The 136,045-nt window shown below is 52.3% G+C and overlaps 11 protein-coding genes across 28 annotated transcripts in view; 4 read left to right on the top strand and 7 right to left on the bottom strand.

The window, feature by feature from the left end:
* Nucleotides 1-12,829, bottom strand: part of CDC42 (cell division cycle 42) — a 27,793-nt gene extending 14,964 nt beyond the window's left edge. Inside the window, exon 1 of one of the 5 annotated variants that reach the window (XM_030508126.1) lies at nt 12,711-12,829. The gene's annotated coding sequence lies outside the window, so the exon portion shown is untranslated. Of the gene's footprint in view, nt 1-4,955; nt 4,994-12,486 lie in introns of those variants that run through there. The other 4 variants (XM_030508127.2, XM_030508129.1, XM_030508130.1 and 1 more) reach the window with 4 other exon arrangements.
* A 1,959-nt stretch (nt 12,830-14,788) lies between these two features.
* Nucleotides 14,789-20,285, bottom strand: C16H1orf50 (chromosome 16 C1orf50 homolog). The gene is made up of 4 exons (XM_030508131.1): nt 20,109-20,285; nt 19,152-19,238; nt 17,941-18,072; nt 14,789-17,242 (listed from the first exon to the last, which is right to left on the bottom strand). The coding sequence occupies exons 1-4, from the start codon at nt 20,253-20,255 to the stop codon at nt 17,060-17,062; spliced, it is 549 nt and encodes a 182-aa protein (XP_030363991.1). The 5' UTR covers nt 20,256-20,285; the 3' UTR covers nt 14,789-17,059.
* A 94-nt stretch (nt 20,286-20,379) lies between these two features.
* P3H1 (prolyl 3-hydroxylase 1) lies at nt 20,380-28,038 on the top strand. Of its 2 annotated transcripts, XM_030508093.1 has the most exons (15): nt 20,380-20,865; nt 21,314-21,466; nt 21,651-21,840; nt 22,263-22,394; nt 24,066-24,205; nt 24,872-24,961; nt 25,075-25,127; nt 25,470-25,591; nt 25,728-25,855; nt 25,949-26,044; nt 26,164-26,314; nt 26,791-26,908; nt 27,089-27,164; nt 27,344-27,484; nt 27,574-28,038. In XM_030508093.1, the coding sequence occupies exons 1-15, from the start codon at nt 20,395-20,397 to the stop codon at nt 27,694-27,696; spliced, it is 2,184 nt and encodes a 727-aa protein (XP_030363953.1). In that variant the 5' UTR covers nt 20,380-20,394; the 3' UTR covers nt 27,697-28,038. The 2 variants fall into 2 exon arrangements, with proteins under 2 accessions (XP_030363953.1, XP_030363952.1); XM_030508092.1 differs by lacking the exon at nt 21,314-21,466 and having other exon boundaries at nt 20,387-20,865.
* A 1,639-nt stretch (nt 28,039-29,677) lies between these two features.
* Nucleotides 29,678-34,003, top strand: CLDN19 (claudin 19). Of its 8 annotated transcripts, none has more exons than XR_003994617.1 (6): nt 29,678-30,002; nt 31,049-31,213; nt 31,427-31,514; nt 31,933-32,115; nt 33,036-33,148; nt 33,619-34,003. XR_003994617.1 is itself a non-coding variant. In XM_030508124.1 (5 exons), the coding sequence occupies exons 1-5, from the start codon at nt 29,780-29,782 to the stop codon at nt 33,055-33,057; spliced, it is 645 nt and encodes a 214-aa protein (XP_030363984.1). In that variant the 3' UTR covers nt 33,058-34,003. The 8 variants fall into 8 exon arrangements, 3 of the variants coding, with proteins under 3 accessions (XP_030363984.1, XP_030363983.1, XP_030363985.1); XR_004390001.1 differs by having other exon boundaries at nt 29,780-30,002; nt 31,933-32,079; XR_003994616.1 differs by having other exon boundaries at nt 29,780-30,002; nt 31,933-32,079; nt 32,955-33,148.
* A 2,801-nt stretch (nt 34,004-36,804) lies between these two features.
* On the top strand, nt 36,805-40,603 carry LOC115617521 (claudin-16-like). Its single transcript, XM_030508136.1, has 6 exons — nt 36,805-36,851; nt 38,189-38,310; nt 38,675-38,777; nt 39,399-39,563; nt 39,685-39,876; nt 40,409-40,603. The coding sequence occupies exons 2-6, from the start codon at nt 38,197-38,199 to the stop codon at nt 40,498-40,500; spliced, it is 666 nt and encodes a 221-aa protein (XP_030363996.1). The 5' UTR covers nt 36,805-36,851; nt 38,189-38,196; the 3' UTR covers nt 40,501-40,603.
* A 2,438-nt stretch (nt 40,604-43,041) lies between these two features.
* Nucleotides 43,042-53,239, bottom strand: YBX1 (Y-box binding protein 1). Of its 4 annotated transcripts, none has more exons than XM_030508120.1 (8): nt 52,852-53,239; nt 52,412-52,475; nt 48,687-48,720; nt 46,444-46,533; nt 45,939-46,241; nt 45,299-45,381; nt 44,926-45,191; nt 43,042-43,421 (listed from the first exon to the last, which is right to left on the bottom strand). In XM_030508120.1, the coding sequence occupies exons 1-7, from the start codon at nt 53,012-53,014 to the stop codon at nt 44,957-44,959; spliced, it is 972 nt and encodes a 323-aa protein (XP_030363980.1). In that variant the 5' UTR covers nt 53,015-53,239; the 3' UTR covers nt 43,042-43,421; nt 44,926-44,956. The 4 variants fall into 4 exon arrangements, with proteins under 4 accessions (XP_030363980.1, XP_030363981.1, XP_030363978.1 ...); XM_030508121.1 differs by having other exon boundaries at nt 43,042-43,416; XM_030508118.1 differs by having other exon boundaries at nt 44,926-45,203; nt 52,852-53,219.
* Nucleotides 53,240-57,179: 3,940 nt separating this feature from the next.
* On the bottom strand, nt 57,180-66,884 carry PPIH (peptidylprolyl isomerase H). 3 transcript variants are annotated; one of them, XM_030508133.1, is made up of 10 exons: nt 66,767-66,884; nt 66,274-66,338; nt 65,327-65,350; nt 64,804-64,848; nt 64,294-64,336; nt 62,218-62,310; nt 60,855-60,942; nt 60,241-60,281; nt 58,924-59,013; nt 57,180-58,055 (listed from the first exon to the last, which is right to left on the bottom strand). In XM_030508133.1, exons 1-9 carry the CDS (start codon nt 66,830-66,832, stop codon nt 58,945-58,947), a joined length of 534 nt encoding a protein of 177 aa, XP_030363993.1. In that variant the 5' UTR covers nt 66,833-66,884; the 3' UTR covers nt 57,180-58,055; nt 58,924-58,944. The 3 variants fall into 3 exon arrangements, with proteins under 3 accessions (XP_030363993.1, XP_030363992.1, XP_030363994.1); XM_030508132.1 differs by having other exon boundaries at nt 57,180-57,374; XM_030508134.1 differs by lacking the exon at nt 66,274-66,338 and having other exon boundaries at nt 57,180-57,374; nt 66,767-66,851.
* An 854-nt stretch (nt 66,885-67,738) lies between these two features.
* On the bottom strand, nt 67,739-99,746 carry CCDC30 (coiled-coil domain containing 30). Its single transcript, XM_030507982.1, has 21 exons — nt 99,658-99,746; nt 93,660-93,754; nt 90,496-90,555; nt 89,366-89,481; nt 87,117-87,218; nt 85,830-85,930; nt 84,794-84,986; nt 80,390-80,488; nt 79,633-79,773; nt 77,202-77,329; nt 75,842-76,085; nt 74,899-75,072; nt 74,381-74,590; nt 73,472-73,629; nt 72,776-72,923; nt 72,085-72,206; nt 70,880-71,021; nt 69,767-69,903; nt 69,350-69,464; nt 68,885-68,952; nt 67,739-68,170 (listed from the first exon to the last, which is right to left on the bottom strand). The coding sequence occupies exons 1-21, from the start codon at nt 99,744-99,746 to the stop codon at nt 67,957-67,959; spliced, it is 2,856 nt and encodes a 951-aa protein (XP_030363842.1). The 3' UTR covers nt 67,739-67,956.
* A 4,596-nt stretch (nt 99,747-104,342) lies between these two features.
* PPCS (phosphopantothenoylcysteine synthetase) lies at nt 104,343-107,387 on the bottom strand. The gene is made up of 3 exons (XM_030508122.1): nt 106,696-107,387; nt 106,100-106,203; nt 104,343-104,964 (listed from the first exon to the last, which is right to left on the bottom strand). The coding sequence occupies exons 1-3, from the start codon at nt 107,174-107,176 to the stop codon at nt 104,641-104,643; spliced, it is 909 nt and encodes a 302-aa protein (XP_030363982.1). The 5' UTR covers nt 107,177-107,387; the 3' UTR covers nt 104,343-104,640.
* Nucleotides 107,162-120,249, top strand: ZMYND12 (zinc finger MYND-type containing 12). The gene is made up of 8 exons (XM_030508116.1): nt 107,162-107,397; nt 108,490-108,631; nt 112,847-113,018; nt 113,996-114,165; nt 115,882-116,004; nt 116,842-116,962; nt 118,056-118,201; nt 119,871-120,249. The coding sequence occupies exons 1-8, from the start codon at nt 107,258-107,260 to the stop codon at nt 119,988-119,990; spliced, it is 1,134 nt and encodes a 377-aa protein (XP_030363976.1). The 5' UTR covers nt 107,162-107,257; the 3' UTR covers nt 119,991-120,249.
* A 1,815-nt stretch (nt 120,250-122,064) lies between these two features.
* Nucleotides 122,065-134,801, bottom strand: SLC2A1 (solute carrier family 2 member 1). The gene is made up of 10 exons (XM_030508099.1): nt 134,642-134,801; nt 129,767-129,859; nt 125,845-126,005; nt 125,440-125,680; nt 124,949-125,111; nt 124,688-124,875; nt 124,476-124,580; nt 124,284-124,385; nt 123,785-123,988; nt 122,065-123,494 (listed from the first exon to the last, which is right to left on the bottom strand). The coding sequence occupies exons 1-10, from the start codon at nt 134,657-134,659 to the stop codon at nt 123,297-123,299; spliced, it is 1,473 nt and encodes a 490-aa protein (XP_030363959.1). The 5' UTR covers nt 134,660-134,801; the 3' UTR covers nt 122,065-123,296.
* Between the last annotated feature and the right edge of the window lie 1,244 nt (nt 134,802-136,045).

Genomic DNA, 136,045 nt, shown 5'->3' with positions numbered 1-136,045 from the left:
GCTCGTTTTCATACATGCAAATACCTCCTCCCAACACCAGACCCCTCCCACAGCATACGTTGCACCACCTCAAACTATGTTTGGTGCAGTCACTTCTCTGCACCAGGAAGGAGCACTGGGTGAATTCAGTCACTGTTTTTACCTAGTTACCCAGAGATGGGCAAAAAGGTCTTGAGGCTTTTCCAACTCTGCTTTTAAGGCAGGGAAGCATCCAGCCTTAGAGGCACTGAAAGTCTGAGCTAGGGTCTCAAGAGCTGCCCAGTAACACACGTGCCTCCTAGGAGATGTGCCCTCTGGAGAGCACGTGCGTAAAGCAAGCTCAGCAGGAAACACAGCAGCAGCAGCTTTCAAACTAGGTTATGGGATAAAAATAAGCAGGTACAGACAGAAGTAAACATGACTAATTCCTCCTCCCCTCACCTTTTTTAAGGCCTAAGTACAGTTCTACAACCTTTTGGTTCAAGTTGCTACTTAACACATACCTTTATCCCCACTTTGAAGTGGCCAACAGCCCTGAGCAGCTCAGCGGGGTGCCGGTTCCCAGGGAATCCGGTTACTCCCATGACATTACAAAACCATCATGCACCCAGTTACCTTCACACTGTCCCAGCACAGACTTCAGCACAAGAACTAAATTAGTATTTGCCATCAATACCTCCTCCAGACATCAGCTACAGTGCCAGACACCACTGCCCTTCATCAGTATATGACTTCAATGCGAGAAGTGCCAGGCCTCTGGCCATTCACCCACATAGAGGTGTGAAATCCTGACCCCACAAGCCTCAGGCAAAGCCCCTACTGACTTTCAACGTCTCCATATCTGAGTTACAGCAACAGAGACTGGCAAACTGAGCTACCCCCTGCCAGGGTGTGGGGGAGAGGACAGGAAGAGACACCCACTGTAGCAAATTCACCCTCAGGATGGTGACACTGCTTTACCCTGCCAAGAATGGTGCCACAGCTCTCAGGTGGGGGTAACTGCATTAAGACTGAATCGAGCCCTATTGAACTCTGCAAGGGGCACTTCCTGGGGATTGCATGTCTCAGTGGGATCTGGAAGCAAAACACAGTTCCAGGTTTTTGAGTGCTCTGGTCCCAGCTGCAGCATGATCTGATACTGCACATCACGGCATCACGCTTGCAGGGAAAGGTAACTGGCAACAACTCTAACCTTATAGCACTAGTTTTGATTCAGATGCTGTAGGGATGCTCAGAGATTTACATAAAGCCAGTTCAATTCATAATAAACATCCTCAGGAGATCCTACAAATAGTACTTATAGGGGAATGCTAATCACCACCATCCCCACCAACCACAGGGAGATCCACAAGCAGGCAAGTATAGGAAGTAGTAGCAAAGGCTCTCTCGGAGCAGCACATCAGGCAACATCTGGAACGTCACACACTCACAACGCTACTGCCAATGTCTATACATTTCCATCTATACATATCCTTTCATATAATGATGATGAAGGATTTGCACAGGCACCTGGTGTCCTCTTGGACTGGCTCCCCTATAAGTATTTCAGTATCAGAATAACAGAATCTATTGATTTATGCAGTAGACCTCAGTTTCACCCAGTGCCTGCACAGCGAAGCGTATCAACAGGCCCTCCATTAATGCTACAAAAAGCTCTGAACACAGAGAGCTCAGAAGGACACAGCAATTGCTTCCATTTCAAAAGACGTTTTCTGTGTTCAAGTCAGCTCAACTGTTTGTATCTAAGTAGTATTAGTCAATATTGTCCCAGCTGTGAAGGTGCTCCATAGTTGGGCCTTGCTGTGCTGGTGGCTCCGAGCAGAGAGAACATCACATTTTAGACTAAAAAAGACACCAGAAAGCAGGCAGGCAGTGGAGCAGCTCAGCCTCACGTGGAGACAGGCTTCTGCTCACAGCAAAGGTGGAAAGGGAAGGGTCACTTGTTCAGCAGATTTTAAAAGGAAATCAAGACAGGTACCAGGCCTGGGTAACAACTCAAGCACCCACTAACACCAAGTCACCAGCCTGCCCCGCTGCCTCCCCCATGGAACAGGGCACCACCACCAGCCATTGGGCCATGCTGCTGCACAGCACAGGGAGCAGCCTCCCTGAATTCTGTTCAGAGGCAATACATGAAGTACAAAACACCTCACACTGGTGTCCCTGCCACTTCTCGGATGCCTTTTGAATTGAACTGGAATTCATCACACTGTCCCCCCAGAGCCAGAAACCCCAGCCCCAGCTGCCCTTGCTCACCCAACAGCTCCCACCAAGCCCATCCACTTCCAGGTTAAGAGCCCCTTCAGAGAAACCCAGGCTCCCTTCCCACCCCTCAGGAGACACCTCAGCCATTCCCTATCCTTCCCCTCCCTTTCTGCTCTACCTCCTTTCCTACCCTCTTGCCCCAGTTATTTCTATTTCCTTGTTTATCCATAACTCCGGTTTCAGACCTGCTTCAGCCACCCAGAACCCACGCTAGAGGAAAAGTCCAGACTCTGAAGCACTTCCTATGCTCACTGCTCCATACCAATCCGTGATTAACTATACATCTTAGCACTCTGTACTGTATAAGAAAAGCTCCCATGTGTTCACATATCATAAACGTATGGGTTTAGTGTTACTCTTTAAAACTCCTTACTCCAGAGAGCATCAAGCAAACAACAAAATGGAACCACAATATCAGAAAGCTCATCAGTTCAAACGAATATGCTGCAAAGCTCCACATCCTTCCCCACCTCAGTATAGCCCAGCGCCCACACTGGCTCTGGGGGAGAAGCTGCTGGGCTCTGGGAAGGGCTCAGGGCAAAAACAAAGCACAAGCTGCATGCACATACACTTTGCCTGTGGATCCCACTATTCCTGCAGCATCCTTTCACAGTGAACACCAACTTTATCTACACAATTACTCTCACACAGTAGAGAACACCAGCAGTGCACATTAACAGTATCTCCTATAAAAGCAGGGCTTACTCTTACTCTGCATCCCAAGTTCACTCCTGTTTGGTTGTTGGGTTTCTCCCTTTCTAAAGGAAAGTATGAACAAAATTTAGCATTAAAAGCACTGAACTGGCTCACAGAAGTTCTATATGTGCCATGCAACTACCACCCCTATCACACCACTGTTTAACCACCCCCACCCCAGGAGAAGCTACAGATCACATCTTCAAAGGACCAAACACATTTAAGCACATATCCACGTAGAGGAATCCCCTCACCTTTTTTTTCTTAATGGATATATAACTTTAAATACTGAAATAGGATGACCTAAGTTTTAAACAGATATGAGAACCTTAAGCATAGGCCTCCAGCATCTTACCAGTGGGAAATTGGAGTTGTTGAATAAGTTGTTTTCCTTGGATTAGTAGGCTTTCTAGATTAGCTGGATGAGCCACTTCATGATTTCCACTTCTAAGAAGTCCACAGCACACAGCTGAAGACATGCTCGTTTTTTGAGCTTAGATCCTGGGACCTGCTCTTCCATGGGAATAGCTTTAAAGACAGGTACATCATGGAGTTGGGGTTTAAAAGTGATTTAATTCAACATGAGATAAAACTAGAGAATAACTCATCCCCTGAGTGCAACACCAAGGGAGGCAGAAAGAAAGAAATTCCAGGGGTTTGGGCTTTGTTCCCCCTCCAAAGCAGCTAGTAGGAAGTCTACATTTACAACACCCAGCAGGACTAGAAAACACCGAGTAGTTTTAAATATCCGAGGGAATCGAAACAGACTGGAAAGCGCTGAAGTCATCCCAGTTTGAGTGCAGGGAGTGGATTTTGAGCCATGTAATCATGAGCCATCTGGCCAAGCCCAGAGAGGAGAGCTGATAAAGACTGGGAATGCAACACCAGTCAGTGTGACTTAGGGCTGCCCAACAAGTTCTAAAGACTTAAAAAACCCTCACACTGAATTGATTTCTCAAACCTCTCTGTATTGTAATCAAAAACATCAGTGCTTCACTACAGCACATGTTAACTGACCACACTTCTAACATTTGTTGGATTTTAATCTGTTCAGCACACAGTCACACAAACAGGATTTCACAGAACTCAGCAGGACCCAGGAGAATTGGGAGCCAGCATCCTGGAAACTGGACTACAAAGCCTTGTGAACTGGAGCAGATTCATCGGGTGGCCCTGCTCCAGACTGAACTGGCTCATTTTACAGCCTCACACTTTCATCAGAGAGCTGATCTGCATTTAGGGTTAATCCCAAAAAGTGCCAACAGAGATGCAAGTGTTAAACCCAAGTCCCAGTGGGATGCAGCGTAGATCTGTAATCCTTCCTAGTGCAAAGGAAAATTTGGAGTTACACACTTTCTTGCCCTGTGCACACACCAAGAGACATAGATAGATCACAGGCGGCTGAAGAGATACACAGTACCTACAGCATGTTCCCATTCAATAAGCACAGGTCGCAAGAAATCCTGTCCCACGTGCACCCCAACACCAAGGGCCACAACCCCCCTTGTGCAAGCCTCAGCTTCCCACCTCAGTGGAAGCACATGAAACATGGTGTTACTACAGGAACTCTCCAGTTCTCTAATTCAGAGCAGCTGCAACACATCCTAGTAGCTGTAGGAACTACTGACTGTAAAACAAAGTGAATTTTTGTGGCTCTTTGTACACAATCGGTGTTCCCTGCTACACCAAGTGGCAAGAATCTGCAGGATCTTGCCTTCGCTCTTGCTGTACGTGCAATCTGAAGCAGAAACCACGAGCCTTCATGCTTGTTAAGACTCCTTTTATTTTTAAGCTACCCAAAGACTGTTTTCAGGTTGAAATGTGCACATTCTCTCAGGCGAAGGAAACCCAGCTGTCAAATCTGTCTGCACATCCTGCACTAGCTTCCTGTCGAGCCTCAGCAGCACCATGACTTCCTCTTTCAGGCGGGCCTGAAACTGCTGCCATTTCATCACAGGTACCGCTGCAAGATGACCAAGAGCCATTTCACGATCCTCTTTAGTACACACCATTACCTCAGGAGGCCAAGCGGAACCAGTCCCTCACAGCTTCCAGATCCTGTTGGAAAGGATCAAACACAGCCATTTCTGAAAAGCAGGAATAAGACCTTTTTTTCCCTCCCAAATAAGGTGATTTTACACTAACAGGCCACTCAGGTAACTCCTTTGAGGTCAAAGAACTCAGGAGTCCACAATGGAAGGAACAACATTCAGAGGATTTTACTCATGACCTGTTAACCACTTTTACCCTTTCACTCTGCTTTCAGACCTTATAAACCCCCCACATTATTAAATACATATTTGTATTTGATAATTAGGATAATCACACCCATTTCAAGGCACCCTTGCCCTACCACTTCAAGGTCCTTGCCCTCTACCACCTCCTCTATCCTTACTAAAAACTAACACTTCTGCTTTCCAAACCAACAAGTCTCCCAGATCAAGGGCACAAGAGAGATAATCAGCTACTACAACCCAAGCAGTCGTGCTTTCCCCACCAGAGATACCCAGCAGCATTATGTGGAGAAGGCTCTGATTGCATATCTGCAACACAAACCTGGTACAGCAAATGCTTCGTCACAAAGATTGCTGCAGACAACGCACCAGTTCTGTCAGAAATCACAAACCTCTGATGAAAAGGCCACACTGGTGAAGTTCAGCTGTCAACCACAGAGTTAAAAGACCCCAGACTTCTCAGTGCACTGATATTGCCACAAACCTGTGATGCAAAACACCCACAGAAGCTGTTCTCTGATTAAGAGCTGAACTCCAGAAAGACAGGCACAGAAGGCAAAACTGGTTTCAAAAGCATGGCCAGTATTCTCCTTGGCCAGCACTGGCCATCTTCCCCATGGCTGATAATCTCCTCCGCAGGTGTCCTGTGGCCATTTATAGACATCACCTAAATTTTCCAGCCCAAAGCCCACCTTTCAGCCTGCTAGGAATTATCATCTTTCATGGAGCTCTCACCCTAGAACTGAACACATCTGCCGCTTCTATGTTACAAACATGGTAAATGAAATCTAAGAGAATATATTGTGCTGTGAACCACCTGGTGACCAAAGTCACCTGCCTGTTGCCCACAGCTCAGACTGCGGCAGGCACACAAGCACAATACACAAATGCATCTGCTCTCAAAGGTGAGCTTAAAACCTGGGTATTTAATTCCTTAAACAGAGCTTAAGAAGTTGTCAAACTACAAAGCAGCACCGGAGTTGCACTCCCTTAGAACAAGACAAATGGTGAAGTCCAAGGCAAAACCTGCAGAAAGCAGAAGGGGCAGACTCAAGAAACTGTCTTGTACAAACACAAGAATTGGGGTGAGGATCCGGATCCACAGTGTCCTGGTTTCAGGTCTCACAGCAGCAGAGCACACTGGTGGGCTCTGTCCCGCCTGCCCAGCACCCACAGACTCAACTTGGTGTGGATGCAAGAACAGGAAACACTTGGGCACACAAAAGCCAGTTCTGTGAAGAGACATGGAATCATCATCATTGGAACCGGATGATCTGCAAGATCCCTTCCATAGAATAGGGTTGGAAAGGACCTTAACATCATTTAGTTCCAACCCCTCTGCCATGGGCAGGGAGGTCTCACACAAGACCATGTAGCCCAAGGCTCTGTCCAACCTGGCCTTAAACGCTGCCAGGGATGGAGCATTTACCACTTCTTTGGACAACTTATTCCAGTGCCTCGCCACCCTCACAGTAAAGAACTTCTGCCTTATCTCTAACCTGAACTTCCCCTGTTTCAGCTTAAACCCATTTCCCCTTGTCCTATCGCTACAGCCTCTGATGAAGAGCCCCTCTCCAGGACCAACCCAAACCATTCTATGATCACAACTGATGTAGCCGCCTGGCACCGTGACAGCCCCGACTCAGCTCTCGGGGTGATGTTGTTCCTAAAAGCCACACTGTTTGCTGTCCACATTGTCCTAAAAGCCACAATTATGGGAATCCCCATTTGAGATAAAAGTATGTGTCTGGGATCTTGGAGCATCCCCAAGTCTGCCACTTAATGGTGCTTGTATATCCCAACAATTCTGTGGTTCTGAGGCACTCGTTTCTGGACAAGTTACTATGAATTACTACAAGTTACTATAAATTACCAAGGAAGCAGTAAGAGGTCTCTCAAAAACGAAACCGTCTGAGATCAACTGATGTCTCCTATGCTTAATGCAACTTTCTTTTTCTAACCATGTAAGAACTAACAGCTGCTTCGTACATCTTCTTAAAGGCTCCTCACAACCACCTGGTAAAGCAGATACACACCTTACAGATAAGTGAAGATAGCTGGGAGGGGGAATTTTAAAAGCCTGAACCTCAGCTACCAGCAGTACCGGAACATGTTTCTACAACTCCAACCGAAGGGGAAAGCCATCTCAATCCACTGTAGTCCTAAACTCAAACAAGCTGCCCATGCAGGCTGGTCGGTGCAGCCATGCCCACATCTGCCCACTGCCTCAGCACCAGCACTGCTGACCTGTCCCACTTCAGGGCTCAGAACAACAACCTCCCCTTTACCACCACCTCAACAGGAAATAACAAAAGTGTCAGCTCCTCTATTATCACTCCAGGTAAGGTTACACTGCCAAAACCAGCCACCAGCACTGGGAAAACCTGCCCCAGATTAAACCTGGGAAATATGTGGGCCTATATTAAGTCCTCTTCTCCCAAAGGCATTTTAATCTTTCATTATTACTCTTCACTTTTATACTCTACACAAGAAGCTGTTTCACTCAAACCATGTAACAAAATCCTGTTCAGTATTTTAATACCACATTAAAAAGAACTATCTTTATTAGTCCAGTTTCATATTGTTAATAGTTAAAAATACTAGCTGGACCTTTTTGCTCATACAACCAAATCATGGCACTCACCAGCCTCAATGTTTCTCTCCTCATACCCATAGCCTACCACACTTAACAGCAGTAAAACAGATATTGGCAGAAGTTCCTCTATTTTGAGGCACATTTTTGCATAACGGGAAGCACCCTGAATGCACATCAGCTGTGAGAGATCACCCCCACTCCACTGACCACCCCTCACTCCTGTCACGCTCAGGTAGTGGGACAGTTGCTGGTGCTCAATGCACAAAGCCTGCGGGTGCCTGGAGGACACGATGTGTTCAGGGATGGCTGAGGCCAAGTAGCACCACATTGTCTGAGAACTAAAGAGATAAAGCTCTGTTAAAAAACACTGCAAAAGCCGCTTTTCCCAGTGACAGCTTTAAACTGACATAGGGTAGATTTAGTTGAGACACTAGGAAGAAGTTCTTCCCTGCGAGGGTGCTGAGGTGTTGGCACAGGATGCCCAGAGAAGCTGTGGCTGCCCCATCCCTGGCAGTGTTTAAGGCCAGGTTGGACACAGGGGCTTGGAGCAACCTGCTCTAGTGAAAGGTGTCCCTGCCCGTGGCAGGGGGTTGAAACTGGATGAGCTTTAAGGTCCCTTCCAGCACAAACCAGTCTGGGATTCTATTAAAACTAACAAAGCAGCCGGAAAGCTCACCAATACCAGGACTGAAGCAGGAGAGGTTGCTCCGTGCTCACCTAACCAGAAGAAGGAACCAGAGCAGTTGGAACCACCCTCCCTTGCACAGCACAAGGCACAAGACAAGATACCCACAGCACCGTGGCCAAGGCAGCAGGACAAAGACCCTGTCAGGCAACCAGGAGTTTCTCAGCAGTAGGTAAATAGAGAAGATGCTCAAGTAACAGCCCCACTCCATGAGATAGAAGAGGATCCTTCTGAGAGGAGCTGCTTAGCTCAGCAACATTTCACAAGCACTAAAAAACCTCAGATCACTGAGCTCCAGCTCAGCCACAAGCAGAGCATGCTGCTGCCCAAGCCAAGGCCAGCACGTAGCCCTCCCACAACAAGCCCTTTTGCACTGAGCTGTTTACCAGCCCCAGCTGCCCCAACACAAACAGCTACACCACTTTATGAGGTGGCAGATGCCTTCTTTCCTTCCATCTAGAGCTGAGGAGCATTTTTGTCATTTTTCCCCCCCCAAAACAGAACACTCATCATTGGCCAAAAACACAGCACAGCATCTTTCAACTTGAGAAGAGCTGAGCAATTCAAAACAGCTCCTTCCAGACCAAGACAATTCTGGCAGCCTTTGCTATGGCTGCAGAGTGCCAGGATCCCCTCCTGCTGCAGAGCCTGCCCCTCACACTGCATGAGCCTGGTAAAACCTTCCCCTGCCATCGCTGGGTCTAGACTTAATAGAACACGCACTGAGACCAGCAACCTAACCAAAGAAGTCTTAGTAGTGATGAGCCAGTCCCTGCACACCCCCTCCATGCAAAAGGGCTCACAGGGAGCCCCCACGTTACTTTTTAAGGATGGGTTTGGTTTGGGCTTTCACAACAGGAGAACAGAGAACACAGACCAACTCTCCTGCTAGGAATTACGCTGTAACACACAAAAGTAGCAGGGTGAGTTGGCAGCACAAGAGCTTAAAACAGAACAACGGGGTTTAGAAGCTTTTGCAAAACTAACTCTTTGTTTTCTCTTTATAAAATGTCACTTGTTTAGAAGAAAGGTCCATCCAGCTCAAGAAAAGGACAGCTGAAAACAGGCCAAGCAGTATCTTGGTTTGAAACTCTTCAAAACAGACATTACTATCTGAAACTCAACGGGAAGATAACAAAGATTAATTACATGACAACAACATGGAAATTCTGCCTCTTGCAATCACTGTTTCAAGCTTACTGCACACCCAGGGCTGGGTAAACAAACCCAATTCTTCCACCTAAGAACAACCTAAAGGATCCACCACCGTAGGCTGGGAACACCCTGTCTTAACGTCACCCTGCCACCCACCTCAGACATTCACCTGCACTCATCACAAGGATGCAGCAGGGGCCGGAGGAAGCCTGATATACCCAGGGAGGGATAACTGTGCTGGGCTTTAGCCCCAGAAGCAGCTCTGGAAAGGGTTTAACCTGTCATTTCTAGGGGTAGTCCTTTTTGATGAACACCCTTAGCTATATAGTCTAAGCTTTTTAAAAAAGGCTTGAAGGAAACCACCTAATCACATAACAGGCTGTAGAAGTGTAAAGATACCTTAAATATCTTTAAAACTCAGCATAAAAGCTTATCTAGTCAAGAAGTTGGTTTATTTGTCATATAATAAAGGATAAAGAAGGGAGGGGGTTCACCTGCATTTAGCAAGTGGGGTGAGAGGAGACAAGGCAGAAGTTTACAATACACCAAGTGGTTAAAGAGAGCTTCTTGCCACCTGGAGTACCAGAAACCAATTTCACTTCCATTTAACTTGACAGCACCTTCATCTTCTACAAAAAAGGTGATGCTCTTTCCTCAGGAATGGAGCCTCAAGAGCCAGGATAACAACATCCCCCACAACTCCTCCTTGCAGGCTATTGCTCTAGAAGCTCAGACCACTGAAACTCATACGATCGAGTCTAATGACTGCGTGAAAGCTGTGGCCACAAAAGGCAGGCAGAGGAAAGAGAGGGCTAAAATACACAAGTCCAGAGATGACTTTCAGAAGCTGTGAGCACCCACATTAGCACACAGCAGGTTACACACATCTCAGCTGCACTGATGCATTTCTTGTACAAGTTCTCAGGAGCCAGAAGCAGAGCTGGAACCCAGCGACACCAACACACTCTATTAACTCTGAAGCTTGCAAGGAAATCGAGCTGTTGAGAAGGTTTTAAGAAGTCCAGCTGTCTGTGCTCACACAACTTAGAAATATGTTTTAGTACTACAGCTGTGTTTTAACCAGGAGGAACTTTCACATCAGGATTTGCAGTCAACTTCATCCTGCACTTCACATCAGCCTTTCATAGGCTTTCCTGTAAAGCCAGAGAAGCCCAGTTGCACTCTCATCAGGGAAATCCCAAGCAGTTTCAGATGGGCTCCATTTCTGTTTACTATTGTTCTTTTAGTAGCTCTGCAGTTTCCATTTTAGATACTCCAGGAATTCCAGGGCATTTCTGTTCAACAGAGAAAACACCACAAACTTCCCAGAACTGGCCACAACTTTAAGGCAAACAACCACCCCCAAAGCAGGGCCTATAATGTATTTAGAGCATCAGTGGCAGGTCATGAATAGCCAAGTTCAAAGTATGCAAATCTAATGATTAAAATTTCTGCCTACAACACGTTACCAAATGACAAACATGTTTTATCTTGCATCACAGTAGGTTTTGTTCCTTGCCAAGACTTAAAAAAACCTTTCCTCATTGTTACTGAAGCATACACATGAACAGCTTAAACACAGAACCACTTCTAGTTAGCAATACACTGATTCAGGTCTTACGTGCATCCACAAGACCTGTCTCAGGTACACATTTGCCTATTCTGCCTTCCCCATCATCCTACCCCAACCAGAAGGAACAGTTCACAAAGCAGATTTTCCACGTATAGGCAGCCGAATACAAAGGCTTTCTATCTAAAGTTGAGTTTGCATAAGATGCTGAAAGAGAGAGAAGCTTTAAGTGCTTTACTGAGTTATTCCTATTAGCAATACAAGGAGCTTGAGCCAGGTTTTAAATACCTTTCACAAAAAAAAAAAAAGGCAAGAAAAACCAAGGGCCTCTGAGGCACTGAGACTGAACACTCTGAATGAAGGCAGCGAGCACCTCCTTTCCACGGAGGAGAAGCACAGATGAACACAAGACAAAGGCAATCACAGATGGCCAGACCAAACTGCTCCTGACTACCCAGTTGTCATGTAACATGGCCTCCTGGTTAAGGTCATGTCTTTCCTGTGCTTTTTTGTCCAGGCACGGCAAAGCGGCTCTGGCTCCCCCGGCTGCGGTACCCACACAGACAGGATACCAGGAATTCTGTCCATCTTCAACTCTCCACGGAGCACGGGTTTCACAATGCCGGTGGCTGTTCACAGCTACCTGGCCAGAGAGTGTCTCCCACTGCTGCCACCAGCTGCGAGTTCTACCCGCACAGAGAAAACCAACAGCTGAAGTCCAGGTCACTAAACCAAACCTCTAAACCGCAGCTAGGTGACGTGCTGCTGCATGTACATCTCGATGGGATTTCAAAGGAGAAAGAGAAACATATGTCAACACCAACCCTCGAAGCAGCACCGGCTCCCACCCTAGCCAAAACCAGCAACATCACCGGCGCTGTGACGGTCTTTGAGCGAGCCAAAGACCTCGAACCGAGGGAAGCACAAGCCCAGAAGCGCCTCCCAGCTCCTTCTCGGGTGGGAACTGACTTTTCGCAGCGCATACAGCTTAGGCTGAGCCTTTCACAGCGCCCGCACCCCCGCTGCGGCTCAGCGCTACCACAGCGCCCGGCGCCGCTCGACGGGAAGAACCCAGCCCTACAGCTGACCCGCGGGGCTCTGCCCCACAGCCCCCGAGCAGCAGCCCGCAGCCGGGGCAGGGCCGGGCCCCGCCATGGCCGATGCACCCCGCGCAGGAGCGCTTCCTGCCGCCGCTCCCGAGCGACGAGGGTCCGGCCGCCGCCCGCCGCGCCAGGAAGCGGGGGAGGGGAGGCGCGGCCACCGCCCCCCGGCAGACCCGAGCCCCGGTACCGGCACCGAGCCGCACCCGCTCCTCCCTTCGCGGCGCTGGGAAGGGACACCCCCCCCACCAGCACCGGCGGCTGCCCGGGAGGCCCCACACACGCCGCGGAGCCCAGAGGACGGCTCCCGCGGGGCGGCCGCATCGGCCCACGGCGGCGGGGCCGGACGAGGGTGCCCAAAGGCGGGGGGCTCCGGGGAGGGGGGCGGGGGTCCCGGCGGCTCCGTGCCCGCCCCGGCGCGGCCGCTCACCTCAGAGTCTCCGCCGGGCGTTGGCAGCTCGCTGCGGGGTCTCCTCGGCTCGGGCGCAGGGGCACGCCGCCGCTGACGTCACCGCGCAGCGCACGCCGGGCGGGGCGGCGGCGCGAGAGGCGCGGCCGGAGGGGAGGGGCGTAGGCGCGGCCGGCAGGGGGCGCTGCTCGGCGGGCACGCGCCGCCACAGCGCGGGAACGCGCGCGGATGCCCGCGGAGGGGGGGAGGAGGACCCGCACCCCGGGAACCCCCATCCCGCATCCCCACACCCGTGTGTGCACCCCGGGGGCCACAGGAACCCCCACCCCACATCTGCACCCCCATGCGTGTAACCCAGGGGCCAAAGGACCCCCCCACCCCGCATCCGCACCCCCATGTGTGCAACCCAGGGGCCAAAGAATCCCCTCACCCCGCATCTGCACCCCCTCGTGTGCCCCTCGTGTGCACCCCAGGGGCCACAGGACCCCCCCACCCTGCACCCACACCACCCTGCCTGCACCCCGGGACCCGCAGGACTCCCCATCCCACACCTGCACCCCTATGCATGCACCCCAGGACCGCAGGAACCCCCACCCTGCATGCAGCCCAGGGCTGCAGGACAACACTGAGAGCACAAACTCTTCCCCACAGCAGGCAGTGCACCCCTGCATCACTGCTTCCAAATTCCACACCTTTTTTCTTCCTTTTTACTTCTCCCCAGAGCTGAAGCCGCAACGAAAAGGACCAAAGAGCCACAACTCCTCTTGCCAAGTGACTCCTCCCGGCTAGCAGATGACCCTGCAGTGCAGTGCATGCTGATGGAGGGTTATAACCAACCCCCCTAAAACCCTACAAAAATCAAAACTACCCTTCAGGAACAAGAGCACAGGGGGAAAATCTCCAAGAGCCGCCAGTTTGAGAAGCAGGAGCCAAAATCTGGCTTGAAAGAGAAAACTTGCTGGTCTCGGGGCACCCAGGGCTGGATCAGATGTTAACAGCATCCTTCTGAAGGGCCTTTATCCGTATGTGAGCAAAACCTGCTCTGCCCAACGCCAGTGGTGCCAGAAGCACATTTGTGCCCTTAGCAAATACCATCCAACCCCATGGACTTCGGAGCAAGCCACTGCCTTCAGACCACGTTCACTGCAGCCCTGAGCACTCATGGAAGAGCAAAGGGAGAGGAACACTTTCAAAATGATTCTTCAAGATGAAATCATGAGCAGAAATGAAGCCGTTCAGGAGACGGGTGATTTTTCACCTATTCATCTAGGAAACGCATTGCGTTCTGCAGCTGGAACCAGCGGCATCCTCTGTTTCTGCCATGTTCACTCCTTACTTATGTGGTGGCTCCTCTAAGCAAAGCACAGGGCACACACTCTATGAAATGAAAGGCTTGAAAACCATGTAGGAGCACGACATGGCTCAGACCTTCTCTGCAGACAACCTCTGCCCTCCGGCTCCATCCTCGCCTGCTTTCCAGAGGACGGGATGCTCAGCTCTGCAGAGGCACCTTCCAGTATTTCCAACACTGCCTCAGCTCTTTGGGTTTAATTAGATCCAAAACCAGCTGAGATGGCAACGCTGTGCGAGCTGCTTGGGGAGATGGTTCCCCCCCTCCAGCATCACCTCCCTGCACCACAGTGGGACCATTCGGCAGCCGCATCCCTGCTCCCTGCAGCACAAAGAGCACCGAACACAGGGATGAGGATGAGGCCAGCACCTCCACATCTGGCCTCTTGATACCTCCTGTGTATTCTCATACAAAGCTATGGCCACGGTGGGTTTGCTTTTCTGTGCCAAACCCAAGCAAAAGCCTTGCCAGTGCCCAGAGGAACTGCAGGACACAGGCGGGTTGTGAGGTACAGAGGGTCAGGGGGGTTTGTTTGAGATGTGAAACCCACCACAGCCCAGCACATGAAATCACAAGCTGTGGAGGTCTCTGAACATCACCCCGATCCCTTTGCACGTGGATTTTAATGATGGGAAACAGGTAAAACTGGGGCAGGGATCCCCTCTTCCCAGAGGAGCATAAATGAGCACATGTGAAGGTCTCTGATGTCGCTGTAATTAGCACCATGGCAAAGCCCATGCTGTAATTAACTTTCTCTCTTCCAAGTTCACATTTAATGACATGCAGTAAAATAAAACCTGGGGCGATGAAACAAGCAGGGAAAGAACCATCAAATTAGACACTTGTGACTCGATAAGGAATTAATTATACCCTGGCCTAATAATAATAATAATCAGACATTGCTTTCAATCTGCCCTTGTGCTCCAAATGAGGGAGGGCGCTGGGAAAAGGTGATTGAAATGTCCCTCATTGACTCAGGACCAACTTCACTGGAATGGGGCTGAGCAGAGCTGAGAGAAGAAAATCCAGGACAAAACCACTCCTGGGCTGCCGGGGAGCTGCCTCAAACTTCCCATCCCTCTGCGATCCTTGCAGGGAATGGCTCTTCCCACAGGGAATTGGTGCTTCCAGCAGCCTCCAGCATCTCTCAGGGTGTACCACAGGTGCAGAGAGGTCCTCCCTCCCCTTGGTAGTGACTGCAGCACCAAACCCAAAGCAGACATCGAAATGGAAAGGTGTGAGTTGAGGGTGATGTGAGAGAACTCTGCAGGACTCTGGTGGGACACCCGAACCCTTCCCAGCAGCAGGCAAGGACCAGGAGGAACAGGATGCTCTGGGGACCTTCCATGAGACAAACAAATCAATGCTAGAAAGGGAACAAGGACATTTAAGAGGCGTTGAAGAGATTATTTTGAGAGCAATGCCATGGGGAACAAAGGACACTGTTCTTCCACTACCACCCTGGAAGGCAGGAGAGCCCAACCACAAACGCAGGTGGAGTCGTAATTCCTTCCACAAGCAGTCCCCAACCCTCACACATCTCCAGCAGAGAAGGAGGTTAAGGCCAGTGTGCACATGCAATGCCTTGAGCAGCACATAATATCACCTTGTCATCTCGAGGAGGCAAACAAGTCATGGGAGGAACCAACCAGAACTGATGTTACATGCTGGGATCCAACCTGGACATCTCCATCAGCACATTCCCACCTTCGCTCCCTGCAGAGCAGCTCCTGGAGGAGCCCTGTGTGGCTGAGCAGAGGGAGGACACCTCCTCAGCAGCTCTGATCTCTGCCTCTACCCAGTTTTGGTGGAAAAAGAGGCTGGAGACCATAGAATCATAGAATCAACCAGATTGGAAAAGACCTTTAAGATGATCAAGTCCAACTGTTCCCCCACCACTAACCCATGGCACTGAGGGCCTCATCTACACGGGGTGTGAACACTTGCAGGGACGGTGACTCCAGCACTGCCCTGGGCAGCCTGTTCCAACGCCTGAGCACTCTTTGGGGAAGGAATTGTTCCTCATCTCCATCTAAACCTCCCCTGGTGCAGCTTGAGGCCGTTTCCTCTTGTCCCATCCCTTGTTCCTTGGGAGCAGAGACCAGCCCCCTCCCGGCTCTATCCTCCTGTCAGGCAGTTGCAGAGAGCGATAAGGTCTCCCTGAGCCTTCTCTTCTCCAGACTAAAGCCCCTCAGGTCCCTCAGCCGTTCCTCATAAGAGATGTCCTACCAGCTCCACATGCCACCAAGTCTCCCTGGTAAAGCCAAAGGGATGCTTGCCATGCAGACGGGACACATGGCCCATCTCAAGAGGTACGCTTGAGATCAAGATTTGATTTATTTGCTTCACTGCTCTGGCACCGAGGCATTGAGTGTCCCTGCACATTTCTGTCTCCCCCTGGCAGCTCCCCCACTCAAATCCAAGAGGAATGTGTGAGGTCTGCCACCTTCTGAATAGCACCTGGAGCCTTTGTGGCACTTTGGAGGACACTCTGCCCAGAGAAGAGGGCTCCAGGTCACTCCATGTTCCGGACTCAGGGGTTCGGACCAGCTGGAACAGAGACCAACAGTCACAACAGACCCTTTGTGCAAGGTTTTGATGGCTCTTCTCAGGACACAGAGCTTCCTATACACATGCATTTTAACAAGGAAGAAAATCCAGCCCTGAACTCATCCTGCTACAAGAATCAGAGCTGGACAGGCAGGACATAATTCAGAGCATTATCACATCTGCTCCAAGCACTTTTGCTTTTTGCCCCAAGCCCTCTTGGAATTCACTCCACCTGATCTTATCCACCTCTCGCTACAGCTTGGCATAATCAAAGAAATAAATTACTCAATTACTAGAAAATCCAGCAAGGCTGAATGCAGAATGAGGCTCTTTAAAGCACAGAGCAAGTACTGGCAGCATCAGCATCTTTGTTCCTTGGTCTCTTTCCTTGCCCTGCCTTTGGCAGCACACAGGCACCGTGTGTCCTCATGCAGGGACTCTGCTCCGGGGGTCCTGTGTGGCCCCTGTGTCACTTGGTCAGGCCCTGGAAGTTGGGCTCTGTGCACGGGGGCAGCGCTGCCTGACGGCTCAGCAGCTTCTCCAGGATGTTTATTTCAGCATCTCGTCTCTCCAAGTCCTCCAACGGAGTCCAGGACATATCGTGCTGGAGCTTATAGGCACCGAGAAATTCGTGGGGACTGGTCCCCCACTCCTGGAGGAGAAAGGAGAGATTCACATCACTGCTCAGCTTCCCTTGTGCTGTCCCTCTGCCCGTGCTGGATAACCCTATTACCTCTGAAGCAGTCCCAGCTACATGATCACCCCATTTTCTAACCTCATTTCTAATCTCAAAATAGGTTCAACAGACCCGAGGACTAAGACCAGGTCAAGCTACAGTGCTGCTGGCACAGGGAGGCCTGGGAATACAAGATCTCCCTGCCCTGCGCCGAGCTCCTCTACATGCTTGGTGCTTCCCTCTGAAGCCTTCGCCCTGCATGTAAGAAAATGGGTGGCCTGGAAGGAGGATACCTCCAGGGGCACTCTACCAAGCTGCAAACTCAGTCCCTGGGCTGAAGCACCTGAGGAGACCATACCAGGCAGCCACAGTGGTCAGGGAATTCCTAGGGCACGTTTGCAGTTCTTCTAAAGAAAGAACCACAGGGGCCAAAAGGCAGAACTCAGGTCCATGCACCTCAGGTCCATGCACCAAGGTTTTCTTGCCCACCATCCACCAAGAGATCTGGCTTTGAGACCAGCAGAGTAACTCAGACCAAGGACAAACACCAGCTGAGCAGGGACCAGCAAATGCCCCCATCAGGTTGGTGCTCTTGTCTGAGGTCCAGGAGTACCCAAACACCAGAAACATGGGGTTTTCCCCTCCCTGCTTCCTCTGGGGCTGTAAGCACCCACCTTAGGAGACAGGATGGAGAAGTACCGCTGGCCACTCTCCCGCCTGTACATGTAGTAAATGTTTCCTGGCTTCTTCACAAGGTTGCAGGCCACGTGGTGCAGATCAGCATCTCTGTTAGCTTCATCCAAGACCTAAAAAAACCCAAATATAACATCTCCACAACTGAAATAAAATGACAACACGCTACTGCTTCTCTGCCAGAGCCTGACACGCAGCACTTGACATGCTGCTCATGAGGCCTCACATCTGGCTTCATGCAGCAGATCTTGACTTGCCCCAGGAAGGAGATGCTTCCTAAAGAGATAAAGTTTTCTCCAAGTTTCCCCTGTCACCTGGACCCCAGAGCTCCTGCAGCCCTCCACAAAGGTGGACGCACCTTCACGCATCACAGACCTCTTCACCACAGCCCCAGGTTCACCTCTGTGCCTGACCCCATCACATGCTGGACTCATTCCTTGTCTCCATACACAGCTGCCGTACCCTGGGAGCTTCCCTGCTATGGTCCCCAAGGGAAGGGACAGCAAACAAAGAGGGATTCATCACCCCAGCTCCACCAGCTGACTGCTCCACAGCTCTGGCCCCACCAGTTAACGATTGTGTGACACAGTGGCCTTGATGGCAGAGGGCCAGTCGCAGTGACTGGCAGATCCCTTCCCACTCAGGTTCCGAGATTTCACCCCTGAGGGGGAAGCGTGAATTGAAGAGCACAGCTGAGCCCTGCTGGCCTTGCTGCTGAGGCCAGCTGCTCCAGTAAATGAGATGGGATGAACTGGAAAGCCAAACCCATCATCAGGTAACAGCTCATCCATCCCAGGGGCTCAGAACCAGCCAGAGCCCCATTGTCACCCCACTGCACCGAGCCCTCCCAGGAGCACACACTATGGGGACAGGAGTCACCTGTCCCCAAACTGAGTCATCTCTGTCCTCCCTGACACCTCAGCTGCTTTTGACTAGTGAGGAGCCATCACTCTTCCACCTTACACACAGGATATGCACAGGACTTGGGGAAAACACCAGAAACAACCCTCCCCATCCCCAGCTGATACCACACAATAAACCCTCCTTATTTTCCCACTGAATCTGCTCTACTTGGCTCCTGGCCACGATTCACATCCAGGCCAGAGCTCTTCTCAATGTCTGGCAGTTCAGACACTCATCTCCCTCCCCTCGCAAGCAGGAGACACAAGCCTGCTGGCAGCTGCCTCCTCACCTTCCGAGCCTGCTCCTGCAAGTGCCGGATCTGCTCGGCGATGACGGTCAGTTTATTGCAGGCATTAGCACGGATGAAGTCGTCTGCCTGGGAAGAAGAACGAGGATCAGTCAGGACAGGGAAGAACTGCCCCAGCCAGGGCCTCACTTGAGGCTTTATCGGGGCTGTGGGTGGTATAGGAGCTGCCCCATGTGCAGCTGTGGGGCAGTCGAGACACCCCCAGGCAGTGGGGTGACAACCGGGGAGCAAGGACCAGGCACTGGGAATGCCTGGACATGCTGGGAAGCAGCGGAAGGAAGCACTAGGACATTATTTGGAGTCAATGGGATGGAGCAAGAGGTAATGGGATGCACTGGGAGGAGACAGTAGGGCTTGCAGGGAAGCGTTTAGGTGGACTGACAAGCGCTGGGGGACATAATGGGCTGGGAGGTGTTACTGGAAGGCAATAGGATGTACTAGGAGGCACTGAGGGGGTAGCAGAACATACTGGGAGGCACTGGGATGGACTGGGAAGGGCAGCAGGATGTATTAGGAAGAACTTGGGTGGCCTGACAGGCACTGGGACCGACTGGGAGTCCCTGAAGGGAGAACAGGGAGGTGCTGGGATGGACTGGGAAAGACACAAGACCCACCTGGACACACTGGGGTGCGCTCAAGGCAGTGGGACACACTAGGAGGCAGTTGGGCATACTGGGATGGACGGGGAGCTCAGGGGGGTGCCCCGGGAGTCACCGGGGGGACAGCGAGACACAGCGGGAAGCACTGAGGTGCGGGGGACAGACGGAAAGGCACCGGGAGGGCACAGGGGGTACGGTGGGAGGCCGCGGGCGACACCGGGAGCAGCGGGACGCGCTGGGAGGCACCGGGGCACCCGCCAGCTACGGTAGGTGGCAGGAGGGCAGCGGGACACCGCGTACCCGCGCGGCTCCGGTTCTGCCGCCGAGGCCCGGCCCTCACCTGCTGCACCTGCCGGGCCAGGGCCACCAGGTCCCCGGGGTCCCCGACGCGGGCGGCGCGGCCGGTGCTGCCCTCCACGAGGGAAAGGGACGGGACCGGGGCCAGCCCCGCGCCACCGCTGGGCTCCGCGCCGCCCTCCGCCGCCATCACCGGCCCGCCGAGCCCCGCCGCTTCCGCATAGAGGGGCGGAGCTTCCGCCGAGGGGCGGTGCTGATTGCTGGGCGGGCGGGGGGCCGGTGCCCGGTTCGGGGTGGGGCGTCCGCGGGCGCGGCCCTGGGGCTCGGCCATGGCGCTGCCGGTGGTGCTGTTGCTGGTGCTGCCGCTGGTGCTGGCGGCCACGCCGTCGGGGCCGGCACCGGGGCTGGCACCGGGGCTGGGGCCGGCCGAGGTCCCGTTGCCGGCCCAGCCCCCGGACGCTCTCTTCGCCGCCGGTGCTGAGGCGTACTCCCGCGGGGACTGGCCCGCCGTGGTGCTGCAGATGGAGCGGGCGCTGCGGGCCCGGGCTGCCGTGCGCGCCCGGTTGGTGCGGTGCCGCCTGCTCTGCGCCAACGCCACGGCCGGTGTGGCGGAGGGGGCCGACCCGCAGCCCGAACCGGTGCTCCGCGACTTGCTCTTCTTCCGGGGGCTGCTGCGCCGTGCCGCCTGCCTGCGGGGCTGCGGGCCCGCCGAGCCCTCCCGCTACCGGCTGGGCGACGAGCTGGACCGCGAGTTCAGCAAGCGCAGCCCCTACAACTATCTCCAGGTCGCCTATTTCAAGGTACGGGACCGGCGGTGTTGGGCAGGGGGGTCCTCCGGGGGCAGCGGGACCGACCGGGAAAGGAGAGGGGTGTCCCGGTGCGGGGGTATCTATTACGCCTACTACGGGATGGGCGGGATGCCCGGAGGGATCACGGAGCCGGGGCGAGAGGCTGGGATGGGATGGACGGAACCGGGCTGGGGCGATCACCCGGGGGATGTCCCGGGAGCCGGCAGGGGTCCCGCTGTCCGCCCCGCCGGGGCGGGGGGTGTCAGACGGCGGCCCCGGGCCCTGCCCGCCCCTGTCCCGCCCCCCCCATAGTGCCACGTCGGAGCTCGCCGGGGCCGCCCCCCCCGCCCCCGTCACTGCCCTCGTCCCGCTGCGGGACCCCCGCGCCGCCCCATGCCCCGGCACCGGGGTCCCCTCCGCACTCCGCGGGGTGTCTCAACCCCGGCCCCATCCCGCGCAGATGAACCGGCCGGCGCAGGCGGCAGCAGCGGCTCACACCTTCTTCATGGCCAACCCCGGGCACCAGGAGATGAGGCAGAACCTGGAGTACTACCAGGCCATGGCGGGTGTCCAAGAGGATGACTTCACCGACCTGGAGGCTAAACCCCACTTGGTGAGACCCCCCCTCAAAACACCCATCCACTGCTGGGCTTGGGCAGGTCACACCATGCCCATCGGCTTGTCAAGCTCATGGTGCTGTGAGGTCTGTGCCATGGGGACGAGGCACTCCAGGAGCTCTGTCACAGTGACAGAGGGGGGTGTTGAGCCTCCCCTCATCCTTTCTTATCCCTCTTCAGAGCGAGTTTCGTCTCGGTGTCCGGTTTTACACAGAGGAGCAACCGGCCGCTGCCATCCTGCACCTGGAGAAGGCACTGGAGGAGTATTTTGTGGCAGACACCGAGTGCCGCGCACTCTGTGAAGGACCGTACGACTACGAGGGCTACAACTACCTGGAGTACAACGCGGACCTTTTCCAGGCCATCACAGGTAGGAGCTGAATGGGCTGTGTCCCATTCCGAGAGCTGGGGACAATCCTGGGGGCTGGTAGTCCCCAAAGAGGTCCCCAAGGACCTGGGGGGTGGTGGGTTCCCAGAGAGGGCAAACCCCATCCTAGGTTTCACTAGGAGGAGTGTGGCCAGTAAGTGGTAGGAGGTGTTTGCCCACACTCAGCACTGGGAGTGATGCCCAGGAATCCCCCAAAGTCCAGAGGGATATGGAAAAACAGAAGAAGGGCTAGCAAAGAGCCACCAGGATGCAAGGGTGGGAAGCTGAGGATGGTAAAGGTGGGCAACCACCACGCTTGAGAGTTCCCACCACTGCAAGCAGGAGGTGGGAGTGGAGACCCCTCGAGGTCCTGTCCACCAGCCCTTGGGCGACCACAAGTGGTGACACAGGGTTTTCTCCACCAGATCACTACATGCAGGTGCTGAGCTGCAAGCAGGGCTGCGTTACGGAGCTGGCCTCGCAGCCCGGCCGGGAGAAGCCTTTGGAGGATTTCCTGCCCTCACACTTCAACTACTTGCAGTTTGCCTACTACAACAGTAAGCAGCTCATTGCCCCATCCTCCCTTGGCCGTTGGTGCTGGACACTGCTTTGCTTGGGCTGTGCTTCATAGGTAGAACTCATAGATTCGTAGAATGGGTTGGGTTGGGAAGGGACCTTCAAGGATTATCTAGTCCAATCCAAGGTGCAGGGACACCTTCCACTAGAGCAGGTTGCTCCAAGCCCCTGTGTCCAACCTGGCCTTGAACACTGCCAGGGATGGGGCAGCCACAGCTTCTCTGGGCACCCTGTGCCAGCGCCTCAGCACCCTCACAGGGAAGAGTTTCTGCCTCAGAGCTCATCTCAATCTCCCCTCTGGCAGGTTCAAGCCATTCCCCTTGGCCTGTCCCTACAGGCCCTTGTCCAAAGCCCCTCTCCAGGTTTCCTGGAGCCCCTTTAGGCCCTGGAGCTGCTCTAAGGTGTCCCCTTCAGGAGCCTTCTCTTCTCCAGGCTGCCCCAGCCCAGCTCTCTCAGCCTGGCTCCAGAGCAGAGCTGCTCCAGCCCTCGCAGCAGCTCCGGGGCCTCCTCTGGCCTCGCTCCAGCAGCTCCACGTCCCTCTTGTGCTGTTGCCCCAGAGCTGGATCAGGACTGCAGGGGGGGTCTCCTCAGAGCACAGCAGAGGGGCAGGATCCCCTCCCTGAGCTGCTGCTCACTCTTCTTTTAATGCAGCCCAGAATACTCTTGGATTTCTGGACCATGAGTGCACATTGCCGGGTCAGGCCAATTTTTCGCCCCTCAGTATCTCCAAGCCGTTCTCCTCAGGGCTGCTCTAAACCCCTTCATTCCCCAGTCTTTACTGATACTGGTGGAGGACTTTCCGCTTGACCTGTTGAACTTCATGAGGTTCTCACAGGCACGCTCCTGCAGCCTGCAGTGTTCTGCAGGAGGTCTGGATCTGGCTGTGCCTGGCTGCAGTAACCCTCCACGTTGCTTTAGATGCTCAATTCCCTGGCAGCTTCACTTTCCAAGTGAAATAACAGCCTGGAGAAGCATGTTTTTTTCCTCCTGCCATCTATCCACCTCTTGCTCCAAACCACAGAGGCACCTCCCCTTCCAGAACAGTTACTTATAACCCAAATACACCCAATTTGATTTTTCTTTTCTATTACCTCCTTAGAAAAATCTAAACTGTTTCTGTGCAAATTTCTCCAAAAAGAGTGGAAAACCCACATGAAATCCAAGAAGATTGACAGGCTGGAATCCTGTTCATCAGAGTGGGTTGGGGTGCTTAAGTGGTTGAAAATTGCAGGTTAGCCTGGGAATGGTGCAGTTTTGCTGCCTGGAAATAGGCTTTGAGATGTTTTCCAAGTAAGAAACTTAGCCAAGCTGTGACCCTGGTTTCTGTTGAGGTGATTTTGGAGGCAGGAGAGCTCCTTGGAGTTGTAATGTTGCCTCTGTGGCAGCAGCTGTCTTTGCTATGGGGTACCCGTCCTACTTGGGAGACCCTTTGGACAACAAAAAGGACTTTATTGTTTCTTCTTAATATCCTTGTTTGCTCTGTCTCCCATGCTCTTGATGTGCCAGGTTGGACACAGGGGCTTGGAGCAACTTGGGCTAGTGGAAGGTGTCCCTGCCTGTGGCAGGGGGTTGGAACTATATGAGCTTTAAGGTCCCTTCCAATCCAAACCAGGCTGGGATTCTATGATTGACATCCCTGTTTCTCTTTGCAGATGGGAATTATGAAAAAGCCATTGAATGTGCCAAAACCTATTTGCTCTTCTTCCCAAACGATGAGGTGATGAACCAGAATTTGGCCTATTACACTGCGGTCCTGGGGGAGAACCTGGCAGGACCCATCCAACCCCGAGAGGTGAGCAAGCAGCTGTGATGAGCCATCGCAGGGATGTCTTCTCCCCTTCTTGGGGACCTTTGCAGTGGTTTTGGTGTCTGCTCTGGTCCACCTGGCAAGGTGGAGAGGGACAGAGGGACTCAAGACCCAACAAGCTGGAAAATAGCTGAGATACGAAGAACATCACTGCTGAAATATATTTGGCCAAGTGAAGACTTGGTGGCTTGCACAGTGGACCAGCTCTTGTGGGAGAGACCTTTCAGAAGATCAGAGCCCACCACTTCTACAACTCAAGTGAAATTGCTTAAAGAGGAGAGGATTTGGCTTCAAAATAGCTGGATCTGGATGCTCAGGTGCTGCCTGGAAGGTGGTAGGCAGGGATGGAGGTCTCTGCCCCACATCAACTGGAGCAGGAGAGGAAACTGCTTCTAAAGAGCTTCTTGCAAGAAGGACACGCATGTGCCTCTGTCTCCCCCATCCTCTCCCAGGGCTCATCCACATGGGACAGGGAAGCTCATGCAGGATGGGGAAGGCCACTTGCTTCCCATCTGCCAGAGGGACCGGGAAGCCAGGGTCTGGAGCAAGGACTGCAGGAATGATGTAAACCCTGCACCATCCTGCCCTTGCTCGGGGTCTTTCCGGAGCCCCCGTGCTGTGCCCTCACCCGTGCCTCTGCCCCTCCCACAGGAGATCCAGGCATACCGCCAGCGGAGCCTCATGGAGAAGGAGCTGCTCTTCTTCAGTTACGACGTCTTCGGCATCCCCTTCGTGGACCCGGTGAGTGGTGCTGGACCAAGCAGGATACAGTGGCAGATGGAAAGGGGATAAAGGCTCTGCATCCCAGCCAGATCCTCACCCAGCTCCTGATGGTGATGTTGTTCTGGCTGTAGGACACATGGACACCAGAAGACGTGATACCAAAAAGGCTGCGAGAGAAGCAAAAGTGAGTGCTCTCCCAAGCTGATGGCCAAGCCTACCCAAGGCAGGGACCAATGGGACATTCCCCTCTTCCCACATGGGGTTTGAGCCAAAGCCCATGGAGCTGCTGCTGGGGAGGGTTTTGGTGTTGGGCTGGAACAGGCTGCTGGAGGACAGAACTTTGCTACCCATCAGCCCTTGGGTTGATGGGCATGGATGGGTCATCCCAAGAAGCTTGGGGTGAGGGATGCCCTGAGACTTGGGCTTTGTCACCTGGAGACAACTTGTCCTGGTGCCCCCCCTTGTCCTGGTGCCCCCCAATGCGGGGACAGTGGGACGGGGGAGCTGATTGTTGCTGTGTGCGCAGGGTGGAACGGGAGACAGCAGCGCGCATCTCGGAGGAGATTGGCAACCTCATGAAGGAGATTGAGACACTGGTGGAGGAGAAGGCCAAGGAGTCTGCTGACATGAGCAAATTCATCCGGGAAGGTGCAGAGGGCGGGGAGGGGAGGTGGGATGGGGACCTCCATGTCAGCTCCCATCCCTCCACATGGGTGGTAGCAGGACCCAGCGCTGTACCCCAGGGTTGGTGGCACCCATCCCTGTGTCTGTTCCTGTTCCACAGGTGGCCCCTTGGTGTACGAAGGAGCCAGTGTCACCATGAACTCCAAGGCCCTGAACGGTTCCCAGCGTGTGGTGGTGGATGGAGTCCTTTCTGCTGAGGAATGCCGGGAGCTGCAGAGACTCACCAATGTGAGCATGGGGACGGGAGGAGCCGCAGGAGATGCTGCAGGTCCCATCCTGCAGCTCAAAAGCCAGACTGGTAACACCAATTGGGTTTTGCAGGCAGCAGCCTCAGCCGGGGATGGCTACCGTGGGAAGACATCTCCTCACACCCCCAGTGAGACCTTCTATGGTGTGACTGTACTCAAGGCCCTCAAGGTTCGGGTGGATGCAAGGAGGGAGGAGGAACGGGCTTTGGAGAGAAGGGAGAAGGGGTTTGGAGGGTTGTGCTTGCCCAACCCGCCTGGCCTCAGCCCATGTCCCCTCCGTCCCCACAGCTGGGCCAGGAGGGCAAAGTGCCCCTGCAGAGCGCCTACCTCTACTACAACGTGACGGAGAAGGTGCGGCACATGATGGAGTCCTACTTCCGCCTGGAGGTCCCGCTCCACTTCTCTTACTCCCACCTCGTGTGCCGCACGGCCATCGATGGTGAGCATTCCCTGAGGAGCACAACCCGAGGAGGAACAAGTCTCCTTTAGCCTCCTGTCTGGGTCCTCTCCACACCTGGGGTGGTCTGGTCTTGGACATTTCCTTGGAGACCTCCTTGCTGCTCCCTAAGCTGCTCCTTGTTCCAAAAGGAGGGTATGGGGAGCTTGTCCCTAAGCCTGGGTTGGGAAGATGAGGAGCTCTGTTGGTTGCCTCCAACAGGGCATGTGGCTTCATGCCATACAGGATTTCAGCATCTGGGATCAGGTGCTGGGAGAGGACCATGGAGATGTCACAGGACAAGTCAACAGAGGCTTGTGCCACCCAAATGGCCTCTCATGGTCCACTCTCCAGCAAATAGAAGAGCTCTGGGCTGCAGGTGACTTTCTTGTCACCTTCAAGCACGTGATGCTTGGGGACAGATCCTGGTCCTGCAGGGACAAAGGGTTCCTGATGTGCCAGGTCTTGTTCCACCCTAGAGAAGCAAGAAGGCCGGAGTGACAACAGTCATGAGGTGCACGTAGACAACTGCATCCTCAATGCAGAGGCCCTGGTGTGTGTGAAGGAACCTCCAGCCTACACCTTCCGGGATTACAGGTATTGGTGGTGTCTACCACCTGAGGGCACCATGGCTTGCTGGCACTGGGTTGGGAGGAGCAGGATGGGAGGACAACCCAACCTCTCCTGCTTCTGCCTCTTGCTGAGGTCTTGGGGGAGCTCCAGTCTCACCTGCTTGCTGGAGCTGTGGTGATGGTTGTCACCTCCTGCTTCCTTTAGTGCCATCCTCTACCTCAATGGGGACTTTGAAGGAGGAGCTTTCTACTTCACCGAGCTGGATGCCAAGACCGAGACCGTAAGTAGCCCAGCTCCTTGGGGATCCATGTGCAGCACCAAACCCAGCTCCTGCCTGCTGGCCCTGTCCCTTCAACCCACCATCCCCTCTGCCACCACAAGGGATGAACTTGGGTCGGGGGAACCAAATTCCCCCCTTGCCCACTGGGTGCATCCCAATGGGGTCTCCCATGGTGGCAGGCGGAGGTTCAGCCGCAGTGTGGTCGTGCCGTGGGTTTCTCCTCTGGCTCGGAGAACCCCCATGGGGTGAAAGCCGTGACCAAGGGCCAGCGCTGCGCCATCGCGCTCTGGTTTACCCTGGACCCCCGGCACAGCGAGCGGGTAAGCTCCCTCCCTCCCCGCTCCAGGTGGGTTTGGGGGGACAATGGCCATGCTTTGGCCATGCTTATCCCTGCGGGGCTGCCCCACAGGAGCGCGTGCAGGCAGATGACCTCGTGAAGATGCTTTTCAGCACAGAAGAAGAGGGGGATTTGCTGCCGGAGCCGGAGAAGGAATCACCGGCTGCTGTTGTGGTGGGGAAGGATGAGCTGTGACGTCCCACTGGGACAAAAATGTCCCATGGGGACCAGTGACACCAGCAACAGCTGCTCAGCTGTGGGGCTGCCAGACCCCAGAACCCTCTCTGCCCCCAACCCCTGTGGGATGGGGAGCTGAGGGATGCTCAACACCATCCCTGGGCATCCAGCATCCCCCTGCAGAGCTGAGCTTGGGGCAGCACGGACACTGTGGGGGTAACATGGGGATGAGGGAGGGATGCTCTTTATGGGATGGGAAGCCGGTGCTCAGTAGCAGACACGTGCCTTTCCGCTCGGCTCCGCCTGCAGCTATTTAAGTGCCTTCTACAGAAAGTGGGTGAATAAAGGTGGGTTTTCTAAGCTGGTGCTTGCTGCTGTGCTCCCACCCTGCACCCATGGCTGCTCTCTGGTATGGGGCTGCATCCATCCCTCCTTGCAAACACTTTCCTAAGGGTTTTGCAGCCCTGCAACCCTGGGAAGGTGTGTTTGGGGGGGGACAAAGGGGACGTTTTGGGGGCTGAGCATGTCCCATGGACACCAGGGAATTTTTGGCATCCCCTGGACCCTGCTCCTGCTGTGTGGGAAGGGACCCACGATTGCAGGGAGGAGGGAACCGTCCTTGAACAAGAAGGACATTGAGCACCGGGACACCCCGGAACAGGGCCTGGAATTGTTCTGCCCCAGCCATTACCATAACCATCCTGGGAATGTGAGCAAATGCATCCTGCCCCACGCCCCGCAGCCCGGCACCCCCATAATACTTGGAGAGGGTGCAGGGCAGGTCCTGGTGGGTGTCGAGGTGGGAGAGAGGGGTCTGAGGGTTTCTCTGGGATGGATGGATGGTCCCGGTGCTCATTGCCCACCATCCCGGTGCCCGACCCCAGCCAGGCGGGTGCGTGAGCTGACTGCTGATGAGGCTGCTGTGGTTAATGATTGCCAGGTCCTGGGGCTGCCACCGGCTTGGTGTCACCGGGGTGGTGACATGTGTGTGTCCCCCCACACACGCCCCATGTCCCCCTCATCAATGGCCGCTGTTGTTGGTGCCGCGGTGGCGTTCCCGGATTCCCCCTGTGGAGAGGCGAGGGTCAGGCCTGGCAATGGGGGGGACATGACCCCATTCCCTGCTCCCAAGCCAAATTCCTGGAGCCACCCACCCCCAGCGTTGGAAGGGGGGATCACGGCCCAGGGCAGGGTGCAGGGGGTCATGGGTGGGGTGGGGCCTCCCTGGGTGACCCCCATTCTCCCATCTCCGCTGCGGTTTGGGGGGTTCCCATCTCCCTCAAGACCTAAATCTCCGCCCTGAAACCCAAATACCCTCCATGCCCCAAGACTCTCCCCCAAAGACCCAATTTTTCCCCCAGGTCCCAAATCTCCATAACCTCAACCCAAATCTCCCTCTACAGTCTCACTTCTTCCCCCCAATTCTCCTCCCCAGGATCCATTTCTCTCCCAGATCTCATCTTCCTCCCCCATACCCAAATCACCTCAAGCTCCAAATCACCAACACCCTGTGTCACCAAATCTTCCCTCCCCAGGCCCTAAATCCTCCCCCCCAGGACCCCAGTCTTCCCTCCTGGTACTCAAATCCCCCCCAAGCCTCAAATATCCCCCCCTCCCATGTCCTCAAATGTCCCCCAGGACCCAAATCCCCCCTCCCAGAACTCAAATTTCCCCCCACCTGGCTCCAAATCCTCCCCCAGGACACAAATCCTATCCCTGGGACCCAAATCTCCCCCCACCAGGCCCCCGGTCTCCTCTCCTGGTACCCAAATCCTGCCCCTCCCCCCCCCAAATCCCCCTCAGGACACAAATTCCCTCCCCCCCCAGCCCCCATCACCTCCTCAAGCCCCAAATCTCCCCCCCAGGACCCAAACACCCCCCTCAAACCCCCAATCACCCCCTCCCTAAGCCCCAAATGTTCGCTTCAGGACCCAATTCCGCCCTCCAGCCCCCTCCATGTCCTCCCCCCAGCCTCCTCCTCCTCCCCTTTATCAGTCCCCCCCCGCCCGCCCCGTCCATCTCGACGGGGCGCGGCCGGTGTCCGGGGCGTGCCCGCGGCGCCGGTGCCGGAGCGCGGCGGGTCGGGCGGGACGCGGCGGCGATGGGCGGCGGGGCGCGGGAGCTGGCCGGGTACCTGCTGGCGCTGGGCGGGTGGGTGTCGGCGCTGGCGGCCGCGGTGCTGCCGCAGTGGAGGCAGAGCTCGTACGCCGGGGACGCCATCATCACGGCCGTGGGGCTACACGAGGGGCTGTGGATGAGCTGCGCCGCGCAGAGCACCGGGCAGGTCCAGTGCCGCCTGCACGACTCGCTGCTCTCCCTCGACGGTGCGTACGGGGGGTGGCCGGGGTCCCGCGGGGATGAGCTGCCCTTGAGCCCTTGCAGGGCTGAGCCCCTGTATGGGTTTGACACCCCCTCCCCATATAGGTCTGAACCCCTCTTTGGATTTGAACCCCCTGCTGTGAGTTCGACCATCCCCAATATAGTTAAACCCTATATGGGTTTAACTCCCCACCCCCAGTATGGGTTTGAGCTCCTCAATGAGTTTGACACACTCCCCCCCCATATAGGTCTAAACCCCTCTTTGGGTTTGAACACCCCCACGTGAGTTTAACTTCTCCCCCCCATGTTGGTTTGAGCCCCTGTATGGGTTTAAGTCCTCCCCCCTCAACATGGGTCTGAGCCCCTCTAGGAATGTGAACCCCTGCCCTTCCATGGGTTTGAGCCCCTCTTTGGGCTTAACACCCCTCCCCAGTTTGGGTCTGAACCGCTCTATGAGTTTGGCACACACACCCCCCCCTTATGGGCCTGAACCCCCCTTTGGGTTTGAACACACCTCTATAATGTTGACCACCCCCAGTATGGGTTTGAGCCTCTTTATGGGTTTGATCTCCCCACTAATCTGAGCCACAATGTGGGTCCAGGCTCCCCTCCACTACTCCATGGGTCTGAGCCCTCTTGTCCCCATGGGTTTGAGCCCCTTTGTGTATCTGAGATTCCCGCAGCCTCTGTGGGTTTGAGCTCCAGGGTGGGCATCACGTTTGGGGACCAACAGTGCCCCGTGGGGACACCACAACCCCCAGGGCTGTGCATCACCCCTGTGGCACTCGGGGGCTGTGGTGGTGCTGTGGGCAGGGTGGCTCTGGCGAGGATGAGTGTGGCAGGAGGAAGGTCGGGGACGGCACTGGGAGAGGTGCCCTGAGCTGAGGTGTCCCCACCAGCCCTGCGAGGAAGGGGTGACACGGGAGCCACGCAGCGAGGATGGGGTTAAGGACAGGTACATCCCCAGCGTGGGACGAGGTGACCTTGCTTTGGAGACCGGCTGTGGCCGAAAGCACACACCGGTGAGGGCTTTTCTTCCCGCCCCTTGCAGTTCACATCCAGACCTCCCGGGCTCTCATGGTGATTTCTCTCCTCTTGGGCTTCTTCGGCATCATTGTGAGCGTGGTGGGCATGAAATGCACAAAGGTTGGTGAAGAGGATCCCATAACCAAGAGCCGCATCGCTGTTGCTGGAGGTGTCCTCTTCATCCTCTCTGGTAAGGCAGCTCCAGCCTTGGCACCTCTCTGATGCAGAACACCTCAAATGCCTTTTAGAAGCTGTTTGATGAAGGAAGGGGAGAGGTTTGGTGATGGGCTGGTGTTGCTGATGTTCAGTGATGAAGTTGTCCCTGATCACTGCAGGAGGCTTGGACTAGGAGACTTTTAAAAGGTCCCTTCTGACCCAAACCATTCCATGATCCTATGTCCAGGTCTGTGCACGTTGGCTGCCGTGTCCTTGTACGCAACACGGGTGACCTATGAGTTCTTCAGAGAGAGCAGCGTCCCCATCAACGCCAGGTGAGAGCCCAGCTCAAGGATGCTCCTTATCTGAATCCCATCTTGTCCCTGCACTTCCCATGGGATTTTCCTGTGCCATCTGGTCATAGGCAGATGTGCCACATGGGGTGGGACTTATGCCACCCCACAGCTGCCGTGGTGCAGGAGATGTCCCCAGTGCTAAAGCTTTGGTTGGTACCACCACCGAGTTTGTGCTGGGACAGAGGGAGAGTACTTACATGGAGTTTCAGCCCAAGGGAAGACTAAAGCATGGGGAAACCTAGTAGCTGGATCCATCCAAGGTGAAAGGATGGGGATGGCCAGAGGGAAGATGACCCAACATCTGCCTTGACATCACCCATAGCCTCGTCAGGGCTTTGAGCATCCTTGTGCCCATCAGCTGCAGCTCTGCCACACTCTCCCCTCTCTCTCGCCGCAGGTATGAGTTCGGCTCAGCTCTGTTCATCGGCTGGGGGGCCACTGGCCTCACCATGCTGGGGGGCTCCCTCCTGTGCTGCTCCTGCCCCCCCAAGGAGCGGCGAGGACAGCACTGCTACCGGCAATCACAGCCTTCCACAGCCCGGGAGTACGTCTGACCCCTCACCCTCCCTTCCAAAGCCAAGTGAGACCCTGGTGCTCCCGCCCTGCCTGGTCCCTGGATGCTCCAGGAGACCGTTCTCCTCATCATCTTCCAGGTTTCAGCACGTTTCATAGAATCCCAGCCTGGTTTGGGTTGAAGGGACCTTAAAGCTCATATAGTTCCAACCCCCTGCCATGGGCAGGGACACCTTCCACTAGAGCAGGTTGCTCCAAGCCCCTGTGTCCAACCTGGCCTTGAACACTGCCAGGGATGGGGTGGCCATCCCTGGCAGCCACTTCTCTCCAATCATTTGCAGCACCATCCCCTAAAACAGGGCACAGGCTCCCCCCGAGGGCTGTCACCCCCAGCACCCCGGGGGGGCCGGGCTGTGAGTGACTGGACCATGTCCGTCTGTCGCATGGATGCAGCAGCGATGTGGCAATGCCAGTGCTGTGGGGGTGATGCCATGACCCCCCCATGCTTCCCCTGCATCCCATTTTTGGGAGCAAGCAGGGAGTGAAGCTGGAGCTTGGTTTTCCCAGGATGAAGCTGCTGTCCACGTCCACCAGATCAGCCCAATCTGGGGCTTGAGCATCCCATGCCCCAACAGAGGGATGCTTTTGAGGTGCAAAGGGTTGCCCTGCCTCATTGCTACCCAAAACCAGCATTTCTTGTAATTATTATTAATTCTTGACTGGAGCCCGGTTGCTGGTGCTCCAGCTGAGCTCTGCCAGCTAAAACCTGTCCTGGGCTTATTGCTCACCAGGCACAAGTATGTGGCCTTGTTAAGTAGAAGAAGAAATGGCGTTGGGCAAATTAAAGCAGGCAAAAAGGGTGCTTTGAACACAAAGCAGTGGTTTGTTTCTCGTTCCGGTGCCCAGCGCGGCTGTTTCGGGTGGCAGATGGACAGAGCCTGGATTTTGATGCCTCCCCGCTGTGTCCAAATCCCTCTTCCCCGGCAGGATCCCCTGGAGCGGGCGGTGAAGTCTCCAAATGCCGACGTGCCAATTGCCTCCTTGTACCTCGTCTGACCGCTACTAACTGCTCTGCAAGCGCCGCGGCTCCAATTCCATCCGTAAATCCCCCTACATTCCCCTGTGCCTCCATCCCTCTGTGTATTGCATGCGGTGTGCCAGCTAACCTGCAGGGAAAACAGTGGAAGGGATCCAAAGAGCCTGATTATATATTTTTTAATTATTACTTTATTTTTTAATCCCAATTAGCTGAAGTAGCTGATTTGTTGGGTTTTATTTGACTCTATTTGATTTTGGTTTGCTCTATTTTATTCCATTTTATTCTAATTTTTTGTTTGTATTGCTGTATTCTATTCTCTTTTGGGGGTGGTTTTTGTTCTATTTTATTCCATTTTACTTTATTTTATTCCATTTTACTGTGTTTTATTTTATTTCCCTCTATTTTATGCCCATGCACTTCTTGGGGTCCAGGTCCATGCTTGAGGGGAAGTGATGCTATTTTCACCCGTGGGTGGGTTGATTTCTCTCTCTCACTTGGGACTAACCACCCTCTTTCTCTTTTAAATCGCAGACCCCCTGTAAAAATGCCTTCTTCACCCATCAGGGGAGAGCAGTGCTTATAGTCTGTCTTCACCCATCAGGTGCTTGGTTGGCTGAACCCAACTTATGGGGTTCCCCTCCAAAAATACACCCCCAAAGCTACTGCAGTGAGGATTGAAAACAAAACCTCGTGCTTTGAAACCCCCAAAAATCTATCAAAAAGGCGTTTTTATATCAAGAGCACAGCGTGATTTAGAAGAATGGTTTTATTCTTTTAATCCAAAATCCCGTTAACTTTTCTATGGGATGCATGGCCGTGGGAATGGGACTGGTCGGGGTTTTTAAATGCATTTTTTTGCTGATTGTTTGTACTAAAACTGGTGACTCTGGTATTAAAATATTTCCAATCATGGGCATCGTTCTCAAACCGTCTCTTTGTTCTTTCCCTTTCCAAATCTGGGCCAGTCTCTCACAAGTGACTTCGCTGGGTGGAAGCAACTTCTGCAGCATGGACCAGGCAGGGCTGAACGTTGGTTTCCCTCCGGGCAGGTGCTGGTTAAATACTTTTGAGTCTTTTGCTCTTGAAGGAGGGGATCTGGCCTTAAAAATTGCTGAATTTAAGGCTAAGCCCATGGGAATCTCAGCACCTTGCACTTGGTCTCTCTGCGTGGCTCTTCCCAAGGCTGAAATCCACCAGCATCCTCCTCTTATAGACCCTCAGAGCTGGGTTCTCCCTTATTTTCTCCCATTTTCCATAGATTCAGAGCTGGCTTGTGCCTAATTGGGCATTTTGCTAATTTGAGCTGACTTTTTCTTTCCCGATGGAGGGGCAAGACCCTGCTACATGATGCTGTGCCTGGTTTTCATTGGGGGACAACACTTCCCAATCAGGTTTCTGCACAGCTTCTGTCTTGTCTCAGCATCCTCATCCTGCCTGCAGCACCTGGTCCACAGATACATCCCATCCCACCTCAAAAAGCAGGAATTTGGGGTGGTTGGTGCCTCCCGTGACATCCTCATGGGTCACCCAAGGGCTCGCTGGGTATGGACGCTCAGGCTGGAAGCACATAAAAGCAGGGAGGGAGGGGGAATAGCTGAGCTGTGATAATGTGTTCGGGGGTATAAAGGCCCCCACTGTCCTCGAGACAATCCCTCGTGTGTTTGCACAGGGCAAAGCGGGATAAACTATGGGAACAGGCCGCTGGGCTCGCTGCGGTACGTGGGCTCTGCCTCCCTCCGCATCGCATCAGACGACGAGAGTTTTCCACCCCCCAGTACACTTCTGTTTAACAAAACCAGTGCGATGAACAATATTTAGGTGTCTGCTCATCCCTCTTGCTTGCATCCAAACCGCTGTGAACACTCGTTCTTAAACAGGCAGAAATGAGGGAAAACACCCCCTCCCAAAGACAAAATCGTAGCAAATGTCACCACAACCACCACCACAACCACAACTGAAATTCTACGTAAATAATAGTGTAGGGAAAAAGGAAAACCACCTGTTTTCTTAACAAATAAATACATATATTAAAATCATGTATAAATCCATTTCAGTTCCTGTTGTATTGAGCATGATGATGTCTCTACGGCTGCACTGCCCTTGGTGGGCGCCCTGCATCCAGCCCACACGCAGAGGGGCCTTTCTCATGCCTTGGAGCCACAATTGGTTTAATTCGATGGTGGTTTTATTAAGTTTTATTTCTTTTTATTCATTTTTATTCCCTGACCTGCCCCAATGGCATCTGCAGAGTCCTTTCCACCTCCATGAGATGGTCCCATCAAGGAAAACATCTTTATTCCTTAATTTTTTGTGCTAAAACACACAGATTCAGGTCTTCCGTCACCACCAATATTTTAACACATGGGTTTAAAAACCTGTGGGACACAAGATCTGATTTTCACCTTCATTAACCAGGAAAATGATCTTAATTATTCAAATGCTGGTAGAGCTGCCCATCTCCCTGCATCGTTTCAACCTCCCCAAACCAAAATGTTTCAACTGAGAATGGACAGGTCAGATTAGTTTGAGATGTAATAAACTGACTGTTGAGATGAGCAGACAGTAAGAACAAACCTATTCCATAGGTGTCAATTCCATAGGGACACACAGCTGCAGTTTCCTGTTGCTCGGGGTAACGTCACGGATGTCCAAGTACGGTAAGTTCTTGAGATGTAAATGTTGGCAAATGAAGGTGCACAAACCTTCCTGGATGTTCTCAGCACTAATTCATTGCTACGTGCTGAAGTGTTGGACCTGACGTGTGCCAAAATCCCCGGAAAACAGGATAACCCAGAATCGCACACATCAAGCACTTGGGAGGCTCCACAGGGTTGGAGCTCAAGGGTTTGCCAAGACCCCAGTGCGCTGCCAAAGCCCCACAGTCCAGTGCTGCAGAGGATTAGCCAGAGGGAAAACAGCCCAAACCTGAAAACCCAAGTGCATCTTTTCAATATAACCCACGAAATGGGAACATGGGTATGTGTGTTTTCCATGGCTCCAGGAGATGAGGGTGTAGCGATGCCTGAGAGCCACAAGGCATGGCTGAGCCCAGGGATGCTCAGAGGGTGCAACAAAGTGAGAGGAAAAGAGACTTCTTTTCCACATAGTGTGGGATCAGGGAACAAAGCTGAAGCTTTTGGGGCAGCTCCAAGAGCCAGGCTGCTGGGATGCAGCTTTCCAAGGTCACAAACACCTCCTCGGGAGCTGACCAGACAGGAACCAGAACCACTGCAGTGGTTTTCCACATAACGGGGTGGGGGGAAAGGGTCTAAATTACTGTCTACTTTCCTGGTCACAGAGTTTTACTCATCCTCCTTGATTCTGGGTTCTGTCTCCAGCCACCTCTGACTCTCCTGCACAGTCCTGGGGTCCCAACACATCTTGGGCCACTCACCCCCAGGCAGTAATTAAAAGGTCTCATTAAAGAACTGGGGATATTCGCCCAGGACACAGAGTCCTCCATGCTCCCAGCAGGTTCCCACAGTTTTCCCCACGTGGTGTTTTTGGGGAGGTTCCATTTCCAACCTATCACTGTTGTATCCGCAGGGATGCCACGGAGCTCACAGCCTTGGAAACACCTTAAATAGCCCAGCGCCAGCTCAGGCAGGGGTTGCATTGCCCCGCTCCATCAGGTGGGTCAGGATCGAATCCCATCAGCACTGGAAAGCCTTCAAGACACAACCCCACATCCCCAGCCCCAGTCATCAGCAACGAGGAGCTCTTGCCATCGATCCCACCGCAGCAAGGATGAGCCTGTGGTGAAGGTAATGCTCCCCCTGAGCCCCTTTTTAGTGCGAACTCTCTTTAATGCTCTTTCTGTCTCTCCTTCCTTCTCTCTCTTTTTCTCTCTTTCCTTCTTTCCTTCCCCTTTCCTTTCCTTTCCTTTTTCCTTTTTCCTTTCCTTTTTCCTTTTTCCTTTCCTTTTTCCTTTTTCCTTTCCTTTTTCCTTTTTCCTTTCCTTTTTCCCTTCCTTTCCTTTCCTTTCCTTTCCTTTCCTTTCCTTTCCTTTCCTTTCCTTTCCTTTCCTTTCCTTTCCTTTCCTTTTCTTCCCTTCCCTTCCCTTCCCTTCTCTCCCTTTCCCTTCCCTTCTCTTTCCCTTTCCCTTTCCCTTTCTCCTTCCCTTCCCCTTTCCCTTCCCTTCCCTTTCCCCTTCCCTTCCTTTCCCTTTTTCCTCTTTCCTCACCCTATGACAATGAACCCATCACCTCAGGGACCATCCAGGCTCATTCACTAACCCACTCATGGGACCCCTCCGCCCCAAGGGTGCAACTTCAGGAGCTACAATACTTAACATCTTGGGCTGCAAAACACAGCAAAGTGGGGTTCATGTCCAGGCTTGGAGACACGATGTCCTCTGCTCCATACCTTGGGCATAGCTCCCCTCTCTGCAAAGTCCCTCCATCTCTGGCGAGGATGGAAAACAGACAGTCCCATCCCTTCTGGTCTTTGGGAAGCCTTGGCAGCATTAAAGGCATGCACATCAAGCCCAAGCAGCCCTCATCCTCCTCTGTCATGGGAGATGCTTCCTTTGGGGTTACCACTTGAGATTAGGACACCTCCATGGGGCACTTGTGCTCCGACCTGGATGTTTCAACACTTCACTGCCTTTCTTGGAGAGAAAAAAAGGCAAGAAAGAAAAGGCAGGAGATCTGCCCACCAAATGACATGGCTGCAGGGATGAAGGCATCAAGGAAACCTCAGGATATCAGGAGACACGTGCTCAGACCACAGGTTTTGACAACAGTAGTTGCTGGACAACGGCTTCCAGCAGCATTTGATTCCCAAAGGGCAAGTACTAATGGTTGGCAACTTCAGATGATCTTTTGTGAAGAGAGGATATCTAGAGAGCAACCCAGTGTGGATATGTCTCCAGTGCAAAGTTAATGTATCCGTGAAGGCCTTGTCCTCATGTAAACATGGTGGCCCAACCTCATCTAAGGGTATTAGAGCATTTTGGCAGCACTGAGGACCAGTGATGGGGCCCAGATGACTCCTAAGGATCCAGAGGACACCCTGGCCTAGGTCGCACTTTGCTCTTGCTGGACCAGGTACCTGGAAGGTGGCCAGAGCAGCAGTGGTGGATGTCCATGTGCTCTTGCAGGTAACCCCATGAGCGCAGCCCTGCAGATGATGGCATTCGGTCTTGCTCTTCTCTCAACCCTCTTCCTGCTCCTGGCCACATGCACTGACTGCTGGATGGTGAACGCTGATGACAGCTTGGAGGTGAGCACAGCAACCATGTTCAAGGTTAGCAGAGCAACCACACTAAGGGTAGCAGCTGGGAGCAAGGTGGGTGCCTTGACACCCCATGGGGTTTGCCCCATGTCTCCACAGGCTTGGAAAGCAGGCACAGGGTGGGACAAATCCACTGCTTTCGATTAGAGGGTTAGAAAGACAGAGAAGTGCTGGAGCAGGAGGAGACAGAGAGCAGGGTATGAGTAGAGAGTCACCGGGATATGTCCAGTTGTGGTGGGAGCCTGAAGATCTGCCTTGCTGGGCTGGGGTACCCCAGGGACCTGCGGTGCTTTGTGGTGCTTTGTGGTGCTTTGTGGTGCTTTCTGCTTGAGTGACTTTCTCCTGCTTCCAGGTGAGTCACAAATGCCGGGGGCTCTGGAGGGAGTGTGTCACCAACATGCAGGACGGGGTCAGGACCTGTGACCAGTATGACTCCATTCTGGCTGACCATCCAGGTAAGCGGCATGGCCTGGAGGCATTTCTTTAAGTTCACAGCTAAGAGTTTTCCCTCTTTCCTTTTCAAACGATCCTCATTGCAAAGGGCTGACCTTCACCAGTTGGTGATGCAGGACCAGGGCATCTCTGGCCCCCTGCTCCATCAGCATGGCTTTGCAGGGAGAAGTCCCATTGCACACAGCTATGGTGTGGCCCATGCCACCTCTCCTACTTTTCATTGCTGTGTTGACATTTGCTCTTTAAAACACCAACTTGGAGTTAAAACCAGACAGTCTGGACAGCAGCATCTCCTGTCCATGCCTGTGCAAGAAGGTCTCGAGTATGTGGCCATGTCCCGGGTGGGGATTAGTGCACCTTAAGTTGTTTGGAGTCTTGAGCTGGTCTAATAACGGGCTTCCTAAGTCCTGTTGCAGGGTTGCTGATGAGCCTGGTGAGCTCCTTGCCTGTGGCAATGGCAGGCATGGGGTTGGTGAGTCCCACTGTAGATATCTCGTATGGACATGGCCACTGCAGAGCCGGGTGACTCTAGCAGGGACACAGGCAGCAATCTGGAGCGGGGACACCAGCTCCTCTGACCATTCCTCAGTCTCCTTTCCGTGTTTTTTCCCTTCCTTGCCCAGTGAAGATCGTGGTGACACGGACCCTGCTGATCACAGCGGACCTCCTGGCTGGCCTGGCTTTGGCCATGCTGCTCCTTGGGCTCGACTGCATCAAGTTCCTCAAGGAAGATCCTCGTGTCAAACTGAAGATGTGCTACGGGGCCGGCGTCATCCTTGGTGTTGGGAGTGCGTGGCTGGAGTGCTCAGGGGCAGATGGACCTCGTGTCCCACAGGGGCACCCCCTCAGAGGGGTCTTGGGGAGCATGAAGGGGTTTGTGTGGTTCTTAACCAGCCCCATTCCTCCTAGGCATCCTGGGTCTCGTGGGTTCCGTGTGGTACGCGGTGGATGTCTATGTGGAGAGGGCCATGCTGGTGTCATACAACATATTCCTGGGAGTCCACTATGACTTCGGGTGGTCGTGCTGGCTGGGGATGGCCGGCTCGACCGGCTGCCTTGTGGCATCTGTGCTTCTGACCTGCTGCCTCCGCGCCTACACAGGTCAGTCTGCCCCATCCCACCTCCAGTAGCCTTCTGTCCTGCAGGGATGCACATGGGGTGAAGGACCAGCTCAAGGGGTGCAGGAACTTCTCCCAGGGTCCAGCCAAATCAAGGGGAATCCCTTTGATCCAGCTTGTGTGCCCTGGCTGGGTTATGCCAGGCAGGACTGCGCTGAGTGAGGGCCCCATGAGCCCCCTAAGGGCACAGAGGAGGTGCAGAAATGCTCCTTCCACATCTGTGGGACCTCGAGGTCCTGGTGAAGGTGTGTTGGTGTCTACCCAAAGCGGTGTCTGTGCTGGAGCTGTATCACTGTGCCCAGCCAAAACCTGCACTGGTGGCCACATGGATGTGCCAGTGGAAACCTGGCACCACCATCACGGACATGGGGCAGGCGATGCCTCACTAGATGTTATCTCCAGTCCTCACGCCTGGTCCCACTGGGTGAAGGTTCTCTTGCCATGTCCCCACACTGCAGCACACCCGGACCCCTGCTACTGCTGACCATGCCACAACCCCACCTCTCTCCCAGCAGATCCCAGCAGCCACCAGCAACCCCAGAGGCCTCCCCAGCCCCGGGTCCGAACAGCCACCAGCAAGATGTACGCCATGGACTCCCACGTGTGATGGGCAGCAGCACCTCCCGCATCCGGCCCCGCTGTGGGACACTCTCCCTCTCCAGCCTGACCACATTAAAGCATCATCTTCTATAGTGGGGCACGTCTGCAACTGGGCTAAGGCTGCGACTGCAGGATCTGTGCGAGCTGTAGCATCAGCGGCTGAAGTCACCCACAGAGGAGGTTGTTTTTCATAGAATCCCAGACTGGTTTGGGTTGAAGGGACATTAAAGTTCACCCAGTTCCAACCCCCTGCCACGGGCAGGGACACCTTCCACTAGAGCAGGTTGCTCCAAGCCCCTGTGTCCAACCTGGCCTTGAACACTGCCAGGGATGGGGCAGCCACAGCTTCTCTGGGCACCCTGTGCCAGCGCCTCAGCACCCTCACAGGGAAGAGCTTCTGCCTCAGAGCTCATCTCAATCTCCCCTCTGGCAGGTTAAAGCCATTCCCCTTGGCCTGTCCCTACAGGCCCTTGTCCAAAGCCCCTCTCCAGGTTTCCTGGAGCCCCTTTAGGCCCTGGAGCTGCTCTAAGGTGTCCCCTTCAGGAGCCTTCTCTTCTCCAGGCTGCCCCAGCCCAGCTCTCTCAGCCTGGCTCCAGAGCAGAGCTGCTCCAGCCCTCGCAGCAGCTCCAGGGCCTCCTCTGGCCTCGCTCCAGCAGCTCCACGTCCCTCTGGTGCTGTTGCCCCAGAGCTGGATCAGGACTGCAGGGGGGGTCTCCCCAGAGCGCAGCAGAGGGGCAGGATCCCCTCCCTGAGCTGCTGCTCACGCTCTGGGGGTGCAGCCCAGCACACGGGGGGGTTCTGGGCTCAAGCACACACTGAAGCCGGGTCATGGGGAGCTTCTTATTGACCAACAGCCCCAAGTCCTTCTCAGGGCTGCTGTTATTTCCCCACTTCCAGTCAAGTTTCATGAAAATAAACCCCAGGAAAGTGTTGCTTTAAGGAAAGATGCCCTCAGGTCCCCTGGGGAAGCTGTTGGGACACAGAGGGCAAAGGAGCTCCTGACGTCCCTCCAAAGCTCAGCCCATGCTTTGGAGGAATTTAATGGAAAGCCAGTTCTGCACAGAGCAACACTGACTCCACGTGGCTGGTGGCCCTGGTCACACAGGCACCAGCCCTGCTGAAAACACTCCCCTGCTCAGAGGTTTGTGCTGGAGAGCTGGGAAAGGCAAAGAGCCCGGAGCAGTTGTGGAAGGGGCAGTCACTGGAGGAACACTGCAGTGGGTCAATTTGAAGCCCACTGGAGCTGCTCTACCAGCAAAGTTCAGTTTTTATGTCCACACAGGAAGGGAATTCTGTTTTCTACATGAACTATAATCCTTCATCACTTGCAAAACAGTAAAAAACAAGCCAGAACCCCAAACCACCACCAACCACACCCCAATTGCTGGTTTTGTCCTTATTCCCCTACTTCTCACGCCGAGGTTAGCACGCAGAAGCTGTTGCAGCACAGGGAAGCGGGGCAGAAAGCTCCTCATATGGGCTTTGTGACCCCAAGAGGCAGCAGAACAAGCCCCCAGCTGGAGCAGACCTTCCTGCAGGGCTGCAGACACCCCTGCAATGGATGGGTGCGGAGGAGACCCGCAGCAGCACTGCCATGGCCTGGGGTGGCTGCACAACACCGGCACCTCCAACCCAACAGCTCATGGACCTGGAAAAAGGAATGCGATGGTGAACGCTGTGTGACAGGGATGAAGATCATGACCAACAGCTGGCTGTGAACAGCAGGGTCTGGTCCAAAGGATGGGCACAGAGCAGTTAGAAGCGGGCTAGAAGGTATTTTGAAAGTATAGATTCCTGGAATGGTTTGGGTTGAAGAGACCTTAAAGCTCCTCCAGCTCCAACCCCCTGCCACGGGCAGGGACACCTTCCACTAGAGCAGATTGCTCCAAGCCCCTGTGTCCAACCTGGCCTTGAACACTGCCAGGGATGGGGCAGCCACAGCTTCTCTGGGCACCCTGTGCCAGCGCCTCAGCACCCTCACAGGGAAGAGCTTCTGCCTCAGAGCTCATCTCAATCTCCCCTCTGGCAGGTTCAAGCCATTCCCCTTGTCCTGTCCCTACAGGCCCTTGTCCAAAGCCCCTCTCCAGGTTTCCTGGAGCCCCTTTAGGCACTGGAGCTGCTCTAAGCTCTCCTCTTTGCCAAAGCTGCCAGCACCCACCGGCTGGGAGCTCCTCCACAGCCCTCATGTTCTTACCAGCAGCTTCCAGCTGGTGTTGAGGAGCCGTGGGGCTGGGCAAGGCTGGGCCAGCAGCGACCAGAAGCAGCAGCTCTGGAGCTGGTGAGGCAGCCCCAGAGCTGTTCTGCAGTGAGGCACAGCTCTGCTTTGTGCTCCATCACCCTCAGAGTGGGCAGGCACCAGGGCTGGACACCCTGGGCTGACACCAAGCCCCTTCCCACCCAGCAGCTCAACTACTTTGTAATGATTTTTGTGTTTCACCCCACAGCCGGTGTGCTCAAGAACTAAAACAGTCATTTCTCCCCCAAACCCTTCATGAACATGCAAGCCCTGCAACAAAAGAAAGGGTTCAAAAGGACCAAGTGCACAAGGTAATTCTTTAAGACCTTTATTAACAGATGCTTGCAGTTTGACTTGAAAAAATCAGGTGTATATTTCATACAAATTAAAAATGAGGTTCTTAAAAATCTCAACTTGACCAGATATGAAACAATTTAAAAACCTTTAAAGGTATATTGAGAAAAAACAGACTTTTAAAAAACGTGTTTATCGTTTCCAAAAGGAGACTTCTTTAGGTAAAAATAATAAAAACCCCATGCTGCATAGACAATGCAGATAGTTCTAGTAATCTGGTCAACAGCAAAAAGCAAGCACTTAAGGTCTTCAGTTCCAATTCTTTTGTTCATTTCTTATTGCTGGAATTTCATTTTCTTTTCTTCTTCATTTCTTAAGTCTTTTCTTTGATGACTAAACTGAAAAAGAGGAAGAAAAGGACGATCAGACCCTTTTGTCAGGGGGTCACATGGATGCTTTGTCTACCAAGACTGACCTGGGAGCACAAATCCTCACTGAGCCAACCTCTCACACACAGGAAACCCTCCCCAGCTGCACCCACTGCCCCAGCTCACCCCAGGGACCAAACCAGGCACCTTCCACACTAAAACCAACCCAAAGGTCTCCAGAAAGGGAAGAGACATGAGTCTCAAGAGACAAGAGTTCATGGGCAGAGGACCCCCATCACGCCCATCCCTCCCAGGCAGAGCTGCTCACATCGGGCTCCGCACACACACAGCTCAGGCAGGAGGACAGGGAATATCTTGGGAAGGTGATGGAAGAGCATATCTACCCACACTTAACAGAGGCAGCTGTGGTAAGCCACTGCCCAGACCACAGGAACCACAACCCACCAACACTGTCAATAGACAGAGCAACCAAAAGGCCCCCATGGTGTTTCTCTGAAGCTTGTGATATGAAGAATCCGTTCAGCAGGTGATCACCATGAAGATGGACACCAGCATAGAACTGGGGTTCATGTCAAGCACACAGAGACCACCACAGCAAGGCTTGAACCCATCAGCATGTGAATCCAGCAGCACCCAAGCCTGTGAGGAGCAAGTCCCTCAGCCCTCACAGCCAGAAGTGTCTGTGTCTGCTGGCACCAAGCTCCATGCCCAGCTCCTGCACTCCTTGCTCATCCCACTAACAGGACCAGTCCCACCAGAACCCAAACGTGCCCTTCCGTTCGCCAGCCCTCCAGGCAACAAGTGATGAGTGAGACACAACAGAGTGGGATCTGAACACTGGTGAGAGGAAATACACAGAGAGGAAGAACAGACAAGGAAGGTGCCAGAAAAAGCACAGAACAAGTTGGAAGAGTCCAAGCAATGAAAATATTCCCAAATTAGCAGAGCTGCCCACCAGAAGACAGCTCAGACCAAGTGCCAGATTACAGCCCGTCTACCTCACAACAAAAACCACCTTTCACATTCGCACCATCCTCCCCAGTAGCAAAGCTTCAAACAGGCGCCCTGCACGCTCCACAGAAAGGACCATCTCTGCCAGGCTTCCCAGCACTTCCTTGGGAACTCCATAACCACACTGAGAGTACTTGACACTATCTGCTTCCCTTTGGGGACCAAGCGACAAGAGCTCAGACATTCACAAGGCAGAATAAACCCCTGTCCCCACCTCTCCTGGCTTTGTCACTCCACCATCACCACCCAAGTGACTATTTCTGGGTGGACAAAGGCAGCACCAAGTCTGAACTACTGAGCACAGCCAAGAGTTTAAGCGTAACTATTCCAGGCAGTGACTCCAGCAATGCAGCTTAAAGCTGGTCAGAGTCCTCCCAACTCCTGAGGATCTGCCCAGCACGGTCCCGCCGCTCAGCTCTGCGGGTGCAGAGTCACACCACACGAGTACCGACAGCGCGCACCGGGTAAGGCCGGTGGTGCTGCGGAGGCGCCGCGCACGCACCCGGATGATGGTAGAGGTGGAAAGCCGGTGTTTACTCAGCCCCGCCCTGCTCGGCCTCGGGAGCGGACGTGTTCTCAGCTGGTGGTTCGGCTGCCTTCGTCTCTTTGCCATCTTGTGGTTTAGGGTTCTCCGGGCGTCTGCGTCGGTAGTTGAAGTTACGGCGGTACCGACGTTGAGGTGGCTGCTGACTTTGGGTCTCGTCCCCTTGGTTCTCTTTATCTTCTTCGTTCCCATCCTCTCTAGGCTGTCTCTGACGAGGAGGACCCCTGAAAGTCAAGCTAGGCTTTAACAGTGCAGCATCTGACCATCGCCATGTTCTGTCTCTGTTGCTAAAAGGTAGGGTTAAAAGGAAAGAAGTTGATCTCCAGCATACCTGCGAAATCGTGGTCTATAACCTCGATACATGTTCTGCCTGACTGGTCTGCCTTGTTCTCCTGCACCCTGGTTGTCAGCACCCTGGGAAGACATTCAGCAACAAACCACCTTAGTCACCTGCTAGAAGTGTGGTTAAGGCTGCAACTAGCCAGTCTGTGAGGAAGAGGTAGATGTAGGCAGGGCCCTCAGTGCCATGGCTTAGCAGTGGCCTTGGCAGTGCTGGGGGAATGGTTGGACTTGATGATCTTAAAGGTCTTTTCCAGCTTTTTTGATTCTATGATTCTATGGCTGTGAGGGGACTGGCAAGTTAAGCCCAAGGTGCACAACAAGATGGGCAGCGGTCCCAGGGCACAGCAGCACACATAGAATGAATCACAGAATGGTTTGAGCTGGAAAGGACCTTAAGATCCTCTAGTTCCAACCCCCAATACGATGTAGAAGTTGTGTTTCCTCACGTTAATCATATAGGAAGTTAACCCAAATCCAAACAGCTTTTTAAACTATGACATTAAGACCTTCGGTTCATTGGCACCTGCTGCAACATTCTCGTCTTGCTGCCAAACCTCACCCAAACCATCCCCTGTACGACAAAAAGCGGTGTCCCACCACCCAGTGTAGCCTCCCTCTCAAGCAGTTACCTCCACTATCTCTCCCTGCACGGGAGGGTTGGAATATTGTGGTCGACGCCCGTAGGGCCTACGCATGTAGTAAGGTGGGTACCGCCGCCTGCGATAGGGACGGCGTTGCTGGGCTTGACCTTCTGGTATGTTCTCTGCTCCTTCGTTCTTTTCCCCACTCTCACTGTTCTGGTAGTTTTGCTGGTAGTTGCGTGGAGGACCCCTGCGACGTGGGTATCGTCTGTAATGGTTACGGTCTGCTGCGTATTTGCTGCCTTGCACTGGGACTCCACCAGGACCGGTAACGTTTGCTGCCTCCGCGCCCTGCAGAGCGGGGATGGCGTTAGGGGCACAGTCCCATCGGTCACAGCACTGTGCCATTTAGTACCCAGCAAGGATTTACATCCCCACTGGAAAGCAAGGAAAAACCATTCACCTCCTTGGGTGTCATCAGGCATCAGCTCAGCCCCAGTCACCTCAGACCAGGTTTTCCACACACTCCCCAACACCCAAGAGTCACATTTACCTTTTCTCCTTCAACCACATCAAACTCCACGGTCTCTCCATCTCCTACGCTGCGGAGGTACTTCCTGGGGTTATTCTTCTTTATGGCAGTCTAACAACAGAACATTGCACAATTACACTTACAACACAGCACGAGAATAGTATTCTTCCTTTTATTTTACGATTAAGGAATTTGAGTATTAGTATCTTAGGAGAAAGACCTGTACTCCTGAAAAGGCAGTTAAGCTGCTGTGAAAATCCAGCAAGCCATAAAATGTACCTGCAGTACTACAGCTCTGGCCTACCTGCAACATGCAGCAGCTTTACCATTGACTGGAAACAACTGCCAACACGCTGTCTGCTAGCTGCAAAAGCAGTCTGAAAACAAACCAACCCCCCCAATACACACTGGCCATCGTATTCCTAATGAGAGCTCAGCATTAAAAGCCCCCAGAGCAGCTACACATCCCTCCGAAGCACACACACAAACCTATCAGCCTTCCCAGCTGCACACTGATTCCCTGTCCTCACCAGTTCCCACACCACCACGCTGTGCAGCAGCCATCAATGGCCAGAACTCAAGAGATTTCCTCCAAGGCTTCCAATACCACCACTTCAGCCACAATATTTACTGATCAATCCTAAATTTACTCTTGCTGTGTATGATGCACCAAGGATTAGCCCTCCCAAGGTGTCAGCACCCGACAAGCCTTTGTGTCGGTATCTGCGTGTGAAATGACAGTAGCAGAAAACACTGAATTTTCTGTGCTGTTCAGCAGTGGATTAAGTTTTTGACAGATGAGTTAATACTCGATGTGCACAGCTCAGCCACATCCTGCTTATCAAACACTTTGAACAGTAACACGAGTGTAACAACTTTACAAAAAAATTACCAGCAACACAATTTGAGTAGGTTTTTTCCCCTCAATGGAATCAAATCCATGGAAAAACATGCCCACAGGTCTCAGCCTATAAAGCAATGATTTTAGGGAAAGCCTTATTACAACAGCAGCCAAGTCCAACAGGTCCTCATGAGACCCCGGCTCCATGATGGGGATGGGAAAAAGCACACACAGGCCAATTTCTTTCACATTAGACCCCCAAAACTGGTTTGTAATGAAAATTCTTACACTGAAACACATCACTGCCAAACCATGCTTTTACAAACACAGGCAGCAGCTACATGACAAGTCCTGAGATCTGATTTGTAAGTCAAGGTCATTTACAGGTTACTCTACTTGCAAACTGAGTAATGAGGTCTGACAGCTTTCCTTCAGGGTGTGTATTCCTGCCTCAGAACACAGAGGCACAGCACAGTCACTTGGCTCTCCTCCACTGCCCATTACAGAATAACCTTTCATAAACAAATGCCTCTACACTTTAATCACAGGTAATTTAGATGTGGCCCAAGCAAGAAGCCAAGAGCTGGCAAACCAACTCAAGTCAAACACTTTCCGGGGTTCCTTTTTCCTCCCTTTGTGTTTACAACAGGGGCAGCGTATCCCTAACTCGAAACAAAAGAACAAGCCGTGGACTCCATGGACTCCAGATGTAAACCACACTCCCCATGGCACTCCTGTGTGCTGCTTCACAACAGGAGAGCCCAAGACAGAAAGGGTAGAAAGCACAGTGCTTACACACAGCCTTACAACTCAGAGGACTAAGCTAAGGTCAACCTGCTCCATAGAATAAGCCACGGGTGTGGTGTTCACCCTGGTCTGGTTTCCACACGTTTACAAGCTTACCATAAGTTACATCTAACGGAAAAGGTAGCTATTAAAACATGTGCAGGCTTCCACTGAAAGCCTGGAGCAACAAATCCTGTACAAGTTTTGCCTAGGAAAAAAAATCAACAAACCCAAAACATCTTCACTGGCACTTCACTTCCATCACAGCACAATTGATTTCTCTCCCTGCTGCATGCTTTTCATTTTTACCTATTTCCATGTCCTTACCTACCAGCTGTGTGAATCCACAAGGCAACTTAACTGCACTTCAAGCAGTTACCCCAAGCCAACAGCTCAGACAGTGGGATTTCATGGCTGTACAGCACAGCCTGCTCAACCCACCTATCTCACCTCCCATGACAGTTGTACATGGCTTTGCACAACCCCTGGCCACAAGCAGGCTCTGCCTGTGAGCCAGTAGTGAGAAAGTTGTTTGTGTCCAAGTAACAGCTCTTGGAAAACACGAGGCTCCTTCACAGCCTCAATTCTACCTACAGAGGACACACGTAGCGAGTTTCAGAGGTAACAAGGATCTTACCTGATGGACAAACACATCTTCCTTGGTGTCATTCCTGCAAGACAACAGGAAATTGAAATTCATGTAGGAAATGCACAGTAAATTAAGAATTCACTTGTTTGGGGTGGGGACAAAACATGGATCTCTCAAGACACCTAGCTTTCAGCATCTGCCTTGCTCCTCAACCTGCTCTCAACTAGTCCCCTACCAGCTTACTGCTTGAAATAGCAATTGTCACATAGCTACACGAGGTTCAGAGCACACACAGGTCCAGTAAGTCACATGTAGAAGTCACATGTAGAAGCATTCTTCCTCCCTCCTGCACACCCCCTCTGTCCTTCACACCACGCTCATGGACATGTTTGAAGAAGAACGAACCCCTGGCAGTGAGCAGCCTTTGGAACACCAGCTACTGCAGCCTCCAGAACAGGCTGTATCACCACACAGCCTTGTGTGATCTCTCCAGAGCTCCAGCCTCTCCACCTCAACATTCCCTTCCTTCAAGGACCAACCCCCTGAAGGCTGCAGGGTGAGCCAAGCTGCACTGGTGAGCAGAGAGGGAAGAGCTTGGCTTTCCCAAGAAAACAGCACAAGTCTCTACCTACAAGGATCCAAAAGCACCCCTCAGTGTGAGCACAACAGAGCACCCACAACTTCCATGCTGAGGCTGGACAAGCACAATATGGCAGCAACTGAAGGCAGGGGAGTTTCTGTTCTGCAGTTCAATGGTACAGCAGAAAGAGCCTCCATGCTGTGAGAGCTCATAACCACTCATAACAGAGCCACAGCCCTGCACCAGGCTCACACTGTACAACAGAACCTCGCTGTGGTGTTGGTTTCAGCAGTCAGTGCAAGGGTTTGAATAACAGCAAAGCAGCTTTTATTTCCTAGAATGACTGGTTAAAGACGCTGCAAAGCAGGCTCGTGTGGAGCCGTGCTCAGAGCTGCAGAGCTTGCAGGTATGGAGAACAGAGTAAGGGATTTTGTTATATTTCCTCAAGATGAAACCAGGTGTTCCTCACCACTGGCTATAGCACAGGAAGATGATGATTAAGACTCTTCCAAACACTCAGACCAAGCTGTGGCTGTTCTGTCAGACAGCACCAGCAGAAATAAGTCACCCTGTCCCCTCATGGATGCCTACAAGCCTCAAAGGTTACTGGGAAAAGGTAGTCAAAAGGGCACAGTCTGATCATTATGAAGCAGCATCCAGAAGCTCGTGCAAAGCCTGAGCTGAAATACCTTCCCCTTCACAACACAACATCTCTTACCAGACGCCCCAAAAGCTCAACAGGTTCACAAGAGCCCAGTAACAGGTTTTCAGTAAAAGTGCTGAGCACCTTCCTTCACTTGACTAAAAAATGATGGTAGGAAGTGCTTGTGGTTGTGCTCTGCACATGTGGACACCCTACGTGCTTACCAAGGGTGATTTTGGGCAACCTTACCAGGTGCTTGTTCTCAAAATTCTTTTGAAATGCAGTTTGCATTTAAGAGGACAGTGGAGTTTTAGATCACCACATGCCTCAGTTGCACAGATAGAGCTCAAGGAGTACACACAGTTAAAACACACTGATCAGTTTTCAAGCCCAGCGCCACCCAAGATGCAGTTTTCCATCTAGACACAGCAAGCATTGGGCCACCCAGGTGGTGCAATGGCAACAATCACTTTCTCAAAGCAAATTTGAAATGGTACAAGAGAAGCCCCATTCCGAAGGTCTAACAAGCCGCTCAGCTCATCCTTGCACTAAATGACTCTCTCCACAACCTCATAGTACATAAAGACAGGAATGGGAGCAGCAGGCAGGTCAAGCGAACATCACCTTAAGTCCAGCAGAGCACTAACTAGGAAGCCAGACCCCAACATGCAGCCCCAGCCATGGCAAGAGGGCCAGGCCAGCGGCCTGCACAGGCATTTGTTACTTTGACAACTGTGAGAAACAACTGACAGACACTCAGAATCCAAACCCCTACTGCAGAACACAAACACACTTGTAACATGAAAAGAGCATGGGAAATACTTGACATTGATGTGCACCTTAATCAAAGCTAAACTTTAGTTCCAAAGCTCATTTCAGCTCCAAGGAGACCCAGCTAAAGCTCCCACAAAGTTCCCCTAACACAAGCCAGAGAGATTCCAGAGTTAAGGAAATGTCCTCCAGATCAGTTCCCAGGCTGCAGCTTTAATCTCTTGATAACACGATGGGTTTCTCATTAAAAATGGCAACCTCAGGGATTAAACAGCTGCCAAATGAATGAGTGGGGAAGCCACTCGGATGTCTTCACTCCTGCTGCTGCCTCCTCACTTGACTCACATCACTGAGCTCTGCCACTAGTGAGGGAAACAGGAAAAAAGCCTTCCCTGGAGGGAGGGTTTGCAGCCTGTGACTTTACACGCACTTACAACAGCCCAGGCAGCTTAAAGCACCGATGACTACACGACATTTAACATGGAAATGCTACATGAAGAATGCAAACTGGGCAGAGAGTGGAGTTCTGAAAGTTGCAGACACAAAACCCATTAAGGAGCTTGGCAGACACTTAAGACTGGGTCATAAGGTAACAGACAGTTACAAAAAGGCAGTATTGAAGCAAACCTAAATAAAAGGCCAAATAAAAGCACTACTATATACTCTGAGGAGACCTTAGAGCAGCTCCAGTGCCTAAGGGGGCTACAAGAAACCTGGCGAGGGGCTTTGGACAAGGGCCTGGAGGGACAGGACAAGGGGAATGGCTTTAACCTGCCAGAGGGGAGATTGAGATGAGCTCTGAGGCAGAAGCTCTTCCCTGTGAGGGTGCTGAGGCGCTGGCACAGGGTGCCCAGAGAAGCTGTGGCTGCCCCATCCCTGGCAGTGTTCAAGGCCAGGTTGGACACAGGGGCTTGGAGCAACCTGCTCTAGTGGAAGGTGTCCCTGCCTGTGGCAGGGGGTTGGAACTGGAGGAGCTTTAAGGTCCCTTCCAACACAAACCACTCTGTGATATGATTCCCCTAAAGAGGGATTCCCAAGTCCTCAGCCAAATTCTGATACTGTGGGGTTGAAGCACCACATGTTTAAGGGGAAAAGCTCTCTGGAATGTGGCCTCTGCAGAACAACCCACAGGGAGACCTCCAGAGCTGACCAGTACCAGAACTGGCTTGCAGAGCAATTCCAGGCCTCCTCTACTGCTGCACAGCTTCACCAACACACCTGTTTTAAGTACTTACACAACTCCTTAAGTGCTCACATCTTTCTTTAAAGCCAACTACTGTCACAAAAAGCCCTTCTGGGCACTTGTTTCCTGAGAGCCCTTTATACACTCCAATCCTGTGATATAAAACAATCCGGATTTTGCTCCTCTCCCCGTGCATTTCAGGTCTCCTCAGGAGAGCAGGCTTCTAACTACCAAGTGCTCAAATCCTTTTTTCTTGCATTGATGGACTGAACCTCACGCAGGACTTTCAACAACCATCTTTGCGTGTGCCAACAGCCAGACTTTTATACCCAAACCCAACCAACAACCCAACCCCCCCGTAAAAAGGCATCAGTTTAACCTAAGATACATGACCACGACAATAAACGCACTGAGCACATGAGGCTGCAGCACTCAGGAGCCCGCCTGAGGAACACCAGCGAGGGCAGAGCTCCAGGGACCGGGGAAGGCCATGTCCTGGGCTCCTTCACCCCAGTGTCACCGAGCGGGGTGACAGAGGCCCCTCCCGCAGTGCACGGATCGCGCCCCCCCCTCCCCTCCGCCCCGCGCCCCCTCACCTGTTGATGAAGCCGTAACCGTTCCTCACGTTGAACCATTTGACAGTTCCCAAAACCTTCGTTGCTGGGGAAGGAGGAGGAGAAGGAGATGGGGAAGGGGAAGGAGAAGAAGAGGCGGCAGCGTCAGGGCGGCACGTGGCGGGGCGGCGCGCACAAAGGCCCCGCGTGGCGGACATCTTGGGCCGCCCCGCCCCCACCCCCGCCGGCACGCGGGGCCCGGCGGCGCGCGCGGCGGGAGGAGGAGGAGGAGGAGGAGGAAGGCGTTGGGCGCCCCAACGGCCGCGCGCGCGCGCGCGCGCCCCCGCCGCCACCGCCTCCTCCTTCTCCTCCTCGCGCGCCGCCCCTCAGCGATGGCGGGCCCGGAGGGTGGGGGGGGTTGTGCTCGCGCCGCCGCCTCACCACCCCCCCCCACCTTCAACCGCCCCCCCCCGTCCCCTCACCGATGACCTTCTTGTCCCCGCCGGCGGGAGGAGCCGCCGAGGCCAGGCCGCTGCCCCCGTTCCCGGTGCCGGTACCGCCGTTAGGTTTGGAGTCGGCGGGGGCGGCGGGGGCCGCCGCGGGGACGGGGGCGGCGGGCGGCTGGGTCTCGGCCTCGCTGCTCATGGCGGCGGCTGTTCGGTGCGGACGGTGGTGGTGACCGGCTGTTTGCGCCGCCTCCCGCGGTGTGATGGTGACTGCGGCCGGCCGTGGGGGGGCTGCTCCCTGCTCCGGGCTCGCTGAGCTCCGCTCTCCGCTCCCGAGACCGATCGAACTGGCCACAATGGCGGCCCGCACCGGCTAGCCACCCCGCGCGCCCCGCCCGCGCGACACGCCATTCGCCGCTCGGGACGCCCGTTAAGCGCCGAGCGAACCCATTGGCTCTTCCCTTCCCGGCCACCGCCCCTCGCCGAACGCTTATTGGCGGCGGCACCTGCCCTTCCGCGGCACCGCGCGCCTATTGGCTGCTCCGGCCGCCGCTGCCAGGCTCTCTTTTCTTACCGGCCAACCCGGAGTCCCCGCCCCCAGGCTCTGATTGGCAGCCGCCACCGCTCCCGCCCCGCAACGGGCCCGAGCGGGGAAGGGCGCGCGACCATGTGGCGGCGGTTCCGGGGCCGCGCCACCCGCTCCCCGGTCGCGTTACCGGCACCGGCTCCGCACCGCGGGGCCCGGCGCGCCCGGAACCATGGGCAGGAGCCCGGGAGCGTGAACGACCGCGGGGACGTGGCGGAGGGGCGCGGGACCGCGCCGAGCCGCTCCATGTCAAGAGCGGTGCCTCCGAACTGAGCCCTGGAGAGCCGGGCTTAGCCCCGCGGCAGGGCTCTCTGAAAGGCTGAATTACCCTTTTCCTTCCCTTCCCATTCCATCCTCTTCCCATCCCTCCATTCCCATACTTCCCATTCTATCCTTTCCTTATCTTTTCCTTCCTTCCCATCCTTTCATTCCCATACTTCCCATTGCATCCTTCCCTTCCCATCTTTCCCATCCCATCCCTCCATTCCCATACTTCCCGTTCCATCCTTTCCTTCTTATCCTTCCCTTCCTTCCCATCCTTTCATTCCCATACTTCCTATTCCATCCTGTCCTTCTCATCCTTCATTTCCCTTCCAGTCCTTCCCATCTCATCCATCCCATCCTTTCCTTCCCAGTGGAGCTTCTCTGCCACAGAGCTGGGGGGCAGCTCACCTTACCCTGAGCCCTGAGTTTCTATCATGATGGAGCCCTTCTCCACTGACCTCTTATCTCCTCTTTGCTCCATCCCATGTGTCCACTTTACAGGGGCTCAGACATCCAAGATCTCTGCTGGATTCCCCAGAGGGAAGGTCCAGGGGAAACCCAGTGTTCTTGTCCACCAAGTTCTCTTCCTCGGGGAACTTGAAAACTGCAGCCATTGGCCACAGATGCACACACAGCCCTGCCCTTGGCTATGTCATTCCTCCCACTGTGGCCAGCTCTGGGGCAACAGCACAAGAGGGACGTGGAGCTGTTGGAGCAAGCCCAGAGGAGGCCCCGGAGCTGCTGCGAGGGCTGGAGCAGCTCTGCTCTGGAGCCAGGCTGAGAGAGCTGGGCTGGGGCAGCCTGGAGCAGAGAAGGCTCCTGAAGGGGACACCTTAGAGCAGCTCCAGTGCCTGAAGGGGCTCCAGGAGACCTGGAGAGGGGCTTTGGACAAGGGCCTGTAGGGACAGGCCAAGGGGAATGGCTTGAACCTGCCAGAGGGGAGATTGAGATGAGCTCTGAGGCAGAAGCTCTTCCCTGTGAGGGTGCTGAGGCGCTGGCACAGGGTGCCCAGAGAAGCTGTGGCTGCCCCATCCCTGGCAGTGTTCAAGGCCAGGTTGGACACAGGGGCTTGGAGCAACCTGCTCTAGTGGAAGGTGTCCCTGCCCGTGGCAGGGGGTTGGAACTGGATGAACTTTAAGGTCCCTTCCAACCTAAACCAGTCTGGGATTTTGTGATAAGAAGAGGGAAAGGTCACCAGCAACCACCAAGGTCTCTGAGAGCTGACCCATCACTCCACCATCTTTGCAACCAACGGGTATCCCCTTAGGATCAGTCCTTCCAGTGTCACCTCTGCATCAAATTCCCATTTTCCCATCCCACAGTGAAGAACAGATGCCAGTTCCCCACATTACACCATGACTGAGTGAGGGGCCTGGATGGGGCCAAGATCAACCCACCACAACAACCAACGTGGAGGTCCCATCAAGCTATCTTGGTAACTTTTCCAAGAGCTCTCCAACTCAGCTACTGGAGTGAAGAGCCTTAAAACAATCCCACAAGGGGTGTGCATCAGGATTATTACCTTGATAAAGAAACTAGAAAGATATCAAAAGTGGATGATGCTCAGGAAGTCAATTGAAAAATAACTCTTATAATGGTGTCTCCATCTGAGAGACCCCAGAGGAGAAAACGGGGGAGAAAACTTCAACTCTCAAATCCATCATCTGCTCTACAGCAGGAGATTCCAGGACGTGCTACATACAACGTAACCGAAAGGGGACTTCATCATGGGGGAGTTCAACCCAAAAATGTGGTCTTTGAGAAAGCTTTCCCCCAGCAGCTAAGGAACAGCAAGATCCATCAGCTGGGAAGCTGAAACTCTGCACATCAGGCGTCAAAGAGAAGCACTCACAGGATATAATTAGCTCTTGGAACAACTTTCAAAGAGGTTGTAATGGATTTGCTGCTGTTAATTACTTTGGGGAAGCCCTGTGACCCTGCTATGCTGACAAATACAGCAGGATGAGAGAGTGCTGCTGAGCCTGGGCTCAGAAACAAGCTGGTTTCCCTGGTGAAAAAGCCCAGTGAACTTGGGCACCTGCAGCCAGACCTGCAGCTGCAGCAGAGCTCCCCTGAGCTGCCTGGAGCCGAGCTCCTGCCTCAGCCCCGCAGGGAAGGGCCATCAGGACACGTTTCCTGAGCAGGACCAGCAGCTGAGTTTCTCTCTTTTTAATCACCTCTGTCTCAGAGCTGTCATCTGGCTCCAGTTTTCCCCTCCCTATTAGGAATCTTCTACCCTCACCTCACAGGAGAGAGCCCTCTGCACTCTTCTGGAGGCTGGAGAGGAAAGGGATAGTGTGCTTTGTGCTTCTTTCATCACTCGACATTCTGCAGGTACAAGAGGGTGAGATGCCTCAGGCTGGGAGAAGCGAGCACAAGTCCCCAGCAGGTAGGGGAGACTGGTTTCTGGGAGAAGAAAGTCATTTTTCCCCACCAACCTGCAGCCTCAGATGCGCTCACTGTAACCACACAGGATAAGGACCCCCAGTTTATACTCCTACAGCACAGTCATTCTCTGCTTCCCAGCCCAAAGCCCTGCTCCAACACCTTTGTAGCACCCAGGTAAATTCCTGTAACATCCATGGCACAGAACAGCCCCATGGCCCAGTGCTGCTGCGTGCTAGGGAGGTTCTACAAACACTTGTTCACAACATAACTCACCTCAGAGCCCAGAAAACTCATGACGATCATAGAATGCTTTGGGTTGGGAGGGACTTTAAAGCTCATCCAGCTTCAAACCTCTGCCACGGGCACGGACACCTTCTACTAGAGCAGGTTGCTCCAAGCCCCTGTGTCCAACCTGGCCTTGAACACTGCCAGGGATGGGGCAGCCACAGCTTCTCTGGGCACCCTGTGCCAGCGCCTCAGCACCCTCACAGGGAAGAGCTTCTGCCTCAGAGCTCATCTCAGTCTCCCCTCTGGCAGGTTAAAGCCATTCCCCTTGGCCTGTCCCTACAGGCCCTTGTCCAAAGCCCCTCTCCAGGTTTCCTGGAGCCCCTTTAGGCACTGGAGCTGCTCTAAGGTGTCCCCTTCAGGAGCCTTCTCTTCTCCAGGCTGCCCCAGCCCAGCTCTCTCAGCCTGGCTCCAGAGCAGAGCTGCTCCAGCCCTCGCAGCAGCTCCGGGGCCTCCTCTGGCCTCGCTCCAGCAGCTCCACGTCCCTCTTGTGCTGTTGCCCCAGAGCTGGACACAGGATGCAGGGAGGGTCTGTGCCACACCAATTTCTCGTGCTCCAGTAAGGCTGCATGTAAAAAGCTTCTGGTGATTCCTAAGGTGCCAAGATCCTCTGCCAGGCAGCCTTATTTACCTGCTGAGTAAAGGAGCTGGTGTAGCTCAGCACTGCTATGCTCTGCCACGCTCCTTTCATCCCTTCTTGCCCATTTGCAATGCTCCTCAACAGCACACGCAGTAAATGTTCCCTACTGAACCAGCTTTCTTATAGCATTGCTGAAGATGCTATAGCCTTCCTCTCCTCAAGAACCTGTTCCCAAGCACGTTCACTGATGTGCACTGCACACGTATTTAACAAAACTCTTTATTTACATTTCAAAACGTGAAAAACAAAATAGATGCCAATTACTAAATAATTTCAGGAGAATGTCAAGAGTCAAGAGCTTGGACCTGGCCTGCGGGGAGAACTGGGGCAGTGGGGAACTAGGTGGAGTTGGAACTGCATGGAGCCAGCACAGGCCTAACCACCAGCGATGGAACACTGAAACAAAGCAGAAAGAGATCCAAAATGCTGGACAGTCCTTCCCAACTCATCCTACAGCAGCAAGACTGGGCAGCGACACTGGGTGCCGCTACAGCAGTTTTCAAGTGAGTGCTACTTGCTAATGTCAGCCCTGAGCTAGAGAACTCAGGAGACGTCCTGTGTCTCCACGCCAGGCAGCTGCACCTACATATGAACTTAAACTCTGGCTGGTTTGAAAGGATCTTGACATTGGGCAAGACAAATGTTCTTCTTGTCTACAGGCAGATGAGAGGCAGCAGGCTGCAGAAAGGCAGTTCCTGAGACCAGGCTGGGAAGTAAGCAAAGTGGCACCAGCCTGATAACTAGAAATTAAAAGCTTCCAGTCTCAAGCTGGATGTTGGCCAGACATCACGTACTCCAAAATGAAATGATCAACAAGCCTGGGCCTGAGGACAAGCCTAAAGGGGACCCGACCCATGTGCACGGGTTTGCCCATCTGCAGAAAGCCTGTTAACAAGGTTGTCCCCATCTTCAGAAGCCTATAAATGCCACCAGAAGTACCAGGGAAATGAAGGAGTGATTACATCCCCTGTTGTCACTTCATCAAACAGGAGGAGCTCCCAAGAGCCTGAAGTGCTGCAGATCTGAAAGACTATTACGGAAGCGCGGATGCGTCTTCGTGGGCAATTCCAGATGTCTCTGGAAATCATGTAATGGAAGGTCAAAAACTGTGGGATTTGCTTTCGTCAGTGCCTGCCTGCAGGAATTGGAAAAATCAGCAACCAAAAGGCTAATCCAGCAGATTTTTCACAAGCTGCAGCCTGACACATTGAAATCTAGACAGATTTGTTCAAATGCTTGTGTTTTTTATGGTAAAGTGGGCGGACAAATGGAAACAGAACATTGTACAATAGCCTGAGCTCTGTCTGGAGCCTATTGGTTTAACCAGAATAAAGCTGTAGTAAATGCTAGAAACATCTCCCTCCAGATGAGGATGTGGCATTTTTCAAGTTAAGGTACAACTATCCAACATGGCAATTCCTTGACACTTCAGTGGTGGCAGCCCTGTGGCTATACTGATCAAGGAAGCTCAAGTCCTCTCTTTCTCCTCTTCTCTTCTTGACCCCTGCCTGCCCCACACACGGATGCTCTGTAGCAATCAGGAGTTCACCAACCTGTGGGCCAAAGCGAAGCCCCCACCCCTCAGACTCCCTGGATAACAACAGCAGATTCCTGCTGCAGTTCCCTTTCATCCATTGGTTTCTAAAGCGGAGGCTTCAAGGCAACTTAACCCCATCCCACAACCCCACCTTCCCCATGACTGCAGCTGCAAAATCTTGTCCCTCCAGCACTGCCTTTGGTGTCTGTGTAGCTCGGAGGGAAGCCAGTTCAGGGAGTTGAGCTGGCAAATAACTAAGCAGTTAGAGAAGCACTTTCTGGTGTTTCACTGAGCTGAGTCAGCTCTCTGCAGGCTCCAATGAATGTGAAAATAAGTTAAAGAGGAAAGGAAGGAGCAGGGCAGCCCAGAGTGCAACTGCACTGGGTGCCTGTGAAGACTGAGACTTACCACGTTTCTGTTTCATTGCTTTTACATTTCCCCACACTGAGAGATCACAACTGGCAGCTTGGGTTTGTTATTGGGACCCGTGGGCACATTCTGGGGACAAAGAAAGATATAACATTAAAACTTCTGAAAGCACAAATTCAGTGAGCAATAGGTACTTGAGAACTGGCTGAGAGATGTCTGTACAACATCAGGAACAGGGAAATTGGGACACAGCTCCGAATGACATGGAAGCACTGTTATGCATTTTGGCATCAGCCATAAGCTGATGAACTCTCTGTGCAGAGGTTTGGGATACAGACCAGAGCCTGTTTCTTTGAATGGGAGGGAAGGAAAAGAGCAACACCAGGGGAGCTCCTCATGAGATACAGCCAGCATCATGCCACTTGAGACTGCTCTGGCTTAAATCTTTACAGTTACTAATTACAGCTGCAACGAGCAAAGGAAAACTGTTATTGTACAGAAAGTCAACCTACACGTGAGCCAGTCACAACCCCTCATTCTGCTGGACTCACTGCTCCTTCATGAGTCTCTTCTTTCCATGAACTTGCCCCTCACTGCAGCGATGCACAAAGCAGACACACCACCAGTGCTCCTGGTGAAGAGGACTAGCAGCACGTGCATTCTATCACGCTGTACAGCTCCTTACATGTGACCTTTTCTCAGCACCTAACAGCTCTGTGTTTGCCCTGCTTTTTAGATTTAGATTACAGGCCCTTGAGCACCTTATCCCAGGCCTGTGCCATCAAGTTGGTGTCAGCTGGCTTGAAGAACTCTCTGCTATTTGTTAAATCTACTCATGCTGCCGTGACACCAGTCACAACATCGGTAGCTACCTCCACCCCCGAGCATCTTCATCTCCTGAAAGCCCATCAGAAGATGAGTTTAATTTCTCCTATTAAACATGCTGATCACAGATCAGCAGAACTGATGATTTAGCACCCACTGAATAATCCCAGGCGATGGCACAGAAGTGATCTGCTTTACACTCTTGTCTAAGTTGCTGATGGAACAGCTTTTTAATTCAGCTTCCTGAACAAATGCAAAGCATTGCAAATAAAGCCACCAGAACACAATCCCTGCTCACAGACCAACAGCAACCACGAGAGCAGAGCCTTTCTAAAGCCAATCTCTATGAGAGCCTTTGCCTCTACAGATTTCCTGCTATTCTAGAATGATGACAATAATACCAGTTATCAGCACTGGTATTCCCTGATATCCTGTAAACAGGCAGTGGGAGAGAACAGAACAACCCTTGTTAATCCTCTACATGACTCTCCAATGTGGACATTCACAGAGAAATAGGTGCATTCAACTTACTTCAATTTTCCTCATGACCAACAGCCCATCGACAATTTTACCTAGAATGAGAAAATTCATCCACTTCAATAAAGCCATTTTTCACCTTTGCTCCCCCAGACTCATCACAGGTACATGTGGTTTTGTTCCCCCAGGAAAGCCCTGTGCAGTGTATTGGGCACTTCAGGGTTTGTTACCCATCCCTAAATTGACAAAGGGAACAATCACTTTTAAAACATCTTCCACATTCAGAACAGATCAAGTGCATTTTCCCATGGCAGGGGTGGCACATGTAGATTTTGAGACCTACTGCCATCAGCTGTGCTAAAACACACCATGAACTCCCTCTATCAATACCACCTTGGTAATGATCCAAAACCATCAATGAACAATATCAGTGTTACTTAAGAACTGGAGGAAAGGTATCCCTTCACTCATCTGTCCCTCTGCACTGGCACAAGGATTTAGGTGGTAACGTGATACACCAGTCAAGGAACTGATCTGGATTAAAGCTAAACTGGGAAAAATCCCATTTCATTTCATCAGTGACCCATCTCAGCACCTGCACAGACACCTCCACCAGCACAGACGAGGGGGGAAGGACACACAGCTCCTGGCTCATGGTGGGTACTCACCAAACACAACATGTTTCCCATCCAACCAGTCACATTTGGAGCATGTAATGAAAAACTGGCAGCCGTTGGTACTGGGACCACTGTTTGCCTGGGGGTAAGAATGGCAAAACACAAAAAGGGCACAATTTAAGACTTCTCAAAACTGAAGGCAGATGCATCTCACATAGGGAAGAGTGGTTGCTCCAGACCTAGCTTATTTTTAGCTTATTGCTACACAAACCAAGGGAAGCAAGACATCTGCAGGAGGGTACCCTGTGCTGAAACGTGGCACACCACCAAGTCTGGTCATGCCAGTGACCACACCAGCTTTTTATTGTCCTTCTACAAAGGCACGTCCAACACAAGACTGTGCTGAAATCTGGGCTCTACAGCTTGCTCCTGAAAACAGGCTGAACTCTTTGGTGACCAGTAATTACTGGGTGCAGTATTGTCCTGGGGAAAACTGAAAGCCAGGAACCAGGGCAGATACTAAAGCCTGTTCCTGTGCTGACAGGTAAGCCAGGCAAGTTTTGCAGCTGCTGGACTGCACAGGATATGGTCACATTGGACTTTTCCTTATTGTTAGCCAGCTTTGGAAGGATCCAGCTGGGATGCACCATGGTTTGGCTCAGAAGAATGACTCCAGTGCCAAGGCACTTGAACACAAAGCTGGTGATACCAGTGAGGATCCCTCCTTCTACACCACAGTACACTGGTGGCTGACCTGTGTCGTGACACCTCTTTTTAGGCCATGTTTTGAACTGGATGAATAGCTAATCCAAATGGTGAGTGCCCAAAGCAAGTGATTTTAAGCAGAGGGCAGCTGGAAGAGCTGGGGAAGAAGCCACTGTGGATGGGAACACTGAAGCACTGGCTCCACTTGCTTTCTATCCCAGAAGTCAGGGTATTGTTCCTACCAGACAACATGCAATGGTTGCAGCTTTTCCTACAATGCTGAACAGGAAGCATATGTTATAAAAGATACCATGGTAACACTGCTGTGGCTTTGAACCTCCCAGATCTCTTTGTTTCATCCTTGCTGAGGTCAGTGTTCGATAACAGTACCAGGGAAGAAGAAAACACCACCACCTGCCACCGCCTGAAAACTGTAAGAATCAAGCTATGCCACAGGCTGATCAAACAAAGCCTGGCCAGGCACTCCAACAGGTAACAAAGAAAGGATGCTGCAGGATCAGAACTTTTGTGTTACTCAACACATTAACCCATCAAAGCCTTCTGATTAGTAGTTACAAAGCAGATCTTTCAGTCCTTGTATCCAATGGTGGAGATTTCTGTTGTCTGACAAATAACTTTATACACTTAGGAAAAGAGCACAAAGTACCAAAAGCTTTTTAGTCTTATAAGGTGGTTATTTCATACGCACCATAGAGAGCAGCCCAGGAGCAGAATGTTTCAGCTTGAAGTTTTCATCTGCAAAGGGACCTCTGTATATACTGGCTACTCCAGTGCCATCTCCCTGCACGAAAGAGGTGCCCAGTCAGCCACAGCATTTGTTCTGTAGCAACTGCTACAGAACAATTCAATTTAAACATTACATTTAAAATTCCCAAGCAAAAGAACAGGGTTAAACTCAGCCCAAAAAGAAGCTGTCCTGCCAGATACACACACCAGCCTGAACACATTCCATGTTTCATTTCTGAAGAGGAACAGCAACTGGTTTCTAACTGCACAGAACACCATTTGCCATCCGTATGTTGGCAGAAACCCACAGAGATGGTAAAGGATTAAGCCCAAGCCTCCCAGAGTGGGATGGAAGCTTTAGATTGCTTGGTGTGGACCCACCTGGACTTGGCATGGAAAAGGGAGGGGATGCAGAAGCATGGGCTGGTGTGATAAGGAAAGCAGAAGTGGTTGTGTGGAAGAAGTGAGCTGATGCTGTGCTTACTTATTTCACCTTCTTTTCTGTGACTGCTGTGAACAGGGAAGTGATCTCTGTGCAGCAAGGACAGTTGCTAAAATAAAGACTTGCTAATTTTTGCTGTACTTTCTACCAAGTCCAGACATCCTTTACTTAACTACAAGCCCCAGCACTCAGATCTCAAGACACAGCTAAATTAAAGCAGTAAGGCCCATACCAGCTGCAGAATGCAGGCTCTGACTGCTCAGTTTGTAACCTTGCAAAAGCCTGAGCATGGTTCACATAAGACACATAACCTGTGGGACTGCTGAAAAGACCCTGCCCTTTGGTCCAGCATTGCAGACACTCCTGTGTGATGCCTTCAATAAAATGGCCATAAAGATGCTGCAGGGAGAAACCCTTCAGGGAAGGGTGCAGAAGCAAAGCAAGCAGGTATCTCTGGCACAGTCAGTTTTAACTTACTATCCTGACAGTGATTTCCATTTCTGGGCTGATTTTCCCTTTCTTTGTCAATTCAGCACCATTTCTTCTGCTTTGCTGCAGCCTGTAATCCCTTCACTGCCTTTCTGCTTTATGTATATGTTCTTTCTTAGGCCAAACTTAACAAGAAAATAAGATGCCATAATATACCATGTGCAGCTCCACGTGTTTTGCTCTGCTTGTCTAATCCTTGCTTTTTGTCCTCCTATTCTCTGTGGAACTGTGAGCTCTGAGACAGGAACACATACCCTATCTTTACCCTATCTTAGCAGTCAATGTGACCATTCTTGCTCCCCGAGTGGCTTTGTAACAAGTGTAATTTATAAATGACAACTCCTGGTGCTATCTGTGATGCTTGCTGAGCTTCAGAGGCAGTAATAAAGCCCAGTGGGACATTTGAGCAGCATCATGGTTATCGAGTACCTGGAAGTCTGGTGCAGCTGAGCCACCCACTGCGCAGTCAGTTCTCCCAGTGACTTTCATACAACCAAGTTTTACACATTTTGCATTAAAAAAGCTTTATCACCCTCCTCCTGTTCTGAAAAACTTCCAGAAATGGAATCATTTCACGGGGTCCTAGAACACCAAAGAGACCCTGTGGTCCTCCAGCCTTCCCCATATACACTGCTAATTCCAGAGTCAGAGCATGACCACACAAAGTCTTTTCTATTCAGAGACAATTCACTAACAAAAAGACAGTTTTGACTTAATCTCCTGCACTAGATACTTGGTTCTGTACTTAGGGTCTCTCTGCAGAAGGCTAACAGACATTCACAGGGTTCCTTGCTTGGGAGGACAGGAGAAGAGGGAAGGACAACAAGGTAAGAAAAGATCTTTGCAAGTTTGAAAAGCCTCTGGCTGTATTGCTATGCTTTTTTAGACAAGGAAGTATTTTGGGAAGGAGAAGGTATGTTCACCCAAGACTCCAGATTTGTTTCCAAGTACATTACAGCCTGTTGCAGTAGATGGCAGCAATGCTATGAGGAAACCTCCAGTTACTACTGGGTATCTCAAAAGAGCCAACATAACCCATTGATCAGCACAGAACAGTTGCATGTTAGACGATGTAGGAAAAGTACAAATGTAACACAGAGTACGTACGTTTACAAAGTCCCCTCCTTGGATCATGAAATCCTTTATTACCCTATGGAAGTAAAACAATACTTAGTTCTCAGTAGACAAATGGCTCAAGAAAGCTTAATATGTGGTAAAAAGGAGTTCTGCCTGGCATTAATGTGAAAATTATCAGGGTCTGTAAATGATACAGTCTAAAATCTACAACAAATATTAACTACTGGTCACTAACAGGCAATCTGGGACGTGTTCCTGTTCAACCAACAATAGTGATTAGTTGACAGATGCCAGAAAGTTATCTCTGACCTGGGATCCCTCCCATTAATCCTAATGTACGCATGTACATTAGGACATATGTACATTGATCCTAATGTACACATATAGGTTAGGCAACCCAAGCCCCTCAAAGCTACAGAAGGACAGTATTAGCCATGACCTACAAATGCCTCCCAGACCAATAATACCTTGAGGCAGGTCTCAAAGCCACATCTAACTGAAACTGCTATTTAAGTGCCCAAACAAAAGCAGATGAATTACCTGTGGAAAGTGCTTCCTTTATAACCTATAGGGACACCATCTTTCCTGCAAGGAAATAAAAAGGAGAATCATTGCAACTTACTGGATATCCAAACACAAAACATCCCCAGGAATTCAGAGTCCCAAAGGTCACGTTAGTATGTGCCTTGATACACAAGCCAGTGCTGCAGCCTGGCTCTGAGCTGCTGCTATCAGAGGCAAAGGGAAACCTCGAGTGGGCTCTGCACATTAAATGACCTGGTTCCCTACAACTTCCACACCATCATCTTTATGGGATCCCACTGCAATCTGCAGCATAAGCAGGTGGGATTTGCAGACAGAGCTTTTTAGAGCAACCTGAGGACAAAGTCATGCCCAAAACGGGAATGCTGCCATCTCTGTGACTGACCCAGCCCACCACAGTTCCGTCAGGTTTCATTTTGTACTCGCGTAGTAAGAAAAATCCCCAAGTGAGCCTTCTTCCTATTCACCCAGCCCTCTTTCTCTACATAGGCCACTTAAAAGGACACCTTAAGTGACTTACCTGAATTCACCTGTACAAAACTGCCTGGAAAACAAAAAAGCAGAGTGTGAGACACATCTGAACTCTGAGGACAGAGGGCTGCATTCAGCAAACATGCACTGACTGTTGTACACGACATGTAGGGACAGGACAAGGGGAATGGCTTTAACCTGCCAGAGGGGAGATCGAGATGAGCTCTGAGGCAGAAGCTCTTCCCTGTGAGGGTGCTGAGGTGCTGGCACAGGGTGCCCAGAGAAGCTGTGGCTGCCCCATCCCTGGCAGTGTTCAAGGCCAGGTTGGACACAGGGGCTTGGAGCAACCTGCTCTAGTGGAAGGTGTCCCTGCCCGAGGCAGGGGTTGGAACTGGAGGAGCTTTAAGGTCCCTTCAACCCAAACCATTCCATGATTCTATGACTCCCCTTACTGCATCAGGGATACCCCCAGCTGAAACAGAAACCAGCAGTAACTTCTCCCCTCTTCCGTTTCAAAAGAGACTCTGAGCTCTCTGCAGTTGGGGAAGTCAGATATTTAACACCAGGGCTGTAAGGAATGGTGAATGTGGAGCTGGCACCAGGTTTCACAGCAAACAGGGTATATCCATCCCTCCCATGGAAGTGGGATATACGAGCAGTTCATCCTTCAGTCAGTGGCAAGAGAACCAGTGGGTGAGGAGACCTCTGTCATGACATTAAGGTACTGCCTTCTATGAATGCACTGAGTGTATCAGGAGCTCCGCAGAGGAAGCAGAGAGGGATCAGAGTCCTTCAGCTCCCAGCCAGATGGCCTCCCCTGAGGGATCTGGGTGTTGTGCAATTGCTCCTCTGTGTGTGAGGTGAGAAGAGAGAAGCAAAGCAGGCACAGCGGTTCTGGGGGGCACGTGGTCCCTCTGCCACCAGAGATATTCCTGCACCCAAGATCCTTCCCTGCCCGGGTCTGTGCCGAGCTGCAGGAACACCGCTGCTCCTCACCTGAAGTTCTCTGCAGTTTTGGGTACGACGTCAGCGAACAGCTCGATCTTCATGCGGCCAACCTCCTGTGGAGACATGGCCGGGTGAGCCTGGATGCCCTCATCGCACCGGCCTCCCCAAATCCCTGCCCTGGGAACTCCCACACTTCAACCTCCTAATGCACCGCCAGCCCTGCAAACCCCCTAGTGCAGCCCTGCTGCCCTGCACCCTCCCTGCTCCCCTGCATCCCTGTACCCCCCTGCTCCCCTGCACCCCCCTGCTCCCCTGCACCCTCCCAACACACCCCTGGGACCCCGCAGCTCCTACGCTCCCAATTAACCCCCCGCCGGCCACCATATAACACCCTCCGTAGTGCTCCCTGAGAGCCCCACCAGTGCTCCCCTCACAGCTTACCCCCGCTCCATGCACCCCTGGGTGCTGCCCCCCGCTCCACGCACCCCTGGGTGCTCCCCCCAACCCAATGCACACCTACGTGCGCCCCCCCCCGACGCACCTGCCCGCCGATGGTGACATCGAAGAACACCACCGGGTTGCCGGGGTTGGACGCCAGCACCGCCATGGCGGCCGCCCCTCCCGGAAGCAGAAGTGACGGCGGGAGCGGCGCCGGAAGCGGCGGGAGGTGCGGCGGGGGCTCGGGGCTGGCCCGGCCGGTGCCGGTGTGGGGCCTCGCACCCCGGTGAGCGCCACGGGCACGCTCTTGAGCCGGTCCCGGCCCCCCCGAGCCCAGCCCGGGCCCTTGCCGTGCCCCTCTGTGATCCCCAGGGGCGGCTCTGGGGGCACCCAAGCCCCGGCTGTGCCCCCAGTGCACTCAGCCTGTACCAGCTCCATTCCCTTCTCTGTCCCCGCTCCAGCACCTCAATGTCTCTCTTGCAGTGAGGGGCCCAGAACTGACACAGGATTCGAGGTGCAGCCTCCCCAGTGCCCAGCACAGGGGGACAGTCACTGCCCTGGCCCTGCTGCCACACTGGTGCTGAGCCAGGCCAGGATGCTGGTGGCTCCTTGGCTGCCTGGGCACAAGCTGCTCATGTTTGGCTCCATCAATCAGCGCCCCCAGGTCCTTTCCCAGGAGCAGTTTCCAGCCTCTGCCCCAAGCCTGGAGCGTTGCAGGGGGTTGTTGTGGCCCAAGTGCAGGACCCTGCACTTTGCCTTGTTGAACCTCATCCCATTGGCACAGCCCATGGATCAGCCTGTCCAGGTCCCTCTGCAGAGCTTCCCACCCTCCAGCAGATCAACACTCCCACCCAAGCTGGTGTTATCTGAGATCCAGATCATCAGTAAAGATATTAAACAACACTGGCCCTAACACTGAGCCCTGAGGGACACCACTAGTGACTGGTCGCCAACTAGGTGTGACACGATTCACCACCACCCTTTGGGCTCGGCCATCCAGCCACTTTTTCACCCAGTGAATAATCCACCTCTCCAGGCCCTGAGCAGCCAGTTTCTCCAAGAGAACGCTGTGGGGGACAGTGGCAAATGCTTTATTAAGGTCCAAAGAGACAATGTCTACAGCCTTTTCATCCGCAGATGGTGCAGACCCCCTCCCTGGAGCTGCAGCCTTTGCTCTTCAATGAGTGCCCAGGCTTCTGCCTTGAGGGTGAGGTGGGATGGGAGCCCCAAGCTGTGCAGATGGCCAGCGGAATGTCTCTCGTTTGAGGACCTGACTGGCACATCTTTCCCCATTCAGAAGTTCCCAAAGCTGGTCCCCTGGCTCTCCTCCTGCAGCTGGGAGGCTGTGGTGTCTCCAGGAGAAGCTACATTTAAGTACCCGATCTCAGAAGGTTGAGAGGGGGATAAGCAAAAGGCTGAGTCTTGGCTTTCAGCTTCTCCGTCGGGCTTCGTGTGTTGTGTGGCCTTCAGGGCGCTCAGAGAGGCCGGTGGTTCTCGTGGTGCGAAGCTGAAAACAGATTTCCTCTCTCGAAGTCATCCTGCAAACTCAGCCTGATCCTCCACGTGTGCTCAGCCCCAATGTTCCCCCCAGTATCTCTGAGGCAGTGCAGGGCCACGGGCGATGCCTTTTGCTTATCGCCCTCTTAAGAGTATTAAGGCTCCAATACTCTCCCTCAGCCAAGGAACTGGTGGTCCTCATCTACCCCAGAACCTGCTCAGACACTGTCCCCCTCAATAGCACCCACAGGCTGCAGCCAAGCCTGCTGTGCTGGGTCTCCAGCAAGCAGAGATCGGAGCTGCAGAGTCTCTCTGCCTTCCCCTTGCCCGTTTTGGCATGGGTTGTGGTGCTCCTGGCTACACCTGTGGAGAAATAGCTCAAGCTCCCTCCTGCCCCAAAGCCTAGGAATGGGTCATACAGCTCCTGGCAGCAGTGGTCCTCTAAGTCTCATAACCTCCTGTGTAAAGACACTCCTCCAAAACCAGGCACCAAAAGCTGATCTCTAAACCCCGCAGCATTCCCTGACATAGCTTGAAGATTTTACTTCTCCATCCCTTTAGTTTCAGAGTCTTTTTAAAACCATTTTCCCTATATTTTGACCAATAAAAAAGAAACCCAACCACCATTGGAGGTGAAAGCCCAGGGTGGAGCAGCCAAAACGCTCAGCTCCTCCCTCACCACATGCAGAGGCATTCCCTGCCTCCTCCTTTTACCCCACAGTACCTGGGATGGGGAGATGGCAGTACCTTCCTCTGTAGACGGCGTTCGGAGGAGTTGATGCTCTTTGAGTCCTGGAAGGAGGAACAGAGACTTTCACAGGAGGACGTGCATGTCAGACCCTGAATTCCAACACACAGTCCTGGTCTTCAACATGCCCCCAGCTCCACTGACACTTCTCCCCATGAGCTCCAGCCCCACAGAGGTACTAATCATAGATTTGTCCTTTGGGTCTGAATTTAAGCTGGTGGAGTGGTACAACAAGCGTTTTGAGCTTTCAGCTCCCCACAAAGCCCCTCCTCACCAACAAAGCCACTGCTGTCTGCTGTGTTTGGTGCCCCTTTCCATTCCAACCAACAGACTGACTCAGCCCTTCTCCAGCACCCTCAGCTGCAGCTACAAACACCACTTTGCAGGAGACATCAGCTTCCACAACCTGCCTGCTGAGTCCAAGCCCTTTTGGAGTCTCACCTCCGTGTTGGGAGCATGGATGTTCCCTGGCGTGCGCTGCGAGGTGGGCACATGGCCAGACAGTTGAAGCTTGCTCTCGTGCAGCCGCATAAGCTCCTCATCCACAATCTTCACTCTGAGTACATCACATATAAAAGGTATAAGTTATTTTCCTCCCAGCCGCACAACCTTTTCAAAGAGGCATTTTCTTTTTCAACCACAGACCCTTTGGCCTGCACAGCCTTCAGTGGCTTCAGTGTGCCACACTGGGGGCTTTGGTGGGGAGAGGAGCTAATTACATCCTGCAGCAATTAAAAGCCACAGCACTAGTGACTGGGGCACAGTTCAGGCTTTCTTCTTAAAAGAAAGAGGCATGAAACCACAGGAGAGCTGAGAAAAAGCAGGCTCCCGGAGGTGTGGACATCATTAAGCACCTACCTGCTCTGCAGGGTGGCAATCATGGACCGGTTGCTCCACAGGGTCTCCTCTTGGTCAGTTATCTTCTGGAGGAGCCGTCGTCTTTCCTGGAGTAGTTTCTCATTCTCAGCAGTGATCTGTGCAACCAGCATCTTCCCCTGAGCAGAGCGGCACAAGGAAACAACCACCAGCGGTTATACTTTGCTCTCCCCCGTCCTCTACAGAGCTTGGAGTGCTTTACTGAAGGGGTCACCATCATGTATGTTAACTCCTACAAGTTCACATCTTGAAGCCTGTGTTCAGTTCTGGGCCCCTCACTACAAGAGAGACATTGAGGTGCTGGAGCGGGGACAGAGAAGGGAACGGAGCTGGTGCAGGGCCTGGAGCACAAGTGTGATGGGGAACGGCTGAGGGACCTGGGGGGTTTAGTCTGGAGAAGAGAAGGCTCAGGGGGGACCTTATCACTCTCTGCAACTGCCTGACAGGAGGATGGAGCCAGGAGGGGGCTGGTCTCTGCTCCCAAGGAACAAGGGATGGGACAAGAGGAAACAGCCTCAAGCTGCACCAGGGCAGGTTTAGATGGAGCTGAGGAACAATTCCTTCCCCAGAGGGTGCTCAGGCATTGGAACAGGCTGCCCAGGGCAGGGCTGGAGTCACCGTCCCTGGAAGTGTTCACACACCGTGTAGCCGAGGCCTCAGTGCCATGGGTTAGTGGTGGCCTTGGCAGTGCTGGGGAATGGTTGGACTGGATGATCTTAAAGGTCTTTTCCAACCTAATTAATTCTGTGATTCTAAGTGAGACATTAGTTGATGTAATATATGCCAAAAAGAGACTTTCGGATCCTCTTCCAAAATAAGATGGAGCTTAAGCAGTTTCTGAATGGGATTTGAGGACACGTGTTCCCACGAGAGCAAACTTGGGCCAGGAATTTCCTTGGGGTTTTTTGTTCCAACCAGGACAGGCTGGTGCCTCCTGGCACTGCTGGTTGTGGCAGAGCTCCCTGTGCTCCCTGTGCACCCGCTTGGTTAACAGAGCAGCCCCATTACCGGCAAACTGGCTGCTCCTAAACCTCATTTCCTTTCTTCTTCAACTGCATTTCCTTTGGGGGAGAAGCCCTCGATGTGTTCTCTCACCTTTTCCACTTGGAGCTTTGACTCACTGAGCTCATTTTCAAGCTGCTTGATTCTGCTGTCCCTTTGTTTCACCTCGTGGATAAAGGTCTCCTTGGCCCTGCGGATCTTGGCTTTGTGGCGGAGCTGCATTTCGTTGTATTTCCTGAAGAGGCAGAGGCACAAACATCAGGCTGTGAAATGCTTTTGTGCTCTGGGCCAGGATCAAGGCAGGAGATGTCCTGCATTTATTCAGGCTTTTCCAAGCCTGCATTGGGAGTCTCAGCCATCTCCCAGCTCCTTTTGGCTGAGCAGCTAAAGGCAGAACGAGCACACTGACTGTCTGGACTGTATCTTCCACTGACCAATTTGGGGTTGGTTTTTCCTTTGTTGCACAGGTTATATTGTTAAATGTCAACCAAATGGAAACTGAGGGAAAAGGACCCAAAGCATTCCCAAACTGACTCCCTGTTATCCCACAAGAAATCCTTGTACCTGCCCTTCTCAGGTCTTTATACCAAACAGGGTTATAAAGTCACCAGAATTGGAAATAACAGGGAAAGGGCAGGTTGTTTATTCAGGTGGGGATGTGGGTGGTTCAGGGGAATTAATGGTGTATGGGGGAAAAAGGCTGAAAAGGAAGAATCCTAACCAGCAAACAGGTTGCAGAAAGAGCTGCTTCAGTGGGTGCTTCTCAAAGCCATGACACTGGGATTAAATATTTGTCTTTACTGAGATTTGTAATCACTGCTCTTTCCCTCAAACTTGTCCCATTTAGGCAGTGTTATTGTTTCATTCTGTCCACTCAGGACAGAAGACAAAATAACGTCCAAAAAAAGAGAAATCTTATACGGTGGATATAAGGGATATTTGCCCACGTTGGCTCAAAACCCATGACAAAAGTGCTGGTGTCCTTTAAGTTAGATCAGAAGTGCTCTGGGGAGAAACAAACAGCTCCAGGGAGCGTCTCTGCCAGCGCCAGCCCCTGAGCAGCAGCACCCACAGCCCTCCCGGGGCTCCACCTCGTGTTCTGCACTGCCTTCAGCTGCAGACACCACAGCAGATGTGCGACACAACACAGCTGCATGCAGGGCTGTTGAGTTTAGTGCTAAGTGCCTTGACCAAGAGAGATAAGAAAGGCTGCAGAACCCTCAAATCCAGTGCCACTGCCAGGCACACAAAGAGCAGGTCCTGGGTAGGTGTTTTGTGCCTGCTGCTGCAGTCATTACCTGACACACAGATCCTTCTGGCTCAGGATCCGGACTCCTTCCTCATAAAGGGCTTTGTTTTCCTCTTTCAGCAGAGCGAGCTGCTCCGAAAGCTTCTGATTGTCCTTCTGGCACTGGAGGTGCTGGAAAACATTGTTTGTGTGTTTGTCCTCAGCTGCAGGGGTCCCTCTGCCTCCTTTCAGCCCAGTCTCCAAAGCTTCTCTGCCATAAATCCCAGTGGCTCCCACTACAGATAATATCCATCCATTCTGCCCAACACAGCCACTGCCTCCTCCCTTAAGGAGGGGAGGTGTGGATTTCTGTGCTGCTGGGCGGGCTAAAGGCTTCAAGAGGACAGAGAGAGGTAATGCATCCCCCAAACAGCAGACCCTGCCAAGAGTTTCCTGCAAAAAGCTCCATGCTCTGCAAGAAAAGGGGAAGGGAAAGGGGAAGAAGCCATCTGGTTGTCCTTCTCTGCCCTCAGAGCTGCATCCCTAGGAAACTGAGATGGAATGGTGCTTTTCCTCCAGCTCCTCTTTACATTAATCTGCAAGGGCTCAGCACCTTATTGAATTAGACCCTATTTCATCAGTTCCCAAATACAGATTCCACACTGGGATGCTCCCGTTTCCCCCCTGGAGCTCGGTGGTCTGCTCTGGAGTCACCACAGCATCCTCTTGGGTGATGAGGACCCATCCACGCTGCAGCTCACCTCGCTCGAGTCGGTTTTCCTCTTGTTGTCCAGGACGTGCAGAGTCTTGGCCTGCAGCTCCACGTGCATCTTGGCCAGTGACGCCTCCGTCTCCTGGGAATGCCGGAGCTGCTGCCGCAGCATCTCCACCTGCTGCTCCGGGAGCTTCCTGAAAGCGTGTTGGTGTGACACTGAGACACTGATGTGAGGCCAGCCCGTGATGTGCCAGCCTTAATTCACCATCACACTGCTCTGCACCCACCTTAGGCAACACTAAGGGAAGGAAGAAATCAGCCCATCCCGGTTGTCCCCATGTCCCAGTGGCAGGTGAAAGGGTGCATGATCTGCTCTAGCGGAAGGTGTTGGGGTTGGAACTGGATGAGCTTTAAGGTCTCTTCCAACACAAACCATTCTATGATTCTATGTATCTGGGATCACCAGTCCCAGCTGCAGAAGAAAGGGGACTGCTGGCAGCCAGAGGGTAAACCAAATCCCTGGGCTGGCAGGAAGGGCCACACACCTTCCGAGGCAGCTGAAGGTTCCAAAAGTCTTTTATATCTCCCGTGGAGCTCTGCCAGAGGCACTGGCAGGTCAAAAGGAGAGATTGGAGGCAAAACAAGTGATGCAGTGACTCCTTGAACCCACTTAGGGCCAGCCATGGAGGTGGCACACACCTCTCCTCCGCACGCAGCACAAGGCTCACCCAGCTCCAGGTACCTTTTCAGCTGCTCTTCATGGAGTTCTTGCTGCACACGAGCTTCATTTTCTCGGGCCTCCTTCAATTCCTCCTCCAGGAGTTTCTTGTCTGAAACACGGGCCTCTGCCAGCAGGAGCTGGTGCTGTGAATCCTTCAGCTTTTGCTGGAGTTTTGAAACCTCGGATTAAAATTGGACATGGATTAAACTTACTGAATTTATAGGCCAGTCTCTGAATCCAAGGGATTCAGATCCCTCTGATCCCTCTGCATGTGAGTCATGGGAATGAAAGATTTGCTTGCTTCTATTCAAAAGGACTTCTGCACAGGGCTTGGAGCAACCTGCTCTAGTGGAAGGTGTCCCTGCCCATGGCAGGGGGTTGGAGCTGGATGAGCTTTAAGGTCCCTTCCAAACCACACCAGGCTGTGATTCTACGTCTTTATATCAAGGCCCATTGAAAACAAAGCCTTTTCAACAGCTACCAGATTTTGGATCAGACACTATGGCATGAATTAGCAACAACCCTTTTTGCACCTGATTTGATCCTGCACACATCAAAACCAGTATCCAGTGGTGAGTACAGGAACATGGCAGAATCAATGCCATGGAAATTACAAGCTTTGCCATTTTGAGATAGCAAACAGCAGCAAATCTCCTCACCAGGAGCATGACCTGGAATCCCTGTGCCTGCCAGCCCTAAGACCAGTATTTCCAGAGACACTGAGCTTTTGAGACAGGAACTGAGCCATCGGATTGGGATTCTATTGCCTTCAGTATGGTCCCACTAATAACAGACATTTTTCCTAATATATTTAACCAAGTGATCTCAAAATGGAGCAGCAAAACGGACTTCAGGGAACCAGTTCAGGAGCTGCTAGTGCTTCTGTGTACTGCTAACATAAACCTCCTGTTAACTCAGCTGAGGAGTTACCTTCTTTTGTGCTTCACACACTTTGGATTTCTCCTGTGCGAGCTTCTCTTGCAGACTGCTCTGCAGTTTATCAGCCTGGGAGCACTTCAAGAGCTCTTGTTCGAGTTCTTTGACCTTCTGCTGGCTTTTTTCCCACTGTGCTGTGAGAGAGGAGCATGTTTCGGTTGTGTCCAAGAGTTTTGCCCGGGCTTGCTTCAGCTCAGCTTTGACCTGAGTTTCAAAAGAAGAAACCAAGTTTGCACTTCAATATATATCATCTGAAATGTCTTGATTAGAAAAGGGGCAACAGGATTGCCAGAGAGTGAATGAGAATAAAAGAGGAACACAGGGAGCAAGTACAAGGCTTTATTTGGAGGGAATTTGGCATGGAGCTGGAGCAGAGCACGCTTGAGAACCTGGGTACTGTACAGACAGATATAAATGAGGTCCAGTCTGTTGCAATCAGCAGCTCAGCCCTCCCATAGCTTGTAGGATGACATGATGCTCCCTCCCAGCAGTTCTCCCTGCTCTCTTCCTACCTTGGTGCATTCCTGTTGGAGCAAGAGGTTTTGCTTTCGTAAGTCGACGTTCTTCTCTCTCTCGTACCTCAGCTCCCTCTCGGCTGAGCTGCACAAGTTCTGAACCCGGCGCAGGTCCTGCCGGAGCTGCTGCAGCTTCTCCTCCTGCTGCTGGAACCTCTCATGGGTCAGACCCTGCAGGAACAGCAGAATTACAGAAGTTACATAGAGATTAACCTCAAGACAAAGACAGAGACTGAATATTAAGACAGGTAGAAGTATGCCAGTAGGATTTAAGGGCATTTCATCAAGATAGGTAAAGCCAGGCAAGCATCCCTTCTGCCCCATGCTATGTCCTGCTCACTGCCCTCTCCAGCCCCTCAGAGAAGCCAATACGACTCTTGATGTCAAGGGAGAAGATGTAATAACCTGGATGAGGGAAAAAATCCGTGTTGAAACTACCCTGTCAAACAAAAGTAAGGCACCCAGGTTACTCTTAACTCTTGTGCCAGAGTCTCACTAAGCTCCGAGAGCAGCAGGATGAGTTCAAGCACTGAAGTGTAAGAGCAGAAAACCCGAAGGAGGAGCAGGGAATAGGAACAGCTTCTGCCCACAGCAAGAGCAAGACTGCAGTGAGAACAGCAAGCCAGCTGTATTTCTCACACTCCAAAAAGAGGCTGAGAAAGAGCTCCAAAAAGTTTAAAACATCGTTTAAGGATAACTTCCTTCTTTCATGTCTACTAAGGGGGACATTTGGTTTATCCAAGTTCTCACTACATCCAAAAATACAACAGAAGAAATGACAACACTCTTATTTTCCAAACATTTTCCCCAAGGAGATCAGCCAGCCTCATCTCCCCCCATGTGCTGACACCACAGGACTGGCTTCCAGTCCACTTTAATCAGGTTTTGCCACTGAATTTAGTGAAAAAAAGTACAGCGCAGATGGCAAAGCTGCTCATACCTGTTTAATACCATCTAAACTGCCTGCAGAGCTCTGCGACACGGGAAGCCTGTTCCCTCTGTGTGCCAAGCCTTGATTCATCCTCAAAGTCTCTCCAAGCGCGCTGTCGCCCTGCTCCCGGGTAGCCAGAACACCTTGGTTTAGCTGGGCAAGTTCTTCCAGTAATAACCACTTGTCTTCATTGCTCTCTTTCAGCTGCTTTTCTAGCTCTTCCCTCTTCTTGTTGCTGTCTAGTAACTCAGAACTTGAAGGAGAAATAGTAAAGGGGAGAGATAACTATACACATCCAAGGGAAACCGCCCCCCAAGGGGAATAACTTGGAATAAAAGAGTCCAGTGAAATACTCAAGGCAATGCTCAAGTGCCTCAGGAGGCTCCAAAGGGGATTTAATCCTGGGTCTAACAGCTCTGGGCAAGGGTCAGACTCCCCTGGACACTGACACACAAAAGCCTTTGTGTCCAAGGGTCAGCTCTCAGCCATGAGTAGCTTAACTGCTGGCTAAGGAACCGCTTGCATGGGCCACGTGAGCTGCTCTGTGCTCACAGGGGCAGGGAAGCACTTGCACAGCGCCATGCCGCATGGAAGCACGGGATCAAGCTGTCTGACTTATCTCAATCCAGACTACATGTCCGTGTAAGCTAACCTACCTGTCTTATCCTGGTTTTACCTTATCTCAGTACCTAGTTATCCAGGTAGTGGAGCTGACTGTAACTATGCTGGATTTGATCCAGGCTTCTACTTACTAATGAGCGCCTGAGTATGCATGTTTCAACTCCAGATCTGTATTGATCTACTGAAAAAGAAGAGTCAGGGGACCTGTAAGAGCTTTATTTACAGCACTAATGCCTGCTGACACCCATCCTCCAAGGACAACAGCAGGATGTGTACGGTCAGCTGCCGGCAGCAATTAGCCCCAAGCAGCCCAAGCCCACGATGGGAGCTTTTTGGGACCATGGTAGTCCAAATACTTCCTCACTCCAAGAGAAGAGGCCCCCTCCCTAAGGAGAGCCCATTTATACCATTCAGAATCTGGAAAAGCGACAGAAAACAACGAAGGTTTGCTCCTGACTTATCATGATGGAGTGATCAGTGGAGTAAGGATGGGTGAGACGTCCCTGCCCATGGCAGGGGGTTGGAACTAGATGACCTTAAGGTCCTTTCCAACCCAAACTATTCTATGATGGTACTAAGGGAAATGCTTATTCCCCAAAGTCTCTACAGAGAGACCATTACCCAATAAGGAAGACACGAAGCAGCTGTACCCATTTTGGCCAGAAGCAGCACAATGGGGATTTTTAAAAGACTAAACAATTAGCAAAGATGAAGAGCAGAAAGTACCACAGGCCTCGTTAGGGTTTACCAGAGCAGTTCTTGTTCATCCCTCAAGTTTTTGATCTGTTCTTCATGTCTCTTTTCATCTGTACATAGATCTTCATGTGTCCGCTCGAGGTTGTTAATCTGTTCTCTTTCTTCTAGGAGTTCAGAGACCTGTAAGGTCAGAAAACACCACGACTTCGACTTTCTTTGGTCTCATGGAAATCTTTTGAACAGAATAAGGTGAGCTGTGGACTCCAAGACATGGCTTGTGAGTCTGTAGCTAAGTTGTTGTAGTTCTTCACCTGCGATGCCTTTGATTCCTAAAGCTTTTTAATCAATAGCTCTTCCTGAGTGTATGCTAGCACTAATATTTCAGTTCCAGACCATATCTACACCAAAACGGCTTTACTTATATTTGAGCAACGTACATCAGCAACTTCTGTCTGCATCAGACACCAGCACAACATGGTGTTCTTTACATTTCACACCTCTGGATCTAACAAAGCACTCTCTTTTTGTAACTTCTTATGGGATACATTAATAAGATCCCTGCTTTGGAGACTGGGAAGTTATTACAATGGCTTGTAAACTCTGATTGTGAGTCTGGCAACCAACCCCTGGTGAGGAAACATCAGGAGTTAGTGGATGCAATACACCCCTAACTGCAAGCTCAGAAAAAGCTTTCTCCTCTCAAATGTCCAAAAACCTGTTAAAAACAAGAAGAGGGTTCCAAACAAATGCAAAGAGCTCTTTGCATAGCATCAGTTTGTAGCACATCATTAGCATGTACAAGAACAAATATATTTTCCCATTTACTCGCCCATTCTGTGTCGGACATACTGACAAATACAACATTGAACAACCTCACATCTTGACCTCCGGGTGTGCATCACGCCTGAGAACCCCATGATTTCAAGTCAAACTGATTTCCAGCTCTGTTGGTAAATGATTCATCCCAATTCAGCTGTTCTATCAAAAGGGAATGAACCTGTTTGTGGAGGCAGGAATCCCACCAAACACATGCACAGTCCTCTATTTTAAAGACTGTTACAGTCAAACACAGGACACTGGATTTCATCTTGTGATTCCTGGAAAAAATAGTCCTCCCTTAGGTGAAACCACTGACCAGCTGGTGCCTGAATTAGAACCAAACTTACAGGGATGTATGATTTTGATTTAAAGGTCCCTGTACCACGAGTAGATTGAACTGTTTGGACACAAATGCTGAAGAGTGACTCTTCTGTTTTCTCCATCCGTCCCCAGATCAGCAATTCCTTTTCATGTGCATGTTCATAAAGTGACCCAGCCCCTTCCCCAGGCACCCTTCAGCAAGGCTTGGTCCACATCCTGAGCTTTTACAGTGTGAATTTGTTGCCTCCAGCACTACAAGAGTCCTGTCCTCTAGATGCCACTGTTCCTCCAGTAAGACTCCTGTGTATGTGCGGGAGCACCAGCAGTCCAGGACTTTATTGGGTTTTACTTGCATTCAAGGAAGTGACCTGGCTCACAGCTTGTTTAAGGCCTCTCAGAGTGCTAAAAAATGGGGGTTGTAATAGGTGTAACCCCCCTCCCTTTGCCAGTCCCCTTAGGTTCCCCTTGTCTGCCTGACCCAGGCCACACATCTGCAGCTCTCCTACATTTTTAGCCCTAATTTTAAGCCCTGACCCTGCCTATGCCTGCGCCGGCCCCTGCACAATGCTGCTGGCAGCACACGCTCTCTCCTCTATGGCCCAACTGGAGCTCAAGAGCACCAGCAACAACCCCAGCAGAGATAAACCCAACAGAAATCCATCCAGCAGTTAAACTGCTTCAAGCAAACTGTGCTGAGGTCTTTAGGGCACATAACAAAAAGCAGTGCCAGGATCTCAAGCTGTTCATGTAGACTTCTGTGATGCTTCAGTGCCCTCACTTCTTACCATGCTGTTAAGAAAGAATACTATTAATATTAAAGGTGACCCATGTTAAACAGATTCAGCATTAGCCAGTGGATGGACCTCAGGTGGTAACTGTGGTGCTGCCCTGCAGGGAACTCTTGGCTCAAGCCTCCAAGTACCCTGCTGCGTTATGACACAGGGAGATGAAGGCTCATGATCACAAGTAACTCTGCAATAAATACCTAAGTCTGAAAACTTCCCTTCTGACCTTTAGAGAAGGGGGGTTTGGCTACATTTTAATTAGTGTTTTATTATTAGATTCACTGAAAGGAAAAACGAGTTACAGAGTTAGAGGTTGTTTCAGTAAAGCAGATGGATTTAACACCATCTGCCAAAGAATCAGACTGGTTTGGGTTGGAAAGGACCTTAAGATCATTCAGTTCTGCCACAGGCAGGGAATGAAGCGTTGAAACTGGCTGGACTAGGGAAATCCATCCAGCGAAGTCAAGCAATGCACTTGGGGGCAACTGGGGATGTTCCATGGAGTCACCCAAAGGTGACAGCCTCCTGCAGGAGTCCCAGTGCTGGAGCTGGACCTACCTGGCTGCCCAACACCTTCTTCTCAGCCTTCAGATCTTCTCGTAAGAGTTCAAGTTCAGATGCAAGCTGCTTCCTCCGTTCTCTCCGCTCTCCCAGCTGACTTCCCAACTTCTCTATTGTTTCCTGACAGCTTTTCAACATCTGGAACAAGAAAAATTAGGAGTCGCTTCTACAGCAGTATTTATTCTAGCAAAAGACAAACAAAATGCAGACAGGGTGTCTTCTAGAAAACAAGGGTAGGAAAAATGGTTCTCAAAAGTTGCCAGCAGGATTCCTGTACCCTATTCCCAGGACATCCCTGAAGGCCTGGGTATCTGACGCAGGATACCTTGGGAAGCTCCTCTCCCATATGCAATAAGCTCTGCCTGGCAGATCCAATTGTCTGGCTGGCAAGTAATGAATCAGCAGCAAAGTCAGCCCAAAATGAGCTGGGAAACAGCCTCATAAATGTACCTATGCGCCACCCAGGCTGCAAGAACCAAGCACCTTTACCCATTAAACCCTTCACCCTCATCAGGGAAGCCAATAAGCTCCTCAGCCTGCAGGGCTGAAGGCAAGACAACCTTCTAGGAGAGATGAGTTATCACAGAGATGATGTTGGCGTGTTAAGCTGCTTTCGTCCAAAAACATCCATTTGTCCTGCATGAGCTGATGGACAACAAATCCTCAGAAGATGGAGACAAAGAACATTCATAGGAGATGCTCGTTTAATGCATTTCTAAACAAAACTGTGTATTTCCCAAGGAAAACCTCTTACCTCTTGCATCTCTTGTGCTCCAGACAACGCCTGCTCGTCCCCATTCATCTCAGCTTTGTTCTTCTGCACTTGAAGTAACTCTGCTTCTAAACTTATGACCTTAACATAGAGAAACCACAAGTTAAAACCAAACCAGTGCTCACAACTAGCACTAAATGCACAACTATTGCTAAATTGCTCCTTGTGCTGTATTGCAGAATAAGCCTTGGAAGCAAGGGGTAGGAGATGTGGACAGGCACCAGCATGGGCTAGCTCCAGCTCACATCTTTCATCCTGCTGCTTCAAAAGGTGAGGGAATCACCAAGGCCAAGTCAGAAAATGAAAGAACCCTGCTCCACAGGAGGAGAGAAACAACCCAGACACATGGTGAAAACTCAAGGCCTCTGTAGCTTGTGGGCCTTCTACACACTGCTCTCCCAACACAGAAGACCCCATCAGACCCTGATTTATATCATGGGCCATCCTCCTTTCCCATGCTGTTGCAGTGCCCACTCACCCATAGCTGATCTCAATCCAGGTTTGACCTGATCCACCAGGATTGTCCTCGTCCCTCCACTGCTCAAAGGATGCTGTAGCTCCCTCCGGCAAGGCTCCGAGGACTCTGGACTTGAGCTGGCCAAGCACTGACCTCTGTGCTTGTCCTGGCAGGCAAGTCTGTCTGGACAAGTGCTCGCTCTGCATCTGAACCACCCCCCTCAGGCATTCCTTTGTGGGATTGTTTATTATTCCTGTTTTGAAGGGCTGGAAGGAGCGAGGAGCAGTCCAGCTTCTCCTCCCCGCCAGGGCTCCTGCAGCCCCTTTTACAAGATCCAAGCCTTGGCACTGGCAGCCACCCTGCTCCGGTGCCAGCCAGCATGGCATTCCACAGCCTTTCCTTTCCACTGCTTATGCTGGGAGAAGGTTTGTGCTGGTTTTCTTATTGTAAACCACCAAGCTGTCCCAAGCTGGGTTTTCACTAAGGAGGCTGCAGAGTGAGTGGGGACACTGGAAGGAAACAAAGTCCAGCTGGAGGTGAAATCCAGCTTCATCTACACAGAGCAGACACTGGACCTATACAAGCAACATCCATCACTGCACTCACACAGATGAGAGTGTGGTGAAGCATGCAAGATGCCTTATGCCTTTCTCACCCTCCTTTCTTTGTGCTTATTCAGAGATCATCTTTCATTCCTTCCCAATGGGAAGCCAAAGCCAAGGAAGTGCCAAGCCTCTGCCAATCCCAGCCCATTTCCAACAGTCCCAGTGCAGCGTGCCAAAGCCCAGGAGCTTTGCTTTCACTGACAGGCTTCAGGCACAAGATGGCTCTGTTGAAACTCGCAGGGGGGAGCCATCCAACACTGGGGAATGCTGCTGTCATTCATAAGACAGATGATGTTACCCAACCTAGGTATTAAAAGCAAATCAGTGGGTGAAACACCCAGACCTCTTACAGAAGAGCCAGAAGGCAATAAACCCCTTCCTCTTGCACGACTAGATGATAGTTTGAGGTTCAGCAAGACTTGGGAGCTCTAGAAGGGATCTCAAAGGCAAAATACACCTTCCCAGCCAACCTTTGGCCATGCAGTTGATACCCAGCCATGCATTTCCATCATTTTGCTCATTATTCCTCCAAGCCACTAACTTTTAAGCACTTCAGTTGCACTCATAAGTCTCCTGCCAACAGCAGAACAATACTCACATTGTATCCCGTGTCCTGGTTCTGAGTCAGTGGCCTAATCACCCAGATTCTTGTAGGTGTGCCAACAAAACAGAAAACACTTCCCAGTGCGTCTCCCATGGGGCAGGCTGGCAAACACCCAGCACCACCGCTTCCTCTGGGCTCCTGAGTACCTGCCTGCCTGCAGTCCTTCCCTCACTGCCCCCAGGGCACCCAAAAGCCCCTTGGAGCTGAAGGGCGCAGCTCTGCAGCCCTCCACCTCAGCAGATGCTGGGTCTAACTAAGGGTTAACTCACCTCCTCTTCCACCCTGCTCCCTGCATGCCTCCTTCTCTCTTCTTTTCAGCTACAGCAGCTGCCAAGCTCCTGCCAGCATCTCCTTGACTGCTCGGGGCTCCCCGCGGCATCCCTCAACGCAGCGTTCCCAGGGATCTGTTTAACAACTCCCTGAGCAAAGAAGGGGTTTCTCCAAACTGAAAACGCATCTTGTGTGATCTGTGGAGGGTTGTGTTTATTCTGCTTCAGTGAGAAAGTGGGAAACGTTTTAGCGTGTGATGAACAAACCCTGGTTTGCCCTTGGCTCCTCAGATACACACTTAGAAACATGATGTCTGGTGTCATCCTTCATTAAGATATCTGAACATGCCTTCAGTCTGTTTCACTGTTATTTAGAGACTTTTCCCTCACAGCCAGAGGCTACTGACAAGTAATTCATCTCATCTTCCTTTGAACAATTGGTCTTGGAGATATGTGGCTACTTCAGCATTCACACTTGTACTGTGTCACAACAGCAAGTGTACGGACACATCTGAGTAGTGTTCATTCCTGACTGACAACCTGTGTGTGTCCTTCCTTCTCACCTCAGAAATCCAAGGTCTTCTATGGGCACTACAGTCCTGCTGCCTGGCAATCCAGGACCATGACCAGTGCAGAGAGCATCTCCTAATCACAGACAGAGCGGAGGCAGCAACTCAGCCCAAGAAAGGAAGAGCTTTTGGCCTGGCAGCAGAGATTCAGCCGAAGGAAAAGACCTCCTCAGCCAGCCTTTTTGGGCAGAAGCTCACCCATCCATCCAGCAAGACCAACTTCTGGCTTCCTCTGTTCTCTCCAGCTACAAATTCATCAGTTGCCCTGTCTGGAAGGGATCATCTGCCCTGGTAGTGATGCTGCAAATGGTGCAGCATTTCCCTGGGGACAAGCAGTGACAAACCAGTCCATAAGTGTAGGTGCTCCTCACAGAGCTATCTCCAAAATGGTGGAGAGTCCATCCACTAAACTGAGGCTACAGACCACCCTGGCAAAGGCACCAGCCTGAGAAGCTTCAGTGATAACTTAATCCTTGATTAAAACACGGGTGGAGGTGGCTCTGCAGGTGCTGTAAGGAGACCTCTAAAATGCCGTGGTTCTGGTAAACCAGAGAATCAACATGGAGCTTCACATCTGCCATTTACCAGAGGTTTCCTGGCACATGCAGACAAGTGCAAATAATAGAGTTTCTATCAACCTAAAGTCAAAGGATGATCTGCGTGGACTTGGCGTATTAACAGGAAAAGATCCAGATTGCCCTGGAATGAGGGTGCCCAAAATCAAGTAGGACACGGGTTAGGAAGAGACTGGTGAGATCATAGCTTGATCAAGATTGAGCAGAGCTTCTCCAGATGGACCAGCTTATGATGGCTCTTCAAAAAGATGTGTCCAGCCACAGCCCCATTCACCAGCAGATGGTGCACCAGGAGATTGCAGGTGATGAGAGAAACTTGCTGTCCCTTCAGATGCGTTACTTTCAGCAGGGATGTCCCCAGGCAGTGCAGATCCCGGCCCCCCACACCCACAAGTGGTGTTCAACACATGGGCTGACACGTCTCTGAGATATCGTGCTCAGGGAAAAGCCAGAAGCGCGGTATTTTGTCACCAGTATGCTTAACTGGTGACCTTCCCTGAGATCAAGGAGCATCAGTGTCCCACAGTGACCATTTTCATCTGTTAGACAGGTCTGGAGAAGGGTTAGGGGTTCAAGTCAAAGCCTGGACTTCTATCATGGGTGCCAGGTTAAGGGACAACTTGTGGGCTTCAGGAAGACCTCTTGCCTCTCTTTGAGCCTCAAGCCCCCCCCTCTTGAGGTGGGGTTTCCTGGAACTTGCTTTTCAGCAGGAATTGCAGGCAGAAAAAACAACCATCCAATATGGAAAAGCAGGAGACCAACGTTGAAGTCCATCAGGAGCACTGATGCCATCTAGGACAACTTCTCAGGAGAAATAAGAGCTTCTGAGCTACAACAGGTTCAGAAGAAATAGCTCCAGAGAAAAGAAGATGTGACTTGAATTTGAAACAAGAAGCTTTGCTTCAGCTCAGCCAAGACACAGATGGGTGCACAGCCCCACAGAAAGGCTATATGGGACAGGAGCATGGCCTCATCTCTCTCCTGAGGATGCAGGAGGTATGTTAGCACATTAATTCTGCTTGCCCAAGCACCAAGGAGTGGGGACAGGAGCTGGAGAAGACAATGGGGCTGTAACACAGGGGATCTGCACCTCCAAGCACGTGTCATTTACTGACTGCTGGAATTTTTTCCTTCTTTCCCCATCTTTTCCAAAACAAACAGATTTTGCTGCTGTCTACCTCTTGTCAAACTAAACAAAGCAGCATGCAGGTTTGGGTCAAAGATTTTATCTGACCTATCAATATGCGGAGGGAAAAGCATCTGGAATTAAACAAAAACAAACCTCACGTCTTCCATTCCTTACTTACTTGCTGTTGAAGTCCCTCCACCTCACTCTCAAACTGCTCCTTCTCCTGCTTGCTTTGGATCTGTGTCTCTCCCAGAATTGATTCCAGATCCTCACTGCACTCAACCAAATCCTTGTGCTCCTGCTCCAGTTTTTGCAGCTTGTGAAGGAGCTGTGAATTCCTGCCCTTGGCGTTATCAATCACCTCCCGGCACCTATGCACCAAAGACGCACATCACCAAGGCTGGGACTGCAATGTGACAGCATTGACACACACCCCAGACCATTTACCGCTGGCCGGGAAAAGCCAAAGTGTTTTTCACTATGGAATATTCCTGTCCTCCTAATTTCAGGTCTCGCATCCAACACAACCTGTGCCTGCTCTTATTTAAGTGGTGATGAATGGGAACTCGCGGTGACCGGCTTCATGCAAGTAATGATGGTCTGGGGAGAAAAGTGGTCAGGCAGGAGGGTGCTACCAGCAGAAAGGCAATGGCAAATTCAGCTGCTTGAGGTGGGGAAACGGGCATGGGCATCTGAAGGGAAAAAGGGTCAGAGGAGTGGGATCAGACAGATCCTCTTTCCTCCTTGAACCTGCTAGAAGAGGCACAGCTGCTTCCTGCACAGGCCACAGGAGAACGAAGCTTTGACTTCCCTTAGAAATCCCAGTTTACATACTTAAGTTTGAATGTCAAGTGTTTTGCTACACCCCTGGACAGCAACCAAACGCAGAGGAACCTCCCCGGCAGCAAAACAGTTGTGAAATCAACGCTTTTGTGTGCAGAGAGCCACAAAAGGCCAACCCTGTGCTTTTAGGAAAGCAACAAACTGGAGAAAGAGTCAGAAAGCAGCCGGCATTCGTGATACCAAGGGCTCCAGACCCACTCAGGATTGCAGGACCTCCAAACTTTCTGATTTGAGAGCAGAGGAACAAAGTACCAAATAGCACTCTAAAGAATCCAATACATAAGTTCACCTGCAAGACAGAACACCAGCAACCAGAGCGCCAGAGGAGCCACCGTGAAGTACAACAGATAAAGGATTTCTACACTGCTTACCTTCTGTGAAGTGCTTCACTACCCTGATACCTGTCTTCTTGATCAGCTTTGCCTGAAACACAGTCTCCTTCAATCCTCCCTTCATCCTTTGTGCCCTGTGTCTCGAGGGAAAAAGAAAAGTTAGCACATATTTCAACTGAACTCTTAGCATAGCGACATTCCAAAGCTACCCAAGTTTCTCATAAATAAACCAGACAACCAGAAAACATGAGCTACATCATCTACATTTACCTGCATTAGATAATCCACCAGCCATAGGAGCAAAATCCCCCCATGACCCTTAATAATATGAAGGCACTAGTGGGTATCAGCTTATGCCATCAGACTCTACACAACCATGTATTCTCACACCCAGCATAAATCCTGCGTCACACCCGCACACAACGCACTCATGCATTCACAGCAAGGGAAAAACAAATGTTCCTGCACTACCAACTGGCACCTTCATAGAACCCCAGACTGGTTTGTGTTAAAGGGACCTTAAAGCTCGTCCGGTTCCAATCCCCTGCCACGGGCAGGGACACCTTCCACTAGAGCAGGTTGCTCCAAGCCCCTGTGTCCAACCTGGCCTTGAACACTGCCAGGGATGGGGCAGCCACAGCTTCTCTGGGAAAAGTCTGTGCCAGCGCCTCAGCACCCTCACAGGGAAGAGCTTCTGCCTCAGAGCTCATCTCAATCTCCCCTCTGGCAGGTTAAAGCCATTCCCCTTGTCCTATCACTACAGTCCCTGATGAAGAGTCCCTCTCCAGCATCCTTGTAGCCCCCTTCAGACACTAGAAGCTGCTCTGAGGTCTCCACGCAGCTTCTCTTCTCCAGGCTGCCCCAGCCCAGCTCTCTCAGCCTGGCTCCAGAGCAGAGCTGCTCCAGCCCTCGCAGCAGCTCCGGGGCCTCCTCTGGCCTCGCTCCAGCAGCTCCACGTCCCTCTTGTGCTGTTGCCCCAGAGCTGGATCAGGACTGCAGGGGGGGTCTCCCCAGAGCGCAGCAGAGGGGCAGGATCCCCTCCCTGAGCTGCTGCTCATGCTCTGGGGGTGCAGCCCAGCACATGGCGGGTTCTGGGCTCAAGCGCACACTGAAGCCGGGTCATAGGGAGCTTCTCATTGACCAACACCCCCAAATCCTTCTCCACAGGGCTGCTCTGAATCACTTCTCTGCCCAACCTGTAGCTGTGCCTGGGATTGCCCCGAGCGGGGTGCAGGACCTTCATTTCTGGCACAGGGCTGACACACAGAGGGGGCTGTTTGCTCACTTTGTTTTCTAAAATGGCAAACAAAAAGCCCTTGAAAATACCTGCAGTGAGGACACTGTGACTTCTTCAGTCTCGGCTGGCGCAGGCAGTCCTTGCTTCTCACTTTTCTGATACTGAGAGATCTCTTCTTTGAGCTGTTCAACCTTCAAAAGGAAAACACTTGGGTTTATTTCTGGTGAGCGTTCATTTTGCTGTCTTAGAGAGTTAAGAGAAACTAAAACAGGGGAAGTTCAGGTTAGATCTAAGGCAGAAGTTCTTCCCTGTGAGGGTGCTGAGGCGCTGGCACAGGGTGCCCAGAGAAGCTGTGGCTGCCCCATCCCTGGCAGCGTTCAAGGCCAGGTTGGACAGAGTCTTGGCCGACATGGTCTAGGGTGAGCAGATATATCTGCTTATATCCTGCATGGTTTAAGCTCAATACTCCAACTGGTGGAGCACATGGTACGGACAAGGTCAGTCTCCCCGAGACCACCAAGCCAGAGCCAAGCATCCAGCCTGCTCCTGGCCTGCCATCCATAGCTCATAGGCAGAAAAAGAGACCTCACGATGCAGAACTTCAGTAGCTTGTAATAAAGCTGACTTTCAGCCTCTATAGATTAAAACCCTGGGGTTTTCTTACTTCTATGGCAACAGTTCAACCTCATTCCTAAGGAATAAAGGTAATTTGCTTTTAGCTTAACAATGTGGCTGGCTGGAAGTGATCTAAGCCTGGCTATGGTTTTTCCTGTACAGAGAAAACAAAACCTTACAGGTATTTTTTGTGTGTATCTGTTTCTCTTTTTATACATATAAACATTTATAGACACACACATGTGTATGTACACACAGTGACTGAAAGCAGCAATGTCCTAAAGCAAAGAAAATGTTACTTGGAATAAAACAAACCAAAATGCAAACCAAGGAATGTGAACTAAATGACAGGCTATAGTTTTGCAGAGCCTTGTTTTAGAGACTGCCCTGTAAATACAAGGTTGGAGATTACAGATATGCTTGGATGCTAAAGAAGGACCAGCAGCTTTCTTAAATGCAAGGAACAGAATGAGGTACTAACACTTTAAACCCCTCAAATGTGAATAAATCATATTGAAGACAAATCTTTGATATGATTTGAAAGAGATGTTCTCAGAGATACTTAATGTAAAAACACTCATTTTAATCCAAAAGAACTGCAAGACTGAGCTTTCTGCTGGGACAGTGCAAGTAATTATGGGTGCTGGCAACCAAATATAGGCTGCTGAAGGACTGATATAAAGAATTTAAGAACAGAAGCAGAATTTGTGTCAAATGACCCATTTGAATGGGAAACAGACTTCAATTCATTCACTATCAAAGGAATATCAATAGTGATAGTGACATCACTATTCGAAGGAACTCCAATAGTTCAGGAAGGAACTGTCTTTCTGATAGTAAGGGAGGCAGGAACTATCTTACTGATAGTAAGGAAGGAAGGAACTATCTTACTGATAAGGGTTATTGCACTTAGAGAATCCTAAATTTATTATGTCAAGCATTTAACTGATAGTAATGCAATAGTAATTCACTTGTAGGAAGCCCACACAAGATGAAAAGGAATGTTTATTTCCTACTGAGCAAATCAACATAGCCATATCAAAAAGCCAAAGAGGCTGAGAGGTATCAAAGCATGAGCATACACTTTAAATTGTTTTAAAACCAGCTAGTACTGGGGTTCAGACCAACCTTACTCACTGTCTTTAATAACAGTCCCCAAGAAAAGGCAGAAATGTTGCTTACTCTGTTGAGTAAGCAACAGAGTAAGACTCTGTTGCTTTTATGCAAACTGGCTGGTATCAGAAAGCATCCAGCTGATCCCATGAACTGGGCATAGGCAAATGGGTATTCCAGGACCTCTGGGAGGATTTAGTCTGGAGAAGAGAAGGCTCAGGGGGGACCTTATCGCTCTCTACAGCTGCCTGACAGGAGGATGGAGCCGGGAGGGGCTGGTCTCTACTCCCAAGGAACAAGGGATGGGACAAGAGGAAACAGCCTCAAGCTGCCCCAGGGGAGGTTTAGATGGAGATGAGGAACAATTCCTTCCCCAAAGGGTGCTCAGGCATTGGAACAGGCTGCCCAGGGCAGTGCTGGAGTCACCGTCCCTGCAAGTGTTCACACACCGTGTAGCCGAGGCCTCAGTGCCATGGGTTAGTGGTGGCCTTGGCAGTGCTGGGAACGGTTGGACTTGATGAGCTTAAAGGTCTTTTCCAACCTGGTTGATTCCATGGTTTCATGATGCAGCCGCAGAGCAGAGCTCCAGCAGCAGGAGGTGGGCACTCACCAGATGGATGAAAGCTTTTCTTTCAAAGTCGAGTGCCTGGGCTCGTGCTCGCAGCACCAGGATCTCCCTGTCCAGTCTGCTGGTGTGCTCCATGGCCTTCGGTACCTCAGCAATGTCTGTACAGAACAGAACAACCTGGTCACCAAAACCGGCATGGACCTTGCCCTCCGCCAACCTCAGAGCGGGGCTATCACAGGAATAAGGTTTTTGAAATAGCATTGCCCCTATATATGTGTGTGACAGCACAGAGGGGAGTGCCCCTCACATGTGGGAACACATCCCATCACTCACACAGTAAAGGTTTCTGGAGACCCAGGTTCAATAGCAGTGCTCTGTTTATTGTAGGAGCACAGCAGTCTCTCTATAGTTATTCCAGGGATTCAGTTTACCTCTAGATCATGGAATATGCCTCACCTCAGAAGTGTCGGTATGGGTTTCACAGGCAGCAGGGCAAGCTGTGAAAAACCCACAGCCATATTTCTTACTTTCATCACAAAATTCAAGAGCCAAGCAGTGAATGTATTAATAGTTATGAAATGGGGGGGTCCCTGCCCATGGCAAGGGGGTTGGAACTAGATGATCTTAAGGTCCTTTCCAACCCAAACCATTCTATGATTCTATGGCCATTACAATAAAAATGATGCTGTGTACCAACCCTTCAAACCTGAATCAATAATGCAACCATCACACTGATTACCACAGACTCTCTGGTATTTCAAGTGCAAGAAATGGGAAAAGATGTTTGTATTAGGAGCACATTGACAGAAACATGCCCAGGTAGACACTGGTATCCTAATCAGAACTAGGGAGAAGACAGTTTTCCTCACAGAAAAGCAAACAAAGATTTTTCCCTTTTCAGCTCTACACTGGGCAAGGAAAATTTCAGCTTAAATTTGATTTTTATTCAGGAAAAAAAACCCCATATCTTCTTTTTTGGTCCCAATCCAGCAATAAAAACCCCAACCAACCAACAAGAAACCCACAACCCCAACACCCTGTTTCAAACAAGGGTTTGATACTGGACTTAAAATAAAAGGCAAGGATCTCCTTCTACCAAAGTGATCATTTTGCTAAACGGAAAACCTTGATAAAATTCTGGATCTTCTCTGCTTGTAAATAGTGTGACTTACTGCTCCCTCTCCATCCGTCCATCCCTTCTTCCTGGCTCTCAGGTGCTTGCGGGGCCGATTCTGCAAGGATAACACAGAGACAGGTTTGCTGTGGCGTGTTTCTGAACACTAAACTCTGCCACCTTTTTAAATGCACTTTATTAAATACAGAATTGAAGGAAAACAGCAGACAGCAATTTAAAATCTCTCATCACCACTGACCCAATAACTGGGCTACAAGCTGGCCAGGAGCAAGCTTGTATTTTCTCTTCAGTGCAAGCAAGCAGCGACAAGTTACCATTGAACCAAAACACACTGGTTAAGTGGAGTTTTACTAAAGATCAGAGACATCCTTTTAGGTTTGTATTAGAAAATGGATTTATTTGCAGAGCAGCTGGCTCTGAAGCTCCTCAGAGGAGAAGGCATGCAGATACACATTGTTGGGGAAGCCCCTAAGAGGTTATAACACCAATTCTGCAGACTAATACTCGCAGCATAATAAACCACAGAGACGTAACAAGCATGAAACCCTTACTCACGGTTTGGAAAGCCTTATGTTCATTTGATACTTCAGAAGATTATAAACCACACATTTCCACACGCTGCAGCCAGTCTGTGATCTGGAGAAGCAGCAGGTTGGAGGCTGCACCACACTGGCTGCATCTCCAGGGACACGTGTGAATCAATCAACACACAAAGCAGATGCCTGCAGAGTGCTCATTTCCCTGCCTTTGATTAAAAGGCTGCAAGCAATGGGTCTGGAGGCTGGTTAGAAGGTTTAGTGAGGTCTGAGCGTGGTGTGTGAGCTGCGAGTTCAGCATCAGGACCTGCAATCCACACAAACCCTACCTGGGGGTACCAGTCTCCTTGAGTAAGCCAGTCTCTGCAGAGGCACATGGGGCCAGACCATGTTCCTTCATCCCATTCTGCTGTTCACTGAAATTGTGCATCACAGATTTGAGGACAATGTAAGTAATACAGGGGAAAAGCAACCAGAAACCAGTGGTTTGCTTGAGAAGTCTCCTGTAGGAGGTAGCAGTGAAGCACCCGGCTTTAGGAACTGCTCCAATAGGAGCTTTATCAAGTAGTCTGATTTCCTTCCAGAAAACCATTTAGTTTCACAGTCAGTATTTAGAAGAAAAATTTAATACTTAAAGGCTGGTCAACACCAGTTATTTCGACAGGAGGTTGAGCAAATATTAGCAGTGACAAGAATCTAACCCATCACTTCAAGGCTGCTGATAAGCTCAGCAGTGAGCACTGGATAATGGCTCCTGAGGCTGCATCCCAAAGGTGGCATCTGAAGAGCCTATAGATGAGTGGCTCACTCATCTATAGTGAGCTGTGCTAACACTGCCTAAGTGGTATTTTAGCTACTCTGTTTGTGGACCAAGTCATCATTTCCTCTCCTAGGGCATGAGTTTCTCTCTGCATACAAGCCAGGGAGAGGAAGTCAGTCAATACCCTGCTGCTGTAATCACGGATCTGATAACCCCTTGTCTCAGCTTTCCCCACTCAGAATTGAATTGATTTGTGACTGCCGATGGCTGCATTCAGATGTCATATGTACCAGGGCTAATATCTTAATATCTGGCACTGTTTTTTCCACATTACAAGCAGAGAGGACACAGGACAGACTGCCTCCAACTCCCCTGGGTGAGAATCATAGCATCCACTAGGTTGGAAAAGACCTTTAAGATCATCAAGTCCAAAACTTACACTAATCAGGGGCGGACTGTGGGCCAGTAATTAGGAATGGCCACAAGAGACATGGTCACCTATTTTGTTCTGCTCCTTTCTTTGTGCATCCAGTTCATCTGTCAACCTCCAGATCTCTTTCTGGGCCATCATCAGCCTCTGTGTGGCCTCATCCAGAACCTGTTTAGCTCTTGCATGTGAAGCTTGTTGCCCCTCCAGCTCTTCCCTATAGAACTGAAACACAAGGGCTAATGCTTCAACACAAATGAGGTAACACTCCCAGTAATGTGACCAAGCTTGATTAGCAGGGGGGTTGTGTCATACTTGATATTGGAAGAGAAAGTTTAAACCAGAGTTATCCCAAATCCTTGTGAAAATCCTTCAGTTGCCTCAGCTACAACTGGGAACTCTTCAGGTTTACTACTTTTCTTTTAGACCTCCCTGGCATCTTTTAGAGCCTGTGGGCTCAGCTTTGCCCTAAGAACTGTACTGGTGCTGACTCTGCTTGACTCACTTCATCAGAGTAACACTGGGTTACTTCCCCATGTCCCTCCCTTTAGAGCCATTTACAAGCTCACAGATCCCTGCTCCCCTGCAGCCTGGAACCAGCACACTGGAACCAGCATCAGGCACTTGCTAATGCTCAGGAGGCTGGTTAATTAATATTTTGCACCTTTGCTTTAGAAAGTTCTCAGTTTTGGATGAGAGTTCCCAGTTGTAGCTGAGGCAACCAAGGGATTTTCACAAGGATTTGGGATAACTCTGGTTTAAACATTCTCTTCCAATATACAGTATGACACAAACCCCCTGTTAGTCGAGATAGGTTGAAACTGAAAATCCCTCACCCTGGAGCCTCCTGCCAGAGCTCAGGAAGCATTTCCCTGTGTACATATTAGAGACAACCACAGTCACACATCTGTGCCCTGGCTTTTTACATTAATGAGGATGCATCAAAACAATCTATTATGCTTGAGCAGTCCAGCTAGAAGCTGCATTCATCCTGCAGCAGACAGGAACGTGTCCGGACCTTTGATCTCGGGGTGCACCATGTACAGACCAGGTCATTTGAGAACAAGAAAGGCTGCACGTTCCAGTACACAGAGTAACAAGAGCAATTAACCCACTAACCTGGGACACTGCTGTGGCTCTGATGATTCTGTAAAACAAGGGTGATGCTCCCCCAAACAATGGAGTGCTCAACCAACAGTTTCTAGTTCACAAGCATGGGCAGCAATGACATCATCTGGGCAGCATAAAGAGCCCGCTTTGGGCTGAAAAACACATCTCCAGCGTGTCTTTCACCTGCTTTAAAAACACAGAAAAGATGCCCAGTATGAGAACTGCAGAGAAGTTGTGTTTCATTATGAATGAGGAGCATTAAGCTTGTAATGTGTTTTGATCATGCAAGAATACATTTTTCTTTAATAAGTCTCATTCCTACATGAAAAGTGGGTAGAAGTTGGGTATTTTCAGGCCTGTCCACCTACCAGGGGACTCCGGCACCATGTACCGGGTGGAATTCAAGTAAACTCCACATTGTTCTTCACACATAGCCAGCATGTGGACCTCTTCCTCATGAGGTCTGCAGCCAGGTGGAGAGGGCATCAGCCACAGGGGGCACAAAGAAACAACAAGGAGCAAGAGCAGAAGGAGAAGGCAGGAGCCCTAACCCCAATCTGCCGCCTTGCTCCTTGTCTGTTTGCTCTCCTGGCTCCAGCAATCTGCCTTCATCACTGCTTGGTAGCTCATCCCCAGCACAGGATGGACAGTCATTCCCTTTAGGAGAGGAAAGCACAAGCTGAATTCATCCAAAGTGATCCATGGGAGAAACCTGCACTTACATCTTCCTGAGCAGCCTGCGAGGCAGACGTTCCCATCAGCTGCATCCTCAGAAGCCTCATGCAGGAAGGTTTAGATTCAACACCAGACTTGCAGACATCTGTGTTCTTCATTTGCCCTGGTCCTATTTCCTTTACTCAGCCCTGGCTCTGAAGGAAGAGCAAATCCAATCACAGCTGGTACACGCTCGGTGGCATTCCACTGGAAGGTTAAAGCTCTGCTTCCTCTTTTTAACCGCAGCAGGGTTCCCATCACAATGCTTCATAGGAAGAAGTGGTGTGTTTGCAGCACACATTTGTGTGGAGTGACCAGCATCCACGGGTAAATGATTCAGGATTTGCAGAGAGGCATTTTCTATCCAAGAGCAGGAGACAGTGCATCAGGGAAGCTGCTCTGCCTCACTGCAAACAGGTTCTTTCATTCCGAGGTGGATATTTACATCTGAAGGTGTTATCATACCATGGATTAATCCTAAATGACACCCAACCCTACAATAGTTAGGCAGACTAAGGCTCTCCAGCCAGAAAGGGATGCTCTTGAGGTCAGTAAAATCCCAAGTGGCACAGAAAAGGCAGGTAAAAGGGAATTGTTTGCTGCCTCTCAATACAAGAGCTGGAGAGCATCAAACGAAGCCAAGAGATGGTAGGTTGAAACAAAGGAATTTCGTGTAACAGTAGCTGAATTGTGAAAGTCCTTGCTACAAGATGTTGAGGAAATATATGAGGATGTTAAGGAAAATCACATGGGTTTAACAAGCAACCAAATGCATGGCAGATAACAAGTAATCAAGGACTACTAGACACAACAATAGCACCTCTGGTCAGACACTGCCACTGCATGCCACTGGAGGCAAGGGGAGTATTAGTGATGAACTATCATCAGTGACTATTAATCAGGGACTGTAGCGATAGGACAAGGGGTGATGGGTTTGAACTTAAACAGGAGAGATTTAGGTTAGATATAAGGCAGAAGCTCTTCCCTGTGAGGGTGCTGAGGCGCTGGCACAGGGTGCCCAGAGAAGCTGTGGCTGCCCCATCCCTGGCAGTGTTCAAGGCCAGGTTGGACACAGGGGCTTGGAGCAACCTGCTCTAGTGGAAGGTGTCCCTGCCCGTGGCAGGGGGTTGGAGCTGGAGGAGCTTTAAGGTTCTTTCAACCCAAACCAGTCTGGGATTCTATGATTCTATCACAACAGATTTGCCTTCCCATAACGCTGCCCTCTGAGGCTTCACATTTAGCTTCTGGTCAGATGGTGTAACACAGCTCTAACCAAGCTGAGCTTTGCAGCAGGTCTGCAGAGCCTCCCCCTTCAGCAAGCTTGCTCAAAAGAGGCCGAGAAGCTTTTCAACTTCAAACCAGTTTTATCAGAATGAAAAGCTAGACACTTGAAACCGTAGAAAGTTCAAGGTAGTGTCAGGAGATGAGACAGCAATTAAACGGTCTGTCTGCAAGTCTCCCACCTGCCTGTGCCCCAGCCAGCTCCAGCCCAGAGGTCACCAAGACCACTTGTGAAGCGGCAGGAGGTTGGGAAGAAGAAGAACATAACACCATATCAGTGCAGCAGATTTGTGCTCCTGTACATCCAACAGCCATTGCTGTCAGAATGAAGTTGTGGATGAGGCCAGTAAGCAGAGCACTGCAGGAGAAACAGGCACAGAATCCAGCTCTATGAAATGCCCACAGTCAGGAGTCAGTGGAAATCGGTGGCCTTGGCGGGAGGGAGATCTCTGTCACTGGGGTGATCGGTCACAAACTGTCCCGTCAGGAAATCTGGATTAGTAGAGAGTCACTGCTACCCAGTGAAGATCCTCAGACCAGCTATATCACACGCTCTTCAACGTTCTCTCTGTTAAAATTAATCCTATTCCCTATTCCTGTGCAAGAAGTGCAAACAAATCAACTGTAAATATACAAGTGTGAAAATTAATAAAGTAATGAGCTTCAGCATGAAGGATCCACAGCGTCCTCATAGATAGGAGAAATATTTCTACTTAAAGATACCTCGGAGACATCCTTTTCCCCAGCACGCTCGCAGTCATTCCAAGCAGCTAAAGCAGGAGGTACCTGATGCTGTGCCACACACAGCCTGTGTGAATCCAACTCCTGATCTGCCATCTCCAGTTTCTCCAGCAGTGCTGTTCTTTCTACCAGTATAAGCAATCTGTTCACAGGCATTACTGAGAGCTATTTTGGACAAGTCTTCCTGTTCCAGCATCTCTCGACCTCCTTCAGCTGGGCTTTGGTAAGACAAGGTTTGCTGTGAGCAAAGGGACAAACAAAGCAGGTCTGTGTCCCAGCTCCTCTAAACACTCCCCACAACAGCCCCCATTTCTCCTGGAGGCCAACAGCTCCTAAAGTTTCTTCTCCTGCTTCCCACCCCCCTTGCTGCCTCCTATTGCCTGTTCCTACCTATTTTCTCAGCTCTGTTCCTTCTGTCCCAGTGTTTCTGATCTGTCCCAGTGTTTCTGCTCACATCCACTGCCCTGCCTGCCAAGCATGCGACAGCACCCATTGCATCTAGACTGAGTTCTCCTGCCTTAAGTGGTGGAGCTACTACAACCATTTTCTTACACCCAGCACCTAAGTTGCACCAACCTGGTTATCCTCAATACTTATAACCCTTAATACAGCTTGGTGGAAACTAAACAACAGATTAAATAGGGCGTTGAGAGAAACCAAACAGATGGACATGCAATCACATAAAGATTGTCTTTGGAAGAAGAAACACAAAATACCACTTCACTCATACAAGCAGAGCATCACTTTTCCCAAGGACTATCTGGCACGGAGGTAGATGTGAAGACCTCTGATTTTTCCCCACATATAGCAGCACCTGGTGCATTGTGTGCATCTGTGGAGGAGATTGGGCTGTATCCCATGTGGGATGGTAGGAAACCACAGCGAGGAACCAACGAGGGCCTGAGGCAAAGCCAGAGAAACAGCAACCTGTGGCACAAAGGGAGTATTCCTTAAAGCGTGACCCTAGAAATCACTCCCTGAACAGCGTTCCTGACCCATTCCTCCAAAATCAGCTATCACAGGTTCAGGTAACATAGACCTGTTGTTTGAAGGTCTCTTGTAGGATTAAAGGAGCAAAAAATCCTTTTAGAATTCAACTGCCAATTCTTCACCATTTATCCCAAAATTACAGCTGGGAAGACTCTGCGCCGGGAAGAACGTCAACATTCAATGGCCTCCAAGGCAAATAGAGGACAACATTTGCAAGAGAAGGTGGTTTATGGTTTGGGCGCTGTTGTGTTTGTGTAGCAAACAGTTGTTTAAAGAGCCCCTCATTTGCATGGCTGGGAATGTATCTGCCAGGAGAAGATGAGGAGCCTTTGGTCTCCTGCATGATCAGGGCAGCAGCTCCTGGATCCAATAGCTTGTGGAGATAACAAAGGGGGTTTCAAAACCCCCCTATGTAATTCAGATTAAAAAGAAAACCAACAAACCCTGCTCCCAATTTCTAACCCAGCCCAGATTATGTTTCCAAATGCTGTAAGATGGGAACTGGGGGAGTTGTGGGTTTTGTATGGGGGAAAGAGAGATATTTGCTGCTTAGGGAGCTAAAGTTAGACACCTGAAGGTAAGCACAACAACTATTCCTCATATTCTCACACGTGATACACACAGGGCCTGGACAAGCCTGTTCCTCACTTCCACACACTGGATTTAACAGAGGATTCAGTGCAATCAGACCCTAAGGCTTAAATCAATCGCATGTTTCCACTCTGTATTTTGCAGCCCTATGGATGGAAAACACCCCATAGCTTCCCCTGTGGCTATAAACTACAGCTTGTTCAATGAGGGGTCAAACCCAGCTGACTCACAGCTTTCCTGCATGAAGCAGAGCAAAACACTGCACTTTGCAGTTTAAATCCAGCTGCCCACTTCCTCCATAGGCATTACGAAGAGCTCACGGCTCAACTAAACTGACACACATACCCCTTGTCTCCAACCTGCCCCAGTTTCCTCCCACAGTTTTCATAGAATCATAGAACCCCAGCCTGGTTTGGGTTGGAAGGGACCTTAAAGCTCATCCAGCTCCAACCCCCTGCCACGGGCAGGGACACCTTCCACTAGAGCAGGTTGCTCCAAGCCCCTGTGTCCAACCTGGCCTTGAACACTGCCAGGGATGGGGCAGCCACAGCTTCTCTGGGCACCCTGTGCCAGCGCCTCAGCACCCTCACAGGGAAGAGCTTCTGCCTTATATCTAACCTAAATCTCTCCTGTTTAAGATTAAACCCATCACCCCTTGTCCTATCCCTACAGCCCCTGATGAAGAGTCCCTCTCCAGCATCCTTGTAGCCCCCTTCAGACACTGGAAGCTGCTCTGAGGTCTCCACGCAGCTTCTCTTCTCCAGGCTGAACAGCCCCAATGTTCTCAGCCTGTCTTCACATGGGAGCTACTCCCCTGATCAGCAGCCCCTGAACATCCTCCAAATCCCATTTAAATTTTGCCAAATCCCATCCAAACTAAGCTGAAAGCTGCTCTGCTTTATGGCCAGAAACAGGACAATCATCTCCCTCTAGGACCAATTCACATGGCTGGCTCCTGCATTGATGGTTGCAGCCAACCTGCAAAACAACATGAAGCTGCACAGTTTGTGGTAATAGGACCTAGAAATTTTCCACAGGCTGAAGAGGAAAAAAGATCTGTGAGGATGAGGGGAGCCTGGCACCAGCACAGATTAGCCTGCAAGTATCTCCAACACCTTTTTCCTTACCACCTCCAAAGCATCCTACTTGAGAAGAGCAAACGCCTCATCCAAGCAGTGTTGTACCAGCTCACTGCTGTGCTCCGGTTAGCAAGTGTCTCCTGCTGCACCCCTGCAGTCACTGTTTTGGAAGTAGTTTTACATGTGCAGAGGTGCCTCCCCCAGGAGGCTCCTTCAGAAATGAGCAGCTCACCCATATCCTCACACCCACCAGAAGCTGCATCCTCTCCTGATGCTGGCTGTGTTTGGGCAGCACGGCTGGTACCATACACAAGCTCAGGCCACCACTATTGCTTCTTCTCCTTTCATTTTAAGCAGATTCAGCAAGCCCCCAGCAGCGATTTTTTCCGCTCCTGTCACATTTGGTGCATGAGTTATCGACCAGCCCTCCAAAACACCGACGGGTGTTTGACAAGAACCATCACAAATGGATTGAACTGCCTCGAGGACAGGAAAAATGTCACTCTGGGCAGAGGCACCAAATGAGGTAAAGCTCAGATCAATGACCAATGTAAAAGCAGCAGTGTCTGCTCTCTGCAGTAATCCTTCAAGCCTGTTTCAGAAGCAAATGTGTAAGCAGAAACCCACTTTTTACCACCAGAAACAGCTTTTGGCAGATGGAATTGCTCCCAGTGGTCCCCAGCCCAAGCAGAGCTTGTAATCTGTTTGGCCATTTCTGTTCAAGAGAGTCCACCTGAGTGATCTCCTGCATTTACCTGCATCTTTGCCCCTTCCCTTCCCGATCCCTCAGCTTCCCAAAGCAAGATCAGGACAGATCCCATCCACTTGCACCTCACCATCCGCAGGTTAGGGCCGTCCTCTGTACCGCAGGCTTTCACCAGCCTCTGTCCTCAACTGCCCTTTCCCATCGTTATCACTCCAAGGTTCCCAAAACCTCCCTCCCACCGCCCTCTGTTCTTGCCTTGCTCACACTTTTGTTGGACAATCCCAGTAGACCTGTCTGTGCCTTTCCACAAGACGCTTCTTCAGCCCCATTTCCAGCCCGATCTGCAGCATCATCGTGTCTTTCCTAAAGACAACCTGCAAAAATAAGCAAGGGAGTAGGACCCAAAGACCTGCAGCCAGCCCCACAGCCTACAGGGCTCAGGAAGCATCTCTGGGTTGGTTTTCACCGACTGTGATGAAAAGCAGAGGCTCAGGGAATAGACCCTGCAGCAGAGGGACATTGGAGACCCAGAGCAGGCAAAAGGGCTGGCAGGTAAAGAACAAGCACATCCATCGCTCTGTGCCAGAGACAGACAGGGTTTCATTTTGTGAAGAGGCTGACCTGCAGAGCAGAAGGCCAATCCCTCGAGAAAATGATCTCCAAGCATCCCAAAACACATCCGGGCTGGCATCCCTCACTGCAGAGGCCAGCCTGGGGAAGGCAGAGCTTCATCTCTGACCAGGTCACTGCATTATCAATGACTATCACAGCTAATGCCATCCGTAAGGTAAAAATAAGTCTTAAAAAGCAAAGTCTGGCAGTGACATCCCAAAGCAAACTCCTCCAGAAAGCTGCACATGAACATCATCCAGCACCAAAAGCACCACAGAAAAGCTGGTGACAACTCCATTGCAATTAGCAACCCGTCATGGACACGGATCTGTGTTTCCATTCCACTGTGAATAATTGCTCGACAGCCACAGGAATCCCTAGAAAATGGGAAAAGGCCAAAGGAGCAGAAACACTACAAGGAAACAAACCCAAAGCCAACTTCTGGGATATTTTTGTTATCCGCCTGCCACCTCGTGGGGAAATTGGGAGAAGAACCAGTAATGAAGTTCTCTCTGAAGCAGCGATGCTCACTACTCATTTAAACCCTCACACAGCAGCATTTTCAGTGCTAAACGATGGCTTTATGTGCCAGCTTTATGTTCCCAAAGGAACCAGATTGTCAAGCAGGTGACTTTGAGAAGTCACTCCTCCAGATGTGCTCCATTGAAACCCAAAAGCCAAAACCTGACCAGACTCAGAACTGCAATCAGTTTCCCCAAACTCCTATATTTGCTGCCCCAAATAAAGCATGTAACAGAAACTGTTCAAGCTGTGCTACCAGCCCCAATTTCACCTTAGGACCAGGATAACACACACCACAAAAGGAGTTAGTGGTAACTATCAGCAGTACTCAAAGCACAACAGGAGAGGAGGAAAACTGAAGTAAATCAAGGACTAAACCCAGCAAAATCAATTTGCCCTTACTGGAAGTGACCCCAGGGCTAGAGAGGAAAGCAAATTGTTTGAAATTAAATGTAAGTGAAGAAATTTGTTTTAAACAAAATAATTGCACTAACAAAAGCACCCATGGCAAGTTTTGAATCACCATCACAAACATCTTGTCCTTCAAAGGTGTTTTAAAAACGTGGACTTTGTCTAAACCAAAGCCAATGGCAAATTCACTGCCGTCCATAGGAACACAGCTCAACACTGCTACCCGAGGAGTCCCTCTCAAATAGTTTAGAGTTGGAAAACAAACAGCACCATCAATTTTGTTCCTCAAACAGCCTCTGGAAGATGATTAGTGCAGCAGCAGAGCCACATGGAGAGAGAAACTGCCCAAGTCACTGAATAAAGGCAGTAAAAACAGACAAGAACCTCTAAGTCAATCACAAATCATCACAGAACAATCACAGACTGGCTTTGTTTGGAAGGGACCTTAAAGCTCATCCAGCTCCAGCCCCCTGCCACGGGCAGGGACACCTTCCACTAGAGCAGGTTGCTCCAAGCCCCTGTGTCCAACCTGGCCTTGAACACTGCCAGGGATGGGGCAGCCACAGCTTCTCTGGGCACCCTGTGCCAGCGCCTCAGCACCCTCACAGGGAAGAGCTTCTGCCTCAGAGCTCATCTCAATCTCCCCTCTGGCAGGTTAAAGCCATTCCCCTTGGCCTGTCCCTACAGGCCCTTGTCCAAAGCCCCTCTCCAGGTTTCCTGGAGCCCCTTTAGGCCCTGGAGCTGCTCTAAGGTGTCCCCTTCAGGAGCCTTCTCTTCTCCAGGCTGCCCCAGCCCAGCTCTCTCAGCCTGGCTCCAGAGCAGAGCTGCTCCAGCCCTCGCAGCAGCTCCGTGGCCTCCTCTGGACTCGCTCCAACAGCTCCACGTCCCTCTTGTGCTGTTGCCCCAGAGCCGGACACGGTTCAGTTCTAACATTCACTAACACTTGTGCCAACCTCCCAATCCACACACACACACAAGCTGCTGCAGCAGAACTCACTGAGGAAACGCTGCTCTGCTCTCACAGCAGATTCAAAGCAGCTCTGCTGAAAGACCCACACACCACTACCTGTCCACACAGCTCCCTGGACCACGTTTCCGAGGGAAAGGATTATCACCCAGCTGCAGCCGAGTCAGCTTGAGCCTGAGCTGTTCTTTTTCTCTCTTATGCTTGGTGGAGGGAGCATCCTATTTCTCCACCAGGTTACAGGCTTGATCCATGTAGCTCTCCACCTAGAAATAAAGAAACCATCACTATACCTGCGCATGTTTACTAACGCCTCACCGGTGAGTTGTTGGTACAAACAGCTCTCCTTCCACCTGTATTTACAGCATAAACTCAAACATTTGTAGGACATTACTTCTGTATGCCCGGGGGATGTTAAAATCTTGACTGAAAGGTCTGGGAGGCAGAAGGGGTTGGAGGCAGGGAGGCGCTGGGATGCAGGGGGCTCTTGACTCCGGCTCTGTGGGAGATGCTGGGCTTGCTGGTTGCTTTTCAGTGCCCCAGTGTGCAGAACTGGGCTGTACACCCATTTGGGCTGTGACCCACAGCCAATGGTCTCTTGTGGTACCGGGACCCCTGCCTGCAAGGGAACCAAGATCCGTGAGCAGTGGGTCTCGCCAGACCAAACCTCCCAAACCCCACGCAGAACAGGCTGGAGAGTTTTCCCATTTCTCCTCTACACCCCAAGAGAAGCTGTTGGCAGCAAAGGGCTTCCCCTGAGTAGAAAGCCTGTGAGGTGAAGTGGGCTTTGCCCTGCAGAGCTGCCTCGCACGCAGCATCTCACTCTCCTCTGGCAGGTTCAAGCCATTCCCCTTGTCCTGTCCCTACAGGCCCTTGTCTAAAGCCCCTCTCCTGGTTTCCTGGAGCCCCTTTAGGCCCTGGAGCTGCTCTAAGGTCTCCCCTTCAGGAGCCTTCTCTTCTCCAGGCTGCCCCAGCCCAGCTCTCTCAGCCTGGCTCCAGAGCAGAGCTGCTCCAGCCCTCGCAGCAGCTCCGTGGTCCAACAATCACAGTAAAAGCCCAGAACACTCCAGTGTTCATTGCACGTCTCCCACCCCTTGTCCCAACGCTTCTCCAAGGGCATGTTCAATTTACACAAGTTTTACATTCTCATTTTTGCTGACCCACCCCTGCTTGTAAGTGCAGGACTCCAAATAAAGACCACGGAAAGCCCTGCACCAGGAGGACTCAATGTTCACATTGGTATGTACTGGAAGATGAAGACAGGCAGCTCTTGGGGATCATGCCTGCATACAATACGTGCACAGGATGCTCCATCACCTCACACAAACACACGTGCAGGATGTTCCACCACCTTCTCCTTCCCCATCTGCACATCTCTGACAGGCACTTCCACATCCATGAACTTCAGTTCTCTCCACCTTCTGCAAGTATCCATCCCAGCCGTGTAGACACTGTTAGTTCCTTGTCCTGGCTGTTGCTAGCTGTGCCCCTGCACTCCTGACTCACCTGGACTGTTTCTCCCACCACTGAACACATCCTTCCCCAGTATCCTTTAGCATTCAGTGCTCCCTCCTGATCCGCTGAGCCCATCCTCACACTCTTTTCTTGCTCTTCTGCATTTATTCTCATTTCATGAGCACACTCAATTTTCAGGTGACCAGTGTCATTACCTGCACACCGGGTAGTTTTAAATAGATCACAGTCTCACCTGGAGAGGCTTCTAGTGTAAGAACAGTGTTCCTGTGCACTACTGCCTTTCCTTACAGGCTTCCAGTGAATTTATTTCAAAGAAAGCCTGTAAATAGGCACACAATGGACAGCAGTAGAGCTGCAGTTTAGGTTTTTTACCCCAAAATTCCACACTGCTTCTTGCAAGCATGAAGAATATATGCTTGGAGTTGGTAATCATATGGAAGCAGGATTTAGAGACAACCAGGAATGTCATGGTCCCAACCCCATCCAAACAGCCAGGAGGCAGTTCTCCTCCCAAGCTCATCACCACCACCCCACCTGCTTTCACCTTCCCACCAACTCCTTTCTCCAACCTCTTGTCCCACACCACGCTCAGAGACCACTGCCCGCGCTCCATGCCACAGCTCCTTGCCTTTATCCCCACCAGCAACCTACAAACACCCATAATGGAAGGAAAACCTTTGTGGAACAGCTGCTTCATGGACATTACTACAGTACCTAGGCTTTGAAGCTTGTTTCTGCACAGAGCTCTTGAAGCACAGGACCACTGGATCGCCCCTGGAGCAAGGAATGCTCTCCAAAGTTGGTACCACCTCATTCTCCATCTTTCACCACACTTGTTTCACCATCCACTGTCAATACCAGGTGATTGCCAGCTCTGTCACTCCACTCCAGCCACAAAACCAGCACATTTTCTGCCAAGCCCCGCTCCTTCCATCCAACAATCCCAAAAGAAACTTTGAAGAGGCAGATTCAAGAAAATCTTTTATATACAGACATAGATAACATTTCTCCACCTCCCAGTTCTCCCAGTCCACAGAACAGGAATAAAGCAACATATCCTTTCCTTCTTTAAACACCAGAAGGAATACCATCCTCTGGCACGGCTTCACTTCAGTGTATTTTGATTTTTCAAAACAAGCAACAATAACCATTACCACGGTGCAGAGAAGTGATGCTGTTCTGGACGGCAGCTTTTCACATCAGGTTCCGCTGAGCATTTACCTGGGACAGAAAATCTCTCCAGTTTCATTCAGAGCTGGTCCTCAGACCTTCTTCTCTATAAAGAGGGTGTGCTGGCCCTGCAGATAGTTCACTATCTTCTCCTCTATTTCCATGCCTTGAGCTATTTCCTCATCGGAAAGAGATAACGGAGTCTGTGAGTCTTTGGTGACGATAATAACGGAGGTTCTCCGGGACTCCAGGATATTTGCTACCACCACCTGGTGATGGTATTTCTCCAGAGCCTGCCTGGATTTATCGATTAAGATCAAGGGATCCGTCTCCAGTTTAAAGGAGATAACAAATGCCTCTGGGGCCCATTCTTTGACGAGAGGAGACAGCATTTTTGGCACCATCTTCAGTGTGATCTACGTTGGGGAAAGAGAGCAGAGAAAAGTTTCAGTAAAAACATGGTGATGTGTTTTAGTACGAGACAGGAGGAACTGGGAAATTCCAGCTTCAGTTCATATTATATTTCCACTGGGAAGTTTCCCAAGACAGTATTTGGCCACATCTCCCCAAACAAGGTTAAAATGTCACCAGTGTGCACCATAAAGTTAAATCATCAGCCTGGTATTAACAATAAGCAGGGTGTTCTCAAGTGATTTTTTGCCTAAGAGCTCATCTCAATCTCCCCTCTGGCAGGTTAAAGCCATTCCCCTTGTCCTGTCCCTGCAGGCCCTTGTCCAAAGCCCCTCTCCAGGTCTCTTGTAGCCCCTTTAGGCCCTGGAGCTGCTCTAAGGTGTCCCCTTCAGGAGCCTTCTCTTCTCCAGGCTGCCCCAGCCCAGCTCTCTCAGCCTGGCTCCAGAGCAGAGCTGCTCCAGCCCTCGCAGCAGCTCCGGGGCCTCCTCTGGCCTCGCTCCAGCAGCTCCACGTCCCTCTTGTGCTGTTGCCCCAGAGCTGGATCAGGACTGCAGGGGGGGTCTCCCCAGAGCGCAGCAGAGGGGCAGGATCCCCTCCCTGAGCTGCTGCTCACGCTCTGGGGGTGCAGCCCAGCACAGGGGGGGTTCTGGGCTCAAGCACACACTGAAGCCGGGTCATGGGGAGCTTCTCATTGACCAACACCCCCAAGTCCTTCATGTCAGGGCTGCTCCATCCAGTCTCCCCCAGCCTGTGTTTGTGCTTGGAATTGCACCCGGCCTTTTAGCACTCCACGACGTTCACATGGTCCCACCTCTCCAGCCTGCCCAGGTCCCTCTAGATCCAATCCCTTCCCTCCAGCATATCAACTGCACCGCACAGTTTTTGATGTACAACCAGAGCAGGACTGACCCTGCTTTGCCCCGTTATCCTCACCCCTTGGTGCAAGGGAAGAACAAAACCATGCAACTCCCCTCTTTCCGTGGGATTCTGCTCCGGTGGAAATTCAACCTCCCATTCCAAGCGAAAACACTGCTTTGCAACCTTTCCCAGGTCTTATCCGCAGCCAGTCCCTGGGCAGCCAGTGACACCAGTGTCCTGGACAGCGGGCACTCAGGGGGTCCATGCCCAGGGAGGCCTCACCTGAAGGGGTCCCTCCGAGGACTGGATCTTGTGCTCAGGCATCTCCGAGGTCGGGATGTAGAAATCGGACACAGCGGCTGCCAGGTAGAACATGACACTGGAACCTGTGAGAAATAGAAGTGTGGTCACCCACCGCTGCTGACCCAGGCCCTGGGATGGACCAGAGCTGGCCAGGCTGCCAACACCCTATAGAGCCCCCCATCACCTACAGCCACTGTCCAAGCAGGGGTCCTCTCAGACCCACTGTCACCCACCAGGGCTGCCTCACCCCCTCACACCAAGCCCCAATAGCCCCCGAGGATGACCAAGACCCTGTCACTAAGGCGCAGGAGCACCCATGGGCACCCCCATTCCCTCACACAGCGCCCCCGGGGCTGCCACATCCCCTCCCGCACCGGGTACCTCCCGGGGCTGCCACATCCCCTCCCGCACCGGGACCTCACAGCCGCTCCCGCCTGCGCTTCCCCTGGGTCCGCCTTGTCCCCTCACGTCGGGGACCCCACGGTCCCTTCCTCCTGCGCTGCCCGGTGTCTCCCACAGCCCCATGTCCGCCCCGTCCCCTCCCTCTCATCCCGTTCCCGTTCCCCTTCCCGTACCGAACGGCGCCAGCGCTCGAGCAGCGGCGCGCAGCAGCTCCAGGTACTCCTCGAGCGCGGTGAACTCGATGGGCAGCAGCACCCCTTCCTCGGTGGCGCGGTGGTAATCCCGCAGTGCGGGCAGCAGCGCGGGGAGCGCCGCGGGATCAGCGGCCACTGCCGGGGTGTCGCCGGGGGTGAGGCGGAAGGCGTCGAGCAGCGCGGCTCCGTGCTGCGGAAGGCTGCGCGCCCAGGGGAAGGCGGAGCGGGCGCGGTGCAGGAAGCACACCGCGTACCCCGCCGCCACCAGCCGCTCCGCGGAGCCCGCCCCGCGCCTGCCGCTGCTGAAGTTCTCCAGGAACCGCACCGCGCGCGCCTCCAGCGCCACGCGCGTCCCGCCCGACGTCACCAGCGCCACGCGCCGCCCGCGCGCCGCGTGCCCCGCAGCCCACGCCCGCACCCGCGCTTCGGCCGCGCTCCCGCACGGCGCCGCCTCCGCCATTAGTCCGCAACGGAAAAAGCTTTCCCCTCCCACCACCCCCCACCAACACCCCGCACCGAGCCCCGCCTCGCCTTCCGCCGGATGCGGCGGAGATCGTCCCGGAAGGGTTGCCGTGACAACGCGGCGGCGGTGGCGGTAGCGGTGGAGGGGTCCCGCCGGTGCGAGCTGTGCGGGGCCGCGGCGCGGGTTCGCTGCGGCCACTGCCGCATCACGCACTACTGGTGAGGGAGGATGGAGCGGCCCCGGGGGCGCGGAGCGGGAGCGGGACAAGGCTCAGGGCCCGGGGAGAAAGCACAAGATGAGGCACAGGAAGCAGGAACAGGATATTGGGATGTCCGTGAACAGGATATTGGGATGTCCGTCCCCACGACATCGGGACGGCCCCAGGATGAGGGCTGGGAAACGGGGACAACGCCGGGGATGCGGCCTGGGACACAGGGACAGGCAGGACTAGCACCGGGATGAGGCTCAGGACACAGGGACAAGCACCAGGATAAGGCTTAGGACGCAGGGATGAAGCCCGGGTGGCAGGGATGAGGTCCAAGAGGGAGGAACAAGGCCCAGGATGGAGCCAGGGAGAAGGTCCAGGATGAACTCAGGTGAAAGTCAGAGATTTGCTCAAACGGAACTGTGTCGGGAGGTGTGTGAGTGGTTTAAATGAGGTTTTAACATCCACAGTCACAGTGACCTGGCAGGAGAGCACCGTGCTCCTGTGTCATAGAATCCCAGACTGGTTTGTGTTGGAAGGGACCTTAAAGCTCATCCAGTTCCAAGCCCCTGCCACGGGCAGGGACACCTTCCACTAGAGCAGGTTGCTCCAAGCCCCTGTGTCCAACCTGGCCTTGAACACTGCCAGGGATGGGGCAGCCACAGCTTCTCTGGGCACCCTGTGCCAGCGCCTCAGCACCCTCACAGGGAAGAGCTTCTGCCTCAGAGCTCATCTCAATCTCCCCTCTGGCAGGTTAAAGCCATTCCCCTTGTCCTGTCCCTCCAGGCCCTTGTCCAAAGCCCCTCTCCAGGTTTCCTGGAGCCCCTTTAGGCCCTGGAGCTGCTCTAAGGTCTCCCCTTCAGGAGCCTTCTCTTCTCCAGGCTGCCCCAGCCCAGCTCTCTCAGCCTGGCTCCAGAGCAGAGCTGCTCCAGCCCTCTCCTGTGTTTGGGAATATCAAGTGTGTATTAGGTGCTGTGTGAGCAAACAGCTGGTGACTTTTGTGAGTAATTCTTGGGGTGAAAGTCCAGAAGACACACAAGGCAATAACCTTTCCTGACGGCATTTCCAAGCACACACAGATACCACTCTTCCCTTATTTTGTTAGTGATAAGGATCATCAGAAAGCTGACTGGGTCAGTATCCACAAGCAAATATGCCAGCTGCTGATCCCAATCCGCACGTCCCTCCCATGTCCCCCTACGGAAAGAGAGAGAAAGCATGGTATGGAGCAGCTGCTGAGGAGGCAGGTACGTACAAGAAGAACCAAATCCACTTCAAAGTGCTGCCACTGGAATTACATTAGATCTCTTCTTCCTGTCCTTTGATGTACGCAGGGCTGGGAGGGCACCTCGCTGCTTCATCAGTGCTTATTGCAGAGCTTTAGGGTTGGGTTTTTAAACAAAACCTCTACCAGAAGGGGAGTGGAGCGTCCTCTGCCTGATTCTAGGAGCCTCTTCCCCCTTTCACAGTCCTTCCTCGAAATCCTGAGATTCCCCCAGCAACAGCAGCATTCCTGGATCTCTCGCCTTGCCAGGAATTAGTCCATCTCCGCCGTTAGTCCGGGATCCAGCTGAGTTTTGCTTCTTCCAGGCTGTGCTCACCCCTCGCTGATGGGAGGGATTCCCCTTCCAGGGGGGCAAAGAAATGAATCCCCTCCCTTTGTTTAACTGCCCAACTTTAAACGCCCTTTCCCACTAAGTACAGTCTTTTATCTCTGCTTTTTGGCCTCGTGGGTGGTGCAGATGTGCAGCTCCCTTCCAGCCCCAGTGGTTTTCAACTCTCTTCTTGGTTTTTTGTTTACGGGATGGCAGGATCTGCTTTTCCACAGTGTTGATAAAATAAAATAACCCGCCCAAATGCATCTGCTACTGAAAATCTTGCCCAGAAAAATAAATCGTCCTTCTAACATTGTATGACTCCTAATGGCAGGATAACAGGACACAGAACAGCTGAAAGGGAGCTGGTAACAATCCCAGGGTGCCACTGGGAGGAACATCGTTCCAGTCGGGTTTTGAGAATCCCTTGTGTTTGAAAACCCCAGGCAGGGTTGTGGACCAAGGTCCAAAGAAGGTGTGTTAGAATGTCCCGCAAGCACCAGGAAACCTGCAAAAGCTCCTTTGTTCCAGGTTGTGTTTAAGTTTTAAGCTGTTCTTTTACGAAGTCTGCAATGAAGGAAAGGAAGTTTAAATGGGTCTTACTAGGGCAGGATTTTTGTGTCCTCAACAGCTTCAAGCTTTTCCAGGAAACTTCAGCAGATGCTGAGCACTGGTGGTGTTGCATCACCGAATGTAGAGCAACTAAAATCACGCTACGTACGTTTACAAAAGACCACGTAAGGCCAGACCAAGGAAGTGCTCCTCGATTAGCTGGAAGCTAATCCTTGGTTTTCCTGAGGTGCCAGGGGCAGAGGCAGTGGAGAAGGGAGAGCAGCTCCTTGGCTGGCAGACGCCTGTGTGAGCAGAGAGCGACTGCCACAGCTTGAGCCGAGCCCTGGCATGTCTTCGTGGGGAAAGTCACCTGCCAAGTGGAGGTTTTTACAGGCTCTTTAACAGCCCTATTACATTTGTTCTCTGACCTTTTTCTCCAGACTATTGAAATATAATAGGTGCTGGGAACAGCGTGTGCTGGGACGCTCTGTCTGCCTTCCTTCCTAAGGAGTGAAAAAGCGGAAAGGTCTTGCTGGTTACCTGCTCACCTTCACAGCAAGGCTGCAGCGGCTGGGCCACTGCTAGCCCACAACTGGCGTCTGTCTTTACACACAGCAAGGCACAGGGCAAGCAGCGTTGTGCCTGGGCTGCCCCAGGAGTGGTATGGAGCGGGTGAGATGATTTAATGCGCCGTCTTGTTGCGGCTTCTTCACATTCCTACTCACAGAGCTGACAAAAATGCTTCAGAAAAGGCCTTTGGAGCTCAGGGGGAAACTGTGTATTCTCCTGATGATCAGAGAAAAAACCTTCTGCTCAAAGCCTGCCCGAAGGTTTATAATTTTTGAACATTTCTGCCGTAGCTCACAAACTCCTGCGTGGTGTTTGTTTAGCAAACAGGCAGCTTGAGCCTCAGTCAGGACACAGGAAAGCTTGTGCACATCAACATGCCCTGTGGCTTAAGGGAAGGTGCATGAAGCCAAGAGCCAGGTTCTGAGTTTCATGCCTCATCTGTACTCCAAAGCTTTGTTGATAGAAATCTGCTTTTGTCAACGTAGCCGGGGGGGTGCCTGCAGACAGCACCTCCAAACTGACACGGCTCCAAGTTTCTGTTTGTGGAATAGCCTCACCTGCGGGAAAGCTGGGTGCTCAGCCAGCTCTGCAGCCTCCAGCACCACTGCTCGCCATGGCTGCAGGGCTCTCGCCTCACACTGGAAGCCTTCCTCTTGAAATCATCGCTTCTTCGAGCGTGGCATCATTTTTGGTGCCGGTGAGTGAGTAAATGAATGTGGCATTGAACCACAAGTGTGTTCCCAGCCTCCTGCTCCCACCTGCAGCAGAGCTGGGGTCCTCGGCCTCCTCAAACCCCAACTGGGGGAAAACTGCGTGGGGGCATCTTCAGAGAAACCTCTGTAATTGCAGCACACATGAAAAGAGCTCAAAGCCTGCAGGTCCAGGGCGTGGGGCTACGGGCAAGATTAAAACGGTGCAGGGCCAGAGCTAACGATCCCCCCAAGGCTTGTAACTGCACAACCTTAAATATTCAGTGCCGCAGGGCTCCTGTTGTCTCCTGACCTTTCTTCTCCTCCTGGGAGCTGTGCAAGACTCTAACCCTCACCTTGTCCTCACTGCAGATGTTTTAAGATAGCTTTGCATCATGAGAAGCAGCGATGATCCCATTGATAAGGAGTTAAAAAGAATGATGCTGATCTCCAGCACCTCCCAGATGACAATCTGCTGGTACCCACGCACCAAAGCCAGTGCTGGTTGCATCAGACAAAGAGTGGCGTGGACAGAAAAGGCAGCCTTATAAATAACAGCTTCTACTGCTCTGTGCCCCAAGCATGTACTGACTTTCTCCTGGGTGCCACATGCTCCCCAGCACAGCTTGGGTTTGGTGTGTGGCTGTCTCACTGTCTATATGCTGGTAGCTCAGGGAGTAGGGAGGGGGTGCTGTGTGTCCTAGCTCTTGGCTCTCCGTGCTGTATCTGGGTGCTGTCACCCTGGGGTGCATTCTTCAAAGCTCTCGTTATCCAGAAAGGATGCCCCTTTATCTCAGCTGGGATCTCCAGGAAACACTCCCAGGCTGTCTTTGAGGTCCCCTGTCCCTGAGCTGTTCCTTCACCTATGGCTTGATTCTCTCTGCCTCTCTTTAAGCACTTAAAGCTCAGAAAAATGCCAAAACCTGGCCTCCAAAAGCATTTGGATTTGTTATTTCTGCCCTCTGCTCAGCCCCAGCTGGAAAACAGAAGGCAATAAAGAGGTAAGATGGTATTTTCCTCGCTGCACAGGCCTGCCCGTGCCTCCTAGCAAGAGCAGAGCGAGTGCCTCCCTGACTTACCATGGCAGCACTGCGAGGCACAGCACCAACAGGATTCTTTCCAGGCAGCTTTTCCACTGCACCACTTGTGCGAAGAGCCAACACAGAAGTGCTGGGAGTTGGCAACGGGTATGCTGAAAGCAGAGAGAAATAATAACCATAAAATAATCATCCTGGCTCTTTCCCTGGCATCCTTCTGCACATTGTAGGGGCACAGCACCTACAGTTGCTGTAGAGCTCCTGGCAATGAACAGGCATTCAGATGGAAATAGGTTTGTGGAGCTGGTGACTAGATCAGATGCTGCAAAGGGTGCACAGACCAAATGTGGGCTGCCAGGAGCAGCAAGGGGCAGGGAGCAGCTGTATGTACAGGAAACGTTCTGGATTCTGGCAGCAAACAGAAAAGCAGAAGCTTTGAGCACCGAACCCAGCTGGGGCAGTGGGTGTCCCGAAGCGCAATGCAGTGCGTTGGGGTGTTTGGATTTTGACCGGCTTTCCAGACTCCATGCCCAAAATACCAGGCCCAGAACTGGCCGGGAGAGGGTGGGAGGAAGCTGCAGCACCATGTGAGGAGCCTTCTCCTCGCCTGCAGACCATGTCTCCTGCTGCTGGAGCTGTGCCCATGCTGGCACCAGCTGGGCAACCCGTATGCTCTGAGTCACCGTTATTACCGTCAGCGAACCCCCGCTGCAGCCCCTTTGTCTGATCTTTTCTGTGTCTTGTGATGATCATTTTCTGTGCTTTACAGCCTTTATTGCTGCAGCCTTATAAGCCCTTTTTGGTAGGTGTAAAGGATTCTTTGTCTCGTAAGACACCACATGAGCTAAGAGGATGTCCAAATCTGTTCCTGCTAGAAGCAGGAGTGAAAGCCAGGCTCTAATATGACAGCTTTAATTTCCATCTGTTAATTACAGACACAAACAACGTTACAATCACTTTTACAGTTTGCAGACTTGACTCCTTTGCTCACTGTGTCCCATTACTGTGTTCCCCTGCAGAAATACATCATCGACGTGGCGTACAGCACAGCCCAGGAGTTTGTTTGGGATGGGAAGCACGAGGAAGCGCGGCCGGCAGCTCTGCATGCGCTGCGCTTCAGCATCGAGGTGTACGGCTCCAATTCCCTGCAACTGGTGCCTGCTTATCTCCTCTTGGCTGAGGCCTCCACTGGTTAAGTATTGTCTAAATAGCAACACTGGCAAGGGCAAGACCTCCCTTGGGTCAGGTTTCTGGTTTCCTTTTAGCATTTATCAGGGAAGGACCAGCTCTGCCTTTCAACGTTGTGCCATGTTCTCTACCCTGCCCTGCCTCAAGGGCATTTCAGAGAGATTGGAGGAGTCACACACACCCCTTTCCAGTGTGGGTCTGGGGAAAAGAATGGCTCATTGGCAAGGAGAGAGCAATGAAAGCAGACGAAATGTTTGCTCCCTCTGCCCATTCCCACAAGAGAAGCAGTGTGAAAATCTATCCTTTCCCTCTGTGGCTTCCTATGACTCTCAAAAGCATTAAATTCCCCAGGGTGGGTGGTAGTGCTCTTATCTCAGGGAACCAGCAAACATTTTGTGAGGCCATTGCATGAGAGGAACACTTCGGTTCATTCACAAAAGCACGCTCTGCCTGCAGCAGAGCTTTTTGTCATGGCCTCTGTGCTTCAGACAAAGTGTCCCATTAGGACTCTGCATGTGGGGAACTGCTCCCCTCAGCTGCACGTAAGGACTGAGAAATCACCATAAATCATCACCACTGCAGGGGCACACACAATGAATGCTCTGCCGGCAGAATGGAGCTGTCTGGAGGATTGTCGTAAATGGTGTGGCGAGGGAAGGGGAAAAAGTGCCATGAGTAATTCTAGTGTGATATTGCATGAGTCAGCAGTGGCTGCCCAGAGCTAACCTGTCTGGAACATGTGTTTGGAGATACTGAATGCCATACACGGCTTCTGGCTCCTCTGGGAGCTCAGGACACTCGGACTGGCCATAAATCAGGTTTTGGACACCTGCTTGGCTAAGGAGCACTCAGGAGAGATGTGGGGAATCCACAGCTTGGTCTCAATATTGATCTACTGCACAGGCACAGATGGCAGCATTCTCTACATTTCTAAACTAAAACATGCTTTTCATCCTGCTTATTTCTACGTGTTGTTTTAGGTGCTGGGCATCTCCCAGAGGCGTCAAAGTATCTCTCCCAAGCCGAGTGGATTGTCCTCAGAACCCCAGACTGCAGTGCTGCTGTTCAGTACAAATTGCATCGTAGTCTGGGGCTGTTCTGTGCTGCTAAAGGGAACTTCGAGCAGGCTTTATACCACCTGGCAAACGATGTAAGCCAACTGAAATACAGAAATGCTTCAATTATTCTCCCTTCTCTAACACTTCAGATCGATATGAAAACCTCAGCGGGCAGATTTCATCATAGGATCACAGAGTGGTTTGGGTTAAAGGGACCTTAAAGCTGATCCAGTTTCCCGCACTGCAGCCGGAGCCGGGGCAGTGGAAGGCAGTGGGAAGGCAGTGGTGCATTCCAGCTATTCTGAGCTGGCGTGTGACTCTCAGCAGATCTCAGACACGCAGCCAAAGTTCAGGCAGGTCTCAGGCTGCTCTGACGTAGACCAGCCACTTGCTAATAGCAAAAAGCTATTACCTGACGCCCCTTTGGGCACCAGATTTAGGATACCTAAAAAAACCAATGGCACAGAGGAGAATCTCCCCAAAGGTTCACCGACTAAGCAAGGACAGGGCTGTATATATTATACTAGAGAAGATCTAATCCTCCTCAACTGAATGTCATCATTACACCCACACAAAGCTACTATCAAATGCAACAGTAGTGAGTATACATCACTCCTCACTGGATAAATTTAGTCCACATGGGACAAAAATAGGATGTCACGGAGTTCATCTGCCTTTGGAGGATCAAATGACAGGCAAAGCATCCCCAGGAACAGGGGGATGGCACTTCAAATCTGACAGACTGCTCCTGTGGGATTGAATTGGGGAAAATGCTGTTGAACCAGACATTTAAACAGTTAGATAAGGAACTGGTTAAATAACAGCTGACAGGGAACTGCTGTCTAACGGCAGAGAACTGAGGGAAATGACTGCTAAAATATAGAGTAACTTATCTGTTGGATAAAAGGCAACTTGGGGTTGGAATGTCTGTTCATGTCAGCACCGAAACAAAGCTGATTGATAGATAAATCTAAAAGCAGATGCGGTAAAGGCAAGGTCTAAGTGTCACTTCAAGGGAATGAAGATAAGTGGTAAAACACAACTTTGGCTAAACGTGGCCACACGGGTGCCTTAGGGCTCAACAGTTCAGGTGTCTATACAATGTACCCTCTTGGTACCTAAAATCAGGATTACAAATCCCAATTGTTGTTCAGCCTGGAGAAGAGAAGGCTCCTGAAGGGGAGACCTTAGAGCAGCTCCAGGGCCTAAAGGGGCTACAGGAAACCTCAACAGGGGCTTTGGACAAGGGCCTGTAGGGACAGGCCCAGGGGAATGGCTTTAACCTGCCAGAGGGGAGATTGAGATGAGCTCTGAGGCAGAAGCTCTTCCCTGTGAGGGTGCTGAGGCGCTGGCACAGGGTGCCCAGAGAAGCTGTGGCTGCCCCATCCCTGGCAGTGTTCAAGGCCAGGTTGGACACAGGGGCTTGGAGCAACCTGCTCTAGTGGAAGGTGTCCCTGCCCGTGGCAGGGGGTTGGAACTGGAGGAGCTTTAAGGTCTCTTCAACCCAAACCAGGCTGGGGTTCTATGGTTCTGTGAAACCTGCCCCATGCTTCATTGGGATCACACGCTGCAGTGAGGTTCCTCTGCCCCAGGAGATTTGGGAGCATCGTATTGCTTTGCATAAAACCCAAAATGCAGCTTTTTAGTACCACATTGTACAGTCACAACCAGGTGTAACTCACACTGTAGTTACACAGAAAAAAAAAAAAGATTGCTTGCAATATTATTAATCCATAATGAAAAATGTCCCAGGTTTGAGATGAACATTAAACTTCTGGTATTTGTTTTGTTTTAATTATTGATTGCAGGTTTACCTTGCTAGTTCTACGTTTGGACTACAGTCTATTGAGACCTCTGGAGGTTATTTCCACATGGCTAATATTTTCTTCCGCCAGAACAAAATGGACATAGCAAACTCGCTCTACGCTGAGGTTGGTAACACCAAAGGTCATCCTTTAGCTGTTTCTCTTTTGTTCCTGTGCTTTTCCCAAGGTTTTTCCTCTCTCTGATTTCCTTTAATATGATGGTGATTGTGTGAAGTGCCAGTGTGGCCTTTTAGGATCAATCTCAGAAACCTTTTCCATACTTAAATATTCCCCTGAGTTAAGCCCAGGAGACACTAATCCTGTACTCGGTTAAAGGTCGTTGTTCAATTTGAGTTCAATTTGGGCAGCCAAACCTTGTTCCAAACCAGCTTTGCTACCACGTACCCTGCGCCAGAGGTTAAAGAGATGACCACAAGTAGAGAGGGTCGCCAAGGAGTTGCCATAACCAGGGAAGAGTGGGATACAAATAAGCCACATAAAATTTACGCTGATAATAAAAGTCACACTGATAAAAGATTGTCAGACCAGGGGGATCAAGCAAGGGAAGGAATGATTATCTAATCACTCTAAATAGTGAGTGATAACTGAGGAAAAAAAGAGCTTTCCTTCGCCTGGTTTTCTGCGGAAACAGGGCTTTGGCAGCTGTGTCATCAGCCTCATCCCCCCCACAACCTTCAACCCAATCTGCTTTTTGTTAACAATTTAGTCAGATTACTTGAAGTTTGATGAAACTTCACACTCAGGTGGAGAACTGAGCTCCCAGCCCAGGCTGCCACTGGGACAGGAGCACTCAGATCCCGGTGCGAGCCACCCGGCTCGGCGGCAGCAGCACACCGGGTATTGTGGCCGGGCTGAGCACTGCAGGACACGGTGTTTATAGAACAAGCAGTTGCTAAATGCTGTGTATTCATAAAGTGAAATAATTCACTTGTTTCCGGGTAGGTGGCCGGCGCCTGGCATGCCTTTCTCCTGAAGTCACTCCAAGCCCAGCAGCAGGTTCTCAAGTTGCGACCGGAAATGTCTCTTTTCACCAAGGACAGGGAAGTCAGTGAGGAGCCCATGAGTAAGCACCTCTATGGCACAGAGCTGTTTGGAGATGGGATTTGAAAGAATCCGTACATCCTCCAGGTCGTGGTTTGCGTGGCGTTTCCACAGACGCAGCTGCAATGCAGTCACGGGTCTGTCTGATGCTGATGCTCAGGGGACTCTGCTGGATGGGGCAAACGAGGCCACTTGAGTAATGAGGGTGTTCAGGTGGAAACACAGCTTTGCCCTTTTTGTTTTCACAGTGCCCTTGGCAGCGACTTCAGGATTTTGCCTTTCAGGCATTCGATTCCACTTCAACATTCTCATTTCTCTGCAGCTCCTTTGTCTCTATTTAATTTTGTGCAAGTGACATTTCATCTCACTTAGGCAGGTTTGCAACTCTATCTTCTGAAGCAACAGAACACGATGGAATAGTGTGTGCTGATAATTTAGATGTGTTAATCTAGAGAATACTGTTGGGAGAGAAGCTGAGGAATCTCTCACCAGGACAGAAAGATGCATGAGACAAGTGAAGGTCCTGCACCGGGGTCAGGGCAATTCCAAGCACAAACACAGGCTGGGGGAGACTAGTGCACCTGCTCTAGTGGAAGGTGTCCCTGCCCGTGGCAGGGGTTGGAACTGGATGAGCTTTAAGGTCCCTTCCAACTCAAACTAGGCTGGGATTCTACGATAAAGCATTAGGAATTATGCTCATGTGGATGGTGCAACCCTGTGCTCCCCTGAAGTAGACTCTGGCCCTTGTCTTCTTTCTACCATCTATGCCAATAAGAATGTGGTGAGAGAAGAGAGGTTTCTGTAGTCCCCATTATGGGCACTGTCTCCAGGACAGGGCTTCCCGATACCATCTTCAGTTCTGACAGGAGAATGAAAGTTGCTCTTTTCATGCAGCTGTTATGACTCCACATCCTTACTAAAGGCTAATCAACACAATTACTGACGGGATGAAAAGATATCTGCTAATGGGTGTGCAATTTGCATGGAGCTGGGATACCACGTCGATGCTTGTAGTAGAACTGCTTTGATGTCTAGAAGAGATAATTGGGCAGTTTTGAATATATTATCTTGCACACAGACATACATCCAACAGGACTGTTTCATTCCCAATGCAGCTGAAGCCCAGCAAGTAGAAGGAATCCGAGTGCTGAATGCCATATTAGACATCAGAGAACAGGCACCAACACAACAACCTGGGGAAACTGCCAAAGTCCTGCACGCTCTTGCCATGCTTCACTACCTGCTCATGGATCTACCAAAGGTAGGTTCTGCCTGGTGAAAGGGTCCAGAGGAGCTGCTTAACTCTGTTCCTGTGCTCATGGTGTCTCATGGAGCCAGTTGCTCTGTTCCCCTGGCACCATTCCCAAGTCCACAACAGCCTCGCAGTGCTGGGTGACCAAGGACAGAGCTGCCTCGGTGACCCTGCATGAAGCTGCTCATGGTTTGCCCTCTGTCAAGGCTAATAAATCCCACTGGATCTGTGTTGGTCTCTCTCAGCTCACAGTGGATCCATAGCACCATAGAATGCTTTGGGTTGGAAGGGACCTTAAAGCTCCTCCAGCTCCAACCCCCTGCCACGGGCAGGGACACCTTCCACTAGAGCAGGTTGCTCCAAGCCCCTGTGTCCAACCTGGCCTTGAACACTGCCAGGGATGGGGCAGCCACAGCTTCTCTGGGAAAAGTCTGTGCCAGCGCCTCAGCACCCTCACAGGGAAGAGCTTCTGCCTCAGAGTTCATCTCAGTCTCCCCTCTGGCAGGTTAAAGCCATTCCCCTTGGCCTGTGCCTACAGGCCCTTGTCCAAAGCCCCTCTCCAGGTTTCCTGGAGCCCCTTTAGGCCCTGGAGCTGCTCTAAGGTCTCCCCTTCAGGAGCCTTCTCTTCTCCAGGCTGCCCCAGCCCAGCTCTCTCAGCCTGGCTCCAGAGCAGAGCTGCTCCAGCCCTCGCAGCAGCTCCGGGGCCTCCTCTGGCCTCGCTCCAGCAGCTCCACGTCCCTCTGGTGCTGTTGCCCCAGAGCTGGATCAGGACTGCAGGGGGGGTCTCCTAAGAGCCCAGCAGAGGGGCAGGATCCTGTAGTTCTCCACATTTTCTGGGTTCTTCCTTTCCCTGGGGTGTCCTGGCAGAGCACTGCTGGTCACAAGCTGCATTTAGCCATCAGGGCACATGTTCTGCAGGGAGCAAGAAATGGGCCTTGCCTGTGTCCTCCTCGAGCCAGACCCTCTGCAGTGGCTGTGTCACTCGGTTGGACCCTGTGATTCAGTTTTCCTTTTGCACCCTTGGATTTTTATGGCTAAAAATTCCAGATGTGATGCCTTAACTTCAGAGTGCCCGTTCTCTGCCTTCTCAATAAGTGGTTTTGAGGAAGTGCTGAGCAGAATCCAGCTGGAAATGAGGCCTCTTTGCTCGGGCTATCCCTCCAAATCCTGGGCTGCTGCTGCCTGTGTCCTGGAGGGTCAAATCCAGGTTACTGATGGTCTCCTCGTTGTATCAGAGGAAGCCGCAGTGATGTGAGTCAGTGGAAGCCACAAAGAAGCAAATTCAAATTAGGAGAAAAGGGAAAGCTTTATAATTGTGAGAATGTCTAATCCCTGGAAGAGCTACCAAGGGAAATGAGGGATTTAGTGCAGACTGAGTCAATACAGCTGTGTTCTTCCTGAGACAGCTTTGGGAATGCTCAGTGAGCTGCTGCATTAGATGGGAGGTGATGATCCCCAGCACAGGGGCTGGCTGAGTAATCTCTTCTGTCTGCACCACTGGATCCCAACTGTGATCACTGTTGGCAGCTTTACTCTCTCCTGCAAAGCAGCTTGTACAGGTCACCCTCAGAAATGGGCGCTGGAGCCTGGAGCTGCTCCGGAGCCGCTGTTCCAGTGCTGCAGGTTTGAGAAAAGCCAATTTCCTGACAATTCCTTTGTCTTTCCTGTTTCATCCCAGGCTCGGGAGCTGGGGCTGAAAGCCTTTGAGCTGGTGAAACAACTGCCCCAGCAGGAGTCTCTCGAACCCCTCAGGCACTTGTTGAAGCTGATGAACGTGGAGCCTTCCTCCACAAAATGAAGAACTTCCTACCAGAGCAGCTCTTTGGCCATTGTCACTGAACACAAAGGGTGTTCCCAGCCGTGTCCTCGCTGCTGCTGCCACCTCTCCTGTCTCAAGGTGTTTGGAAATCAATCATTTTGGGATGAGCTCACTCTCCCAACCTCCATAGCCTGTTATGGAGTAACTGGGTGAGGGTGAGGGACAAAAGCACAACCACCTGATGCATAATTCATTACCTGATGATTTATGAATAAACCAATGGCCTCTTCCACCCGCACGTTGTCTGGCTGACGGGGTCTGTGACTGGTGTCATCGTTTTCCTCTTGGGTTTGGTGGGAGAGATCAATGGAGGGACATGGGGAAGGTCTTTGCTGCAGACCCTCCTGCTCCTCTGGACCCGTTTGGCTCCATCTCCTCAGCTCCAAACCTGCTGCTCTCTTTTTGCAGAGCTTTGGAGGAGTCTGGGAGCCGAGGGACTCGTGTGTGCCATGTGTGGAAGGACCAGGAGCCCAGCGTGAGGGACTGTAAGCTGTCATGGGGGGCAAACAGACCAGGTAGTTCCAATCGGAGCTTCCCACCCAAAGGAGACGTGGCTGAGGATGCCGGCATCATGTTAACTGTGATGCCAAGCCTCCCGAGGAGAAACTGTCCCCTTGTGTCACTGTGTGCTCTTGCCCACAGCCCCCACCGAGTGCACCCCACTCTGCAGCTCCCATGGGATTCTACCTTGGGAAGCAGCAAGAGCCAGGCAGGGGGATGTGTGACCCTCGGCAACAGGGATAGGAATACTGGGAAGGGTGAGGGGAGACCCTGATGAGTGGGACAGGACATGGCTGGTGCGGGCAGGCTCATGGAGCTGGGAGAGGCTGAGGGAAACTCTTGCTGCTGCCGAGGGCTGGACAGGGCTCGGCTTTAAGCCTGTGATTAAGTCTCATTTACTTCAGGAGGATTTATGAGGGCATTTAATTGCCTCGCGGGAGCGGGATGGAGGCCAGTGCCTGGCTTTGTGAGCGCTTCGTCAAGCTGGGACCTGAGCAATTAGAAGGGGTTGATGCTGCTGGTGAAGGGAAAACCTCCACTGCAGCCTGTGTTGGGGTACACAGTGTGCTGGATGGGGCTCATGAGGGGCCCCACAGCAGGTAGGCCAGGGGGGACCCTCCGAATATCCCATGGGAGACCCTCTGAATATCCCATGGGAGACACTGGTGGATGCGTCCACCCTCACCAGGCTGTAACCACCGTGCCGGGGGGCACCGGGGTGCGCCGTGCTGCTGGCACAGGGCCTTGGGTCATGGGGGATTTGGGTCACAGCGCCCAGGGATTTGGAGCTGTGCCGGTAATCCCGGTGCTCTGAGCCTGCGCCATGGGCCCTCAGCTCCCGACTGCTGCTCCGGGCAGCTTCACACTGCAAATACAGCCTGGAAATCAACTGTGCATCGGGCTGAGCATCCCGGGAATGGGAATGGGCAGGGAGCTGCTGGTGCGGGCGCTGGGAAGAGCCTGGCGCAAAGCAAGAGTGGTTTTGGGGAGGTTTGAAAGATTTGAGTTATTTCCTGCACTGCACCACCCGCTTCCCGCGCCTGCCCCAGGGGCGAGGAGTGGAAAAAGAGCCTGAAGTGACCAAGAGCAGCGTTTCTTTGCCCGGAATGTTCAGACTTGCAGCTCCCGGTGCCTTGGCAGGGAAAGGGGGGTAGAAACAAACCCTGCCAGGAGCAGCCACCGCCTCCCTCCAGCCTCTCCCAGTGCTGGAGCCCTGCCCGGGGCACAGAGTCACAGACCATGGGCAGGGTTGGGGTCCATGGAGGGGCTGGGACCCCCAACACCCCCTGAGTCCTGCCCCCAGGGGGGTGGTTTGCAACTGGGAATGTTGTTCCCAGGGTGGAAAATACTCACAGGGACACGGAGGAGTGATGGGGGCCTGAAGGAGCCAGGCCCCAAAGTGCTGCAGGGAATCAAATGGGAGCCGGGTCCCCCCGGCCCAGACAATGGCATTTACAGCCCAGCACATGCAGGAGGATGAGGAGGACACAGTGATGGAGGGTGGCCACGATGCCCTGAGCTTCCCATCCCCGGAACAAAGGCACAGGCCAGGTCACTGCGTCCATCCTCCTTTATTGTGAGCGCTCCGCGCACCTTCCTCTGGGCACTTCGCTTTATACACTCGGGTTTTAAACCAAACCCCACTGGCGCCACGAGGGCTTTAGCACAGGGAACTTGTGGAGTGAATTATTTCCCCCCTCCCCTCCCTTTACCTTTATTTTCTTTCACGTGGAATCAATTCCAACCCAAATACATTTAAAAAACGCTACTTCAAGCCCTGCCCGTGGCTCGGGGAAGGTGCCGGGAGCTCCCACAGCTGCGCTCAGGGATGTGCCGGGATTGTTCCCGTTATCTCTGAAGAGGACAGGTATTTTCCGGGGTTTGTTTTTAATATACTACAGCCTGGAACTCAGTGCAATAGGTACAACTACAGTGCAGGTACTGAACTATACAAAAGTCGTCCTACCCCTGGACAAAGCTGCTCCTTGTCGCTATAAAACTACCCCCTTTGCGTCTGTACCTTGTGGAGACGTTGTACAACGTGACTATACGCCGAGAGTATTTACAGTACGTCGCTCGTCGAATCAAACGCTATAACTTAAAAGGGCTCCTATTAACAACCACGGAACAAAAATATATATAATATAAATATCTTCCAGTCTATACACAGCGCGGGGAGGGGAGCTGGGTCCGGGGCTGTAGTGTGGGGCTGCCGGCGAGGTGCCGGCCGGCAAATATTGCCGAGGTTAAACCAAAGCGGAGGCTCCGCACCAGGACACCGAGCGCTCCAACCGCTGCCCCGGGTGGGAAATCGCTGTCCGCGACCCCCCCCGGGGGCTTGAAATCAGTTAGACTGCGTTAAAAAAGAGCTGGTGGGGGTTTGAACCCATCCTTGCTTTAGGTTTAGTCAATTTACGTGATTTTTTCTTTTCTATGATTAGAACGTTAAAAAATGAAACAGGTTCCAGCTTTAAAACCTTCCGCTACGTGATTCTCGCCGAGGGACCCGTCGCGTCGTTCCAGAACCAGGGAACGTGCCCCCGGCTGGAAAACATCGATCGCCTTTGAAATCCTGGACGCGAAACCAGCTAAAACCAAAGAAACAACCCCCCAAAAAAAGAAAAAAAAAAAAAAATCGTTCCTAGCAGAAAAAAATAAAATAAAACTTGATAATAAAATGGGTCGAGTCCGTCCCCGGTGGAGCGGGGGAGCCGGGGCAGGGGCGCGCGGCCCCGCGGCATGGTCTGTACAGAGCGTTCCCAACCTCAGCCCCGGAGCGGCGGGTTAGACCTGCGAGTCGGCGCCCAGGCTGTGGAACTCGTCCGGGGTTTTGTCGCTCTGAGCCGCTCCTCCCTGCCGGAACCCGGAGGCGATCTCGTCGAAGGTCCGGCCCTTCGTCTCCGGCACCTTGAAGTAGGTGAAGATGAAGAAGAGGACTAACAGCACCGTGAAGATGATGAAGACGTAGGAGCCGCAGAGTTGCTGGAAGGAGGGAAGAGGAAGAAGGGGTGAGAGTGTGGATGGAGCCACTGCTCTGTCACCGCAGCTCGTCCCTGTCACCTGCTCGAGGCCTGGGTCCTCCCTCCCATTGAACATCACAGTGGGATGAGACGTGTAACACCAGCAGGTCCCGCTCCCCGCTCCCCGCCTTGGCCCCAACCCAACCATCTCAGCCCAGGGTTTAGGCTCCGGGTAGGTCACGAACCCAACCAGGACAGGTGAGGTTCACACCAGCCCCATCATTCCCATCACGAGCCCCAGGAGATGATTACCGCGATGTACTGGAAGCCCATGCCCACAATGAAGTTCGAGGTCCAGTTGGACAACCCGGCAACAGCAAAGGCAGCAGGACGAGGACCTTGGCTGAACAGTTCTGCCACGATGAACCATGGGATGGGGCCTGGACCGATCTCAAAGAAGGCCACGAACCCGAAGATGGCCACGATGCTGAGGTAGGACATCCAGGACATTTGGTCCTAGTCCAAGGGAGAGAGAGAAGGTCGGCGCGGTGCAGGAGGATGAAGCATCAGCTGCCCCAGAGGTGGGACTTGTGCAGGCGTGGTGCTGGCAGAGAAGCCATGAGGCTCCTCCAGACTGGAGCTCTGGGACCTCCACAGAGAGGGGACAGCAGGGACGGCTCAGCCATCACCTCCAGGAGGACCAGCCCTTCCTCCTCTCCAACCACACCTTCCCCTCCAAGCCACTGCAGTGAGGGTGCAGCACCCAGGACCTCCTCCCAGCCCCCCCATCCCCTCAACGCCCATCACTCACCAGCAGCGTCAGGGCAATGGTCATGAGCACCGCGCACCCCGCCATCCCGGCCAGGCCGATGAGGTGCAGCGTCCTGCGGCCAGCCCGCTCCACCACAAAGAGCTGTTGGATGGAGACACGTGTCCATCAGCACATCCCCAGCCTGGAGACAAGCCCCTGTCTCTGCACCCACCCGGCAAGACCTCCACTTACCGAAACCACCGTAAAAGCTGTATTGACCACACCAGAGCCAATGGTGGCGTAGACGGGCTGCTCAACACCCGACTTCTCAAAGATGCTGGTGGAGTAGTAGAAGACCTACAAAGGGCAGGGATATGCCATGAGGAAAGGAGTCTTGGAACCAGCTCAACCCAAGTGCTGGGTGAAACAGCTTCCTCCCGGCATCCAGATGCCCCCAAACTCACCGCGTTGATCCCTGAGAGCTGCTGGGACAGCTGCAGGACGATGGCGATGAGGATGGGCTGGCGATACATGGGGGAGCGGAACAGCTCCATTATGGTGACCTTCTTCTCCCTCATCATTTGCCGGCTCTCCTCCTTCATCTCCTGGAGGTCGCTGCTGACGTCCGTTGTGCCCCGCAGCTTCTTGAGGACTAAGAGGAGAGTGGGAGTCAGGAGCAGCCGAGGAGCCTCCTGTGTGGTGGGATGAGCTCGGGGGTCACTCACCACTCTTGGCTTTGTTCTCCTCGTTGCGGTTGATGAGGAGGAAGCGGGGGCTCTCGGGGGCGAAGGGCAGGATGATGCACTGCAGCAGGGCAGGGACGAAGATGAAGCCCAGGAGCAGCGGCCACAGGGAATCGTTTCCCATGATCAAGTCCAAACCGAACACCTAAGGACAAGAGGGGCTGAGCCACCGTTTCCCTGCTCAAGCTGGATCCAACTCTGCTGCTCAGGGGTGCCCCAGACACCCATCAGAGGGACACATCTGGCTTCCATGTGTCCAACAGACATGATACCACAACACTGCCCATCCCAAACCTGCTCCTGCCGAGCTCCAGGTCCATCCCTCCACCCCAGCTCCTTCTGAAGAGCCATGCAGGATCTGCAGCACAGGCAACGCTCTGTGCTGCTGCACAAACCCCATCCCTGAAGCGTCTGATGAACATCAGCACCAAAGATGGGTGAACACCCCCCCAGGCTGGTTCTCCAGCACTTACCTGCGCAATGAGGATGCCCAAGACGATGCCAAGCTGGTGGAAGGTCCCCAGCGCACCCCGCAGCGCAGTGGGTGACACCTCACCCACGTACATGGGCACGAAACCGGTGGTGAGGCCGGAGTAGAGGCCGATGATGAAGCGGCCGAGGATGAGCATCTCGAAGGAGAAAGCCATCTTGGAGAAGCCCATGAGGACGGCTGACAGGAAGGCAAGAATGTTGGACATCAGCATGGAGTTGCGCCTGGGGAGAGAAGGGAGGAGGGCAGTGAGGACCATGGTGGGCTGAGAGGCTGAAGGGGTGTCAGGAGAACCCAAACATCAGCTCTGGGCAGGAGGGAGATGCCCAAAGGCTGCACAACCCCCCCTGTTGAGGTCCACTATGGGTTCACCACCCTCAGTGCTCACCGTCCAAAGCGATTAACAAAGAGCCCCACGGAAAAGGATCCGATCATGCCTCCAACGGAGAAGATGGCAACAGAGAGGGACCAGAGCGTGGTGAGGGTGGCAGGGCTGATGGGCTCATTGTATCGGTACAGCCACGTACGGTTGTAGAAGTCCTCAATCACCTGCAGAAAGAGTGTGAATAAGCAAAGCCATGAGTCAAACCCAGCCCCGTTTCACCTGTGGCAATGGTGTTAGGAGTTGCCCAGCCTCAGCCCAGCCACCCACAGGCCCTTGGCCGGCGCGTGGCTCACAAGACGATGCGTCACGGGGCCGGGAGCCGCCCGGCCGGTGGCTCGGCTCCAGCCCGAGGGAGGGAACCTGACGGGATGCGCAGGGGAAATGCAGCCGGACGGGTTCTGGTCCTGCCCTGCCGAGAGGAGAGGCATTGCCAAAACACCTCTTGCGCCTCGCCAGGCAGCCATGGGGAGGTCACGCTCCTCCCCGGGACATGGGAGGCGGGGAGGGATGTGACTCCATCCCCGGAGGAGACACAGAGATGCTGCAGGAAGGTGAGGAAGGCAGTGGGGTCATCCGGGCGGCTGATCGAGTCCCACCCCCTCAGACAGCCCCTCAAAGTTCATTTCTAGGGGGTTTTCCTGCAGCACTTCCATAACACAACATTTCTGCTACAATTCTGCACCACCACCACGCTGCTGCAAGGCCAACAGCCATGACAGGCGCTTGTCTTGAATTCCCATCTTCACAGAACACACTTCTTCAGATATTGTATGTATTTTTCAATGTACTTTGAAAGCCAGCCTGCTGCCAAAAGCTTCAAGCGAGTTTATTGAAGGGTCACCCATACCCAGACTGGAAGAGCAAAGGGCTCGACAACCCTGGCAGGGAGGAGCAGAGATTTAGTGTGAGCAGGAGAAGCTGCTGCTGGACATCAAGTGGGTCCGAGGCCTCGCTGCCTCCATCATGTTGCAGGCACTGGGCTCCCGATGGAGTGTCTGCACATGGCATGGCATTCCCACACTTTCCCATCACTTCCAGCACAAATAAGAGCCCCTGGCAGAGGCAGTGCCAGAAACACACCCCATGCTTCACCATCAGGTCCAATAATTCCTTCTTTTCTTAAGCTATTCCTTTCAAAGCCCCTAAACCATCAGGATTTCAGTACTTCAGTGATTGATTCCATTTGCCTCCTGCTTCACCTTTGACGCTTTGGGGTCTTCATCCCCTTTTCCTCCCATCACCAGAACAAATAACTGGTAGTAGTATTTGGAGAAGCCAGGCCCTCAGTGGGGAAGCAGGGCTCCGCACACACCCCACCAAACCTTGTGGTGCTCTGAGTTCCTCCCGGCTTGGCCAAAAACCTCCTGTTCTCTCCCCTTGAAGCAGACAAAAACGAATCCAAGTGACAGCGGGTGCCCCAGCGCTGGCTGAACTACGCTGGGCTGTGCCTTGGCTCAGCAAAACTTAACACCCAAATACCCCCATCCCAGTCCCCTTTCCTCCTGCAAAAAAGGACGGATGGAAAAACCCACCACGAGCTGTTGGGAGAGGAGATGAAAAAGGAGTTTAAAGAGAGAAGCATGAAAAAAAACCCAAACCAATCTCGTTTCCCCAAAGCTGGGGTTTTTTCTGCTCTCTCGCACTCATTTCATTGCAGCCGAGTGTTTCCTGCCAGCCCCTCCCCACGTCACGTCTGCAAACACCCCACAAGCACCAGGCTGCTGCTCCAGCGGCAGGAAGGACTCTGTTAAGAGGAGCACAAACCCAGTGCTCAGCCCCCGCCTGAGGAAGGAGCCCGGCTGTGAGGCCACCAGAGCTGCTGCCCCTGCGCCGCTGGAGCCCGGGGAATGCTCCATCCCAGTCCTGCATCCCCGTGCCAATCCTTCACCCCAGTGCATCCCCATCCTGCACCCTGCATCCTCACTGGAGCAGGCTGCCCAGAGAAGCTGTGGCTGCCCCATCCCTGGCAGTGTTCAAGGCCAGGTTGGACACAGGGGCTTGGAGCAACCTGCTCTAGTGGAAGGTGTCCCTGCCCATGGCAGGGGGTTGGGACTGGAGGAGCTTTAAGGTCCCTTCCAACCCAAACCAGTCTGGGATTCTATGATTCTACAATCCCCATCCTGCACCCTGATGTATTTCCCATCTCAGCCCTGCACCTGATGCATCCTAATGTCAATGCATCTCCATCCTGTGCCCCAATGCATTCCCATTCCAACTCTGATGCATCTCAGTCCTGCACCCTGGTGCATCCTGATGCATCCCCATCCTGCAACCCAATCCCGCAACCCCATTTATCCCAACGCACCCCCATCCCAAACCTGAATCCTGATGCAGACCTGATCCCTCACCCCAGTGTATCTCCTGCCAAAGGTGGGATGAATCCTTGTGCCCAGAGTGTCCTGCTACCCCAGACCACACTCATCCTGCCCCCAGTACAGAGCACCCCAAACCCTTCCCCCCATCAGTTCTGCCCCAAACAGAGTCACTCGCTGGGTGACTCGCCCCTAAAACACTCAGCCTGGGCCTGGCCTCAGCCCTGGGAGCTCAATCCTAAAATGCAGGAGGGAAGCTGAAGCAACCCCCATTGGGGGTCTGCAGGAAGCAGAGCTCAGCCCTGGCTTGGATACGGTCCCATCCACATCACCCTGAGCAGCATCTCCTGGATCAGGTGAGGATGGAGAAAACTCCTTCAGCCACAGGGAACTGCCGTGTCCTTGGGATGAGCGACGCAGGGTGGTAATTACAGAGCGCTGCTCCCCGCGGAGCCGGAGCCTGGGGAGAAACGAGGGCAGGAGCCAGGAAGCAGCTTCCTCAGCACAGCTCCAGGGATTGCCCAGCTCGCTGCCGTCTCCAGCGCTGCTCCCGCTGCCTGTCTCCAGAGGAGGATGCTCACTGTCAGCCGAGCACAAGCGTCACCAGTGCGGATCGGTCCAGGGGAAGGCGAGCAGGGATCAGGAATTTTTAGCAGGAAGATGCTTTCAGCAGAGAGGTGCCTGCACCAGATGGGAGCCGCAGCCTCCAGCCACGTGGAATCCCGCTCAGGCTGCTCACTGGGACTCCAATTTAATGCAATTCCTCGAATAGCATCACATCTTTTTGCTCTTTTCATGCTGACAGGGCCTGGGAAGTTTTCACACGAGGTCTTCTCTCCCATGAGGAGTTTTTCTGGCGATGGAGGTGGAATTTTGCAGCCCGCTCACTGGTAACAGGATCAACCCTCTCATAGCGTGAATCCTGAATCCTGCCTCAGTGGTTTCAGTTACTTGGGGCAGTGCATGGTGTGATGCTCAGGGATGGGCCCCGCTCCGTCCTTCCACACCTCACCCCAGCAGCCAAGTTTTACTCAGGGCACACTGCAAGCGCCACATGGGGTCTCTGAGCTAACGTTTCCCAGGCTTTAACACCTCCAAAAGCCACATAAATTGGGGAATGTCACGTTTTTCCAAGCTCCTATGTACCTACCAGTTGCTGGAGGGTGCTGACACTATGATGGGGAAGGAGCAAACACCTCCTGCTCTCCATCCTCCTTCACACACAGCCTGTCCCGGCCGCCTGCTCTCCTCCCAGGGATGTCCTGTCCCGACGCTCCAGGATGCAAAGCTCCCATTGGAGTGGCCATTCCCCCTCTCCAGATGACTCAAACCCCAATTAACCCCCAGAGCTTCGCTCAAAGCCGAGGTTAAAAGTTACGCCGGTCCCACCCAGCGAGCATCCTGCACGCGTTCCTGGGATTTTTCCCAGCAAAAAACGCTAAGCAAGGAGGAAACTAATTCCCCCTGGGAAGGCGGGAGCTGACTAACTGCAATCCCATTACGGGCAGTAAGCTGCCTGGTGGGATGTTCTATTTTAGCCGGGCTGGCAGCAGACACGGGTTTGTTTTGGGGCAGAGGGGATGGAGTTTTGCCGCGGCCCAGCGCACGCTCACCTTCTGTGGGGCATTGATGACACCAGTGTTATAGCCAAACTGCAGGGAACCCAGCACCGCTCCTCCCACAGCGAGCATCAGGCGGGCCGTCATCTGCAGGAGAAGGGGGAAGAGAACCACAATGAGGGGTTAAAGTTGGGGTCCCAGCTATGCCCCCCCCTTTCCCCATCGGAGAGGAGCCTCAGCGCTTCCCCCCAGGGAACAGAAGGAGTGATGCTCGTCAGGTTATAGAATCAAAGAGGTTGGAAAAGACCTTTAAGATGATCAAGTCCAACCATTCCCAGCACTGCCAAGGCCACCACTAACCCATGGCACTGAGGGCCTCGGCTACACGGGGTGTGAACACGTGCAGGGACGGTGACTCCAGCACTGCCCTGGGCAGCCTGTTCCAATGCCTGAGCACCCTTTGGGGAAGGAATTGTTCCTCAGCTCCATCTAAACGTCCCCTGGTGCAGCTTGAGGCCGTTTCCTCTTGTCCCATCCCTTGTTCCTTGGGAGCAGAGTCCGACTCCCACCTCACTGCAGCCTCCTCTCAAGTAGTTGTAGAGAGCGATAAGGTCCCCCCTGAGCCTTCTCCAGATTGTGAACACGAATATACAGGATAAAACTTGCTTTTATTATGGCACCCACGTGGGCTAAGGGGAAAAAAATAATCACAAAAACACCAGTTTGGGGTTAAAAAAAACCCACACAACGCTGTTTGGGGATTCTAGGAATTTTTTGCCTGGTTTTATCTGGGCCTGCAGGGTCCCCTCCGAGGGCTCCATGTGACACGGGCGGCTCGCCAGCGCGGGACGCTGCCGGGGACGGCACCGGCATGGGGATGCTCCGGCCCGACAGCAGCCGCTAACGAAGCGGGTTCACATCGGAGCTTCATTAACAGTCACTGAGCAAAACCCAGCTACTGGCAGCCCCTTCGCCCGCCTCCTCTTCCTCCTGCTTAAGCCCGGACAACAATCGCAGCCTTGTTTGGGAGCAGGGTCAGGGCAGGCCAGTGCTTGGGCCACCTTCGTTAACAGCCCAATTATCCCAGGCGGGAGGTTTTCCCAGCGCTCAGCTCCAAGAACCAGGATCCGACATTCCCGGTTAATCGGCTTTGGGATGATCCACGTGAAATTTCTAAGCCCCTTAATTTGGGGGCGGCTGGGCTCTCTCCTCAGTTATCCCAGGTAGCAGCGCATCACCCAGCGATGCTCCCCCGGCATCTCAGATTAATATTCCCAAGGGATTGGTGCTGGTCAGACCCCACCTAAAGGCAACCCCTAAATCAAGAGGCACAACAGCAAAGCAAACACATGGAAAAAAAAAATGTATTTTCGTATTTAAGAAGCATTTTCTTCCTTTTTTATTTAACTACTGACCTCACCTCTCTGGCCAAACCGCCTCCCTCCGTGTTAAAGTTCGTAGGGAGAAAGCAACAGGGAATAAAGGCAGCCTCGTTAATGAAGCCCATTAATTAGGCTTGGCCCCAACACAACTAATCAGGGAGGTTTTGGCACTGGGTTCTGTTCGGTGCTTCTGAATAAACCCACCCCAAGAAGCAAATGCCCGGCTTGGGAGGGCAAAAACAGGCTGGGGAGGTGCTGGCATCCCAGAAAAAGAAGGGAAAAAAAAGCCCCCCAAAATCCCAAATTCCAACTCCAACCTCATCCATCCGCCTGCTGCTCTGGAAAACTGCAACAGGCAACACCGGGAACGCTGAAATCAACCCACGCGTGGGTAAATGCTGTTTGAAAAACGAGGGGGTTTGGTATTTCGGGAATTTTGGGGGTGCTTTGGGGTGTCTGGGGTTGCAGTTTTCCCTGTGCATCCCTCAGGGCCGTCCCACCCGCCCCGGCAGGTCGGGGTGAGTCACGGGCGGCACCGTGCCGCAGGGATGAGGATGCATCACAGCGGCATGAACTTTGCTCCGGGAACGCGGCAGGTAGCAACACCTCCTCGCTCCAGCGCTGCCACTGCCCCTCCAGAGCTCCATAACCAAGTCACTTCTGCAATTTCCACCTCTACAAGAAAGAAAACCCTTACATTTTTAACTTCTAGCGAAAAGAAACCAAGTTGTATTTAAACATCCAGCAAAAAAACTTGGCGTTTTTAACCTCCAGCATAAAAAAAACTTTGTATTTTGATGACTGGAAGAGGCTGGGATAGGGCTGGCTCGGAGGGAAGCTGCTGGTTTGGAGGCTCTTCCCAGGCAGGGTCAGCGTGAGTCAGCTCCTCCCGCTCGCTTCTGCCTTCCCAGCTCCAAACACGCTGCCCGGCCCGATCCGGGCGCGTTTGGGCTTTAACCTCACCATTAAAGGAGAGGCTTAAGATGGCGAGTTAGGGAATTAAAAAAGAAAACAAACCAAAGTTGGTTTTTAGGAGCAGCCTTGCATGGGCAACTCCTGCGAGGCCACGTGGGGGGGTGCCTTCTGGCTCTTTTTTAACTGCTTGCAGAAAACACCAGCTTTATTTGGAGTTTAGAAGGGGGGGGGGGGGGGGGGGAAGCACAAACCAACATACTTCCCCCTTCGTGCTTTTGTGCAATAAACTTATTTACAGCCTGGATGCAGCCAACACTCACGTTAACGCCCCCCCCCCACCCCTGCTATACCTTATAGGAAGGTGAGCAACGCACTTATGATTTTAATAAATTCATTTTCTTTTTGCCGCTTCCTGCTTCCTCCAGCGCTCGAACGAGGAAGCATCGGCCCGTGGGGTGACAGCAGCACCCCCAAACCTTTTAGCTTTACAACTTGTTTTTCCACCCCATTTCCCCCAGCACGGAAGGATTTCAGGACACTGCCTGCTACATGGAACAAGGAAATGAATAATCCCTTTAAAAAAAATTAATAATAATATTTTAAAAAAGTGTCCCAGGAGGGAATTTCGGGAAGATCCACATTTAACGAGCCCTTCAAAATCAGCCACGAAGCTTTAAGGACCATCCCGGAGGCTGACACTGCAAGAGGTCCCATCCCGGGACAGAGGCAGGGGGTGAGCACGGGGAGGGCACGCAGCCACCATGCAGCATCGTGCACGCTGGCCCGGGGTGAAGCGATCCAGACCCGGCCATTGCCCGGGATAACACGGCCGCACGCTGGCTCCCGGCCCAGGAAAAACTTACGCACCCACCGAGGGCCGGGTGAAAGCCATGGGCCACCGACGGGGGGATAGCTGGCAGGCAAAGCCCAGGGTAACACCGGCACCGCGGGGATCAGCTGAGATTTGGGGGGATTATCGAACCCGCGGGGTCGGAGCAGCGTTATTTTATGTATTATTTATTACCCCCCCTCCCCCCCCCCCCGGTTCTCCTCCTTAAAGGTCAGCCGGGGACGGCGACTCGATCCCTCCCGAGTTTTGCAACCGCAACAGCGTCTACGACAAGCCTGGGAGATGTTGTCGCAGGCAAAGAGCTGGAGCAGCCCAAATAAAGCACGTCCTGCTCTAATAACATTAAACACCGCATTGAGGGATGGAGGGGTGAGCTCGTCCCGGCACCCCCAGCATCCCACCGCCGGCTGCTCCAATGGAAACCCCTTTTTCCCCCCCTGGCAAAACACGCTCGGGGTTTAAAGCATCACCCATCACAGCAAAATCCTTCCTGCAATTAATTAACTTTTCCATAAATTAATCCTTTCTAACCCTAATTTATCTAATGGGGCAGTTATTAGGGTGGCAGAGGGAAGGGAGCGTGTGTCCCCAGCGCCGATCCGGCGGCAGGGATCAAGCGCGGCCGCGGCGCATCGGATTTCTTCGTTAGGAGGAGAGCAAATTTCTTGTTAATTCCCGGCCCCATGGCCGCGCTGCCAGGAGTCACGTTCCCGGCTCCCACCCCCAAACCTCTCCCAAAAAAAGCCTGGTGCTGGGGGAGAGCCAGCCCCGGAGAAAAGCCCTTAAGAACTACCACATACCTATATAAACATAGGGCGAAACGTTAAGAAAATGGTATTCCCAACGCTGCAAAGTTTGGGGGGGGGGGGGGGGTGTAAAAAGGAGGAGTTGTTTGCTGGGGAGGAAAATAAGATTCCTGTTCCTGTAACATCTTTAATTGGAATAAAGTTATTATTTGGGGGGGAGGTTAATTACGCATCGCCACGGAGCCAATTTTGTATTTCCTTCCCTGGAAAATAACAACCAGCGAAATACTTGAATGGATCCCAAAGCGCTCCCAGAAGGGAATATTTTGGGGTGGGGGTGAGCAAAGCGGGGTTCTAACGTTAAGGACCCCGCTGCAATTAACTCACCTTCCTCATTTAGGGCCTGACGTTGCATCACTTTAACCCACCTCTAATGGGGGGTGACACTCGGGGGGGGGGGTGGGGGGTTCAGCTGCTGCCGGCCGGCGAGTTTATGTTATTAAATAACTCATTTAGCAGTTTGGGGGGGGGGGGGGAATTGATAGGAATTAGGTCAGAACAGTGCGACGGGACCCGGCACCGCAGGGGAGTCCCCCCTTTACCCTCAGCCCTGCACCCCCCAACAACAAACCCAGCACTTTGGGGTTCTCATTGCCTTTGCGTCCCACACACATACCCCCCCCCAAATTAGGGCTAAAAGCGCCTTTTTCAGGCTCTCCCTTGGCACTCCCTCACCTCAAAACTGAGCCCCCCCCGACCCCCGTTCCCGCGCACTGTGGGGCACCGAGGGGGAGGCGGGCAGCGTTTCGAGTGGGTTTTTTCGGCGTTTCCGAGGCAAAATCTTTACAGAAACGCCAGTTTCGGGTGCCGGGGGCTGCGCCCGGCGGCGCAGAACGGCTCCGGGCGGCCCGAGCCCGGCTGTCGCCCTCCCTCCTCTCCCGGGACGATCGCGGCTCTCCGGTTGTGTAACGCGGCGGTGAGCAGCGGGGGGGAGGTATGAAGGGGAAGCGGGTTTTTCCACGCCGGGCGCGCTCACCTTGCTGCCGGTCTCCATGGCGGCCCCGGCGCGGCGGCGGCGGAGCAGCGGCGGCGGCTGCGGGACGGGTGCGGGGGGGGCGGCGGAGCGGCGCGCGGCGGAGCGGAGCGGTGGCGCGCGGCCGCGGCGGGGGCATCAGAGCGGCTTAAGAGGGGCGGGGGGCGCGCGGCGGCGCGGGGCGGCGGCGCCCATTGGGCGGCGGGAGGGAGCGGGAGGGGGGGGGGGGGGCGGAGCCAGAGCTGCGGGAAGAGGGAAGGGAAGGCGGGGGGGGGAGGGGCGGGAGGAGGTGGGGGGGGCGGGGCGAGGAGGGGCGTGCGCGGGGCGGGGAGGGGGGTGTGTGGGAGGGGGCGCGCGCGCGTGCGGGGCTGCACGTGGGCGGCGGGAAAGGGGGGGAGGGGGAAGGGGGGAGGGGAGGGACCAGGCGCGTGAGGGTGAGTGTGCGCGCGCGTGAGGGCGTGCAACGCACGTGCGCGTGTTGCGAGCGCGCGAGGCGGGTGCGCCCGCGGGAGCGCGCGCGGGACGTGTGTGCGGGGGGGGGGAGGGTGTGCACGTGTGAGTGTGCAAGGGGGAGGGTATGGGTGGGTGCGTGTACAGGTGTGTGCACGTGTGGGTGTGTACGGGGGTGTGCCTGTATGTGTGTGTGTGCACGTGTGGGTGTGCAAGAGCGTGTGCCTGTGCCTCTGTGTGTGCACCTGTGAGTGTGCAAGGGTGTGTGTGCCTGTACGTGTGGGTGCACGTGGGTGAGTGTGCAAGGATTGGTATATGTGTGTGTGTGTGCACGTGTGGGTGTGCAAGAGCATGTGTCTGTATCTGTGTGTGTGCGCCTATAAGTGTGCAAGGGTGTGTGTATATGTCCGTGTGCATGTACAGGTGTGTGCACGTGTGAGTGTGTAGGGGGGTGTGCCTGTACGTGTGTCTGTGCATGTGTGGGTGTGCAAGAGCATGTGTGTGTGCACCTACGAGTGTGTAAGAGTGGGTGTGCCTGTATATGCAGGTGCACGTGGGTGAGTGTGCAAGGGTAGTATATGTGTGTTTGTGCAAGTACAAGTGTGTGCACGTGTGAGTGTGTAGAGGTATGCACACATGTGTGAGTGTGCAAGTATGTGTACAAGCACCTCTGTGTGCACACGTGAATAAGGAGTGTGTGTACTTGTGCTTGCACATGTGTATGAGCATGCAAGGGTGTGCACTTGTCCATGTACCTTTGTGTGCTTGCGTGTGCACAAGCGAGTGTGCAAGTGTGTGCCTGTCCGTTTGTGCATGCACATGTGTGTGCATGTATGTGTGCCTGTATGCGTGTGTGTGCACATCCGTGTGAGCAAGTGTGTGTCTGTACATGTGTGCACATATGACTGTGCATGTGTGTGCACTTCGCTGCAAGCCCCCATGACCCGTGTACATGTG

Source organism: Strigops habroptila, chromosome 16 (genome assembly GCF_004027225.2).
Source record: "Strigops habroptila isolate Jane chromosome 16, bStrHab1.2.pri, whole genome shotgun sequence".
NCBI classification, from domain to species: Eukaryota; Metazoa; Chordata; class Aves; order Psittaciformes; family Psittacidae; genus Strigops; species Strigops habroptila.
This window is presented reverse-complemented; position numbering and strand designations above follow the sequence as displayed.

Coding starts and splice junctions, on each gene's coding strand:
- YBX1 (XM_030508118.1), bottom strand. CDS start 53,014: ATGAGCAGCGAGGCCGAGACCCAGCCGCCCGCCGCCCCCGTCCCCGCG. Junction 45,382..45,938: donor TGCAGGGAGAGATAGTGGAG/GTAACTGCTTGA, acceptor ATGTCTTCCCAG/GGTGCTGACAACCAGGGTGC. Junction 45,204..45,298: donor TATAGACCACGATTTCGCAG/GTATGCTGGAGA, acceptor GTTAAAGCCTAG/CTTGACTTTCAGGGGTCCTC.
- P3H1 (XM_030508093.1), top strand. CDS start 20,395: ATGGCGCTGCCGGTGGTGCTGTTGCTGGTGCTGCCGCTGGTGCTGGCG. Junction 21,841..22,262: donor CCTTTTCCAGGCCATCACAG/GTAGGAGCTGAA, acceptor TTTCTCCACCAG/ATCACTACATGCAGGTGCTG. Junction 22,395..24,065: donor GCAGTTTGCCTACTACAACA/GTAAGCAGCTCA, acceptor TTCTCTTTGCAG/ATGGGAATTATGAAAAAGCC.
- LOC115617521 (XM_030508136.1), top strand. CDS start 38,197: ATGAGCGCAGCCCTGCAGATGATGGCATTCGGTCTTGCTCTTCTCTCA. Junction 38,778..39,398: donor CATTCTGGCTGACCATCCAG/GTAAGCGGCATG, acceptor TTCCTTGCCCAG/TGAAGATCGTGGTGACACGG. Junction 39,877..40,408: donor CTGCCTCCGCGCCTACACAG/GTCAGTCTGCCC, acceptor CTCTCCCAGCAG/ATCCCAGCAGCCACCAGCAA.
- CLDN19 (XM_030508123.1), top strand. CDS start 29,780: ATGGGCGGCGGGGCGCGGGAGCTGGCCGGGTACCTGCTGGCGCTGGGC. Junction 31,214..31,426: donor TGTCCTCTTCATCCTCTCTG/GTAAGGCAGCTC, acceptor TCCTATGTCCAG/GTCTGTGCACGTTGGCTGCC. Junction 31,515..31,932: donor AGCGTCCCCATCAACGCCAG/GTGAGAGCCCAG, acceptor CTCTCGCCGCAG/GTATGAGTTCGGCTCAGCTC.
- SLC2A1 (XM_030508099.1), bottom strand. Junction 125,112..125,439: donor TGGGCATCCTCATTGCGCAG/GTAAGTGCTGGA, acceptor TCTTGTCCTTAG/GTGTTCGGTTTGGACTTGAT. Junction 124,876..124,948: donor GGAGAACAAAGCCAAGAGTG/GTGAGTGACCCC, acceptor CTCTCCTCTTAG/TCCTCAAGAAGCTGCGGGGC.
- PPIH (XM_030508133.1), bottom strand. CDS start 66,832: ATGGCGGTGCTGGCGTCCAACCCCGGCAACCCGGTGGTGTTCTTCGAT. Junction 66,339..66,766: donor ATGTCACCATCGGCGGGCAG/GTGCGTCGGGGG, acceptor ATGTCTCCACAG/GAGGTTGGCCGCATGAAGAT. Junction 64,849..65,326: donor TTTTGTACAGGTGAATTCAG/GTAAGTCACTTA, acceptor ATTTCCTTGCAG/GAAAGATGGTGTCCCTATAG.
- CCDC30 (XM_030507982.1), bottom strand. CDS start 99,746: ATGATGCTGCAGATCGGGCTGGAAATGGGGCTGAAGAAGCGTCTTGTG. Junction 71,022..72,084: donor CAGAAGGATCTGTGTGTCAG/GTAATGACTGCA, acceptor CTGCCTCTTCAG/GAAATACAACGAAATGCAGC. Junction 69,465..69,766: donor ATTGCCACCCTGCAGAGCAG/GTAGGTGCTTAA, acceptor TGATGTACTCAG/AGTGAAGATTGTGGATGAGG.
- C16H1orf50 (XM_030508131.1), bottom strand. CDS start 20,255: ATGGCGGCGGAGGGCGGCGCGGAGCCCAGCGGTGGCGCGGGGCTGGCC. Junction 19,239..20,108: donor TGGCCCGGCAGGTGCAGCAG/GTGAGGGCCGGG, acceptor TCTTCTTCCCAG/GCAGACGACTTCATCCGTGC. Junction 17,243..17,940: donor TCTCCATCCTGTCTCCTAAG/GTGGGTGCTTAC, acceptor TTTCTCCTCCAG/GAGTGGGGGACCAGTCCCCA.
- ZMYND12 (XM_030508116.1), top strand. CDS start 107,258: ATGCGGCGGAGATCGTCCCGGAAGGGTTGCCGTGACAACGCGGCGGCG. Junction 107,398..108,489: donor TGCCGCATCACGCACTACTG/GTGAGGGAGGAT, acceptor TTATTTTGTTAG/TGATAAGGATCATCAGAAAG. Junction 118,202..119,870: donor TGCTCATGGATCTACCAAAG/GTAGGTTCTGCC, acceptor GTTTCATCCCAG/GCTCGGGAGCTGGGGCTGAA.
- PPCS (XM_030508122.1), bottom strand. CDS start 107,176: ATGGCGGAGGCGGCGCCGTGCGGGAGCGCGGCCGAAGCGCGGGTGCGG. Junction 106,204..106,695: donor TCGAGCGCTGGCGCCGTTCG/GTACGGGAAGGG, acceptor TATTTCTCACAG/GTTCCAGTGTCATGTTCTAC. Junction 104,965..106,099: donor CCTCGGAGGGACCCCTTCAG/GTGAGGCCTCCC, acceptor TCCCCAACGTAG/ATCACACTGAAGATGGTGCC.